This window comes from Coptis chinensis, chromosome 3 (genome assembly GCF_015680905.1).
Source record: "Coptis chinensis isolate HL-2020 chromosome 3, ASM1568090v1, whole genome shotgun sequence".
Classification (NCBI taxonomy): domain Eukaryota; kingdom Viridiplantae; phylum Streptophyta; class Magnoliopsida; order Ranunculales; family Ranunculaceae; genus Coptis; species Coptis chinensis.
Genome location: NC_141458.1, coordinates 34642196 through 34786374, shown reverse-complemented (window position 1 = coordinate 34786374; position 144179 = coordinate 34642196). Strand labels below are relative to the sequence as shown.

Genomic DNA, 144179 nt, shown 5'->3' with positions numbered 1-144179 from the left:
TTTGCAAGAGTCAATGAGCAGCTAAAAGATGATCAACTTATTTACACTAAGGACGTACCCAAAAATAGTTAGTGACCTCCTTTTCTCTATTAAACAGATACATGCACGTTGCAACATAAAGCTTTATACTCAAGTTAAAATGGCAATACAAAGCAGAAAAATCCAGCTCCTAGATATAGCGTGCCTTCAGCAGGATGCCCTTAGCAAGCTGTAGGACATATTTACTCTGATTCTAAAAAAAACAATGACATATTTACTATTGATATGGTGAATCAAAATATTCTATCGACATGATGCCCTTCCGCTCTAGGATATGTTTACTTTGATTCTTGAAAAAATAAATGACATTTTTACCTTTGATATGGTGAGAATCAAATTATTCTATTAAAAGCATTTAGAGGATTACAAATGTAAACTACTCCCAATGACATGTTAGTGTTAGTCATAGTGAGGTCCTTTGATACACTTTATTAGTACATTGAAACAAAATCTCATTGTGGACATCGGGGAAGCTGGGTATCAACCATGTCTACTATTCTATCACACAGTACATTTGGACATAAAGCTTTTCCTTTTCAATCTAGTGAGCATTCCAAAAGTCAATAACTCTAACCCCTCCAAAAACAGCAGCAACCCCCATCCTACTTGCAAATATAGAAAGTGTTGAATTAAAGCGATAAAAGGGTAACTTTTCCAAAAGCACAAACTGATTAACATAGATAAAGAGAGTTGGGAAAAGATTAAGAAATCTAAACATCTAGACTTAAATCCAAAGCGGGAAGTCTTGCCTCGGTGTTTCATCTCATGCGAAATGTATACTCAAATGTGTACCTAAGGTGGAGCCCCTACTTTGTGTATACCCCAAACTAACTAAACATGCTAAAGATTAAGAACGCACCTAGATTGGATTTTTTGCATTGCATTCTCTGAATAACCCAATTACATAATAATGTATATATAGTTTGTTACTCGGGTTGCTAATACAAAGGCAACCAACTATGGCAAGTCAGCATACTCCTCCTTTGAGTTCCTGAATATTAATTGGTGTGACGGTTGTTATCTGCAGTCTGTGTTATCATGTCGGGATTCTACATCAAGTACAAAGACACTATACACTAAGAATGATAATCTAATCGTAACAAACACAATGACCTTGACAATATTGCCGAAGTTGCTTATTTCTCTAAGTTATTAGTGCCATCGATATTCTCAAACAAAGAAAACCACACATTAGTGCATCACTGCTACATAATTTACAATTAAATTGATGCCAACATGGATTCCAAATCTCAAATAACCATAAAAAAAAATGGCATCAGAATGAAGTTCATGCTTTCTTCGCCACTCGCTAGATCAATGGACTGATTCAAGTTCTTCTTATTAGCAAGTTTGTGTATAATAATAAAATTGAAACATGAAAGTTTTACGCATTCAGTTTGTTCCACTGCTACTGCATAAGAAATGCTGATAAAAAACATACAATAAGAATAGATTATTAGAACGTAGCCATGATACCATTCTAGTACAAATTCACATTTTGAAGGAGAAAATCTAAAAAATACACAAAGGCAATATGAACTATCATTAACTGAACATGAATGCCTTTCAACTCAATAAAAAAAAAAAGGAAGAAGGAATGTGTTTCAAAACAAATCCTATGTAAATCAGATTTTGAATGACACCTTAGTGTAAATTCTCAACATGATATGGAACCACTAAGATGAATAAAAAGAAAATACATGCCAAAAGGTCATATTTGATAACTTAGTTCTTATTATGTAGTCAAGAATCAAACGAAAAAAATTTTTTTTTTTAAAAATGGATAAAAATAAATTGTTGGGGTTCATACCTCCAAGTTACATATGTTGCAGATCACACTCCAATCGATTGCATGCTTTGTAGCTTAGGCCTCTTCATTTTGTGTAGTTTTACAAAGTTGTAAATTAGATGCTGAGCAAATAAAATAAACTAAAAAAACTAAACGTTAGTAAAATTATATGGTAACGCATCACAAGTTAGTGTTTTTTCCCTTGAATTTTTTTGCTTCTTCCTTGCAGATGCCATAGTTACAAACTTACAATGGTAAATGCCTAAATGGGGAGACTATGAACACAGAAAGGTGAAAGAAACAAAAACAATAAACATACAATATACAATAAATGAAAACCTTGACGTTAGATTGTCTTATTTGATTTTTTTTCCTCCTTTTTATACACCATTTTGAGTAAATGGATATTAAATCCTACAATGCATTGCCAACTTTAAATTGAGTAATATGAAAAATCAACAAATGGAGTTTGTAGCAACTTACCTGGTTAGCCAACTTGGAGCTTGTAATCAATCTCAACTGTGTTAAGATCCATTCCACACATGGTTCTGCCACAGTATAAGCTGACAAAAATTGGATGACCTCTTAAGCTTATCAATAGTTTCTACACAATGCAACACTCGTATAAATAGCAAAACACAACGACAAAAAAAATGGAAAAACATAATATGCATAGTACACACTTTTATATCAAAGGAAGAGAATGAGTTACAGTACGTAGACGACTACAGTGATGCATGTTAAACCCGAGACCAAAGCCTGTTAGGTAGAAGTAAGAAAACAAATAATAACTATAATGGGAATCTCGTCTACAATATGCAATCTCCAAGAGCTTACTTACACAAATTAAACCTTGAGAAAATGCACACTGAAGAAGGGTCAAGGGAATATAACTTTGAAGTCAACCATTGACTTGTAATAATCATTGTGAGAAACAAAAACATTCCCAAAAGGTTTCCTGTATAGGACATTACCAATCCATAGATTCGTACAACCATTCCATGTGTTCAAATACCATGTAAACCATGTCAGTGACGACTACACTTGTAAAATCTAAAATGAGCCAGTGTGATGCTAGTCTAAAAAGAGTTTTAGTATCATATATCTATCTTGATCTATAGTATCATAAATCTCCACAAATTATCCTTAAGATATATTGGTTTATGTTTGGTCTATGTTAGTCTAAAATGATCCTTAAGATCAAGTTTGATCTAATGCGGTTTGATCTTAAATTATTGATCTTCAAAAACGATCATCTTGCTAATGTCCGCATGGGGTTATGTGACTTGTATCAGTACGTGGTAGAAATCCAAATGTGCTAAAGACAATAAACGTATTCCATATACTATTAAAGATAATATGGTATAAGTCGAGGTATTGATATAGTATGGATTAAGGATGTGTTATAGGGACTCATTGCTTTAAAATATTTCATAAATGAATACAGCCAATTGTTCTATTTTTTTTTTCCAAAGTAGTAATAAATCCTAATTGACATAAAGTGTTGCTCTGAAAAATACCCATAAGAGATTTTACCTTGTTCACCACAAAAAAATTGAGTTTAGCCGACGGACCAAGAAGAGGTACATCGACGCTATAATCTGTTGGTAGTTGCCGCTCGTTGGCCACCAAAATATCACCGTCGGATTAGTTATTTAACATATATATCGTTAGATTTTTTTCTTACCCGACGGATATCCCACTGCTTTAAGCCGTCGATATAACCGACGGTTAATAACAGTTGGATATTTTCAACGGATATTTTATGTGTACCGACTGTTTTTAGAGTTGGCCAACCAGTTGTAATGAAATACTACTGAAAACATTCAAGGATTTAACAGAGCACGAAAAATGTTTCAGTTCCTACCCAAAATAATAGAAGGAAACAATGTAGCCTGAAAATAGAAGGAAACATAGTCTCACACAACTACATCAAACAACAGCCGACAGCAAAAGGGAGGCCAAGGTATTCTCTCTCACTCCCTTACACACTTTTGTCTTAAAAATCTCTCACACCCAATTTTTTGTTCTTTTTCAGTAATTCCAACGCCTTCTCTATCTTTTTAATGCCTTCAATCAAAGGTAATTTTTCTTCCTCTAACTCGTTTTCTATTTTGGTTTTAAAGGTAGTATTTTTTTTCCTCTAACTCATTTTCTATTGAGCTCAAATGAAGTAACTTTATTCATTTTTTGATATTGATGTGAACAGGTTTGATCTGCATTCTCACATCAAGGTGCGTGTTTATTTTTTCCTTCCTTCTTTGGATTTGTGTGGGTTTCTCATTCTAAGCATCAGGTTGTATATAAATTAAGTTGATTTTTTTATGTGTACACTATGAGTCTGTTTTGAAGTGTGGGCTTGTTGATTTATGCCAACTATTTGCATGATATTTAATGAATTGTCTTAAAGACAAATCTTTGCAAGTTGGGTGCTGATTAAAATTTGGGTTTTGGGGTGTATTGGGGTTGGTATTTGGTTGGAGGATAGTGATACATCTCTTATCTAACAGTGTATGTGAATGGTGAATTTTAGTATTGATTCTTTGTTTCTAATTTGATGAGCTTAACTCACTAGCCTAAACTATTAATAAACTTAGGCGAAAAAAAAATGAAATCTTGAGTCTGGATGCTATGTTTGGGTGTGAGTGATTATAAGATGCATGAATATATATGTTCTTATTTTATTTTCTTAATTTGTTCTGAATTCCTCTCTTTTCTATTTCTTTTAGAAGTTTATTAAGTTATGTAGTCAATGGGTTTGATAGACAAGAGTTGGATTAACTTGGACAATTTTTGAGATCCTTGTTTTATAAAAGGTGTTAAGGATTTTAGTTCCTTTGCCGTGGAACACCATCACAACAAGAATGTTATACCATGTCCTTGTAGAAAGTGTCGAAACCAAGGCCTGACAATGAGTCACGATGATGTTGTGATACATTGTTTTAGCCATGGATTTGACAAGACGTATAAATTCTAGATTTTGCATGGTGAGAAAGAAAGGCCAGAACAACTCAATGAAAGTGGATCAAGTTTTTAAGCAAACGTGAAATAGCTAGTGAAGAAGTTGTAGGAGATGGTGTGAATGATGCTAATCATAGTGGCAATGCCCCAGAACTTCTGAGCCATAAAACAATCATAAACCAGGTGAATGCGAAATGGTGGTTTCACTTATTATTTTGTTGTAAGTTATTTTGAACCGAATGTGAAATGGTTTTTTCAACTGAATGTGAAGTATTGCTTTATTCAAGCTTTCTCTTTAACGGACATGTTTGAAGGCAGCTTATATATAGTGTCTTGAACAACCTGTTCCTGGGCAGCTTATATACGACAATGTATAAGCTGTGCACGACACTGTATAAGCTTTGCGCGACACTATATAACAGAGAAAGTTTATATACGACAATCTATAAGCTGTGCACGACACTGTATAAATACTGCATGTTAGTATTGTAGAATTTACGAAAGACGATTTTGAACCTACCCATTCTTTAGTTTCTTCTGCATCTTTAATTCAACAAAAGCTTTGACTTGGCTAAATATATCGTATGTTAGTAGTTTCCTTGGAATTTTAGATACGACACTAAGCTTTATATTCACTTAAGTTACTATTGTACAATTGAATTCAGGTTTCTTAGAAGCGCTATACTCAAGAGTATGACTCATGGGAGCCGATAGAGAACCTTGGGTTTTCTATACCTTATATATTTAACTTTTTTTTTTGTAATTCTTATACATGTGTATGTACTTACAACTGTTCATACTTTTGCTTTAGAAACTGTGAGGGAAAATTATGGGAGTATGTAACTACTCAAGTATCTTGCCTTTACTAGTAGGTTATCTTTTCCTTTTCCTTTTTTTAAGAGAATAGTTTATATCATTTATGTTCCTTAAATGGTGGTGTAACACATTTATTCTTAAGCTGTATTTTGTAAGATGTTTATTTATTTATTTTTAAATTTTATCTTTTAAAGGGTAAAGTTCATGTCATATGTGGTGGCCCTCCCTGCCAAGGTATTAGTGGATTCAACCGTTTCTGCAACAAGGATAACCCATTAGAGAATCTGAAGAACAACCAACTTGTTGTTTTCATGGACATCATCCAGTACTTGAAGCCAAAATATGTGCTCATGGAGAATGTTGTAGATATCGTAAAGTTTTATGGTGGTTGCCTTGGCCACTTGGCACTAGGCCGTTTCGTTGGCATGAATTATCAGGCGCGACTGGGACTACTAGTTATTGGATGTTATGGATTGCCACAGTTTCGCATGCGTGCATTTTTTTTTGGGGGCTTGTTCTACTGAGGTAAATCCACAAGAAATCAATAAATAAAACTAGTTTATCATGTAAAGGTCGTTTATTGACCATTGTTTTCCTTTTCAAAAGCTTCCACAATTCCCATTACCAACCCATGAGGTGGATGTTCATGGTCAAGTCCCTAAAGAGTTTAAGGTATTACTGCTATTGCTATCAATGTCTTGGAAAGATTACATCTTAAGTTATGACTACTATTTTCTATCAATTTTTTGAAAATATTACAATAAATCGTTTTTCACAACTATAGCGTAATGTTGTTGCCTATGGTGAAAATGACCCTTGCATACTAGGGAGAGCTAACACATATACTAGTTTGATTTCCTAGGGCTAGCTATATTATCTGCTGCAAACAAAAACATGGCTGTAGTTGTATAATGGGGAGACCCAACCTTGCATGAATGTTTGCTCAACCCAAAGAGGGTGAGTAGTTGTATATATTTTATCATTTGTATAAACAATTAAGTGGTTGTTTGTTTTTTTCAAGTTCAGCATTAAGAGGCACTGAATAACTTAAATTCAGCATTTAGAGGTGTAATAGTTGTTTGTTTTTTCACTTTTGATTCAGCATTCAGTGGTAAATTTCAAATTCAGCATTCCGTGATGCAATCGGCGCTGAACGCTAAAGTTAATTACTTAGAGCAATTGTTACCTGTTATACCCTTTCTCTAAACACCAAATTTTCATAGTGCGACCATTGAATCTCTTTAATTAGTGAACCCCAAAAGTCCAAAGCCTTTATATACTTGCTTTGATGTTATCTTATTTCCCCTCCTTCATCAACATGGATCCTTTAAATTGCTCATCTTTAAGCTTGATCTATTCTGGGAGAATCCATCCAACTACCTCATTCTTAATCTTTATATATAATAGTGAATTGAAGCAAAATAATCTTCACAAGGAAATGGTCGATAATGGAGTGTGGTCTCCTGGTTTTCTATCTAGGAAGAAAGACATTGAGAATGGGCCTAATTTGAGATGGTGGGTTTGATTTAAAAGTCAGACTTTGCTATCCTAACATGACTTCCATAATTGATGCTCATTCATGGTGTTATAGCCATTTGTAAAATTGAAAATCACATGTTTTTCATGTTAAATAAATGTGCTATTATTATTATTTGTATTTCCAATATATTCTTTATTAAACTTCTAATGTAAGAAAACTTTGTAAATTCAATGGGTAAAATGGTATGAACCACTAACGTTCAGCATTCAGCACTAGAAAAAAACAAACAATTTTTAGAGTTCAGACATTCAGTATTCAGCAATCAGAGGGTCGACACATTTAGCATTTAGCATTCAGTATTCAGAGGCTTAAAAAAACAAACGACCCTAAACTCAAAGCTTTGAAATATTAAATTGTCTTTGCTTGAACATAATATGATGTTTGGATTTCATACAAATATCTCTTCTTAACAAAGATTTATATCTCCTCTACTTTGTAGTACATTCCTAGAACAAATATGGTTTTTCATGGACTTAAGAAGGCTCATGAACGTGCCGATCTCATTGCATATTTGAAATCAGCAACTTCATCTTAAGCTACTCCCGACGCTTCAACAAGAGTAAGAATAATAGAGGGGACTGGTGATAAGCACCCAAAACTGTATTACAAAAACCTGTAGAGACATAACATTTCGGTCAATTTTGTGCTTAATAATCATGAAATAATCGCATCTTCGTGCTTTTTGCAAGTTGGAGCAACTAATGTAAAAATTATGATAAAGCCAGCATTTAAGCACGAAATAGGGAGTATACATATGCCTTCCGATCAAGCCCATGTGAAGCCCAACAAATCCGGACTAAAGCCCAAAGACTCAAATAGTACAGAATCCAGTCAGAAACGGGATTACGTGCACAGAAGCGTGAAACTTCCAAAGCTCATATCTCTGAACCCGGGACTCGAATCGCGACGAGTGAGCTGCTCCGACGATCAGTGCGACGAACTCTACGGATATAGGAGAGAAGTTGTAAAATGCCAAAAGACCAGACTGCCACTGGACACTGCACGTGGACCCACTAGGCGGGCCCATAAGATTTGATGAGTCATCATGCAAGTCAAGACAAAGGTGCAAATTTGACACCTTGCATGAAGTTAATGAGTTGATTGGATTTAGGTGATGATTATCTAAAAAAATGAAAGGTGTAAAATGGTGGTTAGTTGTGGATAAGTGAAAAATAAATGAGAGGAGAGTGTTTCACGTGGGAGAAGAGAAAAATGCTCTCTTATGTAAAGGGGGCTGATTTTTTTGGGAGTTGGCTAGCTTTTACTTCCTTGACTTTTACTTTTCATTTACTTCCATGTCTTTACTTTTAGTTTTTAGTTTTTAGTTTTAAAAAAAAAGCTTGTAACTTGTTAATGGAGGACTACACCTTCTAGTTCTTCAATAAAACTTCGTTTTTTCCTTAGGTAATTAGTTGGCTTTGTATTCATTTCTTCTTTCTATCTCTTTTTACTTATCTTACTTGTAGTTTTAATCAAATCCTAGGATCATGAGCTAAAACTCTCCCAAGAGGGAGGGTTAATGATGCTCATGTGAGGATCGAGCTACAAATTTAGGATTCCAAAATCACTACTTAAAAGACTTAGGTTCTATTTTTCATCCTGTCCCAAAATGACAGAGAGATTGACAAATATCGATCAATTGTTGTAAAAAGTAGAACTAGGAGTTGAAATGATATTTTAGAGATGAAATATCATTTCAATTCTACATGCTAGCATGATATGTTTAGAGATAGGTATATTATGTTAGGGATTTGAGATGGTAGTGACTGTTTCTAAAAAGACTTGTAGCTAGGCCTTGCATGAGTAGGATTAATCCTTCCCTATCTTTCTCTCTCTTTCATTTAACTATAAACAATCTTACAAATTTTAGATAACTTGTGTAAAAAAAATCTATCTATCAAATCCTTCTCACTTAGTTCTCCAAGGTGTAGATTTCAGTTGTGATCATTTAGATTCTTGTCTTAGAAGTTGGAACGAAATCCCTACTCGAACTAGATTGACATTCTAAAAGAAAAACAGTGAGTAAGGAATTATTGAGTTTTAGCACGTAGTAAGTCAACTTCTAAAAACACTGAAAAGTGCTAAGATCAAATGGTGCCGCTGCCATTCTAAAGACCCAAGGACTTGTGCTTGCAAATTGGAATTGCTCAAAGGGGAAACCCCCCACGCTCATCCTTTCATATATTTCTTTTTCTTATGTTTTCTTCGTTTTTTTTTTAAATTTCCCGCATTTTTGCTACTAATAAACATTCCGGTTTTGGTTGTACTGACAGGTTCCAAATGCTAGGACCTGGAAACTAGGCTACAACAATCACTAAGCTTATTGTGAAATATTTGGTCTGTTGTGCACGTTTCTTTTATTTGGTGGACTTGCGGGAAGCTTGCAGTTTAGCATATATATTACCGAATGAGTGGTTATTTGCATGTTAGCATATATAACTTAGGAGTTATACATAGTAATTAGGGTGTGTTTTGGTATTTTGGCCATAACTTTGGCTACGGTTCTCTGAATCACGCGTGTGAGCTCAATTCGGAAAGATCTCAACGGCGCGCATGCTGTCACCACCCAGCTTTGCTCGATGGAGGTCATTTTCGAGGTCAAAATAAACTGTTTTCCCCTCCAAAATCATCATTTTAGAAAATGGTGTTGTTTAATAAGTCGATTTTGTCATGAAAGAGGAGAACATTCCAATGAGGGTTAAAATCTGAATTGGGTAAGTTGTTTCTAAACCCTAAGGGGTGAAGCTGCTCTCTATATGACACTTGCAATCTCAATGAGTATTGACGAAATCGAATTATTATGCAATACAAAAGTCGTATTTTAGTCTAAGTAAAATACGTTGCCTGTTTAGTTTATGTTTTCACATTTTAGTATATATATGCGTACGTATAATATTTTCACATGCTACCATATCTAAATACGTATGAGTAATTCAAATTTGCCTGTAACTGTAGATATACATCTACGCAATATCGATTTACAAATTAGCGTACATATACGTATTACTGATGTATATTTGCCTGTACATATGGAAATATTTATCGATGATACAACCTTGCCTATTCGTATAGCTATACGTATGAGTAGAGTATCTTCATCACATGCTACTGCATCTAGTATAGTATGAGCAGATCGTATTTGTATGTTTGTATTTTCACCCTTGCATAAATCGTAAAAAAAAAAAAAAAAAAAACGACCTTGCATAAATTTTAATTCCATAACTCTTAAGAATATTCCAACAGTGTCTAGGAAACTTGACAAATTGAGGTTACTTAATTAGAACCGTGCTTGCACGGAAAGCCTCCCTCATATCTCTCTTGTGACCTGGCTGTTGGTTTATGCACACGTATTTCTAGCTTCACTGCTACGTTAGCAGCAACTTAGGCCTACGTTGTTCAACTCTAATGATTGAACATAATCATAAAATTCAAGTAATAATAAGTTCCTTCTGTCAATTAGATCTAAGTTTATGCTTGCATGAGATTAAGGTCTGGTTCTACTAAAGAATTTGAACATACTTATCGTAGGAGAAAATACGATAAGCAGTTGCGTAAGCTCTCACCTCCACAAAGTTCTTCATCTATTAATCAACAAGATTCCTTATCACATTTTCCGTCATTCATTATGGTTGACGAAAATCCAGCAGCTGAGAAGCCCCTTTCGGACTTCTATACAGCCTTAGAGGAAGGACCTTCTTCCTGCATCAAACTTGAGGACATTGTCGGTGATTTTCGAATTCCGCCAAACGTTTTTAGTTTGTTACCTATGTATCATGGTTTGGATCATGAAAAACCGTACAATCATCTTCGTAGGCTTCAACAAGTAGCCACAACATTTCACCATCCAGCCGTCTCTAAGGAACAACTCTTGCTTCGGCTGTTTCCATTCACTTTAGCGGATAAAGCGTCAATTTGGCTAGCAAGACAACAGCCACAATCCATAGACACATGGAATAAACTTGTTCAAGCTTTCATGCTTCAATTTTACACTCAGAAGAAAACTACTAAAATACTTCAGAAAATTCAATTCTTTCGTCAAAATCCTCATGAATCCTTTACGGAAGCATGGAGCCGCTTTACTGATCTTCTTTTAGAATGTCCTCATCACCAACTAGACAAAGCTGTCCTTGTTCGTTCATTCTTTAATGGACTTTCTAATCATCAAAAAGAAACTCTTGATATAATGAACGACGGTTGCTTCATGGACAAAGGAGCTACTGAAGCATATATTTTTCTTGAAAAACAAGCGAAAAAAGGTACACATTGGGGTAACACTGATTCTTCTAGGTCATCTAAGGATAATGTTACAAAAGCTACGTCTATTTTTGAGGTAAAACCCGATCCCGAGTTGAAAAAGCTGATAGAAACCCTCACTAAAAAAGTAGATGCTCTTGTAGTTCAAGTAAACGATCAACTTCCATAACAGGCCATGAACGTTAACACTTCCCCATATGTTCTATGTCTTAGTCTAGACCATCTCGATGTTTATTGTCCCTTGTTACATGCTACCCCTACCCAAACACCGGAGGAGGCATGTGCATTCAACATTCCTAATGCACCATGGAGACAACATCAAATTTACTTTGGCACGAATAACCAACAAATGGCTCCTCTAGGTTTAGCTTAATCCACGATTCGACCAATCAACAATTTTATTCCATACCGCCAAGGAAATAATCAGCAATACCAACAAAGTCAAAATCAATTTCAAAGTAATTCAAATGCTAACTATCAAAACAAAGTAGCCTTGTTCGGTAATCCAAATTATGGCTATAATCAACAACTTCTCAAAGAATAATCGTGAACTAGTAACTGTTGCACAACCTATGCCTCTTTGCTCGATAGGACAAGCGAGGCGTTCTTCGCTTACATGAACCAACAATCACAAATTCTAGCGTCTATCCAACAATCACTTCAACAATTAGCGCCAAGACAAGAGCGGAAAGGCGTGTTTCGCCAGCGGTTCAAACCCTAAGCCGACAAAACGCCTTTGAACTCACCAATATACCTGGTACAAGTACTCCAACCCAAGGTGAGGTGAATGCAATCACTACTCTTCGATCTGGGAAAACCGTTGACAATCAAATCCGTATGCCAGATGATCAAACAAAAGATAAAGGAGGCTCCAAGGAATCTATTTCAGATAATGAACCTACGATGGAAACACCAAGTTCAACAACATCATAATCTAAACAATTGGGAAACGAAAAAGTGGACCCTTATGCCAAATTCCGCCCTAAGACACCATTTCCTGCCCGTTTGGCAAAGAATAAACCGGATGAAAACTTTGATGAAATTAGGGAAACCTTTAAAAATTTGACAATAAACTTACCTTTTCTCGATGCCCTAAAGCAATTACCAAAACATGCAAAATTTTTGAAAGACATGTGCACCACAAAAGAAGAACAAATGTGCCTCAACGGGCTTTCCTTCATGAGCGGTTTCCATCCATCTTGAATACAATGGTATAGTAAAATACAAGGACCCGGTAGACCAACAGTTCCATGCACATTAGGTGATAAGTATCGCGGACTTACGACATTACTAGACTTAGGAGCTAGTGTGAACTTACTTCCTTATTACTTATTCAAACAACTAGGTATACATGAGCTTAAACCTACCACGATGACTTTACAATTAGCCGATCGATCCATTAAGCATCCGAAAGGCATTGTGGAAAATGTCCTTGTAAAAGTCCAAGATTTCTTTTATCTCGTAGATTTTGTCATTTTGGATACAGAAGTTGCTGTGACTCCATTCCTATCATATTAGAGCGTCCATTCTCAGAATTTGCTAATCGCTCATAAAGCGTAGGGATGGGTCCATGACCATGTCCTTCGAGAAATCTTTTCGGTCGAGGTTAATGTGTTCAAGTTGATGAAACAAATTCAGGAGAATGATATTGATGGTGAGATTAACATGATTGACACCCTCGCATTAAAGAATATTTCACAAACTCTTTTCACGAAGATGAAGTACACCAATTCCATTCTTTTTGGCGGTTCTGAATTTGATGTTGATGATTATTCAAAGGAGGTACATGAGTTCTTAGATTCAATACCACTAATTGACTCTACTACTGTCCTATCAAGCGACTTGGACGAACATAAATCTGTTTTCTCTGTGGAAGATGACTTTCCTCAAGAATCTTTAATACCCACTCCTCCCACCCCTGACTTAAAGCCTATTCATTTCGGACTTAAAATACGTACAATTAGATCCGGATGGCAGTCACCCAATTATCATATCATCATAATTTGGCGATCGGGAATCACGCGTTTAATTAAGGTCATTCAAGAACACCGTTCGCTATTGGATGGTCTCGATGACATTAAAGGCATTGACCCTAATGTGTGCACTCATCGCATACATCTTGAAGAAAATGCCAAGACATCGCGTGAACCGCATGGCGTCGTCTAAATCCAACCATGAAGGATGTGGTGCGGGAAGAAATTTTAAGGTTACTTGATGCGGTATTATTTACCCCATCTCGGATAGTGTTTGGGTAAGTCCGGTCCATGTTGTTCCCAAGAAGTGCGGAATTACGGTTGTGCGAAATGATAAAGATGAATGCATATCCATTTCGCATTCGGTGAAGTGGCGAATATGCATTGACTATCAAAAACTTAATGCGATCACTTCACCGTAAGGATCATTTTCCACTCCCATTCATTGACCGGATGCTTGAGCGGTTAGCGGGTCATGCATTTTACTGTTTTCTTGATGGCTATTCGGGATATTTTCAAATCATCATAGATCCTGGCGACCAAGAAAAACAACGTTTTTACTGCCCCTTTTGGTACTTTTGCATATAAGCGAATGCCATTTGGCCTTTGCAATGCACCGGTACATTCAATGTATATGCTTCATATCTTGATGATATGGTTGAGCGTTTTATGGAAGTCTTCATGGACGATTTCTCATTATATGGTAATTCTTTTGATAATTGTTTATCAAATCTTGAAAAGGTTTTAAATGCGTTGTGAAGAGAAAATCTCGTTCTTAATTGGGAAAAATGCCATTTTATGGTTATAAAAGGAATAGTACTAGGTCATATTGTTTCAAAGGACGGAATCGAAGTCGATAAAGCAAAGATTGAAAAAATTGCTTCCTTGCCTATACCAACTTCGGTTAAGCAAAATCGTGCATTTTAGGACACCACGAGGGTTCTATAGGAGATTTATTCAAGATTTCTCAAAGGTTGCCCGACCTTTAACAAATCTCTTACTTAAGGATGTCGTATTTGACTTCACTTTCGATTGCAAACAAGCTTTTGAGACCTTAAAGTCATACGACTACAGCTCGATAATTCAACCACCTAATTGGTCTAAACCTTTTGAATTAATGTGTGGAGCGAGTGACTACGCTTATTGGGTCGTCTTAGGGCAACAATTTGAAGAACAAGCCAATTGTCATTTACTATGCTAGTAAAACTCTTAATGACGCTCAACGTAACTATACCACCACTGAAAAAGAATTTCTAGCAGTTGTATATGCCCTGGATAAGTTTCGTCCTTACCTAGTTGGTTCTTCTACAATAGTCTACACTGACCATGCGGTGCTGCGTTATCTATTAGCAAAGAAAGATGGCAACTCCATATCATCCTCAGACCAGTGGCCAAGTAGAAGTCTCTAATAGAGAGATTAAATCAATTTTAGAAAAGACAGTTAATCCATCTAGAAAAGACTGGTCTCTTCGATTATCTGATGCCTTGTGGGCATATAGAACAGCTTTTAAGACACCTATAGGTATGTCCCCTTACCGCCTCGTTTTTGGTAAACCTTGTCATCTTCCAGTTGAACTCGAGCATCATGTTCTATGGGCTATCAAAAGCCTAAATTATAATACCGATGCGGCAGGTGAGAAGCGAAAATTGCAATTAAATGAGCTTGAAGAGATTCGGAGTGATGCCTATGATCTCTCGAAATCCTATAAAGCCAACATGAAAAGAGTGCATGATAAGCACATATTAAGAAAAGAATTCAAAATTGGTCAAAAAGTTTTGTTGTACAACTCGAGATTACATATTTTTCCAGGAAAACTAAAAACTCGATGGTCTGGTCCTTTCACTGTCTCTGCTATCACCCCTTATGAGGGGCTATCTCTTTGAAAAATGTAAACGATGACAGCGAATTTCAAGTAAATGGCCAACGCCTTAAACATTATCATGAGTTGCGTTCTCTAGATGTCGAAAAGACTCTTCTCAAAGATCCAGTCTACAAAGACTAAAGATTCGCTGGTGTATTTCTTTCCAGGTGTTTAAAACAAGGAAAGTACACCATTAGGGTAGCCGGGCCCTCTTCTATTTTCTTCTCTCAAAACTCCTAGAGTGTGTGGTTGCAAGCGCGGAACCTTAGTCCACAAAAACTCTATTTGAGAACTGAGTATAAATGTCTTCTGTTCATCGAGCAGACGTGCCTTCTGGTAAACAATGGGTACCAAAAATTTCGCAGCCTTCCTTCTCTTCCCTTTTCTATTCTCTTCCTCGCGAACTCCAGCTCATCATTTGGTGTAAATCTCACCTATCTCGAATAGGTAATGGTCGCAGTACTTTTGCTCAAAAGCGACGTGCGCGAAGGATGGGGTGGTGTATGAATTGTCAAACACCTTTCTGTCCAAGTCTTGATTTACTATCCGATATGAGCCATTATAAGGTATATTATTGTCGACACCAGCTCGGCCGGGATAAACTTCGCGTCGTCGTCCGTTGCTCCCCGCGGGGGTGGGATTCGTCTTGAGGATCTGACGTTAAAAGACTCCACATGTATATACTCGTGTATTTTATTTTCACCTTTGCATTGTGCACAAAGAGAGTCGTGATGAATAACATCAGATAGTCCCACGTTCGCACAGGCAATGGATTTCACCAGGCCAACCCCGAATAAGTTTTCTATTTGATGACAGTTCGGGGCGGTTTGAGGCTATACCATAGGTACTAAGGGTAATATTATTATTAGACCATTGCACATTGGTCAGGGATGGTACCGTCCTGAACCCTAGGCCCCCAAAACATAAAGGTTAATCCACAGTCTAGCTGGATTGGGTTCGCCCCAGAGCCGACATGACAGTTGCCTGATTTTACTGTAATGATTTTCTTCTTGTAGTCCGGTGTTGTTGTCACGTTCTTTTGTATAATGACACATACATCTTCCCTTGTACATTGCCACGTTCATCTCCACTTGTACATTTGTATATAAAAAAAATAAAAAATAAATAAATAAATAAAAGGTTGAAGGTGCCTTCTTCATATTCCAGTGGATGCCATTTTTAATGCCGATCATTTTAGCATTCAATTCGTTTAATTTGGAATTGAAACGAATTGAAATTCCGCGTTTGAAATTTTGGGACATAAGGGAAATTTCCGGAATTCATTTGGGCTTGGACCAAAAATTAGAACCGACCCAAATCACGTGTCTGGTCACAAAACCCAAATATTATCTCCATCATAATTATTACAAGCCAAAACGGTCAGATATCCACAAATGGTCAGATATCCACAAACGGTCAGATATCCAAAACAGTCAGATTTTTGCCTATAAATTCCGACACTCCTCATCACCCTTCACTCACCTCTTTCTCTCACTATCCAAAGCTTAATCTTCACATATTATCTTTTCATTCAAAACAATGGATCCGATCGAGCAATTGGAAAAGGAGCAACGTGAATGGGCTGTCACAGTATTCGTGATAACAGTATTTGTCATTATTCTACTGTCGATCATGCATAACTTCATCCAAAATATCTAGATCTATGTAACCTCAATATCTCTTTCCCTTTGTCGCTTTGTATATTACTATGGTGTGTTAAATAATTCTCAACAATTTGTACGGGTTACGTATTAAATGGAGGAGCATCCTATTTAATATTTAATAAATGGTGTATATTAGTTGTATTTTTACCTTATCATAAACATAAAATAGTTATCAAAACCATAACAAATAAGAAAAATCAATAACGTAATAAAATAAATCAAACTCAACTTATTGTTTTCAGAGAAGATCGCGCACGCTACACGGTACGCCTAACATTTGTCACGCACGCAGCTCGATTATTCTATCCATCTTCTATTATTGAGAAATTGTACGTCAAGGATGGATGCCTCTTCTATATCATGCAGAAACAGCCTATTCCAGAGATTTGGTCTTGATGTTCTACCAATTTAGCGGACCTGAAAATGGAAAATTCTGTTTCCATGCCTATGGACAACGTTTTGAATTAACTAAGAAAATTATCTTCGACATACTTCAAATTCCAATGAATGACTCGGGGTTCGATCTTTCAGAGTCCCCATTTAATTCCGTCAAAAAGTTACTACGGGCCACCGTATCTCATGGCGAAGTCGGAAATAAAAATCACGTTGTTCTTCAACGCTCTTTGAAACAAAATCAACGGTGTGCTCCTTTGGTTGGGACACAATGTGGTGGGTGCGCCACACCAATCTGAAGTCACCAAGCCTCAACTACACCTACTTTGGATTATGCGAGAATCAAAGAGATGAGTTTTGTATAATCCAATACCTGCGAACGCATAATCACCGGAAGAACAAAAGGTTAGCACCTCTGCCTACTTTAGTCACGAAAATTATGATGCGTTGGGGTTATCCAGCAGTTTCTCTAGAAATACCTCTTCAAAGAGCATTTGTTACTATACTTCACAAAGACTGTGCCGGTGGTTCTTGGACGCCAGATACTCTGCCAGATGAAATGGATGGCCGAAACTCAAACTCTGCACATTTCTTTGATGAAAATGCCATGCAGGACATTTTTAATCCCATGGAAGGTATTCAATTTCTTCATCAAGGAATGAGGGAACTCCACGCACGTCAGGAAATCATCATCAAAAGTCTTATGGATTTCCAAGAACGTCAAGCGATGCATGATGTTGATCAAGAGGCACTATTGGAAACTCACTCTCAGTCATTAGAAAATCACACTCTTCTAATAGAGAATCAAACTACGATCTCTGGCAACCAGGGGACCCTTCAAATCTAGCTTAGCCAACAAATTAATGAACTGAACAGTGTTGTCCACGATCTGCATTCCTATCACCATCCTTATCATCATTCTGAACCATAAAAAAAAAGGGGGGTTGCGTTCTGTTTTTACAAAACTCAACTTTCCCCAAAATAAAATAAAATAATTATTATTAAGTGTTTCGTCGTGTGCTCCTTTAATTAAAATTTTTGTTATCTTTGTATCTTTTTTTGTAAGAAATGCCTACTAGGATTGTCATATTTCAAGTTGTGATAATAACAATTTTAATGTGTTCTTTTAAACTTGATTACAGGAGGTTTTATCTTCTTGCATACTCATTCCTCCATCCAGTCAAATTTTCTTGGACATATTTCTTCTCATATCTTTCCCCATCACTCCACTCCATCAAACATGGCATCTTCATCAAACGTAGCATCTTCATCAAATAGGACACCTCCGAAACTCATCCCTGAACAATCATTTCAGGCCATGATGGATTCCAATACTTATGGACTTCGTTTCCGTGATTGCATTACTAACATCGGGTGGTCTTCCCTTGTTATTCGCCCTGACCAAACTTATTCTCCAAGTTTGGTGGCCTACTTTTATGCTAATATGGAAGATACACCAGCATTCAACGCTGCTCATGGCTTTTTCTTAGACTGATTCACAATCAAAGTTGGTGGCACAAACCATGTCTTTTCAGAGGCAACACTTGCCCTGACTTTAGATCTTCCATATCACGAGCCGACAACAACATGGCCATACATTTATCACAACTCTACTTTCGTTCCTTTTCATGGCCTGCTAAAGCAAAGATAATCTGGTGACGGTCTTGAAATTAAAGATGAAGGAACTAAACTTGGCAGATGGCCAGACATCACCATTCCCTTAGCCAGCATGACCATGAACATGGAAAATGCGATGTTGTTTGTCCTTCTTAACATCATGGGAGATTTGCATTTTTCTACCGCCAATGATGTTGCATGTGTAGTCTTCAATGCGCTTGCTCGAGGTCATACATTCTTTGATATCTTAAACTGTGTTATCTCTAATTTAAAACGAGCTCGTACTTTTCGGGATCGGTATATATACTTTTACAGAAGCGCGCTTGCGAATTATGAAGACACATTTCCCACGGTTTTCGGCTACTTTTCATGGTTGGGTCAAAGTAGATTCTATGTGCCCAACAAACAAGATAATTCGTTCATTAAGGTTTAGGCAATGGAAATGTCCGCGCCGCGATACTTGAGACATGTTCGTTGTTATCAGCGATGATAAGATGATGAAACATTTGAGCGAATCGGTGAACAAGAATGGGCCACCATTTGGGAGATCGCGTTATCTTTTGGCGATACTAAGAAAATGCATTTTCTTGAAGAAGATGTCGGACCTTCACCACATCACGGATGGTAAACTTGAGTAGGGAATTGTACATATATCTAGCGTATATAATTGTATATAGTGTGCTCTTGTTTTCTTTTTTTTCTTTTTTTTTTTTCTTCAGTATAATATATTATGTTACCACAACTTTCTGTTCTAGCAATCCAGCTCTAATTTTGTTCACGGTTATCAGGTAATTCCTTTCTTTATCTATTTCTATTTCGAAGACTAATCATCACTCTGTTTGGGAGTGATATAGAGAAAAAAAAAATATTAGGCAACTTGTAGTATGTATATAGTTTCTATTTTCTTGTTAGTAAATGTAATTAGTGACAAGGTCTTGTTTCTTTTTCAATGATGAAAATTATCTAGAAGTCTCACATTAGCATTCAAATTATGATTCGTTTTTAAGAAACTTAAGCTAATACGTACGCAATAGTCTTTACATCTTTTCATGAGTATTCATGCACTGAGTATCAGTGATTGTACATGACAGCAAGTTTCTGGAACCCACGGTTAGTCTACTTAAACTATCAATCCTGTGAGAATCTAACCAAAAGCCTCGATATGAGTGATTTGTGAGTAATGACACAGAGGAGTAGTTTTTCCGAATAGAGAAAATCACGCATCAACTTACTTGATCACCATCTGAACCCTAGGCGAGAATTTAGGCATTCTTTGGATCGACATAGCTATAAATTATTACCTGTTACAAATTTTACCACTAGTCACTCCACTGAACCTTTCATCAAACCTTTCACTTTCACCAAAAATTCCTTACCCATATATTAACCCCAAATAAAAGAACCTACCTAAATGATGAGTATGAGAAATAGGACGAAATGTAGAAAAATAAAAGAAGACTTGTTCCAAATAAAAGTTAGTTACCTGCTTCAAAAAAAATAAAAAAATAAAAAAATAAACAGAATCATGTTTCTTAAGCTATGAAAAAAAAAATTAAATAAGTGCAAAGGCTTAAGAGCAAGGTAGGAAAACTCAGGCAAGAGCAGGAAAAGAAAACAATGATTTCTTGAGTGTAAATATCTTGAAAACCTTATTCTCTCATACTTATCATTTTTTATCTTCCACTTCCATTTCTTTCTACACTATCACCTAAGCCCCATAATACCTAATAAAGACCTCTAGCTCAATTAGGAGTAGGATGGTGTGATAATAAGTAGTAGATGTGATTGATCGACCTCGGCTCCTCTGACTGTCATCGAGTATGTGAGGAAAAGTGTGCCCACTGCACACTGGAGTTAACGAAACCTGAGTGGAAAAATTATGAGAAAATTTGTGTTTCGACACATACATGTGAGAACCCATTTAGGTACGCTCTCCAAAGGATCCAGAAACAGCCTTGTTTGTGCAATTCAATGTAAATTCACTGTATGCATGCTCATATGTAGATATTTTAATTATTGTATGCATATTAACTTGAGTTTCGAAAGAATTAATCCTCATTCCCCGCTAAAAAGATGTATAGATATCTGAGATTAATTTAGAAAATAAGCTTTTGTTACTGAGTCGTTGTAGTATAAATGAAGTTTGTGAGTATCTTCTCTGGAAAACTCTCACGAGACTATAACTCGTCCAGTAGGGAATTCCTAGTGGTTTAAGGCCTTGTTGCATATGGTCAATGCAATCGCACTCTGAAAGCGAGACTTAGCTTAGAATGCGCGTTTTGGCCACTTATCTGTTTTAATGTCTCTTCTTTGCTTGAGGACAAGCAAAATGCTGTTTGGGAGTGGTGTGATAAGCACCCAAAATTGTATTATAAAACACGTAGAGACATAACATTTGGTCAATTTTGTGCTTAATAATCATGAAATAATCGCATCTTCGTGTTTTTGCGAGGTTGGAGCAACTAATGTAAAAATTATGATAAAGCCAGCATTTAAGCATGGAATATGGAGTATACACATGCCTTCTGATCAAGCCCATGTGAAGCCCAACAAATCCGGACTAAAGCCCAAAGACTCAAATAGTACGAGAATCCGGTCGGAAATGGGACGCGTGCCGCGAAGCGTCAAACTTCGAAGCTCATATCTCTTGAACCGAGGATTCGAATCGCGACGAGTGAGCTGCTCCGATGATCAGTCGCGACGAAATCACGATAGGGGAAGTTGTAAAATGCCAAAAGGCGGACTGCCATGGACCTTTGCGCGTGGACCCACTAAAAGCGAGCCCATAAGATTTGATGAGTCATCATGCAAGTCAAGACAAAGGTGTAAATAATTGGTGCAAATTTGACACCTTGCATGAAGTTAATGAGTTGGTTGGATTTAGGTGATGATTATCTAAAAAAATGAAAGGTGTCAAATGGGGGTTAGTTGTGGATAAGTGAAAAATAAATGAGAGGAGAGTGTTTCACGTGGGAGAAGAGAAAAAAGCTCTCTTATGTAAAGGGGGGCTGATTTTGGGAGTTGGCTAGCTTTTACTTCCTTGACTTTTACTTTTCATTTACTTCCATGTTTTTACTTTTAGTTTTTAGTTTTTAGTTTTAAGAAAAAAAAAGCTTGTAACTTGTTAATAGAGGACTACACCTTCTAGTTCTTCAATAAAAACTTCTGTTTTCCTTAGGTAATTATTTGGCTTTGTATTCACTTCTTCTTTCTATCTCTTTTTACTTATCTTACTTGTAGTTTTAATCAAATCCTAGGATCATGAGCTAAAGCTCTCCCAAGGGGAGGGTTAATGATGCTCATGTGAGGATCATGCTACAAATTTAGGATTCCAAAATCACTACTTAAAAGACTTAGGTTCTATTTTTCATCTTGTCCCAAAATGACAGAGATTGACAAATATCTGATCAATTGTTGTAAAGTAGAACTAGGAGTTGGAATGATATTTTAGAGATGAAATATCATTTCAATTCTACATGATAGCATGATATGTTTAGAGATAGGTATATTATGTTAGGGATTTGAGATGGTAGTGACCTGTTTCTAAAAGACTTGTAGCTAGGCCTTGCATGAGTAGGATTAATCATTCCCTATCTTTCTCTCTCTTTCATTTAACTATAAACAAACTTACAAATTTTAGATAACTTGTGTAAAAAAATCTATCTATCAAATCCTTCTCACTTAGTTCTCCAAGGTGTAGATTTCAGTTGTGATCATTTAGAATCTTGTCTTAGAAGTTGGAACGAAATCCCTACTCGAACTAGATTGACATTCTAAAAGAAAAACAGTGAGTAAGGAATTATTGAGTTTTAGCACGTAGTAAGTCAACTTCTAAAAACACTGAAAAGTGCTAAGCTCAACTGGTTGTGCTTGTGTAGTTGAAGGTTTAGTAGACAATATATGATGTTAGTATTTGTAAGCTTTAAAACAATTTTGCTCCTCGTTTTTACCCGTTTCAATGGTGTATTAAACGAATTTGTAAGCTTTATCTTCTTGATTCATTTTTACATGTTTATCTAGTCAAGGTGCTCACAATGCAATCTTGGGGGTTAAAGAGTTTTTGTTATGTTGTACAGGGTTCTTATTTTGATGTGAGCAAAGGAAAAAGAAATATTTTTTTTAAAAAAAAATTAACTCTTCTGACGGATTAAGTCCGTAGGGACATTCTTTACCGACGGCTGCAGACCAATTGCCATGTGGTCCATAAACAACTTTGGCGACCAACATAGACCATCAGCATAGGTAACTTTCCGACGGTTCAGAGTAGTGGAAGTTTTGCCGACGGCCCTAGACATTAGGTACATTCCGACGGTTAATAGTCGTCACACATCCGTCGGCGTAGCATATTTTAGCCAACGGCCTATTCCGACGGTAAAAAACAGTCAGTAGGCTAACCCGACTGGCCATTTTCCGACGGCTCTCCGATTGCTTTAGGCCATTGGGTATTATCTTTCCCGACTGTTGTAGTCCGTTGGCAAAGGTTATTAGTTTTGTAATGGTTGCTCTGAAAAATGCCCAAACAAATAACACTCATGGTCATATGGAATCTACAAAATAGGTGTAAACTGATCAGATGAGATATGGAACTGTGATCGTTTAACAACTGTACAACATGTCTAAAATTATTATATAGCTCAACCTTAGATTAAATTTCTTCAGAGCAACAATTGTTTTCATTTGAAATTAATAAAAAAGAATTTCATCAATTAAAATAAAAGTACATTCTCAAACTATAATCCTAACAAAATCCATGCTAATCCACTACATATGTAGTAAACTTTTAATTCCAAAATGATTTGCGAAAAAATCTAGCAAATTTAGGTAACCAAATTTTGTTCGTCTCGCAATTGGTGATCCATATTAAGCTTCAAAATGATACCTTGAATGCATGTTGTGCTTTGGAAGCAATGAGTTCCAAAGCCTTCTGTTACGAAGACCTTTTGAATATAAAGGAGTCATTATATTTCCATCCTTTCTTGTAGTCACAGACCTAAACAGATAAAAAGAAATGGAACTACGTAATAATATAAAAGAAGGGTGCAAGAAATGGTGTCAATAGTGCATTACAAATTATAACAACCAAAAAAATAGCAAAACAACATTGAAATTCATAATTTAAAAAGGGAAATTAGTCCAAAATCAGCCCCAAGCCTCGCGCCTCAAAGAATAGATGGAATGGAAAACATTAAGCAACCTATACTAAATATAGTCATCATTGGAATCACTGTCTACTTTAAACCAATTACATATATAGGTACACTTCGATCACTTGAACGATATTATAGGCAACGCGCTTAATCAACATTTATTTGTGGTGCATAGTGAAAAACTAACAAAAATGTTAGTTGAGGAAAAGGAGAATTCCATATTGTATATCAGAAAACAATTAGAAACTTGAACTTTATGGAGACCACATAATGTTTATACATGAAAGTTACTGATTTTCTTTGGTTATTGTGACCAAAAAAGAAAAATCTGGGTAATCTTTTTGCTTCCTTTCTAAGCGATTGTACCAATCCAAATACAAAAAGGAGTGTAAAATTAAAATAGAGAGGAAACATAAAATTAAATTGGAAAAATAAAGGAACTAACACAAAGGGGAAAAAGAAAAGAATAAACTTACCCTGTAAACGTGAGTGCGGAAAGGATAGGCGAGACACCTGCAAAAAGAAAAAAAAAAAAGAGAGTTCTAGATTAAGATGAATAGATGCACCGGAGAAAAACATTTCAAACAATTATAAAACAAAGAAGCTAGCATCTTATTATATTATTTCCTAAGAGAGGCCAAAACAGATATGAAACCATCCATAACAAAAATATAATCATACCTTCATACAATAACTACAAAAGCTTCATAGAAACTCTATAAGAAATCAAAAGGGTCTAGAGATACCTAAAGAGGAAGAAGGAAGAGGAGATTAGTTTGTAGAGAAATGGGCTCGAGAAGTCTTAGGAGGGCAAAGAAATTGAAACGGTTGAGAAGTAAATGCAGACTTTTGAAGCAAGCGTAATATGCCGTGATTTCTTCTTTTTTGATATGCGTTAAAAATCAAATGGTTTAGTGGGCTCTTAATTGAACACAGAAAAAAACATTGCTAAAAACGTCCAATGTATGTATGCAATGAACAATTTTTTTTTTTGTAGTCCTAATACTTACGTTTTTCGGGTTTTAGCCTACTAAATTTTTATTAATTAAAATATTAATTACTTCGAGCATTTTTAGGAGAGATACTTTCCTAGCATCAAACACCAAATTTCCAACAATTTGGTGTTTTTTCATCTTCAGGAGAGTCACGTGTTGATGAAAACACAAAAAAAAAACACCAAACCAAACACCAAATCGGCCAAAATTTGGTTCTAGCTTTGGTGCTGTATCAAATCTCTCACACGGTTTTGGAAAAACCGTGCGGTTTTTCTAACACCGTATGGGCTTGGGCTACTAAGTAGGCTTCTATGGTGCGGTTTTGCCAACACCGCCTGGGCTTGGGCTTCTATAGGCGCAGTTTTTCCAACACCGCATGCATTTTTCTAAAAATTAGGAATTGTGCAATTGAAGAAATTATGAATTGTGCAATTGTATGAAGAAATTAGGAATTGTGCAATTATATCTAAAAATGCTAAAAATGATTATGATTATGTATCTAAAATGATAAAAATGAAAAAAAAAAAAAAAAAAAACCTATGATTATGATTATGTATCCAAAACGATAAAAATGATCCAATATCCAAAATGATCCAAAACCTATCATATTATATAAAATTTATTTAGCTCTCTTCTTATGCCCCTTACCACTCGATGCCTCTCCTCTCTCTATTTGGATGTTCCGAAGCTACTCCTCTAAGTTCCTAACTTGAGAACCAAGATCTTCTCTGTCTGCATGGAGGTTAACTACCTGAGCCTGAAGTTCCTCATATCCCTGATGTTGTTGCGTGTACACCTGCTGAATATCCTCATACACTTTTCGAGTCTCGTCATACCCACGTTGGGATTGCTGATATATTTGAGAATATGCCTCCTCTCTTTCTTGGCTATAATGATACACGACAATCCTCATCCCATCAAACATACAAATATGGTTCTCATATCTTTCTCGAACCTCAGCCTGAAAATCCAAGAAAATACATTGTGAGTACATATTATATATATAATGAATAAGAAAAATAAAACAACTAAACTCATCGTGGTATACTGATCAATCTGCGGCTCTAATTCATGGCAACAAGCACGAGGCACCTCAGGAATGGAAATGTAAGTAGCCTCCCCATCAGGTCCACACACGGCAAACATCTGAGGATTACTGGCAGACACAGGAGCTGGATGATATGCATTCAGAGGTTGTGGGTTGTAAACAGGCGGTGGCGGATGAGGAATACGTAGCTCACGTCTCATCCCTTCTAGGTCCACAAACTCGAAGTTGCTAGCCCGACCAATAGGGGGCAACAACGGACCCATGGAGACACGGTTCCACCATCTATAATATTGATCAGCAGTGTGCTCAACAACAAAAGAAGACACATCTGGCCAAGGACCACAACTGGCATGAACTTCATGAACTTGAGTTCTACTCTACGACTTAACATCACTAACATTTGGTATGGGAACACATGGAACTCCATAACGTCCAGTCATCTGTCTCCAACATTTGTCGCCACAGTACCAAACCTTACAGTCATGTGCGGTAAAAACAACTTTGTGACGTGACAACACACAAACATGCTACACAACTGGATCGTCAAAGGCAATAGACAAATGCCAAGGTCTTCACTAAATAGATGACAATGATCTAATACCAATTTGAGCACGAGCCATACAGACATTATTTCTAATCTGCCCCCTGTTACAAGTCAAGTGAGGCCCTAACCAACTAGCAAATCTAGGGCGAGTATCAGCAATCATGTCTATGTTAGGACAAAGACAACGAAAGTACTCATAAAATTAACCAAATCTCTAAAAGTCATGTGAATCTTGCAATCTGAGGACTTCTACTTTCGAATGTCTGTGAAGATTTATCTAATGCCGATATCAATGTGGCATATACTGAGCTACCAAGGTCATAATCTCTCATATTATGCAAATCAGAAACATAAGCATATATAATATCCAAGTCGTACAGTAGAATGACCATTTGGAAACAGAACATGCCCAATAAAAAATATCAAAAAATCCCTAACATACACATTAACACCCTCACTACCAGGTAGAACAGTCAAAGATAACTCCGCTCGTGTATCAGGATCCAAGAGGGGTTCCATATATGCAGTCTTAATATGAGATAGCTTAATACCAGAAGAATCATAAGCATCCGCATCAAAGCGAGAAAAACTCACAAGCATACTACCAATATTCTCATAATTTGTATTAAAAGGTATCGGTTGGCCTATACCGATACTCAACCCAGAAATCATGGTGAAGTCTAGTGGTGTGAACCCTAACTCCGCACAAGAAAAATGAAATGTATGAGTTGTATTCCACCATCTTTCTACTAAAGCTATGACCACTGCCCAATCAGCCTTCTCATAATCTACGTACATCAACCAAAAGACCCAAAGGTGTACACAGAATACTATCTCTAATATGTACAAACTCATTCAAACTCTTAATAACTTTCCACCACTCTCTAACACCAAGTAAAGCCGATCTAACTTGATAGTCAATAACTTGCTGATATTATGAAAATAATAATAATGCATATAAGATAAATAATTAATTGGTCCAACTCAACTAATTAATGTATAATATTCAAAATATTTAATCAAAACTAATTAATTATCTGAGAATTAGCCACAACACTCGACACGTGTTTTGTATCACGTGTAGAAGACACAACTTGCATATCAAGTGCTTCATCGGGATTAAATTGCCAATCGAAGTCGTTCATTTGATACTCAAGTACATAGGGATGTCTATCAATCGGCGGACATCATCGGCTTCTTCTCCCCCACCTTCTTGTACTTCATCGGGTTCTTCTACCTCTACTTGATCGCCAATGTCGTTTGTGTACTGCCAATACACATCGTCATCACCGTCGAAAGGTTCAAAATGATCCATATAAAATTTCAAGAGTTTAGGTAGGTTTTTGTTATTTTTTTTTACTAAGGAGATGATTTATAATTGAGAGAAAAGTTAAAAGTGATTGAACCGCGTGGTTTTGGTCATCTTTATATAGAAATAGCATGCGGTGTTGAGAACACCACGCGGTTTTTATAAAACCGCGTGGGCTTGGGCCTGTCAGATGGGCTTTAGTGGCGCGGTTTTTCCAAAACCGTGTGGGCTATAAGGCATAGTTTATCCAAAACCGTGTCATTTGATGTCGAAAATTTGATGTTGCTCCTAAAGATGGTTGGTGTTTTTTTGGTTTGGTTCAAAATTTTGGTGTTTTTTTTTGTTTCTCTCCTAAAGATGATCTTAGGCATCTAATGTATAACCAATGTATGCATTGAGCACAAATTCTTTTTAATTAATTGAAATATTGATTACATTAGGCATCCAATGTATGCATTGAATTTGTATTTAAAAACCCTATTTATACAAATCCCCACACACATCTAACTCAGATCCCCGTGAAATCCCCACCACTCTTTGTCTTGCCATTTTGTTTTATTATAATAGACTAAGTATTACCCATGCCTACGACACGGTTGGTTATGATGTGTTTATTATGTTGTTTGTGGCATTAATCTTAGTACACCGTAGTTTGAAACACGAAAGACAAATAAATGTAGTGTTGATGATGTTTTTTTCACAATTTAGTCTCTTATTGAAAAATACAAATGAGCATTTTCTGGTGTTGCCATAATAACGTTTAGTAGCTAAAAACTTGTATTTATACATTCTTGAGATTTGACTTTGACTTATTACATCTATTAAACAATGGTTTTTTGATATTTCCATCTTATAAGTTGAACTCTCATGTCAATACATACTCACGATTGAACTACCGAATCTGTAACGACAATGCAATTGCATTAATTAATAATAGTCTCAAGTTAAGCTGGCAGTATAACTTCTGAAGTCTAGATCGATGGTAGTAAAATTGTCTATCGGTCTAAGCTTCTTTACCTTGCCACTTTCTCCCAAACAAATCCAATTTTCCTTGTATTGGACCATATCGTCCTGCAATGTTGTGTACAATAGAAAATGAAATGCTATCTCAGGTAAATTATGCCGAAGCATAAAATAAAAATAAAATACTATGAAAAATATGATAACAACAAAATCTAGCTTCAAAGGGATATATAGGAAAACCTTCCCAGTGCTAAGGAAGTCTTGTTTAGTGGGCATTAAAATAGTGAAGAGACGACCCTTAATATATATGATAGCAAATAGGATACCACTATAAGTTTGAAAAGAATCATATGTATTCAAGAAGTTATTTGTTAAAGCTTACCATTGAACCTACCATTGTAATCTCCATACACAATAATGAACTCCTCACTGAACAACTTCCATAAAATGAAGTACTCATTCCCTATCTCAAGCACATACCCCACAGGAAAACCCAGTACCAATAACATTACAAATCCAAATTTTTAATGAAGCATGTCTATGCCTTCGGCGAAAAGTCAGTAACAAAATTTGCACTAATTTAAATAGACAAAATGTGCAAAAAGGGGCTAAAAAACTTGCACTATGAAAGTTGTTTTTAAATTGTTACATTATGAAATTACCTTTCTATATATATATATATATATATATATATATATATATATATATATATATATATATATATATATATATATATATATATTCAATAAACACTTGCGTAACTGATTTGCTAACTTCCAAAGGTATCTTTATTTCTTCCCTTCATTAAGACAGCCCATGTATAATGTTCTCAAACTTTCAGGTGTATCCAATGACCCAAGAGAAAAAAAGTCAGATCAATAGAACTGAAATCTCATTTCAACACAATACCTCATTAGAAATAAGGTAAGAGATCACAAAGTTTAACCTATAAGAGAATTGGAGAAGGTATCAAAGTTTAACCTATAAGCGAATTGGAGAAAGTATCGAACCAAGTTCCATCATCCATGTGCAAGAAATTGTCATAATGCACATGCAATCAAGATTGTCATGCAATCCAATACTGCTCTTATGCAAGTTTCTGACATGTACCAATAGGAAGTGGAAACACTATGACTAACTTCTGAGGGCTCACACCAAAGCTTGCTGGCCAATTTCAATTGGTGGAGGATTACTGATCACAACACAACCCGGCCTACTCACCGATCAAATATCCAAAAATTCCAAGACATTCATACTCATAAATTCCATAAAATATTCAATCCGAACAAACATTTCAAAACGATAGTCCCTATTCATAATTGAACTCCTTATAAACAAAATTTCCCTTGATCAACATATGAACACATAATTGAACGCCAGAGCCCTACTTCTTGGACTGAGATTCTTGAAATGCAATTTCACATAAACGTTAACAACAAATTTTCAAAGATAATCCAGTTTGAGAATTTGAGATTCTTGAGTTTATTTACAAATGACCTTGCTAACAAAAATGACATGACAAAAGGTAAGCACTCTTAATCCACATAAATATATGGAGGATTGAAATAACATCGGAGAGTCAAAGTCACAAAAAGGTGAGATGGTGTTATCATGTACATAGCCATTTAAACAGTAAACTAAATCAAGTTCCTAGTTGTCATACTGCCTACTTGTGAATGTAAATAACCAGCTAGTACGGAAGATTATTGTGTGAGTTCAAGGCAAGTATAATCAAAGGGAGAAACAATATTGTTCCAATGAGAGTTCCTAATTCAGAGAAAGTTCTCTGCTTCCACTAAATTGTTAACCCTCCGAAACTAATGCTTTAAGAGTTCATCAGATAAATAAGAAAGTAAAAATAAAATATTTTCCTCGACCTCAAGTAAACCAAATCTTATATGCATTTTCTTATTGCATTAAGACCTTTGAGTTCGCGTTAAGACTCCAAATTGTGATTGTAGAGGTGTGATATTTTGGGTCTACGACCTGATGTTATGGATGGTTGGAAATGGCTGCACTCTTTCTTGGGACAAGAGTTGCCTACGTATCAAGTTTCTTGGGTAAACTTGAATCAAGCCACACGTAGTTAATCTCTCTCTACTTATAGATGTTTGAGCTGACCTTCCTTATTTGTTCTAGGCCGTTGTCAAGTGTAGATCCATATTTTGTGCTATCTTGACGATTCGTCATTACTCCTGATGTTACAAAGTAAATGTTTCCTTGATTGGTGCGTTGACTGAGCTCCAGGATTGCGCTAGATCATTTGCTTCCATATATGGCTATAACTGATAATTAGGACGACCTGAGTCTGGGTCGTTGTTATGTCATGGTGGCGCGGTACGAGCTGGTGATGCACGAGCTGTGAAGATACGACCTGGATTGTGGACACGTATGCTGTAGTGATATGCTTAAGAACGAAGGGTATTTACAGTGATTTATCTCTTACGACTTAGTTTCTAATTCTATCGTTTCTTTTTTGTTGTAATAGATGCAAAAGAAATAATCCTAGAATACTTCCACAATAGTAAGACAATCCTTTTTTCCCTAGTTTTGTTCTTTGGAAACCCAAAAAAAAACCGGTCATAGAGAACACCACAACATCAGCTCTATAATGTACGTTGATTCCTACAACTCCATCCGGAGTGCATCAACTCCATCTTCCATGTCCACTCCTTATTCGTCATCAACACTCCACTCTCTTTTTTAATTTTGTGTTGTAGACTTCATAAAAGTTGACATCATTCAAAGAGTCACATATTTTTTTTATTCTTACATTATATTTAAAGAACAAAAAAGATACGCTAACCATAAACACAAATGCTTAAAGGAAAATGGAAAAAACAAACCTAGATTTGGGAGTTAAGTGTTTCTTTACTTTTCAGTAATTGGAAACATTTCTACATTGGACTTCCAACCAAGGAACATGTACTTGAGTTCTTATACAAAAATAATTATGTATAATTGTACATATGCTCATTTTAGAATGATGATTATGAAGAACATGAAATTCAGTTATAATAAAGGAATAAAAATGGTACTGAAAAAATAGTTCTCCAACTAAGAAGTGTATATGCAGTGCACAAAATTGGCAATATCAAATCAATTGTATGAAACAAAAAATACAGGAAATTGACTAATTCATACAAAAAACATGAACAACCATAACAGATATTGGTAAGTAAATACCTCTTGATGATGACTTGCACTTGTACAGAACAAAGGCATATCTAGAACTGTAGAAGGAAAGGAACAAGAGAACACGACAATCCAAACTGTTTCTTGAATTTGCTGTACAAATTGCAAATAATTTTCAAGAGGGTGCTAAAACAAATTTCAAGCGAGGAAGAGCTTCAGCTGCGCAAACAAATTACAAACTCAATCGAGATGAGCTAACAACTAATGTAAATTCATTCAATACCACTATGTAATAATCAAATTTTAACTGCACGCGTAAAGACATTGACACGCTCTACATTATGTGCTACTACTTTTCGTGTAATATGTATTCCACATTAAAATATTGCTCATTTGAGTGTGTAGACTCATTTGGCAAATTAAATTGTCAAGACCAAAAGAGAAACTCGGAGCCAAGTTAGATTGGACGCATAATAAAAGTTGTTCAAAAATGGATTAAGAGATTAAGTACTAACAAAATTTTGTAGCGACACCATTATGTACACATTGGCAATATAAAAAATATGTATTAAAGTATAGAAGAACAATTTTCTAAATTTGAAGCAACGTACACCAACGTGAATGACACCAATACTATAAAGAAAGAAGCGATGAAATGAAGACTATGAGAAGTACAATTTTCTAAATAGTAGTCAGAATTTTGACCGTTGCTTTTCTCTGTTTCCTCTAATTGGTAGAATTTTCTCCAATTTTTTCAACCTCATCGATTAAAATGGAAGCACAAAGAGAAAAGATAAAGAGAGTTCTAGAATTTATAGAGCAATCATGAAATGTACCCACATGCAACACGGTTGACACAAACCCAAATTTCATAACAAAATAAAACACTTTACCAATAACGCGAGTATTGGAAGGAGATTGTGAATTTGATTTTACATAAACTGATCTAATTAACTGACCCCCTACTCACCTTCATTTCAAGTATGTCATATAAACATAGACGCAAGAGTTTGTATAAATCCCTTATATTAATTAGGTATTTTCATCTTTTTTCATGTTCAGAATGAATGGTAGAGTCCATATCATAAATGGATTCATAGATAAGATTCACCCAAGGCTAACTATAAGTGAAAAAAAAATATCTAGCAAGTGAAATTGACATTGCTTTTTGGTACCACGATACAAAAAAATTGCAAAGTTTCTTTAGCATCTTTGAAACTATGATTAATTAAATTTAGCTAATTAATTAAGTATTAGTAAACGTAGAAAACTCAACAAAAGAAGCCATTGCAACGTATTCATCAACAAATGAATAAGAAATTAAGAATAAGTATTCCATAACTTGAAGAGTATAAAAAATAAGGAAGAAGACAAACCTGTGAAATAGAGTAGCTCTTCAAGCACTTATGCCTGTGAAACTAAGAAGAAGAAATGTAATAGGAGACAGGAGACGGAGGAATTTTTGGTGAAATAGTAGGCATATAATAGTCATACAATGCAAGTAGAATCCCTGGCTTTTTAGGCCATTAACGATAACCATGAGACTTAAAGTGGGCGCCCAAATGGTTAAATTGCATGTTAACAAAAAAAATTAAGGAAAAAATTAAAAATTAAAAATAAAATTAACCTACATGTTGTATAGGTTTGGTGTTTACTAGACAACGACCTGATAATTAAGCCTTACGTAGTTCATCTCTCTCTACGACAACGACCTGATAATTAAGCCTTACGTAGTTCATCTCTTTCTACTTATAGATGTCTAAGCTGACTTTCCTTATTTGCTCCAAGCCGTTATGAGGTGTAGATCCACCTTGTGTGCTATCTTAATGATTCACCATTATTCTAATGTTACAAAGTTAATGTCTCCTTGATTGGTGCGTTGACTGAGCTCTAAGATTGTGCCAGTTGATTTGCTTACATATATAGCTGTAACTGATGTTGGGGACGACCTGGGTTCGGGTCGTTGGAACGTTCTGATAGAGTGGTACGAGCTGATGTATGGACACGTGTACTGTAGTGTAGAATGGAAGGTACTTACACGTGTGGATTGGTGATGCCAGAGTTGCCAACCAGAAAGCCCTGAGAAGAGAAGGCAAATAAAGAGAGAGAAAGTAATAACAATTTAAAGAAATTGAGAAAACACAAAAACAGAGAGGAGGTGAAGATGTTCATTATTCTCAATGATCTTTAATGGAGGAGTTACACAAAGATTAGATGAAGGAGAAGAATTACCAGCAAGAATCATACTTGAAGGAGATGGGTGTTATTATTATTGGGTTGGTTTAGAAGGCCTAAAATTCTTCATTACAACTTTTAAAAGCCTATTATAAACAAATTAAATATGGCTAGAGAAGCGTTTTTTTAATAATTTAATGCACTCCTCAAATTTCTCAACTTAAATTTGTTTTGTATATGGCACTTCTTCTCAAACTCAAGAGTTTCTAATATTCATTGTGTCATTTATCACACCCCTTAAATTCAAGTGAAACCCCTCGAGTTATTAAGTGTGTTAATAAAGGGTCAATTTAATTTACAAATTTAATTTCTTCAAAATGATCCCAACCGTACATCTGCCCCATCTAACTCAGATCCCCACGAAATCCTGACCACCCTTTGTCAATCCATTTTGTTTTATTATAATAGATGTAACATCTCTTACAAAATCATTTCTAAAACTTTAGCTAATAGGCTCTAGTCTGTCCTCTTTCCTTATATTTCATCTTACCAGAGTGCTTTTGTCACTGGCAGACAGATCTCGGATAACATTATTTTTGCACATGAGATCATTCATACTATGAAAAAGAAAAAAGGCATTTCTGGCCCTGGTCATCAAAGTTGACATGTCAAAAGCTTTTGATAGAGTTAATTGGAACATTTTGATTGATATTTTGAACTCTCTGGGTATTGATCCACATTTGAGTTCTCTTGTATATAAGTATATCCTCACCTCAATTTTCTGTTCTTGTAAATGGTTCACCTCAGGGACACTTCAAATCTAAGAGAGGACTAAGACAAGGGGATCCCTTGTCTCCCCTCCTTTTTATCTTATGTATGGAAGTCCTTTCTAGACTTATAAACAAGCATGTTTATGGAAAAAACATTCATGTAATAAAAATTGCTAAGACAAGTGACCCATTGCACATCTGCTCTTTGCAGATGATGCTTTCATCTTTTGTAGAGCTGAAATTGGAGAAGCAAAGTCGGTTCTTGCTATTCTTAATGAGTTCTGTAATATAACTGGACAAGAAATAAATTTTGACAAATCTAGTGTACATTTTAGCAAGAATATACACAGCTCTCTAGTGGTGGACATTCAAATGATCTTAAACATGAAAAAAATTGAGATAGGGGGAAAATACTTGGGATCCAAACTCTTCTTAGGGCAACCTAAGTCTGAAATTTTCAATGACCTTATCAATAAAGTGAATAGGAGAATAGCTGGTTGGAAGAGCAATTTACTCTCTCAAGCAGCTAGGACTGTCCTCATTAAGTCCATAACCACAGGCATTCCTATTTAATTATAACACGAGTACTTTCCTCTTACCTATGTCTATTTCTGAAAAGATGAATTCTATCCAGAGAGACTTCTGGTGGGGAAAACAACATAATAAAAAACACCCCTGCTATCTTAAAACTTGGTCTTTCATATGTCAATCTAAAAGAGCTGGTGGTCTTGGTATAAGAGACTCTAAACTAAATAATTTAGCTCATCTCACTAGAATTTTTTGGCAAATCTTGACTAACCCAAATTCCTTACTGGCTTCGCAGCTCAAAAGTAAGTATTTCCCTTATAATAATGTACTGCAGGTCAATAAAAGACAAGGCACTTCATGGTTCTGGCAAGGTATGTTGTACATTATACCCCTCATTAAGGATAATTCTACATGGCATGTTGGTACAGGTGCCAATATAAATATTTGGAATGACTCTTGGTTACCTGGGTTACCACATGGTAAAATATCTGACACACACCCAATAGATATAAATTTTACTTCTGTGTCACAATTGATACATCCTATTCTTAGAACATGGAACTTAAATGTTCTTCATTCTCTCTTTGATATAAACACTGCCATGCATGTAAATAATGTGTATCTTTCTCGGAGAAATTTGGTGGATTTTGTTCACTAGAATCTCACAAAAAAAGGTATTTATAGTGTAAAATCCATGTATCATAAACTTAGCATGCATATAGGTCATATTGGTAACCCAACTACCATCCTATCTTTCTGGAAAAATTCAAATTTACCAAGACAAGCTCTTCTAACATAGAAGTTTTATCATGATATTATACCAACTAGGGACCATTTGGCATGCATCATGTATATAAAAGATATGTCATGTTTTCTGTGTGGAAATGCGATAGAAAGTGTTCATCATCTTCTTCTTGTATGCCCTTTCACAAGAGCTTTATGGTTTCATACACCATGGTTATTTAAATTGGAAGCCTATCAGCACTACACCACCAAGAGTTGGATTGATCTTTGGTTTAAAACTTCAAAAGATTGGCCTATAGAGCTTGAAAAGTGGACTAAGTTCTGCGTATTGCTTTATTCCAATCTATGGATGGAGAGGTGCAACATCCTGTATCATAAGAGTAAACCATCTCTTATTAGAATCAGTAAGGTCATCTCCTTGTTCTTTGACAGTCAGAACAACCAACATCAGGAAAGTACTTGTCAGAACTTAACTCTTCCTACCTAATGGAAACCACCCCCACCCGAGTTCCTTAAATTAAATGTGGATGTCAGTTTTAATGAAAAACAAAATTCAGCAAGCTATGGGTATATATTGAGAGATCACAAAGGGAAAATTGTTGCTACAGGTATAGCCACCAGCTGGTCAACAAGTGCAGAGGAATCAGAATGTCGAGGACTACTCAGAGTCCTCAGATGGTGCTCAAACTACCACTCCGACAATCTACTAGTGGAAATGGATGCAAAGGCTGCAATAGATTACTTGGAAAACAAGCCCTGCAATATAGCATGGCCAGCACAACTAATGCTCTCGGATGCAGCTAGTCTTTTTGAACTTTTTACCTCTGTAAAAATAACCTATGTTTAAAGAAGTGGTAATACTATAGCACATATATAAGCTAGCAGCTTATGCTTCATGTAACCCACAGTCCTATAACTGGACAAATGACTCTCCAACTTGGCTTATAAAGGCTCTGGAGGTGGAGTATCAATATGTACTACCAAGTGATATAGCTCTAATATGGATGCAACAAATCTTGGAGCAGGAAAATGCTAATGTACCCTCTTGTTCATATTAATAATATTGTAAATGATTACCAAAAAAAAAGGCCCTAATGCCCTATGGCTTACCAGTTACCACTGAACGTTACCTTACTGAAAATATAACCATCTTGATCAAGGAGACTACAAAGAAATCGTGGTATGTTTCAAGGAAATTGTAAGAAGCCAAAGCACCCAAACTCAGGATCTCACTCAGATCCAGTCTCATAGTAATACAGGTTGTGGATCTCAATGAATGATTGAATGATGTGCCATTTGGTAAGCAAAACTGCAAGAGGACCTCCGACTTAGGGAGACATAAAGCCCCAAATCCCCAATTACCATAAGCCTAAGGCTTAGAAATTTAAGTATGAGGTCCGACCGGCCTTTGACACGCCTGCACGCAATCTTACCAAGTGTGGCAAGGTATCCCTTAACAATAGATCCACCAATTTTAATGGTGTTGCAACTTGCAAATCAGTTCTAGCAGACCAATTAGTTCCATGCTAGCTACATACCTAAAGTTTATTTTTCTGGATACATCTTAGGTACAGTGTATAGTGAGAGAGCAGTGCGGTTCGACTACTCAATGTCTCAGTGCGATTATTATAAATGGATGAAAACAGTTAAATAATTTTGACTTAAAAAGAAATTCTTAAGAAATGTACAAGAATGCATAGCATACACTCACTCTTTGCTTCAGAATTTTTCACACATCATCAGTTTAAACTCACTGAAATCTACCTTCCCATCAAAGTTCAAATCTACTGCCTCAACCATTTTCTCAAACTCTTCAATATCACATCCGTTAGCTAGACCCAAGCACTCCAATACCCTCTTTACCTCCAATGCTTCAATAAAACCATCACCATTTTCATCAAAAACAGTAAACGCGCATTGCAGCAACTCCGTGTGCCTCAGTTCATCATCATCCACTTCACCTACTACCTCCTCAACTCGCCATTCTTCTTCAGAATTACCAAGAAACTCGAAATCATTTTCATCGTCGTTGCTACCAATTAAGCCTAGCTTCTCTATGACATTTCGTGCTTTCTCCTTTTGATTCTTCCATCTGCATCCATGCCGAACACAGTGGTCAGTGCCTCAGCAGCTAAGTCATCTAATTTAGCACCATGGTTCGACTCCAAAGTTGGTTCAGGATCCATGCACACAGAGTTGCTCTGTCTGTCCTTAAACAGCCGTATAAGATCACTGATGAATCTAAAGCTAATGCTGACAATATCAATCATTTTCAGATATATATGGAACTAATAGCTAATAGTACTAAAAATTTTCAGTAAAAAGATTATGAATTGTAGCTTATGCTGAGACTTGAGCGTACACATTGCACGGAGGAGTGCACCTCTTATATAGCAGGACATGCAGAAGAAATTAACAATTTTAAAAATAGATGAATACTACAATGAACTTTCCTAGCAGATCTGCAGGGATGGTAGTGCAATGAATATTAAAAAATGTATTATGATCCCATCTATCTACTTCCATTAATGAACTACATCACTGTGCTCCTAAATAAACATATCAGTATATTGGCGATTCGAGCTGGTCTGTACTGTAGTTACTAAGGAAGTAATTAAGGAGTATATGAATATTAATAAGATAAAATTGGATACACTTGTGAAGGCATTTTAGTGCTTTGATTATATAATTTGTAGTGCGCACTTGATCATATATCTTAACATATTTGATAATTTTCTGTCTGGCTGCATCAGTGACACACATATTACAAATGACTCCAAATGAAATAAAAATAAAAACCATTGCATTTCGACATTTCGAACATTTGTTTGTGAATAATCCAGCAAAATACACATGTCATGTCATTTCATGTCATGTCATGTATGGGTTTTGGTTCATTTTGAAACTGTCGCAACAAATACTACTCTAAAGAACTTGTACATACCACATCTACTCTCTCAACCAGAGGTTACTGTTGTGTATGTACACGTGTGTGTTATTTGTGTGGGCACTGTCAGTACCCTCTATTCTCAACCACTCGTGGCAGACCACGTGTCCAGACTACAAGCAGGTCGTGCATATGACCTAAGTTAAGGTTGTCCAAACGACCTAGGAAACGTAACCGCTGCAAACTAGTCAACAACATCACTAATGACAGATCATTACTTCGTAACGGAAAGAGTAAAAACAATCATCAAGACAGCACAAAATAGAGATCTACGCCTATAAAAAGAGGCGTCTTCTCCATTCTCAAAAGAGACTCACATTCTCTCTATCTCCATTTGATTTGATTTGATTCCAGTTCATCAGATAACTGGATATGTAGGCAGCTCAGAATACCGACCTGAATTCAGTCAAACATCTTATACAAACCTTATTCTCCGAGATTGTAAAGTCGTGACTAAAATGTACCTCTACAGACACTATATATTGGACAAAACTAAATCTTTATGCCTACATCAACAATTACAATTAACATTGCCAGTAACAGATTAACTATTATGGATCGTGTGAAGACTGAAGATCATACATATGCCACTCTTGGACGTATTTTCTTGTTGTTGGTTGGGGAGGGGGTGGGGGACAAAATGTCCACGTTGGTTGGAGTTGAATTTGTACATTAGTAAATGAATAATATTCAGAAAAGTTCTGTAATGAAATGAGAATGAATCAGCATAGTTGACTCATAGTGACAACGAACTCAATCAAGCACATTGCCTTAGAATGACCTAAAATTTTCCCTGAAGCGGCGTGAAGCCATTTTCAAGGTGCTATGAGTTTGTGACCTTGCTAGGTTCAAATCCAATTTCTATATGTCGTTTGCCATTTCATGGTAATTTTTTTTGCTAGGTCCATTTCATGGTAATTTGGCATATTAGCATGTAGCATGACTGCATGAGATAAAATGATCCGAATAAGAACATAAGTTTCTGTAAATCATCCATGGGGACATTGTCACTATTTTCCTAGATGCAAGCCTAATATAATAATATTCAAATGAGAGCCAGTGAAATGTCGGTTGGTGCATGCTAGTGCAATCGTATCCTAAAATTTAAAATGGACCACTCGTCCACCGTTAACCGATTTGTTTTTCTTTTCTCAAACGCGTTTTCCAGGTACCTGTTACCTATCCAACATAAAGTACTTTACCACTGTTAATAAACAATCGTACGTATCCAACTTAAGTGCTTGCCCACACTATTAATAAACAATCTGTTCCTTTTGATCCAAACAGAAATTTCCTCTGAAACGCTTGGGCCACCAAGGATTTCTAAGCGCCTTCTTAAAGTTGTTTCATATTTCAGTTCATTGAAGGGGTTTTTGAGTTTTGGTCTACGGGGCTATGTTCAAAAACTATTTATTGCCTCTATATCCATTAGTAAAAACTTTGCAATTGTTTGTTGAGTTCGTCTACCACGAGGATATCCCTATAGGGACGCCAGCCGAGACCGTTGGATCCGAATCTAACGGTCCGAAAATAAAAAACAAACCCATATTCTCTCTCTTCCTTTTCGTTTTTGATTTTCGGACCGTTGGATCCGAGATCCAACGGTCTCGAAACACTCATCCCTATAGGGATATCCTCGTGGTAGCCCAGATCTTGTTTAAAACATGTTTTCTCTTAAACAGACTATCCGTTTATGGATATGTTATATAGTGTTTTCTTTAGATAAAAAGGAAACACTTCTAAACTTGGAAGTGCTCCTCAGAGAGTGCATACATAATTCAATCAACAACCTTGCAATAGCGGGATTTAAACTATAGTGCGGGATGGCTCACCGTCCCCTAGCACTAGCGTATCAGCTACAAAGTTTGAGTTTCTAATAATATAATAGAATGTACAATCATCCAAAATAGAAATACTGGCATAAATGTCATGAGCCACCGAAGTAGCTCCCCAAGATAGGTTTGTCCCTCTACTCTCCAAAATCTCAGCAAGTCTCTGACAGTCCGTCAAAATAGCGATATTTCGGATCTGCATGCGTTGTAAAAACTCTAGGCCTCCTCGGATGGCTCGAGCCTCTGTCTCTTCTGGATCAGCACTTCTTTTTCTGTCATGTCCTACACCAATGCAATAACCAAAGTTATTCCAAATAGCAAAACCTAAACCTACCTGTTTAGTATTACTATCCCACGAGGCATCTGTAGTAAAGTAGCAACAGTTATCGGTTATATGAGGCCATGCATTTATATGTTTGTTTTTAGCAAACGACTTCTCAGTGTTAGTGATAAAAGTTGAAGCTTTGGAGATAATGCCAAAAATATTTGTTTATTTGTTGTTGAAGATAATATCATTCCTGCTAGTCCATATGGAGTACATTATTGAGGCGAGTTCACTTAGAGTGTCTTTAATATCATTTTTAAAATTTATCATAGTGGTGATATTTGTGATGATGGAAATGATAGAATCATCGCTATATTCCAATGATCGGTTTTGATAGAGAGTTTAGAACCATACCATATGTGTCTGAACATGACACAATGAAAGAGTGCATGATGAGTAGATTCCACTTGATTACTGCAACGTGGGCAAGTAGCTGAGGAGATGATATTCCAATTTATCAGATTTTCTCTTGTGGGCAAGTTGTTTCTAATTGCTTTCCAAAATAACAATTTGACTCTTTCCGCTGTGTTGAGATTCCAGATGCTTTTCCAGAGCTGCCGATTTTGGTTTTGATCTATATTTGTGCTTGCACTGAGGTAATTGTAAACAGACTTCATTGTTAATTCCCCATTTGTTTCCTCTAACCATCTGATAGAGTCGTTATGTTCTTGTCGGCTGAGAGGCACTTTCAGAATTTCCTTGACAGTGGCTGGGAGAAATATGGTATCCAAAATATTTCTTTTCCATGAGCGGTTTTCTTGATCAATGAGGTCGGCTACGCGCCTATATGAGCCTACAGGTGGCAGGAGTCCCATGGGTTTGTTGTATGGTAGAGTTGGTATCCAAGGATCGAACCATATATCAATGTCATTTCCAGTCCCAATATGACAGCATAGCTTAGGGAGGATCTCATATCTTGCTTTAAGAATACCTTGCCATATCTTGGATGCCCCTCGTCTAGGGCACTTTACTCTCAAGATCGAATTTCCACGATCGTATTTCTTAAGAAGGCTTACCACCTAAGGTTTGTCGGGCTCTTTAAGGATTCTCCAAAAAAGTTTAGCTTGAAGAGCGATATTGTGATGGGATGCACGCCTTATCCCCAAGCCCCCACTTGATTTTGGTAAGCATATTTTGTTCTAGGAGATATAGTGCACCTTATTTGTGTTGTCTTATTTTCTTCCCCAAAAGAAACTAATTAGCATTTAGAGAATCCAACTTGTTGCATGTAGATGTTGGCAGTTAGAAAACTGACATCATGTAAGAGGGGATGGTCGAAGTAACTGCTTTAATGAGCATTAATTTTCCAGCTTGGAAGAGAAGCTTAGCTTTCCACCCTTCCATTATCTGAAAAACTCTTTCTAGCACTTCATCAAAATCAAAACGACTCTTGTGCCTAAGGATTAACAGGGCTCCCAAATATTTTTCATGGGTGATTATTTTCCCAATTTTCAGAATTCTTTTCACAATGCGTTGATGACGATGGTGGGTGTTGTGACTGAAAAAAATACCTGACTTCTAGAAATTGATTTCTTGACCTGAAATATTTTTAAAGAGCTCCAAAATATCCTTGATATGATGTGTTTCTGCAATATTTGCTCTGCAAAAAATGAAACTGTCATCTGCAAAAAGAAGGTGAGACATAGGAGTGTCACTCCTACTGATTTTGACCACATGGATTTGTTTTTGTTTTTCTACTTTGGAGAGAAGATGAGAGAAAACTTCCATGCAGATAATGAACAAAAAGGGTGACAGGGGATCTCCTTGTCTGATACCTCGTTCGGGTTTGAGGAAACCCATGGGTGATCCATTTATCTTGAACAAAAGAGAAGTAGTAGAAATGTATTGATTAATCCAATTCCTCCATTTCTCGGAGAAACCAAGTGTTTCCATAGTTTCTAGAAGGAAACTCCATTCTACTTTGTCAAAAGCTTTGCTCAAATCTAGCTTAATGGCCATACAACCCGATGCACATTTTTTTTTCTTTTCAGAGTATGAACTATCTCATGAGCGAGAACAATGTTGTCAAAGATCTGTCTTCCCATTACAAAAGCACTCTGGGACGGATATATAAAAATGTCAAGAAGAGGTTTTATGCGATTTGCAAGAATTTTAGAGATGATTTTGAGGCTTACGTTACAGAGGCTAATATGTCGAAATTGGTCAAGAGTTTCCGGTCGCTGGCATTTAGGTATTAGAGTGATGTTGGTGTGGTTCAGCTCTGCCAAGATGTAATCGGAGTTTATGAAGCTCTTGATGGTGTTAAGGAGGTCAGAAGAAATGATATCCCAATACTTCTGATAGAAAAGAGGGGTAAAACCATCGGGACCTGGAGCTTTATGGGGTCCATAGAGAAAAGAGCTTCCTTGACTTCTTCCAAAGTGACCTCTCTGGTGAGGTCATGATTTTGTTCATCCGTGATGACAGTGTCAAGAATGTTAAGGTCTCTAACATGAGTTTGGGGATTTGAAGAGGTAAAAAGGGTTTTGAAGTGCTCCACAACTGTATCTCCAATAGCACTTCGCTCTTCAACCCAAGTCCTATCCGCTTTTCTAATCTTATTGATCTCGATCCGATTTCGTCGAACAACAGTGGAGAGATGGAAATAGTGGGAGTTGGTCCCATCACAGTGGAACATAGTATCTCTAGATTTGTCTCTCCATAATTTTTCTTCAAGATGGGAGGCTTGATTAAGATCCTGTATCATATTGTTTTCGACAGTTAGGTTTGTCTTTGGATCGAGCTGGCACTTTTTAATCTCCTCTCGAATGCTCTAGATGCGGAGGTGAATATTTCCAAACACATCTCTGTTCCATTTTTTTAAGTCATTCTTAACTTTCTTGAGCTTATTGCAAAAGCGATAGGATTGTGAACCTCGGTATCTGGTATTCTAGGCTTTAGATATCACATTTTTGCATTCTGGTTCATTTACCCACATCGATTGGAAATGGAATTGCTTCCGTGTCGGGGCAGGAGGAGGCTTCAAGTAAACCACTATGGGTATCGGTCCATGATCAGATTTAATAATAGGGAGATTTATAGTCCTTGCATTCGGAAATAAAGTCCTCCATTTTATATTCGCGATAGCTCTATCTAAACGCTTCTTTATGAGGTCAGCTCCATTATTTTATAATCTCTTATTTGTCAATGTGAAAGGAACACCTTCATATCCTAGATCCACAAAATCTGCAGAGAACATAAAGTCCAGAAAGTGGGCTGCTTGAGAAAAGCTGGAAGGAGTTCCGCCACTTTTCTCCGCTTGACATGTGGTCTCATTTAGATCTCCAACAATGAGCCACGGCGAATTTAGTGTTGGTTTTCTTTGCCGTTATTATATAGTGTCTTGAGCATCTTAAGCTGCCCACGAACAAATTAATAAGTGTAAATTAAAAAATTGTTCAAGACATTATATAAGACCACCCCCCCCCCCGGAACATGTCCGTTAATGAATATGTTCGTTTTAGAGAAAGCTTGTTGTTTAAAACTTCACTAAATATGCAAAATAAACAATGTACTATCACGTTTTTTTTTTCAATTCCATTACTTTACAATTTTTCTGGCACTGCTATGCGTAGAAATTTAAATAAAAATAATTATTTTTTGATCGTTGGATTCTTCACATTGAGAAAACAAATGTTTAAATAGATGTGGCTAAGTACATCAATATGGAAAGATAGGACAGATGATTATAAATAAATCCTAGAGATAAAATCTTACCATATTAACCTAGATTAAGAAATATAATCTTATCATACTAATCTAAATCTAGACTATTCCAATCCAATAGATATTATACACATATTGAATAATATTCTAATACTCCCCCTTAATCTCATGGTGTTTGAAAAACAACACGAGATTAACACCATAATAGAATGTCGCCAAACTTCAAGTTGAAAAATCTGTCCAAAAGTGTGACAAATGTTATTTGTAGCAAAACACCATCCACGAACTAACGATAACACTCGATAAACAAGCTCCAGACACATGTCTCGGTAGCATCAACAAAGGGCTTCTCTTTTTGAGACAACACCATGAACAATGGACTCCTCTTCATAAGGTAGTACCAACAACAAACGGTTTCTCTTCATGAGATAGCACAAACGACGAAGTATATCAAATTGTGGTGAGGCTTGCATAACAAAAACCAACACTAAATCGACTAAAGATATAATGACGACAGAGAAAACTCATACAAAAACATACTTTTGATTCAAATATGGTGATGGGGTTGAAGTTGGGTAGAAATCAACATTATTACTACTAAACGATTAAACCAAAGAAAAATATTTTATGAAAGTGTGGAAAATAGTCCGGCCAATGGCCACCCGTAAAAAAAAAGAATTTATCCGAGAATTGAACCTAAGCTCTTAATACCATGTAGAAATTTAAATAAAGAGAATTATTCATTGATAATTGGATTCCTTATATTGAGAAAACAAATACTTAATAGATGTGGCTGAGTACATCAATCTAGGAAGATAGGACCGATGATTATAAATAAATCTTGGAGATAAAGTCTTACCATATTAATTTAGATTAAGAAATAGAATCTCACCATAGTAATCTAAACCTAGACTATTCCAATCCAAATAGATATTATGTACAATTTGTTTTTTTTCACTTTGATGACTTGTCTACTGGAGTGATGACACGTGTTAGTTATTGATTACATGCATGGCAAAAGAAAAGAGTAATGCTACTCCGACCCACTTATTTGACCTACTATTTGAACCTACTAATGTGTCAAAAGTCATCACTATTGATTTATATAGAGATAGGTGCCGTGTGTATTGCAATGCAAACTAACATTATCCAAATAGTGAGTCACAATAGTAGATCTAAAAAGTAGGTCAGTGTAGCACTACTAAAAAAGAAGTGTGAAACTAGACACATAAGTGAAAAGAAAAGAAATAGATAACTCACGCGAGAAACGCGTGTCCGAGTACCCAATTTATTTTTCAATAAAACAGCCTACGTGACCACCCAATTACAGCTTCTCCACTACTATAAGATCATCCTCTCTCTCCATTTCACATCAACTTCATTATTAAAGAAGAAAAAGGAATCAAAACAAGGAGAAAATGTTTTGCTTCTAGTTAGAAAAGGACCGCTAGGCCAAATATCCAACTCAGGCCCATTTGTTTATAAATTGGGCTTTCATATCAGGATCTGGACTTGTTTCTCCCATTAAAGAAAAGTGAAGGGGCAATTGCGTCTAGAAAGAAAATAAAAAGGTTCATTATAGGGTTAGGGTTTGGATTTATTTAGTGAAGGCCTCAAAAACGAAAAACACATCTCAACTTTTGAAGAAGAAGAAGAAGAAAGAATGGGAGTGTTCACTTTTATCTGCAAGAGTTCTGGGAAAGAATGGAGTGGAAAGCAGTATTCAGGAGATTTAGAAGCATCAGCTTCATCAACTTTTGAGTTGCAGAGGAAACTTGTTCAAGCTGCTCTTTCTGCTGACTCATCTGGTGGTGTTTCTTCTTCCTTTTCTCTCGTCACTCCTTCTTCTGCTGTCTTTCAGGTAATATTAATGCCCCTTTTCTTTATTTTGTATTGATCGTCAATAGATTAACGCGGGTCTCCAATCCAGACATAAACTATTTAGTGATTTAACTTAAAATGTTTTTGATGCTAGGTTATTGTTGGCGGTGGCGGTGGTGGTGGTGGTGGAGTTGCTGTAGCCGCAAGTTCTGGTGGTGGGGCAGCAGCTGCCGAAGCACCTGCAGCTGAGGAGAAGAAGGAAGAGAAGGAAGAAAGTGATGATGACATGGGTTTCTCACTCTTTGATTAGTTCTTCTGGTGAATAGCATGTTTATCAGAGTTTTCGTGATGGATTATTATTGTGCTTTAAGTGTTTTGTTTTTGACTGCCGAGAATAGCTTTGCACTAGCTTTAATATTATTTTGATTAGAAGTGCCAATGTATGTTGTTTTAGATAAAGTTGATTGATGTAGATCACTTAGAAAATATAGTCTACTACTCTATGGCATATCTTCTTAGAAAATTTTAGTTGTTGCATACTCTCAAGTGATAGCTCTTGTTATTAGAACTATTAATCTTATTTCGTATATTACTAACTAATATCTTATTGGTAATAATTTGGTTGGTTGCTTGAATTTGATTGCTATGTTAGTCATGATGTTATTTTTCCTTTATTTGCCGCCCTTGAGCTGATACAGGAAATTTATGAATGATTTAGTGCTGCAATTTGTAAAACTTTCATATACATTACTATTACTCGTGTTTATCAAAAGATAGTCACCATAAAGGTATTGATTTACAGACTCACATACTGGTTTGTCGACTTCTATCCTTGTGGACTGCTCTTGTTCGGTGTAGTAGTAGTCTAGTAGACGTCAGGTTCTAATGGCATGCTTGGAAACTTGGCTGTTGTGTGTATATATAAATAGCTCTTATACATGCATTGGCAAAAAGTGTTCTCTATCTGGTTGTATTGGTTTTTCTGCAGAACACAAGTTTATTCTAGCTTTTAAGGGTTGCAACAGTAACTTTATGGCATTTGTAATATGAATTACCTAGACGCCTAGTGCAAAATGCTGGACACATGACATGGCTGACCTGCTTCATGGTCCCATGGATTTGCGTAGCCCTTTTGAGTCTCAATAGCCATTTCTTATGCCAAAACTCCTCCTGTTCATGGTAAAGATAATAAGATGCAGGATAGTTTGCCATCCTAAATAAATACTCCAAGAAAATGTGCAACAATCAAATGGTGTTGGAGAATTCGTGCTACCTAGAGCTGAGCCGCTGACCAAAGTTTTTCTCTTGTAGTGTGAAACATTACTGGAAAACCACTTAGCTTGACAATTATCAGATCATGAGATGAAGTAACGTCACAAACTCGCAATCAACCATCTATGTAACATCCTACTGAAGCAACCAAAAAACCATCACTCTTTTATGTGGACATCGGGTTGTGAAGAAAGAGGAAGCTTTAACTGATTTCTCTTTGTGTGATGGGACTGAGGGTTTAAGATAGATAGGAAAGTTACCATTACAGCCACTTCATCATTACACTTCTTGGCATTTTCGTTTCCGGTTGATTCCATTTGATGATTGGTTTGGTGTTTTTTTATGTTTTGTTTATTTGGTCTCACCACTAAAAATGGTTTTTATCAAATTTTTAAGAGTTTGGTGTTTGGTATTCGAGAGATTTCACCATTAAATATACTCTAATTGTGGCATAGACACGTGCATCTTGCTAGTTGTTAGTTAAATTTTCTTTAATGAGTTCTGGCATCTATAATGAGAGACACTGCAATTGCAATAGTAATTCGATGTGCGTATTTATGAAATATTGCAAGAGTTTCTTTCGATTCAACACTCCCCACTGAAAAGACTTGACCAAAATGCTTACAATTGAATTCTGAGACATTCAGAATTCCTGTTATACATGGAATGCAGAAGTTTTTACCTTCCCAAGCACGTTGAATTCCTTTATTCTTGCAACTGGGCGATTGCACATTCAGATTTTGAGAATTATCCTGCTCATTTTGGCCAACTCCTATGTCACTCGCACTTTACATGAGTACGAGCCCACCAGATCACAGAAAAACGAAAGGGTACACGCCCATTCTTGCACTTTCTACACGCCCACACTTATTGCCTAAGTTAAAGGACGTTACACCAGCGAGCATTTGTAGTTCACTGCAGTGAGTGAGTCACTGCAATAATGCAAGGAATTTGTTGTTCGCTGTAATCAACGATTCCCAGATAATGTGTGGTTTTTGCTGCTGATCTTACTTGGAAATCTGCAATGGGGCAGCTAAGAATCCAAAAACCTAAAGTTGTTCCCAAAAATTGGAGTTTGAAACAAGTTCCAAGTACGTCCAATACTCCAACCGTCCAACGCCATTAAACTTAAGTTGCTGTACAAATCCTTCCAACTTAAAATTACATCCAATGTCCCACCACTTGGCAATAGACATCTCCATCGATCAATAGGCACGAGAAGAAATTTCAAAAGGGCGAAAACACCAAATTTTCACCAAACATTATACTAAAACTGCCCAGATTTCAATAAGAATTCTGGTATGGCTAGTTATGAAAGACACCCAAATATTTGGAGAAACTTTTCTCTGTTCTTTTGCTTCACCGATACACAGAAAGACTCTGATTCATACTTACAGAGAGAACTTACATTGGCACACAAAACACACGTTCCTCTGTAAAACTGATCACTTTTTTTGGATGAAAACTGTAAAAAGGATTTAATTATCAGTTACAATGCAACATCTGCCCATTTTAAGTGTTTTACAAGCAAGAAACTTTTCACCAGAAAAATAAAAGTGTTTTTTCAACTTCGGACCATTTTTTTCATAAATATAAAACAGCACATCATTTTGGCTTCATTGCAAATTCAGGAACTGGTAACCCAAAGAGAATGAGAAGCAAAAGAAATATATAAAGCAGAGTGGCAAACGAGAGCTAATCCAGCATTATAACAGAAAACAGCGAATCAAGCAAAAACACATTGCTTCAAGAATATACATCACTGTTGCGTAACAGCTTACAACAGATGTTACAGTTGAAACACAAACAACACAAGGTCATGTGGACAGGGAATCAGCAAACTTAATACCACGCCGCAAGCTTTCGCTACCCGCTGCAAACTTACTCTCCAAATCAAGCTCCCCCACAGCATGAGCAGCAGAGCGCAACTGAGAAAGACCAGTAATAAGGTTTGATAAATAAGCAAAACCGATGAAAGACAAAAAGATTAAAGGGACGGCTAAATGCATCCAGTATGGAAGGACAAGTCTGATTAAGAAAGATCCAAATGGATTGATTTCAGGAGATTAATTGCTCTGGATGAGACATGCTAACTGAAAGGAGAAGAGATGAATACTACACAAGTAATTCAAAATCTAAAAATAACTAAATTACCTGATTTAAAAACTCATCCAACCTCCTAGCAAGTCGTATGATAGTCCCTTCAAATATGTTGGTCATTTCTATAATCTCTGCAAAAGTTGCACCCTGGGAGAATATAGAGAAACGTTTGAGAAAACTCTCAATAGCAGTAGAAATGGGCTAGCAATTTAGCATAGTCAAAAAACAAATAACACATTCCAAAACAAGAGTCATGAGGAGTTCTACAAATCCACACACCTCTGCTATTCTCCTCGCACTGTCTTGAAGTTGTAGGAGAGGTTTTGCAAGTTCAGTTCTCAAATGTATTTTGTCATTTGATCTATCTCTAGGAATGAAACAACTTGGTGAGGATCAAGATTGTTAAACATACCTAATGAAACACTTGCCCAAATTAGCAAGGCAGATGAATACTTAATCCTGAAGAAAGAAGAAATAGCAACAAAAGAAAATGTTGAGTCGTGACTCAGAAGTTCACCGTTGAACATCAGTTCTGTAACAAGAAGTTCGTCTCCTGTGTCTATCAAGCATGAGCACGACCCTTTAACTGGACAACACCATCAGCATCAATATGGCCAAGCTTCTTCAAAACCCTTGAAAGATTTTTGAGTTCATCGCGGAATTTTTGAAGCTGCACAATGGATACATCAACCCTTTTTTTTTAGACAGAAAAAAAACTTTAATTATTATTGAAAGAGAAAAAGATCTCATCAGAAGAGTAAATCATGAGAACAAAGCTGAAATCATATGGGCAAAGGATATATAAAATCAACGAACAAATCCTCAGGTGACACTGACAGTAATGCTTGACAAGCCAAAGCAGAAGTTTTTTCCATACAAGACTGACATGTTTTTCTTTCATACATTTCACATGATGCTAAATTTATATCTAAAACAAAGAATCACACGTGACAAAGAGAGACCTCTATATTTATCAGTTATTAACTGACAAACAAAGCAGCAGAACTAATATTACAGACAGAGTCCGGTTCCCCTATAACCGGGTACAGAGATTGATCTCTGTACCACACACACATACATCTCGTATCTCGGCGCGCACACACACATCTCGGAGCACACACACAGGTATCGAGGCACACACACATCTTGGATTCGGATCAACGGCGAGATAACACGGTTACAGAGATGATCTCTGTACCCGGTTGCAGAGATCTCGAGTCCTTACAGTAAAATAAACAAATGTCTAGAAGAGATGTTCTGATTTCAAAATTCAAACTTTTATACAGTGGGTATTTATATCTGTAAGAAAGTCAAATCCACATCGATACGACTTTTTCTATCCATGGTAGATTGCCTCAAGATTCGTGTGCCACTTCTCGAAGCATTTGGAATGAAATAGGAAACTTTTACGCAATATAGATCTGTGGCTACTGGCAACAACGTCATCATGATACTGCACCCTTCTCCTTCGGCCTAAAAGATTCCACCAGTGCAAAGGGATTCACTACAAGGAATTCTTCGAGGCAGCTAGCAATAGCTGGTATTGTAAGTACTGTATTATGGTTATCTTAGTAGGAGGATGTATCATTCACTGAAAGTAGTTACAGCTACATGATATTTTAACAGGATTAAGTTGAACATTAAGATACAAAGTGCCTTTTTCTTTTCTTTCTTTGTATTTTCTGCTCCCTCCTTTTGTATTCATGAGACTCTCCCTTTTCTCTCCTAGTGAATAAGACACTGATTTACTCCAAAAACAAAACGTACCAATGCTCATGTTTCAGTTCTACATCCTATTATTAAATACAGTTTTTATCTTAAATGCCGTGAATCAAAATATACAAGTCGAATCAGTACAGGGAAAAAAATGACAGACTTACAAGGACTTCATGAGCTGATACACAGGAGTATTCAGAAAATAGAGGGAACATGTGATGAACGAACAGAAATCAAATAATGGTGTGCATGTTTCAGTTCTACTTTGTATATTTTATAGGTAGAGATCTTATCTTAAATACAGTGAATCATACTGAAGAAATCGAAGATCATCAGCACAGGACAAACAAAGGATAAGCATAAAAGGAATAATCAGTATTGTAAACTGGAATTTTTCAAACAAAATAACAACCTGAGAATCTCGCACCTTTTATTTGAGCAGTTGAATTTCATGATTCACCTCTACTTTTCTTTGGAAACATTTAATCTGTTCCGTGTATTGAGAGGACTGTAGAGTGTACGATAAAAAAATCTTGTTAACTAGCACCAGAGTACAAAACTAGTTTTCGAATCCATCCTAAGAACTGGTGTGGTTATATTAAATTATTCTAAAACAGAACTATGAGATATGAATATAATATTGATTACTTATCTAAATTTTTTGTAAAGTGAAAACCCTATTATCCTTTATTAAACCCCTTTGACATTTTTTTTGTTGCTTCATAATCGAGTGTCCAATTTTTCGTTCAATGCAATTGCATCGAATTTCTCATTTCCCGTTGATTATTCTTTGAAGTTAGAGTTACCAACCAAACTGGAGAATTAAAGAACCGTCCATGTTAAAAATTTAGTGTAGCTATATTGCACTAAAACAAAATCTTATTGTTCTCATTTGTAAGTATTCAATAATATAATTTCAATGGATAATAGCAATATACCATTGACATAATTGAGCCTAGTCTACTTCATTGCATGTACAACGTTGTTTGTATAATTTTAATTAAGTTTTAATTTAATTTAATTTTTTTTTTCCCTTTCTAATAAAGACCACTCCAACAACAATAGCAATGCACCTTTGACATAATTGAGCCTAGTCTATTTCACGTCTGGGTCCATAATTCAATTTCTTGCCTTAAGATTCTTTTGAGTTAGAGTTGTCAACACCTACTTCTATGCATGACTCCATTGAACTGATTGAAGGTTCCTTCCCCATAATGAGTTTAAGCTTCATATGATATTTAAGCATGCTCGAGTCCTTCTGGTAAAATGAAAATTCAGCATTATTTTCATAACCGGATTTTTTCGTAATCGGATTGATGAAATTCCACAAAGAGCCAAAGAAGCTAAACTTCTTGGAATGCTTCCTAATTTTGTTGTGCATGAGTTGCCACCTCGAGTCCTCAACACTGCCTAAGATCCCATGGGATTCCATAACTTGTAAGAGTAATCCGAAAATCAAGTTCCATCCATAATCATCTATTATTCCTGCTAACGGCAATTTTCATTGCTAACAACAATGGACTGCCCTGAGCCTTATAATTAGAAACAATACCAAAATCTTTGTTTGTAGTCCCACCATTTTGGCATTGGTTTCTTTTAGTATGTACAGTCCTACTATATTGGCATTGGGTGCTTTTATCCTCATACGCTATTTACACATTCCCGTCAACACATGCAGTTATTCACTAATACTCCACCTGCACCTATATTGAGTGAAATACGCAAGTAGTATTGAAAGAAATGTTAATTGGCTAACTCTTACACATAACATTTTGATAGATTAAAAAACATTATAGACCCCGGAGTAGCAGGGCGATAGTAACATTCCTGAATCCTGATTCTTAAAATCTCATATGGTTTGTAGTTTTACAATATCATTTTCTACCAGAACTTGTTTACCTTCCACAGAATAAATAAACCTTCCAAAAGATTAGCAATAGAATAAAATGAGAGGCTGTTGTTACCGTAAATATAGAGCGGGGAAAATACATAAAAAAAAAAAAAAAAACTTTGTTACACTTCTTATAGACCAAATAATGATGCACAACCATCAATCAATTTCAACCTTTAACACCACCAGAATACTAATCATTGTCTAAGACAACTCTTTTTATAAAGTAGATGAATTCATATGTATAAACTACATTGGAATTGAAGAGGCCAAAGAAAAAAAAAAAGCTTGGCAAGAACACCAAAAGCCACATAACTGGTTTCTTCTTGCAAATGGCAATTCAAATAGATTTTCGTGGGTTGTTCATAGTTGCACATACATTGGAAAGTTCAACTGGAATCCTAAAGCACACAAACAATAACAAATAATATTGCACTAAACAAATAATATTGGTTTAGTTAGGAGTCAATTATGTACTTAATTAAGTTCACAGAACCTAGTTATTGTGTCAAGTCCTGGTGAATATATACCAAAAGCTTGCCGATCTATGGTTAAACCACATGCATATATATGGTAGATAAGACTAATGATTTTAGATTTTAATAGAGGTCACGTAAATGAAGCCAAAACACATTATTCAGAATGTCTCACCAACTTTGAGTAATGTGAAGATTAGATATTGTTGGAAGAGTTTGAAACAAAAATTGTTACACTTCCTTAAGTGAAACCAAAAAAAATTTTACTAAATTTTTTTGATAATTTGTAATCCTTTTACCAATTAAGGAAGTGCATGCTTGCAAGCTTTTTTGAATAAAGTATAATTGAGGGTGGTGAAAAGGAAACGTAATGGTATCAAGATCCAAATATGGGATACTCGACAGGCGCTTGTTAACCAAATTGATTGCAAGCTGATGTCAGTATTCCCAGACCTACAAATCCACTCTTTGAGTGTTTAACGTCTGGATACTAATAACGCCAAACAAAAACAATAATGAAAAGATTTTCTGTTAAATTCTTAGATGCATCAAAATTAAATAAAGAAAAGAGCATAAATAAATAAAACACTAATGAAATACACAAACATTGCCTCAGTCCCTCATTGAATGAGTTATGTTAAAAGATAGGTTTAAGATAACTAAGAAAGAAAAAAGTTTAAGATAACTACGAAAGAAAAAAAAGAGAACTAACCTTGAAGGAGTTTCAGAAAATAAGTTGCGCCGAAAATCTAAAACTCCAAACCTTTTTCTTTTTTTTTTTTTCCTTTTGCTTTAAGTTGTGATCACAAATATTATGGTTAAATTGTCTAGGGGAATGGGGGAGAGAAAGAGCAGATGTTGAGACAGCTAGTGTAGATTTCTTTTTTCTACAGGCCTTTGGATACCAAAGTACAATATAATCCAACAGACAAATCAACTCAGGACTCAACCTCAATTCGCATAACAGTCGCTCTTTAGCAATTTCCATTAAACACTCGTCCCTAAGTCCAACGCAAAGGTGCTCTTCTCCATTGTTTGATGTCATGATAATCACAATGTTAGAGAAGTCCACCGAATGCCCATTGCTTACTGTACCTTCATTAAACAATTCCATATAATAAGGTTTTCATCCTCAAAGAGTTCCCCAAGAATACTTTTAGCTAGTTCAAATTTACCATCATTTGAAAGAACTAAGATTAATTAGGATTGATTCAATTGGTCCTCCCGACTTATTTATCAATTGGTACAATAGGTGGAATTGGTGGTAGTGCGGAAAACACACATGCCAGACAATAAAACCTCCATCTCCTAGTCATATAATTTGTTGGCAAGTAAAACTAACATATGGCATATAAAACATAATACGTAATGACAATGAACATTCAATAACCTGGACGGCCTGCTTGTTGATTTTGGAGTAGGTATCAAATCGCCAAAGCGTCAATCCATTAGTCCACTTCTTTCTATGTAGGTTCAACAGCATTTTACCCTCAAATTAATTCATTCCTCCTGAAATTATATTGATTGAGTAGTAATGCCTGTTCAACCCATGAATCAATGATCTTTCCATTTATGCCATTCACCTATTTGAAAAAATGTATATTCATAAGACCTCAAACTCGGTGAATAATCATATATGTTTGATTATGTGTATATTAGGAGTAGATAATTCAACAAAATCATAGCACCTGCTTTGCCCCAAGAGTATCAAGCATCACACGAACAAAAACAAATACTAAAATGGTGCATATCTAATAAGCAGAGGGACTATCTAATGGACCCCAATCCTGTCTTGCATCCTTGTAAAAAATCAGAAACTTAAATCTCTATGCAAAAACACTATAAATTAGAAACATGTTTTCACTTCTTGACATATAAAAGAATATATAAAAACTTGCAAGGGATTCAACTATACGTAAGCCACTTGCAAGGATTGTAATTACCCTAGTGCAACTCAGCAAACTCTTCTTTCTAGATAAACATAGTAGTATTTTTTTTTTTTTTTTTTTTATTTTGATAACATAATAGTATAGTGGAAACCATTCTTAATTCTTAAACAATATGACCAATGAAAATAGGGCCTAAACTTACCAATCAAGTAAAGTGAAATAGACTAAGTAAGAGCATGGAAGGACTTTTGCTTACACATTTGGAGCAATAACACCACCATCTAGTGCCAAAGATTGATGTCGTATGTGTTAACGATAGTTATTTATTTCTCCTTGTCACCCTTGTTCTTTTGAGCGCATGTAGTCTCCAACTTTGGAAAGGGTATGCATTGCTTATAGATTGGTTCTGTACCAACAATGAGAAGCAGATAGATTAAATCCAAAAACATTAGCTCTTAACAAAAAATATGACAATCTTGTGGCTTATATTAAAACAAAATCCTGTTTGGACTCGAAGTTCCTGGGACCTGTGGTGGAGAAGGGAGATACCCTTATAGAGTATGAAATACTATGTACTGATGTGATCTATAAAAAAATTCTTTTTTATGGTAAAGCTTCCTCCTCTTGTTCAATAAAAGCTTGACCTAATAGATTGACTGAACACTCAAAATTGAAATTGATATATATTAAAAATTGATTGAAGGTAAGAGAAGAAGAAGAAGGAACAAACCGTGAATTTGTAGATTGAAAGAACATGATTGACGACGGTTATTTTCTCTGCTGATTTAGTTCCATTGATTATTTTATCACCGATCAACTAATCCAATACCAAGCCAATCTTAGTTTGAAATACAAAGACATTCTTAATCAGTACCAAACACCAATATATACTGTTTCAACCATATCGCAAACATAATTTTCAAGGGGAAAAAAATGAAAATCAATTCAACGGGATTGTTTATGCAAGATGATATAATTACTAAGAAATTACACAGGAGATTTAGATGTAAATCTCAACTCTGAAATAATCTGAAGAGTTAAGATTTTACCTTATTCCCCAATGTTCATCTATAAAATTACATTACTGACATACCCATTCCAATTACTGTACCTTTTTATATGTAGTTCCCCGACTTGGAAATGAATCAAACTGCTTGTAGGTATAACATGATGCATTCAAATTGAAAGGAAACACTGAAAATAATAACTTAACTTAAGAGCTTTCAATACAATTGCTAGTGTGCCCATGGTGCAATAATCGAGTTTCAACAGCAGCATTAGTACACTTCAATTATAAAAAAATGAACTCTTAATAATAGTTTGTAAAGGATGGGTATTAGTAAAATAAGTTTACGGCTATCACTATTATCTTGAGGGTCCCCAAAATGTTTAACTCCCTACTCCAATCAATTGTACCCATACCCCATAACAGCAATCCCTATGTTCAATTCCTTCAAATGAACCTCAAGCATTTTGTGTCTCCTTTCAAACACAACAAAACTCAAAAAGAGTAGTTTAAAGCAACAAATGCAAGAGATTGAACCTACTTCTATTTTATTAAAATATTCAATAATGGAAAGGGATAGTATGAAAAGGGACAATACCTAGAGAGCCAAAAGGGATTCATTCTTCCTGAGTAGTTCTCAAAGAACGGCAAACATATAGAAATTTGACAATCTCCTGACTTTGGATTCAAAGACTTGCTCAACCATTCAAAACTTTGATCAAACCCTTTAGCTTCATGAAATTTGTTCGGGTTATTTTGTCAAAAATTGAAAGACTTGCTCGACCATCTTAAATGACTAAAGTGGCTTTTTGTAGTCTGTAGTTTTAGACTATACTAGTGACGTGTGAAGAATCCCATAGAGTATCCCTTTTCATCATAATGCGGTGAGTAACATTATAGTATTTGCAATTGCTCCATGCCTAGTGAGACAACATTGTCAACTATTAACAAATAAATTTTGATACATAAAGTAATTACAATAAAATTTGTAAAATTGATTGACATATCATATACAATAAAATTTCATCGTTTCAAAGACATAATCGTAACCCATCATGCAGGTGTCACCAAGCATGATAACATAGGAGGCAAGTGATGGATTAATACTAATCCATTATTCTCCATTCTTAGTTTGTACCTCCAGTCCATGTACTTGATTTTTGTTAAGTATTCTAACGAAACTTGCATTAGTATACGTTTCTAAACCAAAGCTCTCAAAGTTCATTCTCCTCAACATCTGCTCTAGCTTAAATACTTGTCTCACGTAGGAACCAAGAAATATATGAACAGGTGGAATAAGTAGTAAAAATTATTATACTACTATTACTTGATCAGAAATAAATTGAAGTTCACTTGAATTGGGATATGACCAAGTATGTAAAGACAATCAAACTTCTGAGCACAAAAAAAAAAAATAGTTACATTTTTAATGCGATTAGAATTCGTGTAGGAAAAGAGAAAAATCTAAGAACACTACTTTTAATGTTCTATCTAAGCAATTGGTTGTAACTCTACATTGTAATAACTAATAAGCAATTGGACATCAATTAAAAAGCGGCATTAATATTTGCAAAGAATTAAAATTGGTTACTTACATTGACACTAAATACCCAAAAGAATGTCCCACTCCATGAATTTGTTCTCTACTTCTTTGTTGATCAAGGCGAATGGCCCATTTCTATGTTACAAAGATAGAGTTTCATAAACCAAGTTAAAAACCTCAATAAACCAATACACGTTCAAGTTTTCTGAAATTAATCCTAAAATTGCCCCATCCTCAAATTTAAATACCACATTTAAAAAAGATGAACTATACCTCAATTATAAGTTAATGTAAATTTTGAGAGCTGGCGATGGATAAAGAGATTGCAAATTAAAAGTTCCGCGAGAGCAGCTGGTTAGAAGAGATGAGATTTCTAAGGAACAAAAGGAGATAAATCAATAAATTTTACTCATATTTTGGTACAAACGGAGAAAAAACAATCAATTACAATTGAAAACAAACAATTTTCAAAATCACAATTGAAGTTGTCGGATTCTCACATATAAAAAAAAAGGAAAAGAAAAAATGTATGAACAAACCTTTGTATCTCTTGAGATAAACAATTCTTCTTCTCTTCCTATGAAAGCTCCTATCAGAAGGTCTTTAAAAATAGGGTGGTGTTTTAGAATTGCAATGGTCTTAAATTCAACTATGAGATAACGCATCCTATCCACTAATTACACACTGTAGATGAAATTAACAAAACATATCCAAATCAATAAATCCTCCAAACTCACAGAATATTATACGAAGGTAAAAACATTACTTATCGTGAATCTTCTGAGAGTGTTGCATACTCCGCTTTTAGCTTGTTAACCTGCGCGGTCAAATCCTTTAGCATTTGGACTGTATCACCTAGAATAGCTGTTTTGTCATTCTTTGGCCGATCAGGGTCTACAATGTGCACGTTAGTCTAGCATACATAAGCCTCTCATAGTTTCATAAGCGCACGACTATCAAAAGCAAGTGACACAGAAGATAAATAAGGATATATGGTACCTAGTGCATTCCCTAGTCTTACTCAAGAAACTGCTCATTTAGTGGGTCCCTTCTCAACTTGTCACGGTCTACCTTCAGAACTTTTCTTGCATTAACAGGATCTTTCACTTCTACTTTTCTACAGCTAAAAAATGTGGTTTCCATTAATTGTGACAATTTTTATAGTAAATCTTTTCTCTGCTATTCTATCCTTTCTACACATTAAATATTTTGGTCCTTTTACACGTGAGGAGAATCCAATATCAATCCAAAACAAATGTGAAAGACAAAGCATCTGTAAAGCGTATGGGGCATGGGTATGGGTATTGGGAAGACTTAATTTATATGCTTATCGATTCTACTAACTTTATAATGGCTTGAGTATCAAGTTTTCTTTACTTTGATTTCTCGATCAACAGTTAATTGGTTTTGGAAAATTCATCTCTTACAACTAACAATTAAAAGATGAATTCGATGGTTTTGGAAAATTAAACTGTGGGAATAAGAAGAAATATTACAACAAAAAATTAACTAAAAAATAAAGCTGATTGATAATGGTATGGAAATTGGTAAAAAGGTAAAAGAGAATAAACAAAAAACAATAAGGGGGCGCATACCTGATATGAAGAAGAAATTGAAAAGATTGGAGAGAAGAGAGACAAAATTTAGTGAGAGAATCTCTAGTTAGTCGTTGTGTGTGTGTGTTTTTTTAGGTGAATAGGTCGTGGGTTTTTGGCGGGTCTAGGGCTTTCCAGTCTATGTTAGAGACATGTATTGCAGTTTTTCTGTATGTATGAAAGTTATACATTGACCCGTATCATTTATTTTCTTTTTTTTTATGGAGCAGAATTTTATGAGCAAAATGTAAAAAGTAAAAGTTAAATAAGATATTGGACCTGGTGCTTAAGAGAATGAAGAAACCTGCACCAGGAAACATCTGACAATTGCGATTGAACGCATCTTGCAAAAGCATAGATACAAAGTGATTGAGTTGATGCCTGATAACGACAGCAGAGATATAACATTTCATTACATAAAACAATGTAAATACAATGTAGTTTTGGCCTTCTGCTCTATTACAATCACGAATAAAAGGAGGAGCTAGATAAAAAGAGGAAAATTTGTGTCAATAAGTTTAACAATAATCATATTGGCAACCATTTCAAATATTAGATAGCATAGTAATTGAAGAAGCACCAGAATCCTAATTTAACAAAGAAGGCAATATAGGGAGGGGAGTAGCGAGATTCACCTCATTTTCATTTAAATGTTGAAAATTGTCTTCTCTTGCTCATCAAGTTGACAGTGATGACTTTGGCTTATTAAATGAACCAAATCCTGGGGGGAAAATATGATTATAAATGTTACTTATAAATATGAGAACTGGAAGTAGGCATAAAACAGAATGAGTTTCAACAGTAGCACACGAAATAATAATGTACAAAAAAAGTGTGAAGTTGCAGATGTAGGGACCCATTATCACATTGCTTCCATGAAAGCTATACAACAGTACAAAAATTCCCATATAGTCGGGGACCAAGTTCACATTGCCAATTACAAACCTCACCACAGTGCTTTGGTTCGGCACAAAAACTTCAAAGGTTCAATATCATAACCAATTCAAGTGGGAGAAAAAAAAACGTAAAGAACCATCCATATCAGATAGACATATAGAAGATTTAACACAATAAAGACCAGCATAGAAACTTAGTCTACAAATATTTTCCGACCTATACGATTGCCAATTAAAACAAAGCTTCTACACCTTATGCCCATGAGTCCAATTACAGGTCTTTTTTTATTAAAAAGAAAAAAAAACGAAAAAAGAAACCCCTCTTTGGGAACAACAAATGGTAGACATCACCGCTATAGAAATATATCTTTACGCATGAAATGGAAGGGGTGAGGATATATACCAAAATATGGACCAAAAATTATACCACAATTTTTTAGAAGTCAGCCAAAACATGCCTAGTACAAAATACCTTTATTGAGCTCCAGACATCCGTTAATAAGAAAATTGAAAATATCTAAATATGTCTTTAGTGCACTTGGGGTCAGAACGATATTGACTGGCAAATCCACTCTATATCCCAAAGCTATAAAGTCGAAGTCGTGAACTCGTATTGCAAAACATCCAAAGAGCCAAAGAGCCAAAGCTAAACATCATTAAGGAAAAATAGATGAAGCATTAGCATTAATACAGTTCCTCAGATAATGTAATTTCTACACAAAAAAAATATTTACCAGTACCAGGACGAAGGGATTGCTAGAGCATGTTGGATTTCAAAGAGAATATGGAGGAGCAGTAGCAGTGCAAAGACCCATTCGGCTTTATGAGTAGAATGTGAATGAGGGCTTGAATTACACTAAAGTAATTAGCGTGAATGGGCTCTGTTAGATGTTGTTTCTCTTTTTTTTCTTGCCGATTCATTGTTTTCTTTTTTTTTTCTCATGATTTCTCGTGACTATGTACTCATCAGAGCATCTCAAGGGTTGTTTTTAATTTTAGTCATGAGTTTTTCTTTTTTATTTTGGGAACAGTCGTGGGTTTTTAGGGCGGGTTTCCATTCTAAGTGGGAGACATATGTCGCAGTTTATTAAAATAATTTAATCACATAGGTATTATACCCAACCTATATTAAAATCTGTAAACTATCAAATCATTGTATGATCCATATCCTTACTCAATTAGCATTAATATCATTTTTGTGAGTATGGGATTATATGATTAGTTAATCAGCTTGAAGGTACTCAGAACGTTAATGCTGCTTGAAGGTACTCTGTACATGTGGGAACCATCAAACATGGAAAGTTTTGCCTAGACAAATATCAAAAGAAATGCATTTCATTCACTTTTATATATATATTAATTTAAAGCCCATCCAATCCCTTGAAACTTGAAAGTAAGAAGTTTAGGCCTCAAGGACTTCTGACCAAGTACAATCTGTAAAGAAAATTCATAAGCCAACTCCATGTTTATTGATTAGTTATGTTTCAACACCACAGCCTCAAACAAACCATCATCTTTGAATTGTGAATTCCCAGCGAGGGGCTAAACTCTTAGTCTTCATCTTGAAGAGACGTGAACAGAAACCATAATATGGACATATAAATCAAGTAATGATATCGTATATATTCAGGGATGTGAAGGCGTGGAGAAACAAATTGAATAAACTTCCTTAGAAAAAATAAAAATAAAATAAGCATAATTAAGTGGAGGAGAAAAATAAGTGGATAACAATCATTACTAACCTCATAACTTTGATCCTTCTCCTCCCCGGGTGTAGAGAGACTCGGAAAAATAAGCGTCATCACTTATGCCGATGTCAAGTTGACCAATAGATGGTCCAATTTCCATTCTCTTGCCATTCCACTATAGACAATAGATGGTGCCAAGGTACAAACCGAATCAAGTATTGAGCGAGAGAACCGGTGTAGCTTCTGCTTGCTCTTTATCTCTTCATCCATTAATCTCTGCCAGCTAACAATTGAAGGACCAATTTTAGAAAACTTGGGATAACCCTATAATTAACCGGAGAAGTGGAAGCATCTCAGTTTGATGATAAAAAAGAAGCACCACAGTGGAGATGTGAGAGAGGCTGCTGTGAGAAGGTTTAATCGTGCAACCATCTCAATTGTTTCATTTTTCAGAGTTTTCGGGTTATTTGTGGTTACTGAACCGTATAATTTCTTTTTTCTCTCCTTATTTCCTTTTTTTTTCTCTCTTTACTCCTGATTTCTCGTGAGTAAATAGGGTACTTAAAATTAGCCGACGTGGACACCCTCACAGCACTCCAAAAGGGACTGCTATTATATATATATAAAGATATCAGGATATGGATATTTATCGATATTCAATTTCTAGATATGTATCGTGGATATATCCCCCTCTTTAGGGATATTTGATATTGTTTCACATGCAAATATCGTGAGTATATCCAAAATATCGACAAATATCATGAATATTATGGATATTTTTTGATATATCATGATACATTATTTATATTTATTTGAAATATAATGGTAAATATTAAATAAAACTGTTATATACACAAAATATCGCCAAATATTGCAAAATATCCCCAAATATCACAAATATCATAAATATCATCAAAATATCAATGATATTTGCAGTCGTATATATCTCTGAATATATCGTGATATTTATATATCTTTCTCTGAAATCTGGATAGATATCCCCAAATATCGCGATATATCGGGATATTTTGTACTATGACTAGCACAACATAAAAGAAAATGCTTTCAATGGGACCATGCGGAGTAATCTACTAAGAACGATACACACACCCATCTGATGCAGTAACCTAAATATATATACAAACATGTGCACATTTGTGCATCGTTTAAACATGTATATTAGTGTATATATAATTATTTACTAGTGAACACTGAACACTGCTTGGTGCAAATAAGACAGCCGCTAAGATTTTGAGAATGAGTGTCCGTTAGTGGGGCCTTGTAGCACCTTGCCACGATGGGTTACAAGTGATGTAAGTATGTAACTGTCTTGTTTTGCAAACTTTGTAAAACATTATATTGAATTTGTATTGATCACCAAAAGACTTTGAGATTGTAATGCCTATGTGCAAAAACAGGGCAGAGACATGTTTATATGTGACTGAAAATACAAACCTTATGTAGTGGATGAGCAAACAATTTCTTCTCAAGTTCTTCAATTTGATTAACTAAAAGAATGTGCCTTAAATGTGTTAAATGTACAAACAGGGCAATTCCATAACTGAAACAATGTGCACTAAGGATGCTTAGCGCAGGTTGGGATAGATCCACCGACCAACCATACTAAACCTATACTTAGTTGATTTGGATCATTAAGGTGGATCTGACTTAAAATTAGGATTTTATCCCAAATGAGATTCAACTCGGGTTTGGAAAACTAGATAATTCCATCTAATGCACATTGAATGTGTAAAACTGTTATTGATGGATCTTTATGATCAATTACACTTTGGTTGGGCATGGGTATAGGAGTCATGAAAGGAGTCTGGACAATTGTGTCTGATTCAGAGGTATATGCTGAATCAATCCCAATTGAAAACACTAATGTCTCGTTAGGTACTACATGTAGACAAAAGATTGATCCACAGATGTCAAGCATGCATAGCATCTTCATTATATCTTTACCAGAAAAAAGAAACAGAGATACAAATGAAACCCAAAAACAAAAGGTGGGGCAATCTTACCGTTTCTGTAGCAAACAGGGCCTTTATGAGGCCCTCCTGGAAGAGAAGCTCCACTAATTCTTTATCGGTAGAAGGCCAGAATGCTCAACATTAACTCAATAGCAGGTAAGTTTCTGTCCTCTTCAATTAAACATAGAATTGCTTTAGAAAACCTGTTCTACAACGTCCTTTTCTTTGTCGGTATTAAAATCCAGCTAGGACATAAACAGTGCATGTTGCTCACATTCTCTTCTGCTGAAGCTGAAAATGATGACTAGTTGAAATATGAAATTACAACATATATGTACCATATATTTGTGAGAGGAAACTGGACTAGCCAACGACATTAAAAAAAACTTGAAATATTGGTCTAGTTGACAGGTAAAGATTACGTAGAAAGTATATTTTGTCTCCAAAGAAAGGGAAAGAAAAAGGCAGGCAAAGAGCACCCAAGAGAAACTGCCACACATGAGACCCATGACTGGAAAACCTTAATGGAGGAGATAACCAACAAGTGATTCGAAGTTATTCAAAAAAAAAACATATATAAAAGAAATATATAAAATATTTTTTTTTTAAATGTAAAGTGTCTACGACAAGTCGATATTCTACAAATCATACCCTTAAAATTGAAGAAAATGCCCCCATTCCTTGTAAGCTTAAACTTTTTTCTTGGTTTCTGTTACTGGGAGACCGGGTAAACTGGAAGAGTCTTGAGTGCGTAACTGGGAGAGAGGGGCATATGATATAGCTTATTATGCAATACTTCATATATCTTCCTTAAATGCCGTATTGTGATTCGACCATGGTACAGTTCACTCCTAACAAGATGATTTCCTACAGGGTGATTTACTTGCACAGCTAGGGTGGTTGTATGGCAAATTTACTACATCCCGTGGGTTAGTTTAACACTTTTTTTTTGGAAGGCTCACAATGGACAGACAAGATCTGTATGTCAGCAAGGCCTCTGTGTAATTTTGATACCCTAATGATGAACGTGCGGATACTTAGATAGATGTTTCAGGAATTTTATGTTTTAGAGTAGTGCACTTACGAGTAGAATACTAGATATGGTACTAGAGATCCTCCCTCCCTATTTGGAGACAGCAAAAATTAATAAAAATAATCATGTGTTCCCATTCATATAAGCATGTAGCAACACAGTCACAGTCATCCACTACCTCTGTGGAAAGGTGTAAACCTAGTTGGGATGTCTTGGGTCACGTAAATGCTGTCTCCCTTCCCATACGGTAAACAGTTCTCATTTTCGATAAAAAAGTTATATTCTTTAAATTGTACAAAACTCACACATTTGAAAGCGAATCTTCAGTTTGGGACATCTAAATTGTCAATAATACTATTAGGCTCCATATGTAACATGAGTTTATAGAAGAAAACAAAACACTCCTTTTAAGCTTAGTTGCTCCAAAGGATCCTTGACATAAATCAGCTTGGTTGCTCCTAAGCGCTTCAAAGAAAACACTTGCTTAAACACCTATCCACCACACATATTACAATCTCACCTCACCTCTTTCTAATGTAGTATAATACAAAACAACATTCAGATCCTGCAGTGAACTTTACTCCAACTTATGAGTTCCTCTAGCTATTATCCCAAAGTGCTAAAGTGAATATGCCCGCACTCGAGAAACAAATCCAACCAAACCTGGAACCATTCGTTCAATCTCTGAATCTTACCTTCTTTGCAAGTAACGGGTTACTGGAGGTCATCAACTAAGACATTTGAAATTCCTGCTATCCTATTGTACCAATCTAGGGAAACTCCAAACTTTTTTTTCCTAACTCGTATCTATCAGAAGAAGCGAATACAGGGATGAATGCACCCCCACATCCAAGCATTTTTAAAAAAAAATAATGTCACAAGCCTGTGTAACAGGATTTTGAAGTTGTCGTCTCCTTGTAATCTAAACCTCAAAAGACGTTTATTATGAGTTTTTACTCGAGGAACTACGCTATGTCATGAAAGTTTCACACATGCAACATATACTTAACCAAGGTACTGAGTTACATAAAGAGGGTGTTTGGCAACACTAGAAAAAGTAGCGTTTAAACTAAATTAAGTCATTAAGTAGAAAAGTATGAATAGATAAAATGTCTTTATTGCTACAACATAGCAAGAAAAACAGACGACAAAAATATTTGCTTTTTGCTTCCGGAAAATCGACTTCAATCTAAAATTATCAGATACATCTCAACTTTTTCTCCCAGTGCAGAGTGCAGAGTTTAGTCTAAGATTATGGTAAGACAGTGCAGAGTTTATTCCCGCCAGACGAAGATTTTTTTTTTTTGTGTAATAACCCCTCCCAATTGTTATCTCTATCACTAACCATAATCTCCAAAAATCCTATGAAGGAAAGATCTCTTCTTTTCCACATCTTCTCCTAACCTTCTTTATATAAGGAACACCTCAGATTCTCTGCCAAGAAAAAATAATTATCAAGGCATTAGACTTTTTTTTTTTCTTTATTCCCTTTGATTTTCTCATTTTATTTTTCCAATATTTTGTGCGATGATTCAGCTTCACTTCTTTACCGTGTAATGTTGTCCATATAAATTGAAGGTAAACAAGTTTAGAACAGGGGCGATTTGTTAACATGGTGGTTATTCTGTGATTTTATAGAATTACAAATTACAAGATGTAAGCTTTATGCCTCTTAGCCATTAACATGACTAGATTTGGTTGAATCTATATGAACATATGATATTGGTGATCGATTTAGGTCTCTTGAGTGATTGAGGCAGCATACATCTTTTATACTTTTAATCTTTATTGGGGGTTTGCCAGACTAACTCCTTAAATTTATAACTTTCAAGTAACCATGTTGTCAAACTTAATTTTTGCATTTTCACTTATGTTTTAAGTAGAAGCCAAACACCCTCAAAGTGTAAGACAGGATGGAGTTAAAAAACTAGGGCCACAAGTAGGGTAATATGAAGATTATTATAAAATTGAGGCAAAAATGAAAATGGAATCTTATATATCCACAACAAGATACAATCCTGCTCCGCCCACAGGAAACACATGACGATCACGATGTCCATTTTGTTTTTTTGCTTAATCTCAAAATAAATAAAAATAAAATAACGGGATTTATTAAAGTCGAATGAAGGAAGGTGAGAATGTGAGATTGCCTGGCTAATAATAAGAGTATGGACCCAAGCCCAAAAGTCTAATAATTCTGACACAAATTTAGGCCCAAAACACATAAATTGACCAATTTCGGTTTTAGGACACAGACCATTCAGTGACCCGTCTATGTTTAGTATTTGTATAGGTGCATTGCCTAGCTTATGTTTTAAGTCAAACTATTGTTTATATGGTGTAACTGTTGATGACTTGGGTGTACTCTTGGATTTTTAAAAAAAAATGTGTTACTCATGAATGTGTGGGCAAGTAAATTCACAATGTGAGGTGACCTAATAAATGGCTGGGGTATTGTATTTAAAATTTTAAATACACAACATGACAATACTGCATATTGGAGTGTAAACAAAATAAAAAACATAAGAAGATACATAATAGATAGTATTCAACGGAAAAAATTGTATTCAAAATAAGGTAGAGTACAATAAGAGATGATATTCTAAGCACATAAATGAAGCTTTACATATGAAGAATAACATGGTTTCCAGAAAAGAGATTAGACTTGTATAGAACCTATTTTTTTTAGCAAGTTAGTTTAATAGAAATTGGAAATTCCGAAATACACTCGAACTCTTTAAAGAGGCTATGTGTTCAAAAGAGAAATTGGACTTGTACATAACATATTTTTTAGCAAGTTCAAGAAGCTATTTGTGAAACCTATGGAAAGTGGAAATTCCTAAATACACTCAAACTCTCTTTCATATTAAAGTGTCACATAGGAGAGAGAAAAATTAGAGGTCTTTACTTTAGTATATAGATAGTAGATATGAAAAAAAACATTTATCTTCTTCTCCATCTAACAAAAAAAAAAAAAAAAAAAACTCTAACTAAAAACTTGTAAATTTTTTTAAGATCTAATTGTTTCTATCTTTGAACTAGTTGATTTGTGTGTTGTGATTAATGATTTAAGTTATAAGAAAATATCTTATTCTCTCGTGACAAACGCTCTTCTCACTTTGCAATATACTTTTTCACATTTCAATTCTAGATTATTGATAATTGAAGAATAATTGAGTCGATTTCGGCACCGGTTAAAAAAAAAAAAAAAAAAAAAGTTTGTGTAAATAATATGATTTAAAAGAGAAAAAAAACTCGTGAGTAAGAAATAATGAAATATTTTTACTTATCTTAAAGTCGAATGAAGACGACTGCAATAACAACAATTTTGAAGGAAGGTGAGATTGAGAAATGTTGATTCGTGCAGCAGCATTGAACCACCACCGTCCCCTTCTACTTCTTCACACAACCATAACTAGCTACCTCAAATTATAATTGCTTCACCTCTGCATTACCTTCCTCTTCTTACAAATTTAATAAAACCCCAATTTCTTTATCCACTTCTTTCTCCCCTCTTCTCCAATGTAGTTCTCCTTCTTCTCCTTCTCCTTCTCCTTCTCAAACCAGAGAAAAACATCCCAAATCTTTCTTCATTTTTGTTTAAATATAAACTTAAGAGTGAAATGTAAAGTCGATGAGCATGAACCAGTGGAAGAAGAGGAAACAAACTTGGAGCAAAAGGACATTCCGCCTCTTTTATTCACACTATGTTTGCAGGTGAAAAATTAATCTTAAATTTCATAAAATTAAATTAATTGGTTCGAATTAATAATTAGTTTATTTTTGTTTTAAATGTTCTCAAGACAGTTGTCATGGCTAAAAGCGTTTTTGAAATAATTAAAAATATATGTGGGCTAAAGGCATTGTGGTGGACAGATCTGTGTAAGGTAACATCTATTTTCCTCATGCGGATAAAAAAAAATTGTGAGGTTTACTTCGCTTTATGGAATTGCTTGGCTTTATGAAATGAAGAATCCAGGACTTTTGGTTTACTTGAGATTAATTAGTCATGTAGTTTGTAAGTTGGGTTGCCTATAACTACCAAATCTCTTTTTACTATGACTACTAAGTCCCATCGATCTTCAATCTTTAAAGAGTGATGTGTCAAATTCATTTATGTCCTTGGAAAATAGGTGTCACATTGTCACATGACATTATTCAGTGTCGCCTCTGACATTTTGGTGACCTAAAACAAGACAATAGAATGTGGCCGTATATGCGTTAATGTTATCAATTTTTTTTTTTACTTGTGTCATTCAATATAATCTAAGAGCGAGTGACGTGATTTTGTTATTTAACAAAGGATTTTTATTTGTTTTTTAGATATAGATAAAAGTTTGTGTTTTTTAATTGTGAGTTGGTTTAGTGTTTTTTGTTTTTTTTAATTGTTCGTAACGAGTGGGATAAGTATTGCCAAAGAGTTTAATAAGGTTGAGGATTGAGAGATTAATTGAAATTATGTGTTTATTTTTCTCTTAAATATGGTTTTTTTTTTGTCCTAATAAGTGGGCCCAACTAACTAAACTCTTTATTAGAACTATTTTTTGTTTTGGTTTGGTGGCCCAAAACAATCGCTTGGGTCGCTTTGCCTAGGGCTGACACCTATGCTATCAATATCGGATTAATCGGCCAATTAATCGCCGATTAATCGCGTATCGCTCGTAAACCGATTAGTTTTTACCGATTTTTTTACTTTTTCTCACCGAACCGATTTAATTACTGAATTGACCGATTAATTGGCCGAGATGACCGATTTCTCCCTAAACCGAGAAAAAAATTATTGAAAATATCGGTTTCCTATCCAAAAAAATACGTAAAATTAACGAATTAGATTCTTAAACTGTATTAATAATAATAGAATCCAATCAATACACAAAGCTAAGAGTTTACTTATTTTCCCCTCCTTAACGAAAGTTAAATATACAAATTATTGTATTATCTCTCTAATAAATATTATCGCTTCTCAATCATTTTATTCCTTTAAATATTTAACGTAATTTTTGTGTTTGACATATCTGTAGTACTCCAAAATTGAGCTAGCTAGATGTGATTATGAGAATTTGATATTTTTTGTTGTATCTCAAATCACTGTTTAGAAATATTTGGTATGATTATATTAATATATATTTTGAAAACATCAAATATATACATCCGATATAACCGATTAATCGCATATCGCTCCTCGACCGATTAGTTTCGAAAACCGATTTTAACTGCTTAGGCTGGCACTGGCACTGACATTATTGTATATATGCAGCCCTCGTGTGTGGCATGGTATGACCACTTGCAAAATGGTTTTTCCATAGACCATAACTATATAGCATTGATTTTATTTGATTGGATCATCTTATATAGTATGCTAGTTAGTAACTGAATTGAAAAAGATGAGGACTAGCACTACAACAATAAAAGGGTTGCTAATGGGCTTTGTATTGGGCGGGTGTTAATGTTTGGAATTGGAACTAATGGGCGGGCCTATTTTTAACACTAAAAACTAAAAAGTGAAACCTGAAAGACTTTCTTTTTCGGGCTTTTGATTCTATTTGGATTAATTTCTTATTTTTTTTACAGGTTGATTAGAAGTTGTAATTACTACTTGAAGCTTTAATTTTCCAGGTTGGTTATTCTTTTACATCAATAATTTGTAATTCTTTTAAGCATTCATTTGATTTCACAATTTATAATCCTTCACTCTTTATTAAATTGCCCTATAACTGTTAGATTTTGGTATTTAATCTCTTCTCAACTTGGTTCAATCTCTTTTATTAGCTCTATAATTATTGAATTTTGAATGTGTTTCTTTAGGTAGTATTTTTATTTTTATTTTTTTCTTTGCACTGAGTCTACATTTTGAATTCTATTGCATCCTCAAATATTTGATCTTTTTTTCCTTGCACTGAAGCCACATGATCCAGGGGCTATTTTTTTTACGAAATGGTGAAGTTCTACAGAGGAGGAGCTCCGCCGAATCATGGACCTGAAAGATAACATTCGGAACATGAGTGTTATCGCTCATGTTGATCATGGAAAATCTACTCTTACCGATTCTCTGGTATCATTACTCAGAAAACTGCTGGTGATGTTAGAATGACAGATACCCGTGCAGATGAAGCAGAGCGTGGTATTACAATTAAGTCTACTGGAATTTCTCTCTAATATGAGATGTTTGATGAATCTCTCAGTGCTTTCAATGGTGCAAGAGTTGGAAATGAATACCTCATTAACCTAATTGATTCGCCTAGGCATGTCGACTTTTCATCTGAGATAACAACTGCCCTCCGTATCACTGATGGTGCCCTTGTTATAGTTGACTGTATTGAGGGTGTTTGTGTGCAAACTGAAACCGTCCTCCGACAAGCTCTTGGAGAAAGGATTAGGCCTGTATTGACAGTAAACAAGATGGATCGTTGCTTTCTCGAGCTTCAGGTTGATGGAGAGGAGGCATACCAGACATTCCAGAGGGTCATAGAGAATGCCAATGTTATTATGGCCACTTATGAAGATCCTCTCCTCGATGATGTCATGGTTTATCCAGAAAAAGGGAATGTTGCCTTCTCTGCTGGTCTGCATGGTTGGGCATTTACCCTCACCAACTTTGCAAAGATGTATGCATCTAAGTTTGGTGTTGACGAATCAAAGATGATGGAAAGGCTCGGGGCGAGAACTTTTTGACCCGGCTACCAAGAAGTGGACTACCAAGAACACCTTTGGTTCTCCTACCGCAAGAGAGGGTTCGTTCGGTTACCGCTCTTAACCGATCAAGCAGATTATTAATACCTGTATGAATGACCGGAAGGACAAGCCGTGGCCCATGTTGACGGCTTGGTGTAACCATGAAGTCGGGACGAAGGAGTTGCTTGGCAAGGCTTTGATGAAGCGTGTTATGCAGACTGGCTCCCGCCAAAGATCGCTTTGTTGGAAATGATGATACATCACCTCCCTCTCCTTCAAAGGCCCAGAGGTACCATGTTGAAAATTTGTGCGAGGGCCCTCTTGATGACAAGTATCTTTGAAGCAATCGAGAACTGTGATCCTGAAGGACCTCTTATGCTCTACGTGTCAAAGATGATTCACGATCCGACAAGGGCGAGGTTCTTTCGCGTTTGGGCGTGTGTTTTTTGGAAAGGTCTCAACCGGTTCGAAGTGAGGATTATGGGTCCTAACTACGCCCCGGCCGGAAGAAGGACTTGTACACAAAGAGTGTCCCGAGAACAATTATTTAGATGGGGAAGAAGCAGGAATCAGTTGAGGATGTGCCTTGCAAGAATATCTGATACCGGTTGGATTGGATCGAGTTCATTACTAAGAATGCTACATTGACAAATGAGAAGGAAGTTGAGGCGCATCCAATCCGTGCTATGAAGTTTTTCCATTTCACTTGTTGTTCGTGTTCTTTGTGCAATGCAAGGTTGCCTCGGACTGCCGAAGCTTGTTGAAGGTCTTAAACGTCTAGCCAAGTCAAACCCTATGGTTGTGTGTACAATTGAAGAGTCCGGGAGCACATTATAGCTGGGTGCAGGAGAGCTTCATCTTGAGATTTGTTTGAAAGACTTGGTTGACGATTTCATGGGTGGGGCTGAAATCATTAAATCGACCCAGTAGTTTCCTTCCGTGAGACCGTGGCTTGAGAAGTGCATGCCTTTGTGATGAGCAAGTCCCCAAATAAGCACAACCGTTTGTATATGGAAGCCCGCCCGTTGGAGATGGTCTTCTTTGAGGCTATTGATGATGGACGTATTGGTCCAAGGGATGATCCTAAAGTTCACTCAAAGATCTTGTCCGAAGAGTTTGGTGGGACAAGGATCTTGCAAAGAAGATCCGGTGTTTTGGTCCCGAGACCACCGGTCCTAATATGGTTGTTGACATGTGTAAGGGAGTTCAAGACTTGAATGAAATTAAGGACTCGGTTGTGGTTGGTTTCAGTGGGCTTCCAAGGAAGGTGCATTAGCTGAGGAGAACATGAGGGGTATTTGCTTTGAGGCATGTGATGTTGTGCTCCATGCTGATGCCATTCACGAGAGGTGGTGGTCAGGTCATTCCAACCGCAAGGAGAGTCATCTATGCTTCACAGACTCGCCAAGCCAAGGCTGTTGGAGCCTGTTTACATGGTCGAGATCCGTGCCCCAGAGCAGGCACTTGGTGGCATTTATGGTGTTTTGAATCAGAAATGTGGGCATGTCTTTGAGGAGATGCAGAGGGCCGTACTCCATTATATAACATCAAAAGCATTACCGCATTGATCATTCATCATTTGGGTTCTCTGGACAACTCGAGTGCAACATCTGGACAGCCTTCCCACAGTGTGTGTTTGATCACTGGGACATGATGTCCTTAGATCCTTTGGAGGCTGGGTCGCAAGTAGCAACCCTTGTGCCTGAGATTCGTAGGAGGAAGGGCTTGAAGGAGCAAATGACACCTCTCTCCGAATTTGAGGACAAGTTATAAGGTGTTAATTATCAAGTTGGGGTTTTCCCATCGTAGTTTTTGCTGTCGTGTGATATGCTCTTATTATGAATTTGACACTCTGTTGACTGCTCTACACACTTATGTTTCCGACTTTCATGTTTTAAGGTTTACTCGTGGTTATTTGGATTCGGTTATATATACAAGAAAATAAAAGAAAATAATATATATATATATATATATATATATACTAGTTTTGAACCCGGCCCTACTTAACGGGTGCCGTTATATTAAATTATTCTAAAACAGAGCTATGAGATATGAATATAATATTGATTACTTATCCAAATTTCTTACAAAGGGAAAACCCCATTACCCTTGATTAAACCCTTTGACATTTTTTTTGTTGCTTCATAATGAATGCATCGAGTGTCCAATTTTTCGTTCAATGCAATTGCATCGAGTTTCTCATTTTCCGTTGATTATTTTTTGAGGTTAGAGTTACCAACCAAACTGGAGAGTTGAAGAACCGTCCATGTTAAAAATTTAGTATAGCTATATTGCACTAAAACAAAATCTTATTGTTCTCATTTGTAAGTATTCAATAATATAATTTCAATGGATAATAGCAATACACCATTGACATAATTGAGCCTAGTCTACTTCATTGCATGTACAATGTAGTTTGTATAATTTTAATTAATTTTTAATTTAATTTAATTTTTTTTCCCTTTCTAATAAAGACCACTCCAACAACAATAGCAATGCACCTTTGACATAATTGAGCCTAGTCTATTTCACGTCTGGGTCCATAATTCAATTTCTTGCCTTAAATTTTCTTTTGAGTTAGAGTTGTCAACACCTACTTCTATGCATGACTCCATTGAACTGATTGAAGGTTCCTTCCCCATAATGAGTTTAAGCTTCATATGATATTTAAGCATGCTTGAGTCCTTCTGGTAAAATGAAAATTCAGCATTATTTTCATAACCGGATTTTTTCATAACCAGATTGATGAAATTCCACAAAGAGCCAAAGAAGCTAAACTTCTTGGAATGCTTCCTAATTTTCCTGTGCATGAGTTGCCACCTCGAGTCCTCAACACCTGTCTAAGATCCCATGGGATTCCATAACTTGTAAGAGTAATCCGGAAATCAAGTTCCATCCATAATCATCTATTATTCTTGCTAACGGCAATTTTCATTGCTAACAACAATGGACTACCCTGAGCCTTATAATTAGAAACAATACCAAAATCTTTGTTTGTAGTCCCACCATTTTGGCATTGGTTTCTTTTAGTATGTACAGTCCTACTATATTGGCATTGGGTGCTTTTATCCTCATACGCTATTTACACATTCCCGTCAACACATGCAGTTATTCACTAATACTCCACTGCACCTATATTGAGTGAAATACGCAAGTAGTATTGAAAGAAATGTTAATTGGCTAACTCTTACACATAACATTTTGATAGATTAAAAAACATTATAGACCCCGGAGTAGCAGGGCGATAGTAACATTCCTGAATCCTGATTCTTAAAATCTCATATGGTTTGCAGTTTTACAATATCATTTTCTACCAGAACTTGTTTACCTTCCACAGAATAAATAAACCTTCCAAAAGATTAGCAATAGAATAAAATGAGAGGCTGTTGTTACCGTAAATATAGAGAGGGGAAAATACATAAAAAGAAAAAAAAACTTTGTTACACTTCTTATAGACCAAATAATGATGCACAACCATCAATCAATTTCAACCTTTAACACCACCAGAATACTAATCATTGTCTAAGACAACTCTTTTTATAAAGTAGATGAATTCATATGAATAACTACATTGGAATTGAAGAGGCCAAAGAAAAAAAAAAGCTTGGCAAGAACACCAAAAGCCACATAACTGGTTTCTTCTTGCAAATGGCAATTCAAATAGATTTTCGTGGGTTGTTCATAGTTGCACATGCATTGGAAAGTTCAACTGGAATCCTTTAGCACACAAACAATAACAAATAATATTGCACTAAACAAATAATATTGGTTTAGTTAGGAGTCAATTATGTACTTAATTAAGTTCACAGAACCTAGTTATTGTGTCAAGTCCTGGTGAATATATACCAAAAGCTTGCCGATCTATGGTTAAACCACATGCATATATATGGTAGATAAGACTAATGATTCTAGATTTTAATAGAGGTCACGTAAATGAAGCCAAAACACATTATTCAGAACGTCTCACCAACTTTGAGTAATGTGAAGATTAGATATTGTTGGAAGAGTTTGAAACAAAAATTGTTACACTTCCTTAAGTGAAACCAAAAAAATTTATACTAATAATTTTTGATAATTTGTAATCCTTTTACCAATTAAGGAAGTGCATGCTTGCAAGCTTTTTTGAATAAAGTATAAGTGAGGGTGGTGAAAAGGAAACGTAATGGTACCAAGATCTTGTTTACCTGGTCAAATATGGGATACTCGACAGGCGCTTGTTAACCAAATTGATTGCAAGCTGATGTCAGTATTCCCAGACCTACAAATCCACTCTTTGAGTGTTTAACGTCTGGACACTAATAACGCCAAACAAAAACAATAACGAAAAGATTTTCTGTTAAATTCTTACATGCATCAAAATTAAATAAAGAAAAGAGCATAAAGAAATAAAACACTAATGAAATACACAGACATTGCCTCAGTCCCTCATTGAATGAGTTATGTTAAAAGATAGGTTTAAGATAACTAAGAAAGAAAAAAGTTTAAGATAACTAAGAAAAAAAAAAAGAGAGAACTAATCTTGAAGGAGTTTTAGAAAATAAGTTGCGCCGAAAATCTAAAACTCCATTTTTTTTTTTTTTTTTTTTTAAGTTGTGATCACAAATATTATGGTTAAATTGTCTAGGGGAATGGGGGAGAGAAAAAGCATATGCTGAGACAGCTAGTGTAGATTTCTTTTTTCTACAGGCCTATGGATACCAAAGTACAATATAATCCAACAGACAAATCAACTCAGGACTCAACCTCAATTCGCATAACACTCGCTCTTTAGCAATTTCCATTGAACACTCGTCCCTAAGTCCAACGTAAAGGTGCTCTTCTCCACTGTTTGATGTCATGATAATCACAATGTTAGAGAAGTCCACCGAATGCCCATTGCTTACTGTACCTTCATTAAACAATTCCATATAATAAGGTTTTCATCCTCAAAGAGTTCCCCAAGAATACTTTTAGCTAGTTCAAATTTACCATCATTTGAAAGAACTAAGATTAATTAGGATTGATTCAATTGGTCCTCCCGACTTATTTATCAATTGGTACAATAGGTGGAATTGGTGGTAGTGCAGAAAACACACATATGCCAGACAATAAATCCTCCATCTCCTAGTCATATAATTTGTTGGAAAGTAAAACTAATATATGGCATATAAAACATAATACGTAATGACAATGAACATTCAATAACCTGGACGACCTGCTTGTTGATTTTGGAGTAGGTATCAAATCGCCAGAGCGTCAATCCATTAGTCCACTTCTTTCTATGTAGGTTCAGCAGCATTTTACCCTCAAATTAATTTATTCTTCCTGAAATTATATTGATTGAGTAGTAATGCCTGTTCAACCCATGAATCAATGATCTTTCCATTTATGCCATTCACCTATTTGAAAAAATGTATATTCATAAGACCTCAAACTCGGTGAATAATCATATGTGTTTGATTATGTGTATATTAGGAGTAGATAATTCAACAAAATCATAGCACCTGCTCTGCCCCAAGAGTATCAAGCATCACATGAACAAAAACAAATACTAAAATGGTGCATATCTAATAAGCAGAGGGACTATCTAATGGACCCCAATCTTGTTTTGCGTCCTTGTAAAAAATCAGAAACTTAAATCTCTATGCAAAAACACTATAAATTAGAAACATGCTTTCACTTCTTGACATGTAAAAGAATATATAAAAACTTGCAAAGGATTCAACTATACGTAAGCCACTTGCAAGGGTTGTAATTACCCTAGTGCAACTTAGCAAACTCTTCTTTCTAGATAAACATAGTAGTATTTTTTATTTTTATTTTGATAACATAATAGTATACTGGAAACCATTCTTAATTCTTAAACAATATGACCAATGAAAATAGGGCCTAAACTTACCAATCAAGTAAAGTGAAATGGACTAAGTAAGAGCATGGAAGGACTTTTGCTTACACATTTGGAGCAATAACACCACCATCTAGTGCCAAAGATTGACGCCGTATGTGTTAACGATAGTTATTTATTTCTCCTTGTCACCCTCGTTCTTTTGAGCGCATGCACTCCATGTAGTCTCCAACTTTGGAAAGGGTATGCATTGCTTATAGATTGGTTCTGTACCAACAATGAGAAGCAGATAGATTAAATCCAAAAACATTAGCTCTTAACAAAAAATATGACAATCTTGTGGCTTATATTAAAACAAAATCCGGTTTGGACTCAAAGTTCCTGGGACCTGTGGTGGAGAAGGGAGATACCCTTATAGAGTATGAAATACTATGTACTGATGTGATCTATAAAAAAATTCTTTTTTATGGTAAAGCTTCCTCCTCTTGTTCAATAAAAGCTTGACCTAATAGATTGACTGAACACTCAAAATTGAAATTGATATATATTAAAAATTGATTGAAGGTAAGAGAAGAAAAAGAAGGAACAAACCGTGAATTTGTAGATTGAAGAACACAATTGGCGACGGTTATTTTCTCTGCTGATTTAGTTCCATTGATTATTTTATCACCGATCAACTAATCCAATACCAAGCCAATCTTAGCTTGAAATACAAAGACGTTCTTAATCAGTACCAAACACCAATATATACTGTTTCAACCATATCGCAAACATAATTTTCAAGGGGAAAAAAATGAAAATCAATTCAACTGGATTGTTTATGCAAGATGATATAATTACTAAGAAATTATACAGGAGGTTTAGATGTAAATCTCAACTCTGAAATAATCTGAAGAGTTAAGATTTTACCTTATTCCCCAATGTTCATCTATAAAATTACATTACTGACATACCCATTCCAATTATTGTAGCTTTTTATATGTAGTTCCCCAACTTGGAAATGAATCAAACTGCTTGTAGGTATAACATGATGCATTCAAATTCAAAAGAAACATTGAAAATAACTTAAGAGCTTTCAATACAATTGCTAGTGTGCCCATAGTGCAATAATCAAGTTTCAACAGTGGCATTAGTACACTTCAATTATAAAAAAAATGAACTCTTAATAATAGTTTGTAAAGGATGGGTATTAGTAAAATAAGTTTACGGCTATCACAATTATCTTGAGGGTCCCCAAAATGTTTAACTACCTACTCTAATCAATTGTACCCATACCCCATAATAGCAATCCCTATGTTCAATTCCTTCAAATGAACCTCAAGCCTTTTGTGTCTTCTTTCAAACACAACAAAACTCAAAAAGGGTAGTTCAAAGCTACAAATGCAAGAGATTGAACCTACTTCTATTTTATTAAAATATTCAATAATGGAAAGGGATAGTATGAAAGGAGACAATACCTAGAGAGCCAAAAGGGATTCATTCTTCCTGAGTAGTTCTTGAAGAACGGCAAGCATATAGAAATTTGACAATCTCCTGACTTTGGATTCAAAGACTTGCTCAACCATTCAAAACTTTGATCAAACCCTTTAGCTTCATGAAATTTGTTCGGGTTATTTTGTCAAAAATTGAAAGACTTGCTCGACCATCTTAAATGACTAAAGTGGCTTTTTGTAGTCTGTAGTTTTAGACTATACCATTGACGTGTGAAGAATCCCATAGAGTATCCCCTTTCATCATAATGCGGTGAGTAACATTAGAGTATTTGCAATTGCTCCATGCCTAGTGAGACAGCATTATCAACTATTAGCAAATAAATTTTGATACATAAAGTAATTACAATAAAATTTGTAAAATTGATTGACATATCATATACAATAAAATTTCATAGTTTCAAAGACATAATCGCAACCCATCATGCAGGTGTCACCAAGCATGATAACATAAGAGGCAAGTGATGGATTAATACTAATCCATTATTCTCCATTCTTTGTTTGTACCTCCAGTCCATGTACTTGATTTTTGTTAAGTATTCTAACGAAACTTGTATTAGTATACGTTTCTAAACCAAAGCTCTCAAAGTTCATTCTCCTCAACATCTGCTCTAGCTTAGATACTTGTCTCATGTAGGAACCAAGAAATATATGACCAGGTGGAATAAGTAGTAAAAATTGTTATACTACTATCACTTGATCAGAAATAAATTGAAGTTCACTTGAATTGGGATATGACCAAGTATGTAAAGACAATCAAACTTCTGAGCACAAAAAAAAAAAAAAATAGTTACATTTTTAATGCGATTAGAATTCGTGTAGGAAAAGAGAAAAATCTAAGAACTACTTTTAATGTTCTATCTAAGCAACTGGTTGTAACTCTACATTGTAATAACTAATAAGCAATTGGATATCTACGTGACTGTCATGACATAAATTAAAAAGCGGCATTAATATTTGCAAAGAATTAAAATTGGTTACTTACGTGACACGAAATACCCAAAAAGAATGTCCCACTCCGCAATTTGTTCTCTACTTCTTTGTTGATCAAGAAGAATGACCCATTTCTATGTTACAAAGATGGAGTTTCAATAAACCAAGTTAAAAACCTCAATAAACCAATACACGTTCAAGTTTTACGAAATTAATCCTAAAATTAAAATTGCCCCATCCTCAAATTTAAATACCACATTTAAAAAAGATGAACTATACCTAAATTATAAGTTAATGTAAATTTTGAGAGCTGGCGATGGATAAAGAGATTGCAAATTAAAAGTTCCGCGAGAGCAACCGGTTAGAAGAGATGAGATTTCTAAGGAACAAAAGGAGATAAATCAATAAATTTTACTCATATTTTGGTACAAACGGAGAAAAAACAATCAATTACAATTGAAAACAAACAATTTTCAAAATCACAACTGAAGTTGTCGGATTCTCACATATAAAAAAAAAGGAAAAGAAAAAATGTATGAACAAACTTTTGTATCTCTTGAGATAAACAATTCTTCTTCTCTTCCTATGAAAGCTCCTATCAGAAGGTCTTTAAAAATAGGGTGGTGTTTTAGAATTGCAATGGTCTTAAATTCAACTATGAGATAACGCATCCTATCCACTAATTACACACTGTAGATGAAATTAACAAAACATATCCAAATCAATAAATCCTCCAAACTCACAGAATATTATACGAAGGTAAAAACATTACTTATCGTGAATCTTCTGAGAGTGTTGCATACTCCGCTTTTAGCTTGTTAACCTGCGCGGTCAAATCCTTTAGCATTTGAACTGTATCACCGAGAATAGCTGTTTTGTCATTCTTTGGCCGATCAGGGTCTACAATGTGCACGTTAGTCTAGCATACATAAGCCTCTCATAGTTTCATAAGCGCACGGCTATCAAAAGCAAGTGACGCAGAAGATAAATAAGGATATATGGTACCTAGTGCATTCCCTAGTCTTACTCAAGAAACTGCTCATTTAGTGGGTCCCTTCTCAACTTGTCACGGTCTACCTTCAGAACTTTTCTTGCATTAACAGGATCTTTCACTTCTACTTTTCTACAGCTAAAAAATGTGGTTTCCATTAATTGTGACAATTTTTACAGTAAATCTTTTCTCTGCTATTCTATCCTTTCTACACATTAAATATTTTGGTCCTTTTACACGTGAGGAGAATCCAATATCAATCCAAAACAAATGTGAAAGACAAAGCATCTGTAAAGCGTATGGGGCATGGGTATGGGTATTGGGAAGACTTAATTTATATGCTTATCGATTCTACTAACTTTATAATGGCTTGAGTATCAAGTTTTCTTTACTTTGATTTCTCGATCAACAGTTAATTGGTTTTGGAAAATTCATCTCTTACAACTAACAATTAAAAGATGAATTCGATGGTTTTGGAAAATTAAACTGTGGGAATAAGAAGAAATATTACAACAAAAAATTAACTAAAAAAATAAAGACAGTGATAACAGTATGGAAATTGGTAAAAAGGTAAAAGAGAATAAACAAAAAACAATAAGAGGGCGCATACCTGATATGAAGAAGAAATTGAAAAGATTGGAGAGAAGAGAGACAAAATTTAGTGAGAGAATCTCTAGGGGTGTTTTTAATTTTAGTCGTTGTGTGTGTGTGTTTTTTTAGGTGAATAGGTCGTGGGTTTTTGGCGGGTCTAGGGCTTTCCAGTCTATGTTAGAGACATGTATTGCAGTTTTTCTATATGTATGAAAGTTATACATTGACCCGTATCATTTATTTATTTATTTTTTATGGAGCAGAATTTTATGAGCAAAATGTAAAAAGTAAAAGTTAAATAAGATGTTGGACCTAGTGCTTAAGAGAATGAAGAAACCTGCACCAGGAAACATCTGACAATTGTTGGTGCTGAAGAGAATGAAGAAACCTGCACCAGAAAACATCTGACAATTGCGATTGAACGTACTGTTGCAGCATAGATACAAAGTGATTGAGTTGATGCCTGATAATGAAAGCAGAGATATACATTTCATTACATAAAACAATGTAAATACAATGCAGTTTTGGCCTTCTGCTCTAATACAATCACGAATAAAAGGAGGAGCTAGATAAAAAGAGGAAAATTTGTGTCAATAAGTTTAACAATAATCATATTGGCAACCATTTCAAATATTAGATAGCATAGTAATTGAAGAAGCACCAGAATCCTAATTTAACAAAGAAGGCAATTTTCATTTAAATGTTGAAAATTGTCTTCTCTTGCTCATCAAGTTGACAGTGATGACTTTGGCTTATTAAATGAACCAAATCCTGGGGGAATATGATTATAAATGTTACTTATAAATATGAGAACTGGAAGTAGGCATAAAACAGAATGAGTTTCAACAGTAGCACACGTTATAATAATGTACAAAAAAAGTGTGAAGTTGCAGATGTAGGGACCCATTATCACATTGCTTCCATGAAAGCTATACAACAGTACAAAAATTCCCATATAGCCGGGGACCAAGTTCACATTCCCAATTACAAACTGCACCACAGTGCTTTGGTTCGGCACAAAAACTTCAAAGGTTCAATATCATAACCAATTCAAGTGGGAGAAAAAAAAAAGTAAAGAACTATCCATATCAGATAGACATATAGAAGATTTAACACAATAAAGACCAGCATAGAAACTTAGTCTACAAATATTTTCCGACCTATACAGTGCCAATTAAAACAAAGCTTCTACACCTTATGCCCATGAGTCCAGTACACAGGTTTTTTTTATTAAAAGAAAAAAAAAACGAAAGAAAGAAACCCCTACTGGGAACAACAAATGGTAGACATCACCTGCTATAGAAATATATCTTTACGCATGAAATGGAAGGAGTGAGGATATATACCAAAATATGGACCAAAAATTATACCACAATTTTTTAGAAGTCAACCAAAACATGCCTAGTACAAAATACCTTCATTGAGCTCCAGACATCCGTTAATAAGAAAATTGAAAATATCTAAATATGTCCTTAGTGCACTTGGGGTCAGAACGATATTGACTGGCAAATCCACTCTATATCCCAGAGCTATAAAGTCGAAGTCGTGAACTTGTATTGCAAAACAGCCAAAGAACCAAAGCTAAACATCATTAAGGAAAAATAGATGAAGCATTAGCATTAATACAGTTCCTCAGATAATGTAATTTCTACATAAAAAAATATTTACCAGTACCAGGACGAAGGGATTGCTAGAGCATGTTGGATTTCAAAGAGAATATGGAGGAGCAATAGCAGTGCAAAGACCCATTCGGCTTTATGAGTAGAATGTGAATGAGGGCTTGAATTACACTAAAGTAATTAGCGTGAATGGGCTCTGTTAGATGTTGTTTCTCTCTCTTTTTTTTTTCCTGCCGATTCATTGTTTTCTTTTTTTTTTCTCATGATTTCTCGTGACTATGTACTCATCAGAGAATCTCAAGGGTTATTTTTAATTTTAGTCACGGGTTTTTCTTTTTTATTTTGGGAACAGTCGTGGGTTTTTAGGGCGGGTTTCCATTCTAAGTGGGAGACATATGTCGCAGTTTTTTTCTCTATTTTTTTTTTCCGTAATCCCTCTCCTCCTCATTTCTCGTGAGTAAAATAGGGTACTTAAAATTTGCTGAGATGGACACTCTTAGAGAGCTTGAAAAGGGACTGCTATATATATATATATATATATATATATATATATATATATATATATATATATATATATATATATATATACTAGTTTTCGAACCGATCCCTACTTAGCGGGTGTCGTTATATTAAATTATTCTAAAAAATATTAGCAACTATTCATAGCTATGAGATATGGAAATTATATTAATCGCTTGTTTAAATTTCTTGCACCACTCTCTATCGAACGAAAGCACCAAATCTTGGTAAAACCCATCGATTTATTTTGGTTGTTATGTTTAATAATAGAAGTTTGATTGAAATTTTGTGAGAATGCTCATCGATTTATTTTGGTTGTTATGTTTAAAACCCATCGATTTATTTTGTGAAATTTTATGATATTGAAGCTATTTAAATAGCAAGACATTTCCAATCATAATAAAATAATTATAATAAGCACTACTTAAAATGCAAAACTATACTTGTCGAGATATTATATTCTCCCTATATATAATACAACTATGTTTCGAGGTTAGTTCAATACATTTGCATCAAGTTTCCAATTTTACGTTAATTATTCTTTGAGACTAGTTCAATGTATGTAGTTGGATCTAGTTTCCGATTTTCCATTAATTATTCTTTGAGGTTAATTCAATGAAGTTGTATCAAGTTTTTTATTTCCCGTTAATTATTATTTGAAGTTAGTTTAGTGCAGTTGTACCAAGTTTACGATTTTCCGTTAGTTATTCATTAAAATTAATTCAGTGCAGTTCCATATAGTTTTCAATGTTTCGTTAATTACTCTTTGAGATTAGTTAATTGCATTTGCATTAAGGTTCCAATTTTCCATTAATTACTCTTTGAGGTTAGTTTAATACATCTGCATCCAGTTTCTGATGTCCCGTTAATTATTTTTCGAAGTTAGTTCGCATCTAGCTTCCAATCAATTTCCGGTTATTTATGCTTTGAGGGTAGTTCGATGTAGTTACATCCGGTTTCCGATTTCTAGTTAACTATTCTTTAAGGTTATTTCAATGCATTTGCATCTAGTTTCTGATTTTCCGTTAAATATTCATCAAGGATGTTGCATCCAATTTCTGACTTCCCGGCCTGTTAGTTAATATATGATTTTAGTTTAATGCAGTTACATCCAGTTTTCGATTTTCCGTTAATTATTCTTTGAGGTTAATTCAATGCAGTTGCATCCAATTTCTGATTTTCCATTAATTATTTTTCGAGGTTAGTTTAATACATTTGCAGCAAGTTTTCGATTTCCCGTTAATTATTTTTTGAGGTTTGTTCAATGCAGTTGCATCAAATTTATGATTTCTCTTTAATTATTCATTGAGGTTAGTTCAGTGCATTTGCATATATTTTTTTATGTTTCTATATTCGTTAATTATTCTTTAGATTAGTTCATTACATTTTCATATAGTTTTCGATTTTTCATTAATAACTCTTTGAGGTTAGTTCAATACATCTGCATCTAGTTTATGATTTATGATTATTTATGGTTTGAGGTTTTAATTAGTTCGATGCAATTTCATGTAGTTTCTGATTTCCCGTCAATTATTCTATGAGGTTAGTTCAATGCAGTTGCATTTGGTTTTTGATTTCCTGTTAATTATATTTTGAGGTTAGTTCAATACATTTGCATCCAGTTTCTGATTCATCGTTAATTATTATTTGAGGTTTGTTTGATGCATTTTTGCATACCATTTCCGATTTACTGTTAAATATTTTTCAAGTATTTGCATCCAATTTCTAATTTTCCATTAGTTATTCTCTGACGTTAGTTTAATACAGTTGCATTCAGTTTCCGATTTCTAATTAATTACTTTTTGAGTTTAGTTTATTGCATTTGCATAAAATTTTTGATTTTCCGTTAATTACTCTTTGAGCTCAGTTCCATGTATTTGAATCCAGTTTTCGATTTTCTTTTAATTATCCAATGTGGTGTGTAATACCAACTTTCTACTTATCCATATGTAGTGTCCTTGCAAACATGACATAAAAATAAATTATGCTTGATTTACTATATTGGATCATCAAAGATTATCCAGTTCCCGATTTTCTGTTAATTATTTTTTAAATTATATACCTGACTCACTATGTGGGATCTTCAAAGATTATCTATGAACGGGCCCTGTCATATTAATTATTCTAAAAAATATATTCAACTATATATGCATAACTATTATATACAGATATTATATTGCTCACTCATCCAAATTTCTTATAACATGAAAACCTTACATACTCTCTATTAAAAAAAAAACTTACCATTGATAAAACCCTTCAACTTCATTTGTTGTTTAATAATAGAAGTTTGATTGAAGTTTTGTGAAATTATCTAATAAGATGAAGTCCATATTGAAGCTACTTGAATAGCAAGGTGTTCCCAATTATACGAAAAAAGATATGATAAACACTGTTTTAAATGCAAAACTATATTTATCGAAATATTCCCACAATATATAACACAACTATATTTTGAGGTTAGTTCAATGCATTTGTATCCAGTTTTTGATTTTCTGTTATTTATTTTTTGAGGTTAATTCAATGCAGTTGCATCCAGTTTCTTATTTCTTGTTAATTATTTTTTGCTGTAGTTTAATGCATTTGCATCCAATTTTCAATTTTCAATTTCCTGCTAATTATTCTTCGAGCTCAGTTCAATGCATTTGCATCCAGTTTCCGATTTCCCGTTAATCATTTTTTGAGATTAGTTTAATACATTTGCATCCGGCCAGTTTCTGATTTCTCGTTTATTATTCTATGAGGTTGTATTTGCATTTAGTTTCTGATTTCCCGTTAATTATTGTTTGAGGTTAGTTCAATGAATTTACATCCAATTTTCGATTTTATGTTAATTATTTCTTGAGGTTAGTTCAATGCATTTGCATCAATTTTTTTTTTTTTTTTAAATTAGTTCAGTGTAGTTGCATCCGGTTTATGATTTTCCGTTAATTATTGTAAAGATTAGTTTCACGCATTTGTATCATGTTTCCAATTTATAGTTATTTTTTTAGGTTAGTTCAATATAGTTGCATCCAGTTTCCGATTTTTCGGTAATTTACTCTCTGAGGGTTAGTTTAATGCATTTGCATCCAGTTTCTGATTTTCCGATAATTATTTGTTAGTGTTAGTTTGATGTATTTGCATTCAAGTTTTGATTTCCCGATAACTATTCTTTGAGGTTAGTTTAATGCAGTTGTATCAATATTCTGATTGTTCATTAATTAATTTTTAAGATTAGTTTAATGCTTGTATGTGTATCCAATTTTCGATTTTCCATTAAATATTATTTGAGGTTAGTTCGATGCATTTGCATCTAGTTTTCTGTTTCTCGTTAATTGTTCTTTGACATTAGTTTCATGCAGTATTATATATATTTGAAAATATTTGTTATTATTGGGGTTTTCCAGTTGCTATTATATATTTTGTGATATTATTTTTTGTATAATTTAATTTTCCATATGTAATTTGTTTTGGTTTGGTTTGGTATATAATTTATTTACGCCCAACGTATATTTTAACTAAATCAATAGTTATATAATTTATTTAAGCCAACGTCCGTTTTAACTGAATCTCGTTATCCCGCTAAAATTGGAAATTATAAAATTCATAAATTTAATTAGAATATGTCATAATTATTGTGGCCTGTAGTTTTTGAAATCCTTAACTATGACTAAATTTTACACCTCTCAAATTGATTCAACTTTATTTGTTAGACCCATATATATAGTGCATACAATACAATTTTATTTGTTTTTGGTGTACACTATTACTTATTTTATGATTAGTTTATTTTTTTTTTCCTTTTTTTCCAGTCATATGTGTGGTTAACAAATGCATAAAGTAAATGTTCAAGCAACTCAATTCATCATTTCCTTTATTCTTTCATAGTTTCATTATCATTTTCTAGAAAGAAAGGAAACTATTCTTTATGACGTAAGGGTTTTAGAAAAATCGTTTTTGGTTGAAAATATTGTTTTTTGCAATTTAATTTTTTTTTCCCAGTAATTAGCTATATTGTTTATGAAAAGTTGGACACTCTTCATAATTAGTAATAGAGTTTAGAAAAAACTGGAGTATCTCGATTGCTCCTAAAAATAGATTGGTGAGGGTATAACTATAATATATATCTAAAGATTTGATTTTTTTTTTTTCGTAATTAGTATTAGAGTTTAGAAAAAGTTGGAGACTCTGTGAACCCTTGAAAAAATATAGCCAAGAGGGTATAGCTATAATATATATATAAGGGTTAGTAATAGAGTTTAGAAAAAACTGGAGTCTATGTGATTGTCAATTGTTTGATTTTTCTATATTAGTCTCTTACTTTTTCGTAATTAGCCAAAGAGTTTTACAAATATTGGAGACTGTGAATGCTCAAAAAATAGAGCCAAGAGAGTAGAGCTATAATATATATCTAAGGATATATGTTTTAAGGTTTACTTGTGGTTATTTGATCTTTTATTTTCTTGCCTGTAATGTGTGTAGTGGGATACACTTGATATATTTGTAATGGGGTGTGAAAAGTTTAATCAATCCCATTATGTTTGAATGTATGGACTGAAGGAGTAGTTGAAAATGGCTACAACTTTGACAATTTGTCTTTGATTGTTTCTTTTTTCTCATCCTGAAATATGATATATATTTGGATATCTTATGGTTAACTCTACCGCAATTTGAAGGCACAAATGTTTCTTGTTGACATTGCAGAGGAAAAACGATTTCCCGCGAGGTCGGATTTAAAAGATTGTGTAGGTACTTTTTTACATTCAAAACCTTAAAAAAAAGTGCTCTTTAAACAAAAATAGACCTTGTTTTAGTATTTGTTAAAGCCAAGTCCAACCATGCTCTACCCAAGTTTCTATGAACACGCAAAGTTGCCCTTGAAATACTGCAATCTCCATTTTGAAAATTTCTAAGCTAGGATAGTCAGGTAGTGGTACCTCTCTAATACTTTCACCCCCATGTCAAATGCAATTACATACTGAATCGAAAACATGTGGTCTTGCATGGCTAATTGCTACCCAATGAAGAGAACCATTGATGAACTCCCCTAGCATATCAATGCGAACTATGTAAGGGCTGTCTAGCATTGTTCTCCATATTTCTCCCTTGGTGAGAACACATCAACTACAGAGTGATAATTATGAAGGTTGGTGGTTCGTTTCGATTCACCTCTTACGATGTCATAATCTTTAGTAATGGAACTGTAACCAATACATTCACTACGTTGCTCTGTTTATATTTAATATGTTCGTGTTCTCCAATAATGTGCAAGACTTTAGGGTTAGTTTTGTGTGAGGTTAAAACAAGCTCAAGGGAAAAAATGATCTCAAGAAATGCAGCTGGTCTGCAAAGAGCAAACAGCAATCAGCAATCCTAACTGAAACATCATAAAAAACGATGCACTGGAGCTGTAAAATTCTTCTTTGAAGAGATTTGAGTATTAGAAATTGTGATTTAAGTTGCAAATCGAGTCACATGGAGGTTGGAGGGGCTGAAACTGGACATTGCTATTTGCATCTAGTGACCAGCACCAGGATGAATAACAGACCACTTATTTGAATGAGTATGTATTAGAAAGCTGACACACGAAGTCCAGCGGTCATAGAATTTTGTCCCTGAGTGAGTCTGTCAGGGAACTTCTAATGCTTAAGGTATCCAATATGTTGATATGAGTGTCAACTTTAGCAGAGAAGAAACCGGTGGTTTGAGCCTTAAGCAAGTTCTTGTTTGAAAACATATACCAAAGAACGAACCTTTACAAGGATATATTATCTGCACTAAACTACAATAAAGAAGCGAGAACTTAAATAGATGTCAAACAATCAAAGAAAATTAACCTGTCACCCATACAATGATGAAAACTATTTGAGCAAATAAAAGTAATGGATACTGAACTCTTTAATCAAAACTTTCTGCTTTTTTTAAAAGACAAACGTAGAACATCTCTTATTTCTTAAAGCTAAAGTCCAACAATGCTCTCCATATAGGTTCTTGCATCACACTCTGGTATTGCCCGCTTGCCTGGGATCTGAAGGCTACTTACAATCTTAGTTTTCAGGTCATACAAAATTAATCCGCAGTCCCATTTCAATAGTATTTTGCAGTTCTTTATTGTCCAGCATAATGGTTTCAATTGTCCAAAACTGTTTTCCATGTTAAACAACTTGGTCCATGACTCCTTCATTCCATAATCCTTCATGACCCATGCCTCAACATTTCTAGTCATGTTATGAACCAAACAAAGTTGTCCTTGAAGTTCTGCAACGTCCATTTTGGAATCTCCTAACCTAGGATAGTGTACTTTCGCCGCCCAATTCAAATGCAATTACTAAATCGAAAACATTTGGTCACACACTACCCAATGAAGAGAACCATTGATGAATTCCCCGGAGTATGAAGGCCAACTATATAAGGGATGTTTGGAATTGTTCTCTATGATTCCTCCCTCAGTGAGTAAACATCAACGAGAGAGTGATAATTGTATGGGTCGGCTTGTTTCGGAACAACTTTTATGACCTCATAATCATTTCTATTGGAGTTGTAACCAAATCCATATACAACCTTATAGTGTTATTCTCCAAAATGTGGTACACTTTTACACTTTCTAGTGGAAGGATTGCAAATTAATAATAATGGGCGACTTATAGTAGTATAAAGGAACGAGATGCATAGCAGTCCATTACAAGAACCCCATATTCTTGCAACCAAATTCTTTACTAATGGATCATCTATCGCCACGCCGTGATTAAGTTTGTCATAGTCTAATGAAAATAGGCATCTTTCTAAATATAAGCATCTATAAGTATGAGTTTAACTCTACCATTGTCATTTTCTTTTAAACGATCTAAGTGCAATTTGGCAAAACGAGGATTAGTAATTAACTTTTGCCATGATTTGGATACACACCTGAATCGTAACAAAGACTTGACGGGTAGTCTTGAGAGTGCATCAAGCATAATGTAATGTGGGAGATTACATGATATGTACTCTTCTCCATTCTGTGTTTCTTTATCTTTTCTCCGCTTGGGTGCTGTAGAAACCATGGAAAGAAGTATGAAAGGAAACGGATGATCAATAAGCTCCTACTTATCTAGGAAAGTCACTTAATTGCTTTAGAGCTCTTTCTTTCCAAAGGGCAATATGGTTTGTTCCCGAAAGTTTAGGTCCTAGATTATAGAATTGGTCGAATATAAGGATGTAGGCGTGGTACTGTGGTTTAACCGTTTACACTTCGAAATTGGTCGAGTATAAGGATGTAGCACTGTGCGTGGTTTAACCGTTTAATTTTGCTCCACTGCAACCAGGGCGGCATGGGTTCAAACTTCAAACCAATGAAACAGCCTCTCAGCATGCGGCGGATAGGTTTGACCTTCTCAGAACCCGCATTGGCGGGAGCCTCATGCACCTATGTAGGGTGGGTGTAGGATTTAAAACAAAGTAAGGGAATGCCACTACGGACAGATACCTTTAAATCTCAAGATAAAATATACAGAGTTGTTTAGATAATGTTCCAATACAAACTTCATTTTGACCATTAGATCTCAGCTATGAGCAGAGATTGAGAGATATACTGATATAGTGCTTCATCGTTGGCCAAAATCTTTGAGTATGAATATCTGTGCAAATATCATGATATATTACAGCCTCTACTTGCCTAACATCGACATTGAGTGAAAAGTTAATCTGAGCATGATATTAACAATTTTTTCTCCAAAGTAGTAAAACATGAGTACTGTGAAAGGTTGATACTATTTGAGGGGAAATATTGAGCATATGTATACAACGCGCAGCTGGTCTGTGAAGGCCAGCCAACATCCCAAACGGACACCAATCCTTGTAAGCAAAACAGCTACAAAGATATATTACATTAATGACAAGATATACACTTGGAATGAAGTTCTTGGCGATAGTAATAATTAGTGTAACTGGCAGAATGCACCGTTAGTCCCCTATATATATATGATGAATTGGCAATTAAGAATTAGAAAACAGGTTGTAGAGTCACTTGGAGGTGCTGGAAAGTGGATTGCAATTTGCAAATAGTGGCCAACACCAGTCAATAACCGGACCAGTCAGTACGAAAAGTACATATATTTTCCATCCATGGACGTTTGTGTTTTGAGAATCAATATTAGGTAACAGAAAGCCAACACACAGATACAATATTCTTTTCAATATCAGACGCCTGTCCAAGAAGGCAAGAATGCCATGTCAGAGTCAGTTTAACAGGAGACCTTTGGATTCCAATCCAATGGTTTGCCCCGCCTAGCTCCTTTCCAGGCCAAGGCCGTGACAGTTTTCCCACGTACAGATGGCCTACCTTCTTTTCCTTCCACTTTCTTTCTTCCTTTCCCCTCAGATCCTAGGTTGTTTGCCTATGAGATTCTTCTCAGTCTTCTTCAACTTTCTCTTCATGTGAGATTCTGGCCATATTCGCTCGTTGCGTATACTAGTGTTGAGTCCAACAATACTCTCCATGTAGGTTCTTGCCTCAAACAGCTTCTGAATGCCATGGATCTGAAAATAACTTCACCACTTAGTTTCTGGGTCGTGCCAAATTAAACTTCTATCATCACTACTCAATAGAACCGAACCGTTCTTTGTCTGACATAATAGTTTCCAGTTCCTAATGGTGGAACGTTCAATTTTAATGTTAAACAGCTTGGTCCATGACTCCTTCACTCCATAATTCTTCATGGCCCACAAATCGACACTATTATCAGAGTTATTATGAAGCACATAAAGTTTCCCTCCAAATTCTGCGACTTTAGACACACAAGGTGTTAAGCAAGAACAGTATGGCGCCAGTGGCACCTCTCTAAACTTCTCACTTCCCATGTCAAATGCAATTACTGAGTCAAATATGTCCAAACTTCATCGCTATGCCTAGACGCTACCCAATGAAGAGCACCATTGATGAAGTTTTTCTCCATGATTCCTCGCGTAGGGAGTACACAGCAACTACATAATGATATTTGTATTTGGTGTGTTGCTTCAAACCAACTCGTACAACTTCATAATCATCAGTATTAGAGTTGTAACCAAACCCATACACACTATTACGATGTTCTTGTTCAAAGGGAGGCACATTCTTATACTCATTCAATGCCAATAGTCGGCACAAAGATAATGTGTCTGCAGAAGACATGGTGCATACAAATCCATTACAAGAACCCCATATTTTGCTACAATTTTTCAGTACTGGATGATCAATCTCTACGGCAAGATCAGTCGTTGTTTCTTCGTAGTCTAATGAGAATAACCGAGTATCATCTCTAAGCATGAGTTGAACTTTACCATTGTTGTTTTCCTTGATCGATCTAAGTGTATTTTACCAAAAAGAGGATCAGTAATTAACTTGTGCCATGATTTGGATACGCACCTGAATTGTAACAGAGACTTGACTGGTAGTCTTAAGAGTACATAAAATATAATGTCATGTGGGAGTTCTCTTTTATCTGCTTCTTCTGCTCTTTTTTTCTTTGCTGTTGTAGAAGCCATAAAAGAAAGCAGCGATGACCAAACGTTGGAGTAGGTTTTTGACTTTTTGTCCAAACGTTGGAGTAGGTTTTTGACTTTTTGTCCAATGTAATGGCCGTTGTATTGTTTTTAAGACTCTTAGTCTACTATCTACTATCTATATACTTATAAAGTTATAAAGTGGTTTGTTTTAAAAGTTCCTCTTATAAGCATTTTTTCTATCTATAGATGGTTATTTCTAATATCCTACACAATCATTTAACTTGAATATATTAATTTGAAAACATCTTTGGAGAGTTTTGAGTGTATTTTTAATTCTATATTTGGAGAGTTTGGGTGTATTTCCAATTCTTATATATTTGATCAAATAAAAAAATTACTAAAAAAATAGGTAATTTGTAGAAGGTAATTTTCTATTGATACTTAATAGAATCAAACACTTTTAGTGTTCCAATTCTTATATATTTGATCAAATGGAAAAAAATTGCTAAAAAATAGGTGATTTGTAGAAACTAATTTATATTTGATCAAATAAAAAAATTGCTAAGACCTCAAGGTCTTAAAAAATAGGTGATTTGTATAAACTAATTTTCTATTACAAATCATACAATTTTAGTATCTATGATAAAAAAAAAAAACATTTGTAGAAGGTAATTTTCTATTATTTAGTGTTCCAATTCTTATATATTTGAATATATCCTTAACATGGCCTCAAAACATAGTTAAAAACAATTATACAAAATATATAATAGAAAATAAAAAAAAAATTACAGCAAAGCAATAATGACAAATATTTTAAAATATATATAATATTGAATGAAACTAACGACAAAAAACAATTAATGGGGAATAAAAAAAACTGGATGCAAATGCATCGAACTAACCTCAAATAATATTTAACGGGAAATCGGAAACTGAATGCAAATGCAAGCATTAAACTAATCTTAAAAAGTAATTAATAGAAAATCGGAATACGGATACAACTGTATTAAACTAACCTCAAAGAATAATTAATGGAAAATCAAAACTTGGATACAAATACATCAAAAAATTATTGTCGAAAAATCAGAAACTGGATGCAAATGCATTGAGCTCACCCTCAAAGATTAAATTAATGGAAAATCGGAAACTGGATGCAACTGCATTGAACTAACCTCAAAGAAAAATTAATTATAAATTGGGAACATAATGCAAGTGCGTGGAACTAATCTTAAAAACTAATTAATGAGAAATCGGAAACCGGATGCAACTGCATTGAACTAATCTCAAAAAATATATTGGATGCAAAATCTCAAGAAATAATTAACGGAAAATCAGAAACTGGATGCAAACTCATTGAACTAACCTCAAACAATAATTAACGGGAAATCGGAAACTAGATGCAAATGCAACTTTATCAAATAATAAATACGAGAAATCAGAAACTGGATGCAAATGTATTAAACTAATCTAACATAATAATTAACGGAAAATCAGAAACTGGATGCAAATGCATTGAACTGACCTCAAAGAACAATTAATAGAAAATTGGGAATTTGATGCAAATGTATTGAACTAACCGAAGAGAATAATTAACGATAAATCAGAAACTGGATGCAACTGCATTGAACTGATCTCAAAAAATAAATAACGGGAATTGAAAATTTGATGCAACTGCATTGAACTAACCTTAAAATATAAATAACGGAAAATCAGAAACTAGATGCAAATGCATTAAACTAACCTCAAAATATAGTTGGGTTATATGTTGTGGGAATGTCTCGATAAATATAGTTTTGTATTTAAAATGGTGTTTATCTTATCTCTTTTCGTATTCAAGTAGCTTAAATATATATAAACTTCAATTCGCTTTATTAGGCAATCTCACAAAACATCAATCAAACTTCTATTATTAAACAACAAAATGAAGTTGAAGGATTTTATCAAATGCAAGTTTTTTTTTTTAAATGGAGAGTGAGGTTTTCACGTTATAAGAAATTTGGTTTAGTGATAAATATAGTATTAATATATAATAGTTCTGCATATTTGCAAATATTTTTCAGAATAATTAATATAACAATACCCGTTCGTAGATAATCTTTGAAGATCGATTCCATATAGTGAGTCATGCATAATTTAAAGAATAATTAACTGGAAATCGAAAACTGAATAATCTTCGATGATCCCACATAGTAAATTAAGCATAATTTACTTTTATGTCATGTTTGCAATGACACTACAGATGGATCAGTAGAACTTGGTATTACACACCACATTAGATAATTATAAAGAAATCGAAAACTGGATTCAAATACATAACTGAGCTCAAAGAGTAATTAACGGGAAATTAGAAGCTTTATACAAATTGCATTAAACTAACGACAGAGAATAATTAATGGGAAATTAGAAATTGGATGCAAATCTTTGAAAAATATTTAACGAAAAATCGAAAATAGTATGCAAATACATCTAACAAACCTCAAATAATAATTAATGGGAAACCAAAAACTTGATGCAAATGCATTGAACTTAACTCAAAAAATAATAAACAAAAAATAAAAAACTGAATGCAACTGCATTGAACTAACCTCATAGAATAATTGGTGGAAAATTGGAAACTAAATGCAAATGCATTGAAATAACCTCAAAGAATAGTTAACGGAAATCGAAACCGGATATAATTGTATCGAACTAACCTCAAAGCATAAATAATCGAAACTAGATGCGGATGCATTGAACTAACCTTTAAAGAGTTATTAACGGGAAATTGAAAACTGGATCCAAATGCAATGAAGTAATCTTAAAGACTAATTAACGAAACATTGAAAAATGGATGAAACCACACTGAACTAACCTTAATGAATAATTAACGAGAAATTATAAATTTGATGTAACTGCATTGAACTAACCTCAAAAAATAATTAATGGGAAATCGGAAACTTGATGCAAATGCATTGAACTAATCTCAAAAAACAATTAACATAAAATCGGAAATCGGATGCAACTGCATTGAACTAACCTCAAAGAATAATTAACGGAAAACCAAAAACTGGATGCAATTGCATTAAACTAAAATCAGAGATTAACTAACGGAAAATCAAAAATTGGATGCAAATGCATTGAAATAACCTCAAAAAATAGTTAACTAGAAATCGGAAGTCAAATGTAACTGCATCGCACTGACCTCAAAGCATAAATGTCCACTTTTTTTAACCTTCTCACATGAATAATTACGAGTAATTAGGAACCCAAAACGAAAGTGAATTTATAAAAACAGACCCTTACATATATGTAAACTGTATAGAAATTGTAAACTATCGAACTAACCTAGAAAAACAATTAATAGGAAATCAGAAACTGGATACAGATGTATTAAACTAACCTCAAAGAGTAATTAACGGGAGATTGGAACATGGATGCAAATACAATGAACTAATCTCAAAGACTAATTAACTAAACATCTAAAAATTGGATGCAACATCATTGAATTAACCTTAATGAATAACTAACTGGAAATCATAAAGTGAATACAATCAGATTGAACTAACCTCAAATAATAATTAATGAAAATTGGAAACTTGATGCAACCGCATTGAACTAGCCTTTAAAGAATAATTAATTAAAAATTAGAAACTGGATGCAACGTACTACATTAAACTAATCTCAAAGAATATATAATTAATGGAAAATCAAAAACTTGATGCAAATGCATTGAACTAATAACTCTAAAACATATTTGTATTATATGTAGAGAGAATAAATGTCTCGACAAATATAGTTTTGCATTTTAAATAGTATTTATTATAATTTTTTTTATTGTGATTGGGAATGTCTTGCTATTCAAGCAGCTTCAATATTATTTTGGCCACATTGGACATTCTCACAAAACTTTAATCAAACTTATATTATTAAACCTAACAATAAAAAGAAGTCAATGAGTTTTATCAAGGTTTGGTGCTTCCTTTTTATAGAGAATGGTGCAAGAAATTTAAATGAGTAATTAATATAATTTTTATTTTTTCATAGTTATGCATAGTTGCTAATATTTTTTAGAATAATTTAATATAATGATACCCGTTCATAGGACACGTTCATGTGATAAATCTTTTCAAATGAGAGTAGTGTATTTTTTGATGATATGAAAATAATCAATCTGTTTTAGTGATTTGTACACATTAGTACATAAAATTTGAATGGTGATGATTTACACTAAATCACCATAAATCTAATAAAACTATTATACAAGCTAGATTAAGTTTAAGATAATTCTATTTGAAAATTATGGATTAATATTCTAAACCATAAAGTGAAAAGGTTATCTCAATTTAATCCCTTAGTTTCCAAGTACTTATACACCATAATCATTTGCTCATTAATATATTTCGGTTTATTTTCAATAAAAATATATTATGATTCGAAAATTTGCCGCTAAATCACTATAAATCTAAGAAAACTATTATACAAGCTAGACCGAAGTTTAAGATAATTCTATATTAAAAATTACGGATTAATATCCTAAACCACAAAGTGAATATGCTATCTCAATTTGATCCCTTAGTTTCCAAGTATTTATGCACCATAATCATTTGCTCATTAACGTATTTTGATTTATTTTTAATAAAAATATATTCTGATTCGAAAATTTGTGTGAGACATTTTGTAAAGCTTTTTCAGCACACAAAATATTTAATAGATCCCGGGCGTATGCCCGGGTCCAAAATCTAGTTACTTTCTAAATTCAACCACAGCCATGTCTTGATTTGTTTCTAAAATCTTACCACACCGTGCTCCATGTGGTGTAATAATACAGATCCATAGATAGATGGTGCTTTTTACAGAAAATTGGGTATAGGTACACAGACGCAAATTTCTTATGTTCAGAGGAAATAGCAAACTTTTTTTTTGTTTTTCCTCCATAGAAACTGAAATTTGACATCTGTCTCAAATTTGAGGCTGACTTTTACAATTTTGACCTCTTTTATTAGTCCCAACTAAAGAAGCCAACTACCAACAAAAAAAAAACTACGAACTAAATCAGTTACCAAAAGAGTAGTGGGTTAATCAAAATAACTAAAATTCATCCAAAATCTACAAATTTCCAATTAAAAGTGAGATGAATTTCTAGAGAGACCAAAACAATATGGAAAACATCAACTTCAAAAACGGAAAAAATGTATGTTGATTACAACTAATTTCAATACAGCTTTAACAATTTAAAATGCATCTCTGATAATTTTGAATATCATGTTTAAGCTTTGTTTGATGTAATTCAAATTGTGAAATTGTGAAAGGACAAATGGGTTTTTTTTATAAGACAATTGTATTATTTGATTGCAGTACATTTTGGAGCAATACACACGCACCCTTGCCTGATGAGTGGCCTCGATTGACACACACACCTACAGCTTGCGCACATTAGATTTTCGTATTATTTATTTGTGGAAGAAATTGGCAGTTACAAATGAAAGGGTAAAAAGGAAAAATAAGAAGTTTTAAAAACAGTTAATACACCCAAAAAGTGACATGTTGTTAAAATTGGAGTAGAATCAAAAGATAATATTGGTCTTTCTCTAGACAAAAAACACACTAAAGAAAGTGTCTAGAGCCCAATTTCTAGGTGCTTTTTATAGGGTTGAGATGTGGTCATTTGCCAGGAAATTAAGTGATTTTTTTTCAGCCATGCAATAAATAAGTAGTTGCTTAGATGTAGCGAAGATCGAACCTATTAGTATGAAAATTTTGACTGAGAGTTATTGGAGTTCATCATGCCAAGCCATCAATTGGGAGAAGTCTACTGCTTTTTTAATCACCACATATAACAACAAAAAAAAAAAAAAAACTGCTTTTTTAAGCAGAAATGATCACCCAAAGCAGTATTAGAAAATCTTTTAAAGTTCTGATAAATAAAGCAAGAGATTTGTTGAATATGAAAAAAATGTTCGAGTTCCAATCATATTTGCTAGCAAGAGAAGTCGGGTCTAATTGGCCAAGTGCCTATCACACTAGCTCAGGCCGGTAGAGTTGCACTTATCTAGTTATCTAATCTGCGACATAATCCATTCCTAACTATACCCCAAGAGTTGCTACCGGCTACCGTAATCCAATGAGTTGTAGATGACTAAGGCAAATTCATAATTTCATAATTTCAGGAACCTTTGTACGCTTCTTTAGATCTACTTATAGCAAATGGTTATCTGTTGGGTGTTCTTACTTATGAACGGGTTTATGAAAACATACGAATGTGAACACTGTCCCCGTTTAATGATTCTTAGCTTTCATTCAATTACAAACATATTACTATAGAAGAATGTAAACACAGAGATAATCTCCACTCACTGTCAGTCGTTTATCAATCCTGTCTCTGAAACAGAAACCCAATAGCACCCATACATTCTACGATATCAGACACTTCATAGAATGTTCCGTCTGAACTCCGAACTAGTCTGACAGGGCATCTATGGATTCCTGTCAGACAAGGAATTGGTGGCCTGCACACCATACTAGTTGTGCTTCTGTTGCTAAATTAAAAGCAAAAGTTTTAAACAGAGCAAATCTTTACATGGATGGATTATCTGAACAAAATTATGACACATTTACATAAGCAGGAACTATATCCATGCCAAAAAAAAAAGTTGATCCATACAACTATGAAAACTACTTACGAGTTCAGATAGGAATGAGGATAGACCCATCAAATGTTATTACAATGTGAGCAAATAAATAGATGGACTGTAACTTTCAAGGAGAGTGATAAAACCTGACCATCTTGTCCTGTGTTCACACTGCACAGTAAACCCCTACTAAGGTAATTGAGACAGCGTAAGGTCCACCATTGTAAAAGGCCTTTGGTTTTAGATCTTAGCCACTGCTTTTTATTTCTCCCTATTCTTCTAACCTGATGATTCCTCTCCTTTCCTTTTGTTTTTCTTTATACTTGCTCCAAGACAAGTTTGTGATCTCTTAGATTTTGAAGCTCCGAGCTCTAGTGAGGACTATGGACTTAGCAAACTTCTTTGGTGTTCGTTCCCTCCCGTCATCAGCTTCAAAATGGCTGTTTTTGTATCTCATTTTCAGACTCGGACACTTCCACCTGCTCCAGCATGTAAAACTATCCACAGCTAATGTAGACATGGATATATTCTTTACTCCTGTTGTTCCATTACTCCACTTCTGTTTAGAGTGTTCATTAGCACTTCACTCTGGCTCATCTATCCTTACTCCCACTCGGTCTTTCGACCTAGCCTTGTAATTTCTTGGGACTTGCACTGCCTTAGCTATAGGTTTCTCCTCTGGTATGCTATTTACTTGTACAGCTTCTACAACTGACTGCTTTGCTCTTGCTGCAACAGTTATACCCGTTTCAACTGAATAAAATACAAGTTTTAAAATTTTCTTATAGATGTTTATGTACAAAGGTCATACAATATGCACTCAGCCAAACAATATTCCATGAGTTTCCACTGTGCCAGTTTCAACTGTGCCGAAGGCATCACTCTTCATAGCTGTGTCAAAGGCACGCAGTTATTACACGTCACCGCTAGTTGTATTAGACAAGTGAAAGTATCTATTAAATTTTAACTATAGAAATGATTTGCATCTTCTCCATGCATTAAAATGTAAATTTAATAAAACAAAACGTGTTTGGATACAAGCTGCAGAGAGTAACTTACCATTTTTAATCCATGATTCAAAATTTCAAACACCTAAATTCTAATGTACATGTATCAACTATCAAACTAATCTTAAATATTTACTATGTATGAAAGTAGGACGGAGTGACAGGCTCATGGGCAATATTTGCAGGTTAATTATCATTGTCAGTCTCCGTTAGGGTGTGACACTTGTAATCCACTTTATTCTGGGATAGTGAAGATCAAACTATAGGATGATCTGGCATTCTTGCTTACTGCTTGCCTTGTTTTACAAAAAAACATAAATAAAGGTCATTGATTCTTGTTGAACAAACATTTGGGGAGAAGTTAGTAATTCACCTTCTGGGCTACAGACTTGAAAGAAAATCTGGTTAGTTGATGGCGAGTACTAGCGAGTCCATCCTGCATAGAAACACCAAAAAGACCATGACCATCAGAAGGCAATTGAACATTGGACTTTATGAATTAAGATGCACTGTCTCTTTCTTCAATTTGGCCTTATGGAATTGGGAGCCAAACCTCCAGAAATATGTAATATGATACATTCTTTTCAGCATATATAACTCACATTACTAGGAGCACTTGATGTTGGAAATGCATATCCATTTTTTCCAGCAACACGAATATCCAGCTATTTAGTGTTCCTTTCGCTGAACCTGAAACAAGAACAGCTTGAGAATTCAATAATTGTTGCACTTATCCAAGATTAAAATCAATCAGACACATGCACAGCTGTACGAACCAATTCAAGTGAGCTACTTCAAGATCTTGAAATTGGAATCAAATTTGGGCATCGTTGTCATTTAAACAGTATAATATATTAAATACTATTAGAGAACTCACAATGATAACACTTCTAAGATACCGACATCAACTGGAAATGAGAACATTATCCCAAAAAACTTGACAAGTGTCAGAGAAACAACAAAGATGACCTCCTTACTATTAACTGGCCAAAAACAGATCACAATGTGTTAACAGCCATATAGTTCGAATAATCTAGTACACCAGTAGATAGTTCTTAAGATCTCATTCTTCTAACCATGTGTATTTAACTGGCAATTACAGTTCTCTAAAACACAAAAAATTTATTCAACTCTGAAAATATTATAGAGAGAATTCACTGAACTTCGAAGATAAGACTAGTAAAAGGAAGGATCCAGAATGTCAAATCAGGCAAGTCCCCATCCCTACGAAATTGAGGATAAATAGAAAGCATATACATTGGTATTGTGTAAATACCACATAATATAGTTTTATTTTTAATTTATAGGTCAATATGCCATCAACGCGATAATTCATTGCCCCACTTGTCATTTAACATAATTCAAAGTAGTTGCTAAAAATGGACAATCTCATTAATCTTTGAATTTTAGAAACTCCATTTGTTTGAGCAACCAATATACCCTGGTTAACATATTTCCTGTGATTTCATAGAAGCACAATGTACCACTGAGGAATTACATCAATGATATTGCAGATCAAGATGTTCAATAAATAATAAAAAATTAACAAATAAACTTAAGTAATCTATTGTTCAGACTGTGTGCACTTTACGGGTATGTGCCTGCCTTTGTTAGACTGAATTCCCCTTTTCGAAAATAATTTTATTCTCCTCCTAATGAGAGTTTGGATGTCGACACGGTTTGGAATATAGTACGTCCTGAGAGGTCAAAGCTTTGAGTTTCTAGTTAGAGGTAGCATTGGGAGGTGGTCTTATTGGGCCCTCTGATGTACATATACCTCGATGGTAATTCCTTGTTTTTCTCATTTCATAACATGCCTCTGTTATTAACACCTTGCTTAGAAAGGAAAATGGTTAGTGTATCACCTTCCAAATGCCCCAAGTTACATTGACACGGATACATGTGTCCGTATCTGACACAGATATGAAGTGTCTGACACAGCAAAATATCTAAAATTGAGGTATATTACATGCAATATGTGTCCGTGTGTGTTCGACACGGACACGTGTATATGTATCCGACGCAGATTATTTTTGAAATATGGCATGTCCATGTAACATAGCAAATGTCATTGTATGGACATGATGGAAAGAAAGAAACATGAGAATATTTGAACAAAAAGAGAAGGGTACGCATAAGGTAGTAGAGGAGATCAAGGTAAGGGTGGAATTTGAGCCGAGCGGCTCAGGCTCAGCTCGTTTATAGCTCGCTCGAGCACGCTCGTTTAGTTATATGAACCAAGCTCGAGCTCAGATTAAGGCTCGTCTATAAACAAGTATAAACAAGCCGAGCCCGAGCCAAGCCTGAGTAGCTCGCGAGCCGGCTCGTCTAAATACACAATAGAATACTAGATTACGGATTAGTAGATCAACCAATAGTCCAAGTCCAACTAGTAACCACTAAAGTTTAAACTAATATCCATACCCATGACCCAAGTTATATAATTTAGCAACCCATCTTCATTTCCAAGGTTTCATTCACGCTGCTGCAAGAAACCATCTTCATTCTTTGTAGGGTTTCATCAGCAAAGGTTCTAATCTCTCTCTCTCTCTCTATCTCATCTTTCTTCCCAATAACACCGAGACAAGTTCACCACTCTCACTCTATTTTCTTTTCTTTTCTTCTCTTTGGTTTTTGGTCATCCATTTTCTTTCAATTTATTGTTTGTGTTTGTACTATGCAGGGATGGATTAGCTTCTTAGTTGAAATTTCTCGATTGAATTCATTTTGTTTAAGTACACAAATACTTTATTACTTACCATTGAATTTCTTTCACTTTAGTTTTGTTATAATTGTATCTGAAGAATGAGTGAATTGAGGTTTGCGATATGCTATGTTACTAGTTGAATTATTGTGATTATTTATTTTTGTTGGGGACGTATTGTACGAATTGTGACATATGAATTGATTGTTTTGAACTTGATATGTTATGTTATTGATTGAAATATTGTAATTTTTTTTTTTTTGGGGACGCATGAATTGATTGTTTATTTCTTGTGATTGTAACATATGAATTGATTATTCCTTCTTTTACTTTCTTCTGAAAAATTGATTGGTTTTAAACTTTTGACTAGATATGTCTGATTTGCAACCTGAACTTGTTTCAAGTACGCCTTTGCAAACGCCAAGCCCTTCTACTACTGAACATCAAACTGGAGTAACACAACAAGAAATTTCACACGAACAATCTGAGAATCCAAAGAAGAGGGGTAAGGCCAAGACATCTATTGTTTGGAATGAATTTATAGAAGTAATTGTCGAAGGCGTAAAGAAGGCTGAATGTAAACATTGCAAGGTGAGGCTTTCTTATACTGATGGGGGGCGACAAGTCATCTTAAAAGGCACATACCTAATTGCATACCTCGTATTGCTGCTATTTCTGGTCAAGGTAAAGGTCCTAAACAAGCTCTTTTGTCATTTGATAGTCATGATGGTTTGACTGCATATAAGTTTGATCAACAAAAAGCAATAAATATTTTAGCAAAGGCCATCATTGTGCATGAGTATCCTTTTAAGATGGTAGAACATGAATTGTTTGTGCTGTTTTGTAAAGTTCTCAATTCTTGTTTTGATCCAATTAATTGCAAACCTATTAGAGATTACTGTTTGAAAGTCTATGAATGTGAGAAGTCGAAGTTGAGGTAAACATTGGGAAATGTTGGGAAGATTGGTTTAACATCTGATTTGTGGGCCTCTAACCAGACCGTTGGTTATATGTGCCTCATCGGTCACTTTGTGGACTCAGAGTGGAAGCTCCAAAAGTGTGTCTTGAGCTTTTGTTGCTTGCCACCTCCCCACACTGGAGTCAACATTGTTAATTGCATTTTTCAATGTCTTAGTGTGTGGGGGATCGAGGAAAATGTGTCTTCCATTACACTTGGTAATGCCTCTGCAAACAATGCAGCTGTTACTAGCCTCTTGGTTAGTTTTGGAGAGAACCTTTATTTTGGTAGTAAAATATTCCATGTTAGGTGTTGTGCATACATTCTGAATCTTATGGTGCAAGATGGCTTAAAAGAGATCAAACGTGTTGTGGAGAATGTTCGTGAAAGTGTGAAGTACGTCACATTGACCCCTTCACGACTTCACAAATTTAATGAGATTGTGAAGCAATTGAAGTTGACAACCACCCAATCTTTGGTTCTAGATGTATCCACTAGGTGGAACTCAACATATGACATGTTGAGGTTTGCACTTCTCTTTAAAGAAGTATTCCCAAGGTACAAGGATAGCGACTCTCAATATGAGTGGTTACCGTCTGGCGATGAATGGGCAAGAGCTTCGGAGGTATGCAGGTTTTTGAAGATCTTTAATGATGCAACAAAAGCATTTTCTGGTCAATTCTATCCAACTTCTAATTTGTTTTTTCCTGAAATTTGGAAGATAAAACAGATTTTGTTGCAAATGTCTGTAAATACTAGAGAATGGATGGCCCGTATGGTAAAATCCATGAAAGACAAATTTGATAAATATTGGGAAGAATGTAACCTTTTGATGGCAATAGGTGCTACCCTAGACCCCCGAAACAAATTGAAATATATCAAGTTTGCTTTCAACAAACTTTATCCCACCCAAAGTGCTAAAGATAAACTTAAAGTTGTTCGTGATTCAATAATTGAGCTTTTTGAGGATTATGTATCCAAAGAAGCAGAGAGGGGTAATATTAGCCAAGAGAGTGGAGCTAGAAGTAGCAACTCAAGTGAGATAGCCGAGTCGAGGTGTGAATTTGAAATGTGGGCTACAAAAATAAATTGTGTTCAATCAAATACTAAGCCTGAGATGGAAGTGTATTTGGAAGAAGGTATCTATGTTGGCTGTGATGGTACTTTTGATGTTCTAAACTGGTGGAAAGCGAACACTTAAAAGTTTTAGATCCTTTCAAAAATGGCTCTCGGGACATTTTTTCGATCTCGGTGACTTCGTAGGCTTCAGAGTGCTTTTAGTGCTGCTGGTAGAGTCATTGATGATTATCGAAGTTCATTGAGTGCGGAAACAAAAGAAGCATTGGCTTGTACCAGAGATTGGTTGCAAACTGAATTTGGGATTGGCAAATCTGTGAATGTAAGCATATATATTTTTTTATATGTAAGTTCAATATTATTAAAACTTTAGTGCATTAAATATACTCATAGTGGTGCTTGCTTTGCAGGGTCCGCCACATAGCTTAATTTGCTCCACGCCTCCACTATTGTAAAGGTGTTTCTTCTAATCCTAATCACCATTTGCATTTTGTTTTGTAAAATAAATGTAAGTTGTCCTTTACTAGTTGTCTAGTAATTATAATGTTGTCTATAGTTATGTTTTTGTATATTAATTGTAGCTAAACAAATTATTGAACATGGCCTTGATTCCTTTTTGTGCAGACTGGTCTGGGCTTCATTCTTTTTTGTGTAGACTAGGCTCGCCTTCAAATGTGTTATGGTGGGAAAGCTTGTCCAAGTTACCAAGTAGATTGAACTGGGATCAAAGTGGTGCCCACCTTTTGTTTTTTTTTTCCTTCAAATCACAATTCTACAGACCAAATCTTGTACTGGTGATCTAAAGACATCTAAAGATTGTTTTGAATTTTTGGTATGCAATGTTAGTATGTCAGTCAGTTATGAATGTAAGTGGTTGGGAGTCTTTTTATTTTGTACTGCATAATCAGATTTTAAGCCTAGCAAGCTTCAGACGATTATATATGTAATGTCATTATGTCAGTCACTTATGAATGTGGGTTATTTCATTTTGTATTGCATATTTAGATTTCATGCCTGGCAAGCTCGTATAACAAACGAGCTTGAGCTCGGCTCAAACTCGTTTGGTTAAACAAGCTTAATGAGCTCGAGCCGAGCTTTTTATATATCATTCGAGCTGAGCTCAAGCCTATTTTAAAGCTCGCCACTGAGCTTGAACCGAGTTTGAGCCTCTCTCTTTATTTCCGAGCCGAGCCTGAGCACACTAAAGCTCAGCTTGATTAGCTCGAATTCCACCCTTAGATCAATGAGTTTTTTTTTTATTGGGCATTTGCTACATCATTTTTTAAGGGTGTAAGAATTGTTGACTTCATGTGTAATTGGGATGGGATACTGAGATGAGTGCCTTTTGTAAAGGTTATTGACTTATTGGGAGGGTCGAGTCCTTGCTATTTGGGCCGAAATCATTGTAATCTTTATCATCATTACTATATATACAAAGTGAATTTTACTGATAAAAAAAAAAAATTAACACCTTGCTTAGAAATAAGAAGAAAATAAACATCATCAAATTTCTACAGTCATAATTTCTTAAATCAAATGTGCAAGAAACTAAAATAAATAACATTATCTTTACAAGTAATAAAAAGAAGCATTCCTAAAGGATACAGAAAGTCGTGTGTACCTTTGAAATTGATGCATGATCATTAAACAACAAAAACGTGTGCACCTTTGAAATTTTCCACCTGAAAATAACTAACATACATTTAGGTAAACATAGCTGGCGTAAAGTATTGTCAATACATATGATAACCAACTACATAACTAGTGAACAATTAGACTTCCTTCGATGTGACAAAGTTTAATAGTTGAATCATAACAAGAACACAGCAACACTTGGTGTCTATTGTTTTCAGCAGATACAAAATAAAATACTAAATAGTAGACAGTAGAGACCAATGTTCTAAAAAGTGCTAGACGGTAGTTGGGCGGAGAGAGAGAGTGCCTAGCGCCTAGACAGGCTAGATTTTTATTTTATTTTATTTATTTTTTATTTTTTATTTTTCTAGTGTGTGTGTGTGTAGGTGGAGAGAAGAGTGAAGAATACGTTGAGATGGGTGATATGGAACTATTCTGTTTGATATTTTAACCCTTTGTGGTGCTTTTTTTAAAAAAAAAAAAAAATTATATCGGGCTTTACTCTTTTAAACTCATATTAAAGTTTTAAGCCTTCATGAGCGTTTTTCTTCGAGTCGGCTAGGGACAGCCTAGGCCGTTTTTAAGACCAGTGGTAGAGACTAAACAAATACAAAATAGCTGATCAAGTTACTAATAAAATAAAAATAACTTACTAAGTTCATCAGCACGGTATGGAGCTCCATAACAGATTTTCATCACTGAAGAATTTTCCAGAAGATGAGCCATAATCCATAAGTCCACATGGATAACAACGCACTTATTCGTTGCTTCAGCACAAATGTATGAAGTCGATCATACTTTAATGATTTAATTCATCTGCCACAAGCAAGCTCCTTCCTTGTAGGTAGTTGGTGCATTTGGAGAGACCAGTAGATCACTATCGACCATTGAAGTAGGCTAAAGGCATTGCCTTCTTATCATCACTTTCCCTGACAAATCCTTCGGACCTGATATTGTATTTTGGATCATCTAGATGAAAACCCTTTTCCTCCATCTCTATCAATAAAGTTTGAGCATCATCTAACATTCCTCTCTTAAAAAAGCCATTAATGAGTGTGGTATATGTTACGGCATTGGGCTGCAAGTCCTTGGTAGAGAGACTGTCAAATAGTTGCTTTGCTTCTTTAAGTTTTCTTGATTTGCACATATGCTGAATGAAAATGTTGTAAGTCACAATATCGGCTCTTAACCCATTACTTTCCATCAAAGGAAGTAATTTCATTGCTTCAGAAAGGCGACCACTAGTACACAGCCCATCTATGATTATATTATACGTGAAGATATCTGGGTTCTCCCCTTGAAATCGCATATCTTTGAAAAGATCTCTTGCAAGAAGAACTCTCTTAACTTTGCACAGTCCACCTATAAGGATGTTGTAGGTAAAAATGTCAGGTATTGGCTTCTTGCAATTCATATTCCCTAAAAATCGTACGGCCTCGTCTATCCTCTTAGCCCTGCAATAACCATTTATCAAGATGTTATAGCTATAAGCATCAGGTTCGCAACCTCCACCCACCATTGAGTTGAAAACTTTTAGCGCGTCTTCAACTTGACCTCGCAAGCAATACCCGTCCATCAGCGTATTATATGTGACTGTGTCAGGTACCACATTTTTATGAACCATCAGCTTGAATAAGTCAATGGCATCTTCCATACTTTCTCTGCACACAACATCTATTAACATATTATACAATCGCAAATCTGCTGAGATTCCTCGACTAATCATATCATTGAACAAATCATTTGCTAATCTCCGTTGATTAGTGATACACAGACAATGAATCAAAGACGTATATATGAAAACATCAGGTTCATCCCCTCTTTGAGACATCAATTCAAACAGCTCTAACGCCTCATCAGCCCTCCTGTCTTTGCAAAGAAAATCAATTAAAATAGTAAATGTTACCACATCCGGCGCGACTCTCATACCCAACATTTCATCAAACAAACTCATACCCTCTTTCCACCGACCAATCCTACAGACCCCGTGAATCAACGAATTGTAAGTAACAACATTTGGGAAAATTCTTTTGTCATCAACCATAACTTTAAACAGGTTAAGTGCATCATCAACTCTATTCTCCTTACAAAGACGGTCAAGAATCATATTATAAATTTTCAAATCAGGCTTAATACAATCCTCCTTTTCCATTGTACTCATAACCTTAAGTGCAGCATCAGCATTCATAGTTTTACAAATCCCATTTATCATAACACCATAAGTAACTTTGTCCCGCGTAAAACCATACCCAACGATTTTCTGAAACAAACTCACAGCTTCTTCTACTTTACCTTGTAAAAAAAACCCGTGAAGTAAAGTACTAAAAGTAACACCATCTGGCTCTAGCCCAAGTTTTAAAACAACACCAAGTATCGAAAAACCGTAATCTACTCTCCCAACATGACAATAAACATTAATCAAGATACTATACGTAACAATATCTTGTCTAATACCAACAGACGACAATACTTTAATCAATGAAAGAACAGTATAATAACGTTTCATTTTCATCACAGTTCCTAATAACTGATTAAATGGATAAATTGTAGGAATGGGCTGTAAAGTAATCATGTGGTTAAATAAACTTAATGCTTCATCAAGATCAACAGTACCTGATTTACATCTTTCTGTTATGTGTTTCTCTAGTTTAGGATAACATGGGTTTTGTTTCTCTGTTGTTGTTGTTGTTGTTGTTGTACTTGTGTTGTAATGACAACAACAGTTTGTGAAAAGTGTTACTTTTGGTTTTGGGAGATTTAAGGTTACTACTAGTAGTCTTCTTGAAACAACCCCCATGCCACAAGTTTGCTTTTTTTAGCTCCCCACTCTTTTTTAACATTTCAATTTGTCTTAAAAAAGGACGTCGTTTATGTGATGGGCCTTATCAGGCTTGATTTTTTTTTTTTTTTCCAATTATAGAGGTCAATATGGATAAACATTACTGGGGGCCTTTATATTGACTCAATATTTGGAGCCCAAGGTTTGTTAACTTTTTTCTACCTTTTTTCTTCTTTTTCGAATGGGACTAATGGCTACCACCTAAAGTATATATTTCCAATCAGGTGTGCCGTGACTCGTTGACAGTGGCACATGTTTGGAATTTGGACTAATCTATGTTGTTTTGGTCAGGATCGGAATACCACACAATCAACAGCCTCAATCTTGGGCTTTAGTTGTTGGATGTAGGCCTTCATTTTCTTGTGGAAGTTTGCCATTTAGCTGCTGACTGTGAGTCTTTTTAGTTTTGAGCATTTATGCTGTTTTATTACCATAGAGGAGGACAACAAGTATGTAAACTGCTCGGTAACAGCTTCTGATTGATTTATAAACTTACTATGATAATTAGGCAAAGAAACTCCAAAATTCATTTTGCAATTACATATATATACTCGGTAATTATGGGCTTATGGCTAGTCAATATTTCCGATCAGTTGGCATTGTGAACCAAATGTAGAACTTTGCTCCTGCTTATGAGCGCTTAAAACAGTGTACTAGTCAATCCTTGAGAAACTAGTGTATCCTCCGAAGTTTGAACTGGCTGGTGTGACTGCATTTCAAATTGCCTTTTCATGCAGAGGACTAGTTTGCATGTGATCTTCATCAACCCAACCACCGAACCTTCACAACTAATGCGTTGGTTCGATACTTAATAGGGACTAGCTAGCAAGGAGTGGAAGGCGAATTCAGCTTCATTTCCAGATTTGAGGATATATATGCTTCTTGGTGGACTAGAATTATTTCTAGAGGATACTGTCTAGATAGTGCGGTGAACCACTACATGGTACATACACGAGTTTGATTTTTGGTCCACTTAATTAAATTCTATAAAATTGTGTTTCGTATTCAATGATCTCATGGCTGTAATGACTAATATGTTTGGTAATCAGTGATCATATGGGGCCACAGTTGCAATGGCTGATGTGTTTGTCAACTATATATCTAGCTCATCTGTGGCTTTAGCTGAACTTTTCCGAACACTGACAGTTTCAATTTATCTATTCAAACTCTAAGATACTTTCCTTGGTGCAGACTTAAACCAATACTTTTCCAAGTCATTTTGTCTTTCAATCTTCAAATGCATTTCTTTCTTTGAGCACAATTTCCTCCACAATTTCTCTTTTTCCTGTAACAAACTTTCAGAAGCACTTCGGTCGACTCTCAGGTTATGTATAAGTTCACTTTTTTTATGTCCAATTCTATTAAACTTATTGTTTGTATTGTATTTATGATTTGAATTATTATATCTTGCATGTAATTTGAAGTTTCAATCTATCAAGCACTGCTGCAGCTTTTCATCAGTGTTTTACTAGATCAACATATTTTATTGGTTTGAATGCTATGTCGATTAATTTTGTGGTAAGAATTTGAAGGAATAATTATTGTTTAACATAAGATTGAAGGTTGAATCAAGCTAGCGTTTGTTGAACCGTTCAACATAAGAGAACTAGGAGGGTGCGTCGACTTCATCGAGGTTGCAATAAAATTTGTCCAACCGAAAAGCCTTGGCCCCTTTGAATCTTCCTGGACGGCCAAACCGCGTTGCCAACCATATAGAATCTGACCCAACCGCTATGAAAGAGACTATGTGATTCTGACGTGGATAAGTTAAGACTTACGAGCTTAAACAAACATCAATTAATGACCTCTTGGATGATTTTTTGGTAATTGCTGATCGAGAGTGCAACCGTGCAACTTCTATGTGTCATGTTCAAGTGCTTCTAAATCAATCCCGGTGATTTAAAGGGTCCCCATAGTAAAGCGAGGAGAAATTTCCAATAAGTATATATTCTTTTATTTTATTTTTTCCAAAATCGATCATTAGGAATTTTGTGGGCTAGAAACAACTAAACAAGAAAAAAAAATTAAAATTGCAAAAATATAGTGGTACACACACGAGTCATGCAAAGAACAGGCGAGAAACACGTCAGAGAATGACAAAGGGCAGTGGCATAAGCTACACCTTCCAAAAAAGAAACTAGTCCTTAAATCTGTTTTGTCACTTTCTTTATATCTAATAATAATAATAATATAAATTTCTGAGATACTTCCCAACGTAGATTAGTTCGATACATTCAACGTTAAAAACTTTCCAGTCTCTCATTCCATTAGATTCAATCTCATCATCAGGTAAACTTTCATCTCATAATTTGTTTATTAATTTAATGCCATGATTCATATTTGGTTTATCGACATCAGATGAATATATATGGTTGAGAATTTAGATGAACTTTTTAATAAGAATATACAGTGTTTCTGATTTAGCAGTAGTAGTAGTCGTTGCTTGTGTTAGCATCTGATGGGATGGGGAAACATTTACAAAAGGCGTGCCAAAGTATTCACACTAGCATTGGTCATCTACTTTGATTACAAGGTACTTTTACTTCCAATATGGAGATTTTCTTTCTAATGTGTTGTTGGAGAAACTAAAATGGCCACTTTAATTGTAGGCATTGCAGCAGAGAGAGAAATGGGTTAGCAAATCCAAGAGAGCTTCCTTGTGGGAAAAAGCTCACGACCGGAATGCTAAGCGTCTTCTCAATTTGGTAATAGAGTTGGAAGGATTGTGGGTAAAAATGGGTCAATATCTATCTACACGTGCTGATGTCCTTCCCGAGGCATATATATTCTGTCTTAGGCAGTTACAGGACTCTCTCCCTCCTCGCTCTTTGGAAGAGGTGACTATTTATATTTTACATATTTCAAGTAAGTAAATTCCTGATAGTGCTGGTTCCATACATTTACAGTTGATGACAAGAGGCCGAAAATGAGATTGAGATAAAATTTTCTCTTCTATAGAATACATATGTACTTTTGAACTTCTTTCTATAGAAGTATGCTCTTAATAATTATGTACACTAGTATTTGCCCAAGCCTCCGTCCCATCGTAAGCATTTTATCCATGGGGCTTTTTTTTTTTTGATTGGCAAGCCTATTTTAATTGAGACCAGTAACTCTTTGCTGCTGGCGGGGGTCGAGCCCCAGACCTCTGGTATCATCACCCAAAGGTTTTACCAACTTTGCTAGTTGACACCTGCATCCATGGGACTTAATCATGAGGATGCTGCTCTGCGGGTTGGATTTTGACTTCTTTCAGAGGACTGTTCAAACTTTCCATTTTCAAATCTTCCGATAATTGTTTTCTAGACCGCCTCTGTTGACTTTTCAACTGGTTGGGTGAAGTGCGAACAGTGCCCCACCCACAAAGGCTTTATAAAACCAAAATTAATATTGCAGTTTAGGAAATGCCATCTAACTGAGCCATTGGACCTCTTTATGGCGTGTCAACACCACTACTCCACATTATTTTGATAAAAGAAGAATCCATTTATATCTTTGTACAGAGATGAAAATGTTTACTTCTATTGTACCTAGAGAAATATTGTTATAGAACATGTACTGGTTATAAACTCATACCACTACAAGCTTAAAGCTATTTCCCATTGCCTAACAAACATGTACAATGCATTATGCATGTGAAATTTGAATACCTCTTGGCAGTACCTGAAAGAGAGTAGAATCATCACATATGTGATCAAGATCTGATAGACTTTGCCCCGGCTGTGTATATCTTCCGAAGTAAAAAATTGTTAGCTGAAGTAATCTGCATCCGGTCTGAACATTTCCATTGTGTAATGTACCATTTTACTTACAGTTGCTTTTTGTACAGGTTTGCAGAACTATACAGAAAGAGTTTGGGAAACCTATGGATGAGCTTTTCTCGGATTTTGTCAAAACTCCTATTGCAACAGCGTCTGTAAGATCCTTTAGTACGAATAAATGAAATTGAACTAAACTTGAAGAGCATTTGCATGACAAGATTTGTATGTCTAGGTCTATCTACACCTGCTTTGGACCATGGTATATGGGGCTCATTCAAGTGATATACTAGTCCAAATAAGTTACATACTGGATCACTTTGATTATTTGATATATTATACTGTCATACTTTCATTTGGATCAAAGCTTACAGTAATACAACATAGACAATGTAAATACGAGTGAAAAATAAAAAAATATGAAATTAATGCAATTTAGTGCATTAAAATGGGACAATAGGCACAAGTGTACAACCAAAGATAAGATGACTTGCTCCAATCTGGTATGCTAGGGTGTGGACTGTGGAGTACGTCCTCTACTTGGATCCATTTATTTATGCATAGTAAGCTATTTAAAATTCATCAACCTTTACTTTGACATGGATGGACTTGGGAATAGAGCCAACCTGTAGTCTATACTCATTTAACCGAGGCAATTTATGGTAATTGTTGTTCCAATAATTAATAGAAGGATGCATGTATCTCATACCTTTTTCCTACAAAAGAGTTTAGTTATGTGGCTTCTAGAATTGCTTAGTCACTCATTCTGGTCTAAGATCATGTGATTGTAATTTTTTTTTCTTCTCATGCATTCTGATCTAAACTGCAGATAGCTCAAGTTCATCGTGCTACTTTGTGGAGTGGACGAGATGTGGTAGTCAAAGTTCAACATGAGGGCATCAAGGCAGTTATACTGGAGGTCATGTATCCTTTAACTTTTTTAACATGATTGAGATAGTCCAAAAGTAGCTGGTGTCTAATTATGGCTGCTGCCTTCCTATTCTTTTACAGGATCTTAAAAATGCAAAGTCAATAGTCGACTGGATTGCATGGGCTGAACCACAGTATGACTTCAATCCAATGATTGATGAGTGGTGCAAAGAAGCACCTAAAGAACTTGACTTTAATCATGAAGCTGGTAAGTTCCTTGTTGGGATGATATTAAAAATGATGTGTGTTAGAGTTCTGTGTGAGTCAGATAGGCGGGACACTTCGCCCATGTTGTAAACAGACTTTTTTCTTATATAAGAAGTGTGAGAGAAGGCTGAAACTAATTAAGCCATACTCTCTTTTCTCTCTCCTTTCTCTCTAAACTTTCTTCTTCATTAGCAATAATATAATTTTTACTATATGTAAATTTGTGGATGCCTTTGATGCACTGATAACTGACTGATTAAACTTTGGTTCTGCAATGAGTCATTTTAATCACCATTAATAGGTTTTACCTAATCCATTTTTGTGACTTAATAAAATGTTTGATATGACATTGTTGTACTTGTAGAAAATACAAGAACAGTTTCCAAAAACTTAAGCTGCAAAAGCAATCCGGAGAATGATGTGGATGTATTAATACCAGAAGTCATTCAGGTACTATTCTGCTGGCAGCATCTTGCTGCTCAAACTTGAATGTGCATAAAGAAAGTTAAATTTTGTATCATTACTGAGCATATATGCCCTGAAGTCGTGAACTTTGACTAGCATAATTTGGTTCTTGGCGAAGTTAAACTGGTTCTCAGCTTGATGTTGGTCTTTCACATTTTACTGTGGCTTAGGATCAACTTAGCTTAGTCAAACAATAGTATCCACTAGCACATCCCCTGAGTTCAATTCTTGCAATTCCAAAATTTATAAAACCAATTGCCCATCAAAAACCGGAAATCGAATTAAAAAGTGACGGAATAGCTACTAATGTCCTTAGTAGTTCATTGGTTTTCTTTCACTATGCCGCTTGTGGTGCATCAGGGATCTGAGACGCATGTTCCACTTTATGTATCCACAATGCCATGGATGTATATTGTGATCTCTTGCAATTCTTTTTTATAATAAACTCCAAAGAAAACACTATGGCATCCTAGACATGATATAGCCATTAGCTTTGTTATTTTCAGTAAATAATGGTATAATTGTGTAAATGAGAAAAAAGAGAAAGGGAGAAAAACATCACATTTTCTCTATTTTTTCTTAAACTTTATTGGTTCTTTCATCACAGTCGACAGAGAAGGTACTCATTCTCGAGTATATGGATGGAATTCGTCTGAACGACAGTGAATCTTTAGAGGCTTATGCTGTTGACAAACAAAAAGTCGTTGAAGAAATCACTCGTGCATATGCCCATCAAATTTATGTTGATGGGTTTTTCAATGGTGATCCTCACCCTGGTATGCACATCAATATCGATAATCATCTCTTGGCATTGAATTAGAGCATTATGTCTGTTAAGATGTTGATTAACCATAATTTGTTAAGATGTTATTCTGTTGACATTAAAGTAGTTTTATTGTAGGTAACTTTCTTGTGAGCAAGGAACCCCCGCATCGACCTATTTTACTTGACTTTGGGCTTACAAAGTTGATATCAAGTTCTATGAAACAGGCACTAGCAAAGATGTTTCTTGCATCTGCCGAGGTTTGTCCTAACTGATCGCTGGTGATTATCACTGGTGTTGTTTGCTATTAGTGAATTTCATAGAGTGATTTTCATTACCTTCGCACAAACTAGATGATTTTTCTTCTGTCAAGAGATGGATTGCCACATAATAACTTCAGAAAACTAGAGTATCATTGGTTTTTGTTCTGACACTTAATTATGGGTTTCATTGTGTGCTAGGTTATGCCTTCAGTGTCTTTTCTGTCCTATCTGTTTAGCTTTGTATGTTAGTAAATGTTGAAGCTAACGTGAGTATGATGCTGCAAGCTGAACACAATATCCTGAATAAACATGTGTCGCCCATGCCTGAAAATATGATTCTATATCATGATTGGTGTGCTCGGAGGACCTGTTATTTTTAATTGTTGTGATAATTTAAACTTGAGGAGGCTTTGTTACTATTAATGGCTAGTTCATATACTTCCCTTAAGATATTTACTCATTCTCTTACCCCGCTTGAGATTTGTTGTACATTGATTTCTGTATTTTTTCGAACCAAATCGTTCTTTTTTCTTTTTGTTGATTAATATTCCGATATTTCTATTACAGGGAGACTATGTTGCACTATTGTCTGCCTTTGCTGAGATGGGACTTAAGTTGCGTTTGGACTTACCAGAGCAGGCTATGATGGTAACAAATGTTTTCTTCCGTGCTTCAACACCTGCCAGCGAAGCCCTTGTAAGTATTCATTCTTATGGCTTAGTTATACTTGCCAATTTCTGCAAGCCACATTTAATACTGAATCATTCCTTTTTCTTAAGGAAAACATGAAATCTTTGGCAGAGGAAAGAACAAAAAATATGAAGGTCATCCAGGAAAAGCTGAATTTGAGCAAAAAAGAAGTTTCGCGCTTCAATCCTGTAAGCCATTTGTATTTATTTGCTACCGAACACAGAACTAATGGAATACCTATTTCTGCTTAGTGCAATACAGGTGGACAACGTCAGTTTATCTATCTTGACAAACACGCGTCTTTATTTTCTAGGTTGATGCTTTTCCAGGTGATGCCGTTATATTTGTTCGGGTTCTAAATCTTCTTCGAGGTCTGCAGAAAACACACAAATCACTTGACATTTGATGCAATGAAAAGTTTATTCTCTGTGTAGTTTATTGGTTTGCTCATGTTTTCCAGGGCTTTCATCGACTTTAAATGTTCGTGTTATATATTTGGACATAATGAGGCCGTTTGCTGAGTCCATTCTGCAAGGGTTAGTACAGTCTGTGTGCTTCTTCTGTTGACCAAAATTTGCTAATTTGTTTCACGTCTTACTCTGATTTTGATTCCATGGTACGCAGAAATATTAGTAAGGTGCCAGCATCAAATGAGCAATGGATCTCTACACCTGTCCGCTCTAATGTGGAGGCTAAGCTGAGGGAGCTGCTTATTGAGCTGGGGGGTGATGATAGAATACTTGGAGTCCAGGTTTATTTAACTATCAATCTACTATCGAAGTTCAATTTTTCCCTTTTGGACTCCTGAACTCCTTCACAAAATCATTTTAAATTCAGCCTCAGACTCTAAAAAGGACACATCAACCATTTTCAACGCTTTTTCTTTAATGCATTTGTATTCAATATTATATTCTAATATTCTCTATTAGAACCTTCGTTATGTAGGACGAATATTCAGAAACAGTGCCTCGATGTAGGACCACTTTGTTTCTTCATGCTGCATTAAGAGGAGTGGTTTCCTCTGAAAATTCTCATATCATCATATGCAAGATATCTATTTTCAATGAACTTAGCACAGAAAACTCCACGGGCAAAATTCTTGAATTGTAGTTCAGTTAATCATACTCTGCAATCTTTTTCTTTCATTAGGTTTGTGCCTATAAAGATGGAAAGGTTGTTATAGATACTGCAGCTGGTATGCTTGGAAGATATGATCCTCGCCCTGTTCAGCCTGACAGTCTATTTCCAGTTTTCTCAGCAACAAAGGGGATCACTGCCGGAATGTTGCATTGGTTGGTAGATGATGGGTATGTTGCAATCTCCTGTTGCTACATGAGTTTATCCTGACAGCCTATTCCAGTCATACACAAGATGCAGAGTCATCCTGTTTCTACAGGATACAGTACAATACTAACAGAAGATTTTTTTTTTTGATAAAACCTTCTTACATTATATTAAAATAGGTAAAATATCCCTAGGGCAGTACAAATAAAACTGTTTAGGACCATCAAAACCAGCCCACTCTGCTAGCTTTATAGCCCATTCATTCCTTGTTACAGAAGTATTCCTAAACGAAAATTTTGTAATATTTGTCAGCTTCCTGTTCATCTCTTCTACAACAGCGCTACGATCCCTATTTGAGCTCCTTGATTAGTGATGATTTTGATCACTTGTTGATCAGTTCCTTCAAAGATCGCATTCACCTCTCCCTTTTGTCTGAATACTAACAGAAGATGCTTCTTTGCTACTTCATGAGTTCTTGGACAGTTCTAACTCATGTACTGACTTACTCATGTTATACCCCTTAATTTTCTCTACCTATTTTTCATGAACACTTACAGAAACTTGACAACAAATCTTCCAATAGTAAAGCTTTTGTCACATTAAATGTGAATGTGATGGGAAGATTGCAATACTTGACATAAGAAAGAAAAATAAAGCATTGGTATAAAAAGGATGCATATATTGTATAGGGGAATTTAACTGTATTCTTGACTCTCAAGAAACAGTTGGAGGGCCACCTATTAGACCCAGTTGGCCTATGTTTCCAGGCACACGCGTAAAGGCATGATTAGTTCCACAAATCTCACTGCACTGTATAAAGACTCCCGTGCTCAAGCTTTATAAAAAATTGGTGTATATTATTTATTAGGACAAGTATCAATAAAAAGCTTACTGTGTATGAGTGTTAACACTCAAGCGTGTAGCAACATAAGAATATTTGAGTGTACACTGTATAAAGACTCCCGTGCTCAAGCTTTATAAAAAATTGGTGTATATTATTTATTAGGACAAGTATCAATAAAAAGCTTACTGTGTATGAGTGTTAACACTCAAGCGTGTAGCAACATAAGAATATTTGAGTGTATGTTAACGTTGTTACGTGTGTACTAACTCCCACATGTTTGACACTCATACGAAAGAAGCTGTGACAATCATACATTGGCAACTTGTAGTTGTCTAATAGTTAAAAAAAGAAATAAAAAATAGAATAAATAAGCAAAAGCAACAAAATGAAATTGGAAAAGAATGGAAGGTATCATTCCTTCTCGTACTGAACTTTTGTGTTAAAACTTGACCTTCTACATGTCAGCTACATTAGTTGGTTCTGTCTTGCAATATTCTCTATCTTGGGTACGACACATGGACAATGCTCTTATCTGTTTTTCATTTTATAGGAAATTGAAGCTTGAAGAGAACATTGCAGATATGTGGCCAGGATTCGGAACAAACGGAAAAAACTTGATAAAGGTAATAACTCAAATTTTTTAAGCCTTCTACCATGTACGAACCAAATTACTGTGGAAATAACTTTCTTTATCTATCACATTTAGGTTCATCATGTGCTTAACCATACGTCAGGCCTGCACAATGCAATGGCTGACATCCCAAAAGAAGACCCTTTATTAATGTGTGACTGGGAGGAATGTTTGAAACGTATGGCTCTGTCAACCACTGAAAGTGAACCTGGCCACGAGCAGTTGTATCACTACTTATCCTTTGGTTGGCTATGTGGGGGAATTGTCGAGGTATAATCTTGTCCACCATGTTAGAATGCATTACTTATGATTTATTTGTGAAATCATATTTATGCGCCAGTGTTTTTCTAATACTTATATATTATTTTGATGTATGAAGAGATGTACATATTGGCTTAAGAGAAAACCCAAGTTACATTGACACGGACATGTGTGTCCGTATCCGACACAGTATTATTTTGAAAATATGGTGTCCATGTAGCATAGGAGAAAACACAGGACATGCATAAAATGCACAACACCATTATCTGTACTGCTGTCTTATTCAAATTACTCTTCTTAGCTTAAATATAGACTTTGGTAATAGATGTAATTGGTTATCAAAGTACAACTTCTTGGTTTGGAATTAAATCAGAACCATATGTATCCTCCCTCATAATTTTATGTGTCCTTTTATTGGACATTGAGCTTTTCTTGTATTCTTCTATTATCTTTGAAAGTTAGCATACTATTGGGATCATAGTCAAGATCTTTATTTGAAATAAAACTTCAAAACTTTCATCCTTGGAAATCTGTTGTACTTCCAAGATTTTATTTGTGCGACGAGATTTTTTGGGCAGCTGATAGAGATTTAAAAAAAAAGATAGTTCACTTTATTTGTGCTAGAATGTCGTCTGTTTCAAAAAGTTGGTATAACGCAAACTTGTTGTAATGAACAACACTGTAGCACAAATAACAAAGTCACAGATAATTAACCACTTGCAAATGTGCAAAATACACACAGTGAAGACTCAAGCATAGTGTACAGATCCAGAGTGTACAACATTGCCCATCATATGTTTAAACAATAAACAAAACACTTAAACTCCCACAAAAATTATGTGGATATATATTAAATCAAATGCGTTGTTGTCTAAAATTATATTCCTCATCAAGCAAGCCGAGCATTTGCTCTAACTCATCATCCCTGTCCTAAATGATCACTTTCGACTAAGTAGTTCTTACAGAAATGCTGCTTTCAAAACTGAGAAGCATCTCTAAATTCTATCTTTGGAATCCTAATTTCCCCCATGTCCCTGTACTTTGGATCTTATATCAACCGCCTAGTAGCCTCCATTCTTGCTGACTTGGTCTGAATGTAAGTAAGGACCTTTTCCTCTTACAAAAATTCTTTCCATTTGGTAGACTTTATTTCTTACTTACCTGATTTAGTGTCCAGTTGTGATTGATATCCATGTTTTCCTGCCTTTTCTTTGGTTTGGTATGCAACAACGACATGAAATCATGTCAATATCTGACGTGAAACATAAGTGTCAGACCTGACCCTAGTAAGCTGTATACACAAATTGATATTAAGTATTTTTATGCGTCTGACCCGGATGTTACATCCATTATAACCTTATCTGACATCAATGCATTTGGATGAACAGCATGCATCCGGAAAGAAATTTCAGGAGGTTCTGAATGAAGCAATCATTCACCCTCTCAACATTGAAGGGGAGCTTTATATTGGCATTCCTCCAGGTATAATTCAAACACTCGTGCTTGCTGCCGATAATGTGGATGAGTTCATGTATGTGGAAAATTTGGAAAGCAAGCTAGAAGTTCTTTTTTTTCTTGCTCTTGTTTTCTGTCATCCTTCAGTTGTCATATAGGTTCATGGTTTTGAGAACTCAAAACCAATGGTGCTGCTTTATTTGTGTTCTTATAGCCTTCTAATGGTATCTCAGGTGTAGAATCTCGACTGGCAACACTTACTGTAGACATGGAAGACCTCAAATTGTTATCAGGTATCAGCAGACCTGAGTTACCCTCCACCTTCCAGCCTGGTCAGATATCCCAGATGGTGTCTTCCCTTCCAATCCTATTCAATTCACTCAATATTCGCCGAGCAATTATACCTGCTGCCAATGGACATTGCTCAGCCCGAGCACTGGCAAGGTACTATGCCACCCTTGCCGCTGGTGGTGTTGTCCCACCACCACATACTCCTTCCGAGCCAGCGCTTGGTAGTCATCCCCACATCCCGAACTTTCCCTCACTGCAGCCTAAGAAGAAAGGCAGCAAGAGCAAAGAGATAACTGTTACAAAGGACAAAACTAAGAGTAAAAACACTGATCCTAGTGAAAGTAAAGATTCTAAGAGCAATACCTACAGTAAGAAGGATGGCAACACAAATTACATGCAGCTTCCTTCCGATGTTACTAGTAGTACTAATGGAGAGATTAATGGTATATATGATCGAAAAAACGAGAAGGATGATAAAATTTTTCAAAACCCTAGAATTCATGACGCATTCATGGGTGTTGGAGATTATGAAAGTATAGTTTTACCAAATGGGATGTTCGGCCTAGGATTCAAGAGATTCAAATCCAAAGATGGGTGCCTAACAAGTTTTGGGCACTCCGGTCTTGGGGGATCAACAGGTTTTTGTGATGTAAAACACAACTTTGCTATAGCTGTGACCTTAAACAAGATGTCGCTTGGGGGCGTTACTGGAAAAATCATGCAACTGGTATGTTCGGAGCTAAATGTCCCACTCCCTGAAGAGTTCGCAAGATTGAGTGGACTGGGATCAGATATGGAACTCAATTTTGACAAACCATTGATTAACTAGCTATAGAATATTTTTGTTTTCATCTGTTATAGTGTGAAGGCATGTTGTATGAAAATAAGCTAGAATTTATTGTACAAAAATTGGTCAAAAACTAGTTCGACATAATACAATGTCGGAATGAAATCTAGTTTCTTTGCAGAGGATGTGAAAAAAATATTGTATATGAGGATTCCGTAGGAACGATATATGTTGTAAAAGCTCTTCTTTTCATTCCCTGGTCGGTCGGGTCAACCCGATCCAATTCCCAGCCCTATGCAGCAACAAATCATGTGCATACTCTTAACCTCTCAAAACTCAATGCAGCTAGGCTTGCCTGCATAAAGGAAATCTTCCTCAGGTGCTAAGGCTGCTCCCCTCTTTGCAGCTTGCACTGCAGTTAAGTTGGTTTACTTCCCTCCATATTGATGTAGTGGAGTGTGCTTGTAGCTATGCTTTTGCTAGGACCCATCTCCAAGTTTCCAGGGTAGCTTCCCAGTTCTAAAACATGATGCAGCAGCAACTGAATCCGTCTCAACTCTCAGCCCATATATTTCACCAGCCTCTCCTGAGAGATTCTTCGGTACAATAAAAAATAGCTCGACATTCAGTAATAAATTTGTCTCAATACTGATTTCTCTGACTAGGACCAACTTAAAGTTTCCTGCCTTATCCCTAGAGGTACTACCTAGTCCAGTTATAGTGCCAGGGTGGGTGGTTATGTTAGATTTCTAATGGATGGAAATGTTATTGATAATTTGGATATTTGATTACAAGACTAATGGTGGTTTATATAGATGCTAGAGCTCTTGAGTCTCTCTCTCCTTTCCTAGCCCTAGCCTCTCTAGTTTTTTCTTTTTCCTTCTTTTTTTTTTCTCTCTCACTGTTCTTTTTATACCCCCGTGTCTTTCAATTCATTGTAGTTGTCCACCTGTCCTCTCATCCCTCGCTCCCTCCTCTTCCACGTGTAGGGTTTCTGCTGCGCATCTACGAGACCGCGGACTGATATCATACTCCTGAATTCTCTGACTATCATGCTTCGGGCCCATCCTATGATTGATCCTCTACTCCCCGGCTTCCACTACCACAACTTGAATTGGGCCCACATTACCTCTGACCCTTTATGTTGCAGACCCTACCACCACAGATGCCCCTTCTTGATTCCGCAGCCATGTATAGGCCCAGGGTCGAGAACTCAACTCACCTCTTTGCTTCGACACCCGACCTCTCTCTTCTGACTCTTCATCGGTATGCGTGTGCATTGCAGAGTACTCATCATGTGTGTCTTTTCAGCACCGCTTCGTGTTCTGAGCCTCCACGTGTCCCCCTTCTATTGGTCCACCTGCTGTTTCTTCGGTTTCTGCACCCTAGTGAATTACCCTTTGCCCTTACTCTATTTAAAGTCCCGCTCCTTTCTTCTCCCTCACTTTCTTCACTTCATTTTTCTCTCAAGTTTCTTCTCTCTTTCTTTAACAGCTCCTCCTCTTTCCAAACCTTCCGATCCACTGAGACCCTTGGTGATGCTCCGGTTCAACTAATCTCTATTGGGATTCTGATTCAGGTTTGTCATTTCCCTTTCCCTTTTGGCTTAGTGTTTATCTTTAAATCCTTTCTTCCCTTTACATAGCAACTGTTTAAATCTTCCCCTTTTTTCGAGTCTGTTCATCTTCCACTCTTGATGTCGGCGTCCGACTCCGAGGCCTCCTCCTCTTCCCGGTCGACAGAGGTAGCCTCTCCACCTCCAGTGATCGCTGTTGCGGTCCCGTCCACATCTGGGTGACTCATCCTTCCATTGCAGCCCCCTCCTTGAAGTTGTAGACCTAATTTGGTTGCGATTAGGGTTGCCTATGAAATCCCTGTTGACATCACCATAGAACACGTGCCATCTGTCACCCATTACCCTCATTTGGTTCCCCGCCGGTCGGGGTCTCTTGTAGTCATTGTTGATCAAATTGTCCTTGGGCTGCGGCTTCCCCTCACATTGTTAGACGTTGAGGTGTGCAACCATTTCAACATCCCTCCTTGCCAAGGCATTGGGAACTTCTGGAGGTTGATGTATGCCGCGAACTGCTATAATAGGTCAGGGGATTCCAATTGTCATATCGCAATATCATCTCTCACTATTTCATAAAGACCAGTACCAAAGACGTTAGTGTGGGGTACCAATCTTTCTGTGTCCGCCCTAAAAAGAATCATTTGTCCTTCACATCGCCACCTTTGGTAAACTATGACATCACTACCCGCTGTATGTATATGGGAATTTCTTACCCGCGGACCTCCCTTCAGGATTGACACGTACTTAACCATCTTGCTTTCCAATCTAGTGGTGAGTCTTGTTGTAGCCTCCTTCTCTTCTTGCAATTAACCCCTGTTACTCACGGTTTTACTGATGTCTTTCCTTGCAGGTTGGCGGCCATATTCCAAGTCTCGCTTATACTCAGGAATCATCTCTCCCATTTTTGAAAGACTTCGCAGTCTAGGATCTGCCCAAGCTGCTTTTCTAAACCTCCATTCGTCCACGGGTACCCCACTGTTAGAAGCGCCCGCACTCCATAACATCGCCGACTTCTCCACTCCCTTTTATCGTCCACCCCCTCCCAAAGAAAGCATTCCTCGAGCATTTCCTCCCAAGAAACGCTCCCGTCTCCATACTCCCCGTCGCCGCCCTATCCAAGATTCCTCACATTCCCCCACTGCTCTTGCACACCGCGACTCTCTTTCCCCATCCGCTCCAGAACCCCTTTCTTCTTATCGATCTATTTCTACCTGGGAAGACCAATAACCCTCCCATACTCTCTCCTTCCACAGACATGGATATCACTAAAATAAAGTTGTTTGACAGCGATGCTGATGATGATGATGATGAAGTGATGGAAGTCTCGCCTACCGAGGTGGCGGCTTCCGCGGAGGGGCCTCCCACCAAAAGACCGAGGACCTTTGAATCTGTCGAACCTGCCCCTACAACTTTGGCACTTGACTCCACGGCCCCTGCAGTGCCTGCCCGTCGGCCTGGTAAAGAGCATGCCCTCCCTTCTGGCAAAGAGACTACCCCCGATGAGTTCGCCCCTACTTTCAAAGTTTGCAACCGTAAGGTTAATGTCGCGGACTCAGCCCTTGAAAATCCCGCTGTGGCATCCTCCCTCTTTTATGGTTCTCACCTCCCAAAGGATATGGCATATACACAGAAGGAAGAATCTTTGAGCAGCACTGGACTTCCTTATACACCAACTGGGAGAAGGTATCAGCTCTTATCTCCGCCCTTGTTCTTTCACCTTTCCCCTTTGACTTATTGTCCTTCTTGCTATCAGGTGAGCCTTGACATCTCCTACATGATCTGCGGTCTTTTTAGCGCTCGGACCAAGGTGGATTCTCTGGATAAGGAATCCAGCGGTCCTAATGACCTAAGAGCCACTTGTGCCCGACTCCAGCTGGAACTAGAAGCCGCGGACCTAGCCAAAACCAAGGCCCAAGATGAATTAAAGACTGTGGAAGCCAACCACCAGCTATATATGGATACGGTCAATAAGCGCTTGAGTCATCAGCATACAACCTCCTCCAGCAGCACCAAACCAGTCTTAACGCTCTTGCTCTGCAACACCAGAAAAATACTGTAGCCTTTTTAGAGCAGCACAAGGCGGACATGGTCACTCTCCAAAGTCGTTTCAAAGCCCTGGCAAACAAGAGGGTGGCCAAGAAAATACAAGAGGAACATGATCGGCTTTTCAAGGAGGGACGTCTTCTTCCCGAGAAGCCGTCCACCCCTGTTGAGGAGGCCGCCAAAGGGAACCCTGAAGCAGCAGTGGGAGCCAAGGTGCTGGGATCCACTGTTGAAGACACCACCACGGAGGTAGTCACTACTAATGAGGAGATCTCTGCTGCGGACACCACCTCTACTAAGCCGCCCTCCGAAACACTCTGAGACCTTGATGGAAGATCTCCTGTCTTGGCTTTTTGTCTACTCCATTTATTTATATCCCTTTGTGTGTACACTCGTGTGAATTCTATATGGATTTGACATTATGGATGTTTTCTTTTATGTACCAGTGCTCTATCCTTCAATGATTTTGTTTTTTAGTAATCAAGTATTAATTCCCTTTGGAATCTGTATGCTCTTGTACTCATATTTTACTTTCCATAGTGGCACATGCACTCTACAAAGCAATTTAAGATACTCTCCCTCGTACTCTACCCTTGCTTTCTGGTTGTCCCTCTTACCGTTATCTTGCACAACTCTATGTTCTTGGGCCTTTCTCCCCACGAGCCCGTTGGGGCCACTCTCTTAGCTCCATAATTTGAATCGGATTCTCTGTCCGCAAATGGCTCTTCCCCCTCACTGTCTCTTGGTGGTTGATGAGCCTGTTGGGGGCAACTCACCTTGCCCCCAAGTTTGATTCGGCCATGATGTCTGTGAAGGGCTCTTCCCCCCGCTATCTCTTGGTGGCTGATGAGCCTGCTGGGGGCAACTCACCTTACCCCCAAGTTTGATTCGGCCATGATGTCCGTGAAGGGCTCTTCCCCCCCGATGTCTCTTGGTAGTTGATAAGCCTGCTGGGGACAGCTCACCTTGCCCCAAAGTTTAATTAAGACATGATGTCTGCGAAGGGCTCTTCCCCCTCGATGTCTCTTGGTGGCTGATGAGCCTGCTGGGGGCAACTCACCTTGCCCCCAAGTTTGATTTGGACCTCATGTCCGCGAAGGGCTCCTCCCCCACCTGCGTCTCTCTAAGGCTAATCTGCCTTTAATAAGTTGCCATGTTAATTTCTCAAAAGTGCTATTGTATTATATATTTACTATACACACAGCCCAAGTCCCTTGTCCTAGACCGGTATTACATTTAAACATAAAACTTTTTCAACATTCTCACATTCCAGAGTCTCTCTATCAATTTTCCTTCCATGGTTTGTAGCTTGTAGGTGCCAGCCCCTCCGACATCCACCACTGTGTAGGGCCCCTCCTAATTCGGGCCTAGCTTCCCGTCATTCACTCTCTTGGTACTTAGAGTCACTCTACGGAGCACGAAATCTCCTACTTGGAATTGCCGCGGCTTCAACCTCTTGTTATACTACATTTGCAGGCGTCTGTAGTACTCCTCTAGCCTGACACGCGCAATGTCTCTCCTCTCTTCTGCCAAATTCAAGTCTCTGAACAGTTTGCCCCAGTTCAAACCCTCCTCAACAGCCTTAGTGCGGGTCGTGGATGCCACCATTTCCGACGGGATCACTGCCTCTACGCCGTAAGCTAACGAGAAAGGAGTCTCTCCAGTGGAAGTTCACGGTGTAGTACGGTAAGCCCAGAGTCCATGACTCAATTCATCGGCCCACACCCCTTTCCGATCTTCCAACTTTCTCTTGAGGTTGTTCATTATGGTCTTGTTAAATGATTTGGCCTGTCCATTACCCTCGGGATTGTAGGGCACCGAGAATCCCTGTTTCACATTATAAGCCTACAATAAATCTTTCACCTTTGATCCCGTGAACTGTGTTCCATTGTCCACTATGATAGAATGTGGTAGTCCAAACCTACATATGATATTTTTCCATAAAAATTTAATCACTTGCTCCTCCTTCACCTGCTGTAATGCCACGGCCTCTATCCATTTAGTGAAATAATTTGTAGCAGCTAGCATGAATCTCCTCTTGCCGCTGGCCATTGGCAGCGGACCCATAATATCCATGGTCCACATGGCAAACGACCACGGACTTGATACATTGTGTAGTGGCTCCGCTGGTGCGAATATTAGTTGAGAAAATCTCTGACATTTTTCATATTTTTAGCAAACTCTACTGCGTCCCTTTTCATATGAGGCCAAAAGTAACCCTGAGTCAAAAACCGGTGTGCCCTTCTTCCCGCTGAATGGCTCCTACAATCTCCTGCATGCAATTTTGCCAGTACCTCTCGTGCCAAATTCGGCCCTAGACACCTCAACATCGGTCCATCAAAATTCTTTTGGTATAGCTCTCCTTCTATCAATGTGTATCTCCGCGAAGTCTGTTCCAACCTTCTTCTCTGTTTCTTATCAACCACCTCTCCTCCATACAGAAAATGCTTAATAGGGTCCATCCATCCTCCTACCCCTTCTGCGGTTTGGCATACTTCTTCCGCCTTCTCGATACTCGATTTCTCCAACCTCCTCACTTTTATGGTTCTCTCTTCAGACCCCGATATTGTGGCCGCTACATAAGCTAAAGCGTCGGTATGTCTGTTCTCACCACGACCCAAATGTATGAACCTGATCTTTTTGAACCTCGCAGATCTACTGTGTAGAATCTCCAAATATCTCGACATTTGCACACATCTAGCGACAAACCCTCCGTTTGCCTGACACACTACCAAGTTTGAATTTGAGTACACTATCAACTCGTCCACCCCTAAATCTTCTACCATTCCCAACCCCGCTATCACAGCCTCATATTCTGACTCATTGCCGCGAACCCCAGCTTCATAGATAACTCTATTCTGTCGTTATTTGGAGTAACTAGTATGACCCTATTCCACTGCAAGTATCTGTGGCAGACCCATCCGCGAACACTCTCCATCCATTCTTCTTATCCCATGGATCTAACAGGTCCGGTTCCTCCTCATGTTCGGGCTCCATGATAATCTCTTCCCCCCAAGTAGGATCCTCTGTCGGAAACTCTGCCATTGCCTGTGCTTTCTCTGCAGTCCTTATTTGATATTGGATTTCATAAGAACTCAGCATCATTGCCCATTTTAGCATTCTTTCGGACTTCTCCACTTTCAGTGCTTGCTTGAGGGGTAGATTTGTTACCACCACTACCGAATGTGCTTCAAAGTAAGGTTTAAACTTCAATGCCGAGAATATCAATGCCAAAGTGTACTTCCTCCTCATGTTCGGGCTCCATGATAATCTTTCCCCCCCAAGTAGGATCATCTGTCGGAAACTCTGCCATTGCCTGTGCTTTCTCTGCAGTCCTTATTTGATATTGGATTTCATAAGAACTCAACATCATTGCCCATTTTAGCATTCTTTCGGACTTCTCCACTTTCAGTGCTTGCTTGAGGGGTAGATTTGTTACCACCACTACCGAATGTGCTTCAAAGTAAGGTTTCAACTTCAATGCCGAGAATATCAATGCCAAAGTGTACTTCTCAACTCTATTGTACCGAGTCTCTGCATCCAACAAGGTTTTGCTCTGGAAATACACCGGTTTTTCAACCCTGTCGACCACTCAGATGAGGACTGAACATACTGCGTACTCTGTAACCCCCAAATATAGGTACAACCTCTTTCCCTGTTCTGGTCACGACAATAAAGGCGCTTTGCCCAAATAACCCTTCAGCTCCTAAAACGCTTCCTCGCACTTCGTTGTCCAAATGAAGTCCGGGGTACTCCTTAATAATCGATAAAGCAGCCTACATTTGTCTGATGACTTCGAAATGAACTTGTTCAATGTCGTGACTCTTCCCGCTAACTGCTGCACCTTTTTAATATTCTGCGGAGACAACATCTTTATCAGCGATCGTATTTGTTTAGGATTGGCTTCTATCCCCCGATTAGTAACAATGTACCCCAGAAACTTCCCTGTGGTCACCCCAAATGTGCACTTCTCTGGGTTGAGCTTGAAATTATATGCCCGCAGTATGCTAAATGTCTTCCTTAGGCCCTCCAAGTGTTCTTCCTCCGACATGCTCTTTTCCACAATGTCATCTATATATATTTCAATTCCCTTTCGGATCTTGTTCTCGAACATTTTCTCTCCCAAACGCTGGAAAGTGGCCCCAACATTCTTCAAACCGAATGGCATCCTCGTATAACAATATGTACCTCCTTCCACTACGAAAGACGTCTTCTCCTGATCCGGTTCGTACATCATGACCTAATTATACCCCATCGACGCATCCATGAATGAGAATATTTTGAAACCTGCCGTTCGGTCCACTAACTCATCCACTCGCAACATGGGATAACTGTCTTTAGGACACTCTGAGTTAACATCTGTAAAATCGACGCACATACGTACTTTGACATTCTTTTTCGGTATCGCGATGACGTTAGACAACCAGTCTGTGAATTCCACTTCTCGTATTATTCCAGCTCCTTTTAACCTTGCGACCTCCTCACGAATTCCCTCGGCATACTTCGGCCTAACGCTTCGCATCTTTTGTCTCACATGCTTAGCATCTTCCCTCATGTGCAGAAGACATGCGAAACCTGGGTCTAATCCAGTAATATCCTCAATTACCCAAGCAAAGACATCCTTATTTTCAGACAAGAACTGTACCAGCTTACTCTTTCACTCATCAGGCAAACTGGACCTTACAGACATAAACTTCTCCTCCTCCCCCGTCCCCAGATTCACTATCTCGATCTCATCAAGGGTCTTCGGTCCCACCGATAACTCCGCCTCCCTTTCCACAGAGGCACACTGTAATTGCTATGCTTGCCTTGTCCTAGGGTTTGAGGTTTCTCCTTCTGCCCCTTACCTCTTCACTGTCCCCTGATGACTATTCTTCGCCGTCACCTGATCATCACGGACCTCATACATCCCGGTTGCAGTGGGAAATCTGATCACTTGGTAGTAAGTGGATGGTACCGCCTTCATTTCGTGAATCCACCGCCTCCCTAGAATGGCATTGTATTGTGTCTCGACATCCACCACCTTGAATCATGAGAACACTGCCACCGATCCTGTTGTCACAGGGAGCAGGAGCTCTCCTAAAGGCTCAGTCATGCTTCCATTGAACCCGTACAAATTTGTTTGCGAGGGTCTTAACTGTTTCTTGTCTATCTTCATCTCCTCCATTGTCCCTCAAAACAACAAATCCACGGCACTGCCGTAGTCAATTAGTACCCTCTTCACCATGTAATTGCCCATCGCCACTATGATTACCAATGCGTCCTCATGCGGGGAGTCGACCGCCTTCAGGTCCACGTCAGTAAACACTATGCTCCCCCTTCCATTCATGGACCATGGAGCTGGCCGTGAGTGTCCTGATGCCTCGTTGAATTGCTGGATGCTCGTGGTTCGTCTTATCTTGTCTCAGTAGGCGTTGTGACTCAAAACCTCTCCACTGAAAATCACATTGATCGTTCCCAGTATCCTCCCCTGGTTTGGTACCTGCTCCTCTTTCTCCTTCCCCGCTGTAAACTCCTTCAACAACCCCTTCCCTATCATCCTCTGTATTAACTACTTTAGCGCGTAGCAGTCATTCGTCTCATGGTTTTGTATTTGATGATAGGCACAATAAGGCTTGCCTTGCATTTCCACTGGCCTGTTTCACGACCTTTCATAACTGTGCAAATTCTGAATCAGCGGCAATATCTTACTTAATGGCCTGTTCAACGGTGCCTGTTCCACTTCACGGTAAGGTTTTTTCTCCCTGTTCTCCCTCCTGACTTCTTCTCTACCCCTTTCAGGCCGCGAGGAGTACCCCCGATACCCACTGCTTCCCCTGTCTGATGCCTCATATCTCTGGCGATCCTCGCTTCTTTCTAATGACAATACTCCCTTCCCCGACCTTTTCATTTCTTTCTGCATAGTGTCCTCATACCTTATGTATTTCTCCACCCTCGGATATAGGTCTTGTAATGTCGTGATCTAGTTCTTGGCTACGGACTCATGTACCCTCATTCGCAGGCGTAACCCCCGTTCAAACGCTATCACTGCGGTTCTTTCGTCCAAGTTTTCCACCTTCAATGTCTCTGCCTTGAATCTGCACAAGAAATCCCTCACTGACTCCTCAGATCTCTGTCTTACATTGAACAAAGCCGCGATATCTACTACCCGCCTTTTCTGATGTATGAAATGGTCTATGAAAGCTTGCTCTAACTCCTAAAAGTTGTTTATACTCTTCAACAGCAACCGATAATACTAATCAGAAGCCTCCCCATTTAAGCTTGTGGGGAACATCATGCATCGCAGCCCATCATACTGAGGTTGCTTCCATAACGGCATCTGCTGCTGGAAGTGGTGGATGTGATCCACTGGATCTCCTTTCCAGTCATACCTCTCAAATCTGGGCTGGTTGAATCGCTTTGGAACCTCAGACTTCCAAATCGCGTCAGCCAATGGATTGTGGTTTAGCCCCGCCACCACTTGGTTCGCCGTTCCACCTACGCCCTTGGCTTGCTCCAGATTCGCCTTCAGATCATTGGCAATCATTTCCTTAACTTCCTCCCTCATGAGTCCAACTACCGCATTATCCACCAGGTTTGGCCTCCCCTCTTTCTCTTTCTCCGATTCTGACGCCTCTCTCTCAGATTCCTCTATGGTCTCCTTCTCCCTCTGAATCCCGTCATTCTCTTCCCTCAACCTCGCTATTTTCTCATGCAACAGCCTTGTTCCCTTTTAGACCGACATTGTGGTCTCTTCTCCGCCTTGCTCTCCCCTGTCACTCCTCACTGACTCCTCCTCTGTAACCACCACCTTTCTCGGTCTTCCTACTCCTCTCTTCACCCTTGTTCACATTTCTCTGGTTATTTTGATCTTTCCCCATAGACGGTGCAAAATGTTGGAGCTCTTGAGTCTCTCTCTCTTTTCCTAGCCCTAGCCTCTCTAGTTTTTTCTTTTTCCTCCCTTTTTTTTCTCTCTCATTGTTCTTTTTATACCCCCGTGTCTTTCATCATAGTCATCCACCTGTCCTCTCATCCCTCGCTCCCTCCTCTTCCACGTGTAAGGTTTCTACCGCGCACCTACGAGACCGCAGACTGATACCATACTCCCGAATTCTCCGACTATCGTGCTTTGGGCCCATCCTATGATTGATCCTCTACTCCCCGGCTTCCACTACCGCAGCTTGAATCGGGCCCACATTACCTTTGACCCTTTATGTCGCAAACCCTACCACCACAATAGACCTATCACCAACCATACACCATTAATACCAGTACACAATATCAAGATATTACAACTATGAGATCCCATGATTTAGGGAAGATGTTCTGTTGACTACCCAATGATTCTTGTGTTCACATTCTAACACTCCCCCTCAAACACATGGCCTTGGTGATTGAATATCAACATGAGATTGACACAAAAACTATTTTTGTAGCTCTTTGTTGGACTGAATATCCATTGAGAATGCTGGAAAACTATTGGTGCCGATATTGAAGAAAGAAAATAAATGTAGAAGACACATGAGAGGAGCATGCATCAACCAAAAGCTAATGACTCCAGTACTAACCAAATGAAAATGGAGGGGGTAACATGCTCAACCAAAGAATCTGGAGTAGCAACTCTGATTTAAGATGATATAGGCCTCGGACCTCCTGGGTTATACAGGGTTTAGGTGAAACCGATACCGATCTGTAGCATGGAAAGCAAAGAGTGAAATAAAATCAATGATCATTCATTAAACTACGGCTCCTTATTCCCCTCAATCAAGCAGTATTGCTGAGTGTAAAAACCGAACTCTAAAAGAAATGATGAATGCTATGTTGTTAATTCTGGGTTACCCCAGAATTTGTGGGGGGAAGCTTTGCTTTCCGCCAATTACATTCTCAACAAGATTTCTAACAAAAAGACACTTAAAACACCTTACGAATTGTGGAAAGGTCATACGACTTCATACGAATTCTTGTAAGTGTGGGGGTGTCTTACTAAAGTGGAAGTCTCAAAACCTAAGAAAGTGAAGATATAAGACCCAAAACTATTGATTGTGTATTCATTGGATATGCAAATAATAGTAGTGCATATCGTTTTCTGGTTCATAAATCAGAAATTCAAGATATACATGTTAATACAATTATTGAGTCAAGGAATGTCTCATTCTTTGAAAATATGTTTTCATATAACATGTGTTTATAGCCAAGTTCAACAAAAAGAACATCAGATGTCTGATATTAATCGACAGCTAAAGTCAATTCAATTGCAGATTCATTCGGTTCCTCCAACTGAGCATTTGCCGGAAACTTTACTACATCAAGAAGATCTGTTGCATAACAACTATAATGTTTTGCTGAAGTGTTTAAATATGCATTGGGCACAGAAAGCTAAAGCTGACAAACTCCTTTTCATGAGTTAAATACCAAATATTTCCATGCTCTTGTCATCAGAAGAAGGCACATGAACCATATTCATCGGTTATTTGATACTGGTGGAAACGTGTTACAAAACCATGATTCTATAAGTGCTCATCTTGTTCATCATTTTACAAAGACGTTCTCCTTGCTCAGCTTGATATGGATACAGATCTCCTTAACTTAATTTCGTGTAAGTTATCAAATGCTGAAAATGATGATCTCTTACGGTCTGTTTCCGAGGAAGAAATTTGGTCTGCAATAAAAAGCATTGGGGTTCTTTCAAATCACCAGGACCGGATGGCTTTCAAGCAATTTTCTATAAAAAAATGTTGGGAGGAGGTGGGGCCTAAGGTTATTCATATGGTGCAAAATTTCTTTGAACATGGGACTCTCACAATTGAGCTTAATCATACTTATATTGTGTTGATCCCTAAAATTAGTAGACCTACATTGGATGAACATTTTAGGCCAATTAGTCTCACTAATGTCACATATAGAGTTATATCCAAGATCATGGTTAATAGAATGCAGCCTTTGCTTGCTTCACTTGTCAGCTCAAATCAAAGTGCTTTCCTGTCCGGGAGACTCATTCATGATAATGTTCTACTAGCTCATGAGGCTTTTCACCATATTAGAAGCAAGAAGAATAAGAATAAAAATTATTATGCTTTGAAGTTTGATATGCAGAAGGCATATGATCGGCTAGAGTGGTGTTTTAATTTATTAAGGAGGTGTTGACAAGATTTGGTTTTCATGACCGAGGGGTGCAAAGAATTATGTTTTGCCTAACTACTCCTACTTTTTATGTTCTTGTTAATGGCTCTGCTTCAGGGCACTTTAAAGCTATTTGTGGGATGAGGCAGGGCGACCCATTGTCCCTGTATATATTCATTCTTTGTGCCGAAGTTGTCTCTAAAGTTACATCATCTCTTGGACACTAAGCAGATCAAGGGACTAAAATTTTCTGCACATAGTGATCCATTAACTCACTTAATGTATGCAGACGATTTATTATTATTTGTGAAGGCTGATCTTGATGAAACGCATGTTCTGCAAATGGCTCTTCAGTCTTATTGCAACACTTCTGGTCAAAGGATTAACATATCGAAATCTCAATTGATATATAATAAGTCTATGCCAAGGAGTTTTACCTCTCTACTACATGCTATACACGGGGTGCCATGTACTACCAGGTTCCCAAACTATTTGGGTGTACTGTCCATTCTAGGACGAGCTCCTAAGGATACCTTTCCTCCACTCATTCAGAGATTTCGAAATCGACTTGCTAGTTGGAAATCTGCTCTCCTTTCTAAGGCAGGTCGGGTTACGCTTATCAACTCTATTTTATCGGCTTTGCCCACTCATATAATGGCATGTGTGAGATTTCCAGTTAACATCATAGAGCTTTTAGACCGGTATAGGAAAGCTTTCTTTTGGGGGCATGATATGGGGCAACATAAAATGCATTACTTTTTTTAGGATCTTGTATGCCAGCCTTTTCATCAGGGTGGATTGGGGATTAAAGATTTAGAAGTTCAAAATGTTGCTTTGTTGGGGAAGCAGGTGTGGTTTTTGTTACAGCCAAATTCTTTGTGGGCGTTTCATATGAAGAAAAAATATTTCCCAAATGCAACATTTTTGCGAGCTAGATGTCTTAAATCTGCTTCTGCGGTATGGAAGTCTATTTATAAATCAAGGCATTTTCTTGCTTTTGGATTAAGATGGCACATAGGTGGCTCAGTCGGAGCATGGATAGATTCATGGGTACCTGATACTCCACTACCTTTACCTATGATGTCACAACCATAAGGATGTGCCCTAGACAGAGTTTCAGACTTTATTGATTCGGTTCATCGATGTTGGAATCATGATCATGTATTGCAACATTGGCCACCACCATATGCAGAGAGAATCCTCTCACTTCCTTTTCAGTTTCAAGCACACGAAGACTCACTGTTTTGGGCACCAAATAAGCACGGAAAGTATACTGTTAAAAGTGCTTATTCGAAGGTAATGGAATATCTTCGACCCGGGTCAGACATTAATTCGGCTATGTATAGGAAAATTTGGTCTATTCAAGTCTCTTATAAAGTCATATTTTTTTCTCTGGCAAGCTACTCATGGGTCATTCCGACTTCTGATTTTCTGGCAACTAAATCCTTCATGGTTGATCCTCTATGCTATTTATGTGCACATGATGCTGAATCTCAGGTTCATTTATTCAATGAGTATTCTTTCTCTCGGGCAGTTTGGTTTGGTCTAAACTTCGCACAACCCATCAATACAGCTCAGAAAGCAAGCCTTCTTGTCTGGCTCGAGGATATATTATCTTTCGTAAGCAACTCAAAGGATAAGGGTGGAATTTGAGCCGAGGGCTCGGAGCTCGGCTTGGGCTTGGCTCGTTTAAGCTCGGCTCGAGCTCAAATAAAAGCTCGTGTAACAAATGAGCTTGATGAAGCTCGGCTCGTTTAGTTCAAATAGCATATTTATAGTGTAAAATAACCGAGGGCTTGGAGCTCGGGTTGGGCTTGGCTCGTTTAAGCTTAGCTCGAGCTCACTCGTTTAACTATATAAGCCGAGCTCGAGCTCAATTTAAAGCTCGTGTAATTAGCGAGCCGAGCTTGAACATGATAAAGCTCGGCTTGTTTAGCTCGAATTCCACCCTTATCAAAGGATAATAACTATCTTGTCATCCTTTTCTCTGTTACCATATGGCTGATTTGAAATTCCTATTCCTATTTATTGGAAATCTCCATCTCTGGACTATTTGAAATTCAATGTTGATGGTTCTTCACTTGGGAATCCAGGCCCTGTAGGTACTGCAGGAGTGCTTCAATTCGTAATGCTTTTGGTGGTTTTATTCTTGGCTTTACCACTCTAATTAAGCATGCTTCCTCTTTACTCACAGAAACTCTGGTTTTGAGATCAAGTTTACAAATAGCTATTCACATGAGTTTATCAAATGTTCAGTTTGAAACTGATTCCATGGTTCTTTACAACTTCATTAAACACTCTTCTTCACTATTGCCTTAGGAGGTTAAAGCAATTGTGATGGATATTCAAGACATGTTCACATCGATTCCTTTTTTTAGTATTCATTAGACTTATCGTGAAGGCAATTATGTGGCGGATTGTTTTGCAAAACTTGGTTCAGATCAGGTGATGAACACCCAAAACTGTAATATTAAACCTCGTAGAGACATAGTAAATTGGTTAATTATGTGTTTAATAATTATGAAATAATGATATTTTCGTACTTTTGCAGGTTTTCACAGTTAACGTAAAAATGATGATAAAATCTGTATTAAAGCACATGAATAGTGTATCTATCTGAAGTATTCCTACCAAGCCCATATGAAGCCCAACAAAGCCTGACTAAAACCCGGGGACTCAAACAAGACAGAATCAGGACAGAACCGGATTACGTGCACAGAAGCATCAAACTTCTGAAGCTCATATCTCTTGGACCGAGACTTCGATTTCAACGAGTGAGCTGCTCAGACGACCAGTGCGACAAGTTCTACGCAAAGGTGGGAAGTTGTAAAAATGCAATAATTACGGTCTGCCATTGGATGCAGCACATTGACCCATTTTGTGGGCCCACAAGATTGGATGAGTCATCATGTCCCAAGTCAAACAAATAATTGGCACCACATGACACCTTGCATCTCATTAATTAGCAAGACTTAACTTTGGATTCTTGTAATAGTGATTATTTTGTCTTGATTTAGTTTTAGATATGATGGAATTTAATGTGGGACGTGGCTTCACGTGGGATGGAAGAGAGAATGCTCTCATTTGTAGTGAATTGGTAAATGAGAGCAATCATTCCATTTTCATGCATGTTATTATTTTTCTAAGTTAAGCTTTAGTTTGGTGTAATAGTGTTAATGGAAGCCACTTTAGTTTTCTAAATAAAATTTCTTACTTTCTAGCTTAAAAATTCATCTCTTTGCATTCTTCTTCTTCTTCTTTAATTCAGCATACATCAAACATCTCTTTACATATCTTTCCTAGGATCATGAACTAAAACCCCTTGGCCCTCCCAAGGGGAGGGTCATGTGAGGATCAGTGCACGTTTTAGGGGTTTAGAATAACTGCTTAGAGGCTTAGGTTTTCTTTGACACCCAGTTACAAAACGACTGAGATCGACAAATTTTGGAGCCTGGAGCTTTAGAAAAGCTAGCGCACGTAACCCATTGACACTGGGATCAATCACGCGCCCGAGTTCTGGAGAATCCAAATTTTTATCTTTGTCCGGATGGTGTGAAATGAAACCAGGAGTTGAAGAGACATTTCAGAGATGAAATATCTCGACAACTCCTCATGCTAGCAAGATAGACTCAGAGACTCGAGTACATCTTGCTAGGGATCGATACTCGAATCAATTTTGGGTTTGTCCATAATCCCGAGACTGATTAGAGATGGGGTGATTTTACTCCCTAAAAAGCTATGTAACTAATCTTGCTAGAGTAGGTTAATCCTCTCCTTACCTGTCTCTATCTTTCTATTTAAGAATCAAATTGTAATTTAGATAACTTGTGTAGTTAGTAATCATTAGGAAGTAGAAAACAAATATCATTCAAAAATCCTTCTCACTAGTTCCCTCTAAAAGGTAAATTTTAGTTGTTAATCTGTCCTAGTCCTAAGGTTAGGAACGAACACCTTACTCGAAATATACAACAAGATTCGTGAGTAAGGTAAAGATTGAATATTTGTGTCTTTAAGGTTGTCATGTATAGCAAACATTAATTCATAAAAAGACCAACATCATCAGGCTTCAAATCCAGACTGGTGGTTAAATCCAATGATTGTTCGAGAATTTCTGCTCGAATGTTTACTACAGCTAAATTTGGGTGTTACTTCTGTTTGGTACACTAAACCTCCAGAATGTATCAGTAGTCTACTGTTTAATGATGTAGCTTCTATTTGTACCTTTCGTAACATTATTAATTAAGTAATAAAAATGTTAAGTTACCAAAAAAAAAAGCAAAAAGAACTTTATAAGCTACAACTAGTAACGATCCTACACAAAGAGAAATTGAGGAGGAACGTAGACGTAGCAAAAGGTCAAGGACGTCAATGTCTTTTGGACCTGATTTTCTAACATATTTGTTGGAAAATGATCCTCAAAAATTCAAGGAAGCAATGTCCTCTCCAGAAGCTCCTAATTGGAAAGAAGCAATCAATAGCGAGATTGAATCCGGCCATATTGCAAAATCATACATAGGAATTAGTGGATTTACCACCTGGTTCCAAGACTTTGGGATATAAATGGATATTCACAAAGAAATATAAGACTAATGGATCAATCGACAAGTATAAAGCTAGACTTGTGGCCAAAGGCTTTAGATAAAAAGGAGGATTGGACTATTTCGACAATTACTCTCCGATTACAAGAATAACTTTCATAAGAATGTTAATTACAATAACATCAATACATGGACTTGAGATACATCAAATGGATGTAAAGATGACATTCTTGAATGGTAAGTTAGATGAAGAAATTTATATGGAACAACCCGAAGGGTTTATTGCTCCTGGACAAGAAAAGAAAGTTTGCAAGCTTGTTAAATCCTTATATGGATTAAAGCAAGCACCAAAGCAATGGCATGAGAAATTTGACAATGCAATGTTTTCAAATGGTTTCAAAATAAACGAGTGTGATAAATGTGTTTATGTCAAAAACACTCAAAAATGATGTGTCATTGTTTTTCTCTATGTGGACGATATGCTAATTTTGGGTAGTAATATGGATGTCATAAAATCTACCAAACAATTGTTGTCCAGTAAGTTTGACATGAAAGATTTAGGTGTCGCGGATGTTATCCTAGAAATCAAGATTTCTAGGACGCAAGATGGACTTGTTCTATCACAATCTCATTACATTGAGAAAATTCTTGAAAAGTTCAAAGAATATAACATCACTCCAAAAAGGACACCAGTTGACATAAATCTTCATTTAGCCAAAAATACTGGTAATAACATATCTTAATTAGAATACTCTCGTATACTTGGTAGTTTAATGTATGTCATGAATTGTATGTACAAGAGCTGACATAGCATACTCTGTGAGCAAGCTAAGTCGATATACAAGTAATCCTGGCAAAGATCATTGGACAACCATATTCAAAGTTTTTGGATACTTACAGTATACTCAAAACTATGGTTTGCACTATATATACAAGATATCCAGCCGTTCTAGAAGGGTACTACGATGCTAATTGGATATCTGACACGTACTAAAGACTCAAAGTCCCCAAAAGGATACGTCTTTACACTTGGAAGTGCAGCTATTTCATGGAAATCGTCAAAACAAACGTGCATAACTAGGTCCACTATGGAATTAGAATTCATAGCATTGGACAAGGCTGGAGAATAAGCAGAGTGGCTTCGAAATTTCATAAAGGATATTTCAAACTGGGCTAAATCTGTGCCAACAATATATATACACTGTGATAGCCAATCTGTTATTGGTAGAGCACAGAGTAGTGAAGCTTTAGATAGTGGTAGCAACTTCAAAAAAGTTTGTTTTTAGAAGTGAGGTTCATTCTAAATTGTTTAGAGTTTGAGTGAGGGAGATGTGAATAAGAAAGGTAGACTCTTGTATGGATTAGAATGGTTCTAAGCTAAGGAAAACTTGAAAGCTTTAATTGTTTGCATTGAAATAACTTGAAAACTTTGAAAGGAAGATTGAAACAAACTTGAAATAAGAACAACAAGATGAAAAGAAGATTGAAATAAGAACAAGTAAATAACAAGTTGATTGAAATAAGAACAAATAAATAACAAGTTGATTGAAAGGAAATAAAACAACAAGAAAGTAAAAACATGAAATAAAAAAACTAGATAAGAAATTAAATAAACCAAATGGTTTGGATCCTAAGACAATGGATAGTTTCTCTCTCCCTTGCTTTTAGCTTATATACCCCTACTTTTGTCTTTTACAGATTTGTCCTTCTCCATTACAAATTAGACACCTCACACTTTTGCTTTTGCTTTTTGGTTTCTTTTTTACCAAGGTAGGTTTAGGGAGAAAGTCATCATATTTTTGAATTAAGAGCCTCCACCTCTGGTATTCTGAATTGAGGACTTTGACTTTTGATTTTTACCATTGACTTTGACTTTTTTAGCACTTTTCCATAGCAACTACTGGTCTTCATAATAAGCGTGATTAAGTCTCCTTTTGGTTCTAAGACGCAGCTTTTATGATAAGTGGTCTGAAATACTCCTTAACTTGAAAAAAACAGTAAAAGCTATGAATTGTCTTTTCGTTAAGCGTAAGAAAGACTGTAATGCAGCAATATACAGATAATAAAATGCACATTTGGGAGCTGATCACCACCCCCAAATAGCATCTTACTTGTCCTCTAGCAAGGATGAGAGAAAAAAAACTAAGATCACAAATGAGTGATTTATTATAAGTTATACTAATCTCATTTCACAGAGTACGATTGCATTAACCATATGCAACAAAGCCTTAAACCACTAGAAATTCCCTAGTGGATGAGCTTTAAGCCTCATGAAAGTTTTCCAGTGAAGGGTACTCACAAACTTCTTCTATTTAGTACAAAAGGTCTTGTTTCCTTATTTATTCTTAGAAGTTCATACATCTTATTAGCGGTGAATAAGGACAAATTCCTTTGAACTTAGAATAACATATGTACAGTAATTAAATCATCTAAAGATAAATGTACAAAACATGAGCAATAAAGTGCAAAAGCAGAGCCGTTTCTGAGGCTTTTGGAGAGCTTCCTTAAGGTGGGTTCTCACAGGGGTGTGTTGCAAAATCAACTCTCTAATAGATTCACTCAAGGTCCGTTCTCTCACTTGCAGTGAGCACTTATATTCCTCGTATACTCAAATGACGTCCAAAGAAACCGGGGTCGATTGATCACGCTTGCCACTTACTATCACATCATCCTATTCCTAATCGAGCAAGAGGTCTTTTATTAGGAGTAATGGGGCTAGGATAATGGTTTAGAAAGAAAAAGGAAGGGAAAAACAAAATCTGATAATTTGAGAAACTTGGTCTTCAAGATACTTGTAACCAGAGAAGAACCTCATTTTGTTCTTTTGCTTCCGAATTGTGATATATTCTTTTAGCCCTTTGGCTTTGTGTGACTCCATCTGATTTTGAATTTTTTAGAGTTCTAACTTTGCTTTTGTTTCTTTTTGTTTATGATATCGTCTCCTTTTGATTTTGAACTTTTGGGAGATTTAATTTTTTTGACTCCTTTGATTTTTTTAGGAGTTTTGGTTTTTGATGGGTCTTTCTTTTCTTTTTGAAGCAAATAACTGTTCTGTTTTTGTACAATGTCTTATCTTCTCTTTTTTTAATATCCATCCAGTTCTCAACTTGTCTACTGGGTAAGCTTTTTATTGTGTGTTGTAATGGGTTAGGAATTTTTGGTGAAGAATAAAAATGTTTTTAGAAAAGGTGAAGGCTCAATAGGGGGTAACTAGAGAAAAAACTATTTTTTTGGGTTTTTAATGTTTATTTGGCTATATCAATCCAAAAGGGGCCTAAATTCTCTCTTAGGATATGGCGTGGTGATCATGCAAGTGGACGTGTGGTCTTTCTATCCGGACATCCTTTGTGTCATCACTCAATAAACATTCAGATGAGGCTTTTGGCTAGATTCTCATAGGATATGGAACTTAATTGTTCTAACCTTGGCTACGGAAACTCACTGCTATATA

The 144179-nt window shown here is 36.1% G+C and overlaps 9 protein-coding genes, 4 long non-coding RNA genes and 2 pseudogenes across 30 annotated transcripts; 5 read left to right on the top strand and 10 right to left on the bottom strand.

Moving 5' to 3' along the window:
- Window positions 1-37863: 37863 nt before the first annotated feature.
- Window positions 37864-38835, bottom strand: LOC147509314 (calmodulin-like protein 2; annotated as a pseudogene).
- A 7487-nt stretch (window positions 38836-46322) lies between these two features.
- Window positions 46323-47380, top strand: LOC147509313 (large ribosomal subunit protein P3z-like). Its single transcript, XM_086601644.1, has 2 exons — window positions 46323-46897; window positions 47012-47380. The coding sequence occupies exons 1-2, from the start codon at window positions 46700-46702 to the stop codon at window positions 47165-47167; spliced, it is 354 nt and encodes a 117-aa protein (XP_086457770.1). The 5' UTR covers window positions 46323-46699; the 3' UTR covers window positions 47168-47380.
- Window positions 47011-48703, bottom strand: LOC147509312 (uncharacterized). Its single transcript, XR_015218457.1, has 2 exons — window positions 48131-48703; window positions 47011-48027 (listed from the first exon to the last, which is right to left on the bottom strand). It is a non-coding gene; the product is annotated as an uncharacterized LOC147509312 (long non-coding RNA).
- A 1078-nt stretch (window positions 48704-49781) lies between these two features.
- Window positions 49782-52662, bottom strand: LOC147509311 (DExH-box ATP-dependent RNA helicase DExH10-like). 5 transcript variants are annotated; one of them, XR_015218456.1, is made up of 5 exons: window positions 52373-52612; window positions 50747-50899; window positions 50509-50641; window positions 50284-50376; window positions 49782-50057 (listed from the first exon to the last, which is right to left on the bottom strand). XR_015218456.1 is itself a non-coding variant. In XM_086601647.1 (5 exons), the coding sequence occupies exons 2-5, from the start codon at window positions 50797-50799 to the stop codon at window positions 49947-49949; spliced, it is 345 nt and encodes a 114-aa protein (XP_086457773.1). In that variant the 5' UTR covers window positions 50800-50921; window positions 52373-52662; the 3' UTR covers window positions 49782-49946. The 5 variants fall into 5 exon arrangements, 4 of the variants coding, with proteins under 4 accessions (XP_086457773.1, XP_086457772.1, XP_086457771.1 ...); XM_086601647.1 differs by having other exon boundaries at window positions 50509-50596; window positions 50747-50921; window positions 52373-52662; XM_086601646.1 differs by having other exon boundaries at window positions 50509-50596; window positions 52358-52656.
- Window positions 52663-55089: 2427 nt separating this feature from the next.
- On the bottom strand, window positions 55090-58060 carry LOC147509310 (uncharacterized). Of its 3 annotated transcripts, XR_015216534.1 has the most exons (4): window positions 57806-58060; window positions 56932-57039; window positions 56458-56607; window positions 55090-55401 (listed from the first exon to the last, which is right to left on the bottom strand). It is a non-coding gene; the product is annotated as an uncharacterized LOC147509310 (long non-coding RNA). The 3 variants fall into 3 exon arrangements; XR_015216535.1 differs by lacking the exon at window positions 57806-58060 and having other exon boundaries at window positions 55090-55407; window positions 56932-57636; XR_015216533.1 differs by lacking the exon at window positions 57806-58060 and having other exon boundaries at window positions 56932-57627.
- Window positions 58061-59035: 975 nt separating this feature from the next.
- LOC147509309 (uncharacterized) lies at window positions 59036-60685 on the bottom strand. 3 transcript variants are annotated; one of them, XR_015216531.1, is made up of 4 exons: window positions 60625-60685; window positions 59750-59873; window positions 59517-59644; window positions 59036-59101 (listed from the first exon to the last, which is right to left on the bottom strand). It is a non-coding gene; the product is annotated as an uncharacterized LOC147509309 (long non-coding RNA). The 3 variants fall into 3 exon arrangements; XR_015216530.1 differs by having other exon boundaries at window positions 59037-59123; XR_015216532.1 differs by lacking the exon at window positions 59036-59101 and adding an exon at window positions 59165-59434.
- Window positions 60686-71454: 10769 nt separating this feature from the next.
- LOC147509308 (elongation factor 2 pseudogene) lies at window positions 71455-74511 on the top strand (annotated as a pseudogene).
- Window positions 74512-77173: 2662 nt separating this feature from the next.
- Window positions 77174-84444, bottom strand: LOC147509307 (uncharacterized). The gene is made up of 10 exons (XM_086599210.1): window positions 84105-84444; window positions 81860-84017; window positions 81627-81754; window positions 80907-80988; window positions 80126-80210; window positions 79889-80021; window positions 79023-79134; window positions 78540-78698; window positions 77793-77985; window positions 77174-77495 (listed from the first exon to the last, which is right to left on the bottom strand). Exons 3-7 carry the CDS (start codon window positions 81653-81655, stop codon window positions 79131-79133), a joined length of 333 nt encoding a protein of 110 aa, XP_086455336.1. The 5' UTR covers window positions 81656-81754; window positions 81860-84017; window positions 84105-84444; the 3' UTR covers window positions 77174-77495; window positions 77793-77985; window positions 78540-78698; window positions 79023-79130.
- An 8155-nt stretch (window positions 84445-92599) lies between these two features.
- Window positions 92600-94075, bottom strand: LOC147509306 (F-box/kelch-repeat protein At3g06240-like). The gene is made up of 3 exons (XM_086597773.1): window positions 93820-94075; window positions 93511-93691; window positions 92600-93428 (listed from the first exon to the last, which is right to left on the bottom strand). Exons 1-3 carry the CDS (start codon window positions 94055-94057, stop codon window positions 93086-93088), a joined length of 762 nt encoding a protein of 253 aa, XP_086453899.1. The 5' UTR covers window positions 94058-94075; the 3' UTR covers window positions 92600-93085.
- Window positions 94076-100534: 6459 nt separating this feature from the next.
- Window positions 100535-110851, bottom strand: LOC147509304 (uncharacterized). Of its 8 annotated transcripts, none has more exons than XM_086601638.1 (6): window positions 108661-110851; window positions 107994-108064; window positions 102511-102616; window positions 102236-102323; window positions 102007-102069; window positions 100535-101517 (listed from the first exon to the last, which is right to left on the bottom strand). In XM_086601638.1, the coding sequence occupies exon 1, from the start codon at window positions 110802-110804 to the stop codon at window positions 108885-108887; it is 1920 nt and encodes a 639-aa protein (XP_086457764.1). In that variant the 5' UTR covers window positions 110805-110851; the 3' UTR covers window positions 100535-101517; window positions 102007-102069; window positions 102236-102323; window positions 102511-102616; window positions 107994-108064; window positions 108661-108884. The 8 variants fall into 8 exon arrangements, with proteins under 8 accessions (XP_086457764.1, XP_086457763.1, XP_086457766.1 ...); XM_086601637.1 differs by having other exon boundaries at window positions 107994-108054; XM_086601640.1 differs by lacking the exon at window positions 102511-102616 and having other exon boundaries at window positions 100535-101355; window positions 101438-101517; window positions 107994-108054.
- LOC147509305 (zinc finger BED domain-containing protein RICESLEEPER 2-like) lies at window positions 104710-107084 on the top strand. Its single transcript, XM_086597772.1, has 5 exons — window positions 104710-104914; window positions 105022-105274; window positions 105473-106477; window positions 106559-106694; window positions 107028-107084. The coding sequence occupies exons 1-5, from the start codon at window positions 104710-104712 to the stop codon at window positions 107082-107084; spliced, it is 1656 nt and encodes a 551-aa protein (XP_086453898.1).
- Window positions 110852-112030: 1179 nt separating the features above from the next.
- Window positions 112031-123655, top strand: LOC147509302 (ABC1 family protein). Of its 3 annotated transcripts, none has more exons than XM_086601632.1 (19): window positions 112031-112170; window positions 113274-113379; window positions 113456-113683; window positions 114676-114762; window positions 115434-115523; window positions 115616-115742; window positions 116106-116191; window positions 116814-116982; window positions 117108-117229; window positions 117800-117928; window positions 118012-118110; window positions 118236-118293; window positions 118383-118458; window positions 118547-118673; window positions 119072-119229; window positions 120601-120673; window positions 120757-120951; window positions 122331-122424; window positions 122631-123655. In XM_086601632.1, the coding sequence occupies exons 2-19, from the start codon at window positions 113305-113307 to the stop codon at window positions 123515-123517; spliced, it is 2880 nt and encodes a 959-aa protein (XP_086457758.1). In that variant the 5' UTR covers window positions 112031-112170; window positions 113274-113304; the 3' UTR covers window positions 123518-123655. The 3 variants fall into 3 exon arrangements, with proteins under 3 accessions (XP_086457758.1, XP_086457757.1, XP_086457759.1); XM_086601631.1 differs by lacking the exon at window positions 112031-112170 and adding an exon at window positions 112987-113135; XM_086601633.1 differs by lacking the exon at window positions 112031-112170 and adding an exon at window positions 113008-113135 and having other exon boundaries at window positions 113257-113379.
- Window positions 119214-120436, bottom strand: LOC147509303 (uncharacterized). The gene is made up of 2 exons (XR_015218455.1): window positions 120237-120436; window positions 119214-120097 (listed from the first exon to the last, which is right to left on the bottom strand). It is a non-coding gene; the product is annotated as an uncharacterized LOC147509303 (long non-coding RNA).
- A 2243-nt stretch (window positions 123656-125898) lies between the features above and the next one.
- LOC147509301 (uncharacterized) lies at window positions 125899-127527 on the top strand. Its single transcript, XM_086601634.1, has 2 exons — window positions 125899-126731; window positions 126802-127527. Exons 1-2 carry the CDS (start codon window positions 126304-126306, stop codon window positions 126803-126805), a joined length of 432 nt encoding a protein of 143 aa, XP_086457760.1. The 5' UTR covers window positions 125899-126303; the 3' UTR covers window positions 126806-127527.
- A 1235-nt stretch (window positions 127528-128762) lies between these two features.
- LOC147509300 (uncharacterized) lies at window positions 128763-129877 on the bottom strand. Its single transcript, XM_086597771.1, has 2 exons — window positions 129386-129877; window positions 128763-128918 (listed from the first exon to the last, which is right to left on the bottom strand). Exons 1-2 carry the CDS (start codon window positions 129875-129877, stop codon window positions 128763-128765), a joined length of 648 nt encoding a protein of 215 aa, XP_086453897.1.
- Window positions 129878-144179: the final 14302 nt, after the last annotated feature.

Coding starts and splice junctions, on each gene's coding strand:
- LOC147509307 (XM_086599210.1), bottom strand. CDS start 81,655: ATGCAACACTCTCAGAAGATTCACGATAA. Junction 80,989..81,626: donor TCTCAGAAGATTCACGATAA/GTAATGTTTTTA, acceptor TTTGTAACATAG/AAATGGGTCATTCTTCTTGA. Junction 80,211..80,906: donor TTTTGGGTATTTCGTGTCAC/GTAAGTAACCAA, acceptor CTGTCTCACTAG/GCATGGAGCAATTGCAAATA.
- LOC147509311 (XM_086601647.1), bottom strand. CDS start 50,799: ATGCTTGATAGACACAGGAGACGAACTTCTTGTTACAGAACTGATGTT. Junction 50,597..50,746: donor TACAGAACTGATGTTCAACG/GTGAACTTCTGA, acceptor TTTCATTCCTAG/AGATAGATCAAATGACAAAA. Junction 50,058..50,283: donor TGGATGAGTTTTTAAATCAG/GTAATTTAGTTA, acceptor GGTCTTTCTCAG/TTGCGCTCTGCTGCTCATGC.
- LOC147509302 (XM_086601632.1), top strand. CDS start 113,305: ATGGGATGGGGAAACATTTACAAAAGGCGTGCCAAAGTATTCACACTA. Junction 114,763..115,433: donor CTCCTATTGCAACAGCGTCT/GTAAGATCCTTT, acceptor TCTAAACTGCAG/ATAGCTCAAGTTCATCGTGC. Junction 117,230..117,799: donor TGTTTCTTGCATCTGCCGAG/GTTTGTCCTAAC, acceptor TTTCTATTACAG/GGAGACTATGTTGCACTATT.
- LOC147509313 (XM_086601644.1), top strand. CDS start 46,700: ATGGGAGTGTTCACTTTTATCTGCAAGAGTTCTGGGAAAGAATGGAGT. Junction 46,898..47,011: donor CTTCTTCTGCTGTCTTTCAG/GTAATATTAATG, acceptor TTTTGATGCTAG/GTTATTGTTGGCGGTGGCGG.
- LOC147509301 (XM_086601634.1), top strand. CDS start 126,304: ATGGATATCACTAAAATAAAGTTGTTTGACAGCGATGCTGATGATGAT.
- LOC147509300 (XM_086597771.1), bottom strand. CDS start 129,877: ATGGTAGAAGATTTAGGGGTGGACGAGTTGATAGTGTACTCAAATTCA. Junction 128,919..129,385: donor GGCCGAATTTGGCACGAGAG/GTACTGGCAAAA, acceptor AATGTGAAACAG/GGATTCTCGGTGCCCTACAA.
- LOC147509306 (XM_086597773.1), bottom strand. CDS start 94,057: ATGGCTTCTACAACAGCAAAGAAAAAAAGAGCAGAAGAAGCAGATAAA. Junction 93,692..93,819: donor ATGCTTAGAGATGATACTCG/GTTATTCTCATT, acceptor TGTCTTCTGCAG/ACACATTATCTTTGTGCCGA. Junction 93,429..93,510: donor TATCATTATGTAGTTGCTGT/GTACTCCCTACG, acceptor ATAGCGATGAAG/TTTGGACATATTTGACTCAG.
- LOC147509304 (XM_086601638.1), bottom strand. CDS start 110,804: ATGGGGGTTGTTTCAAGAAGACTACTAGTAGTAACCTTAAATCTCCCA.
- LOC147509305 (XM_086597772.1), top strand. CDS start 104,710: ATGTCTGATTTGCAACCTGAACTTGTTTCAAGTACGCCTTTGCAAACG. Junction 106,478..106,558: donor ACTTTTGATGTTCTAAACTG/GTGGAAAGCGAA, acceptor GTGACTTCGTAG/GCTTCAGAGTGCTTTTAGTG. Junction 106,695..107,027: donor GGATTGGCAAATCTGTGAAT/GTAAGCATATAT, acceptor TTTTTTGTGTAG/ACTAGGCTCGCCTTCAAATG.